A 144,179-nucleotide genomic window follows, 5' to 3' on the forward strand; every position below is an offset into this window, starting at 1 on the left:
GGTATGTCTTAAAATATGAGAAACAGGGTAGGATCTCAACCATCTGTATTTGGAACATCCAGTTTTAAAAAACCCTTAGGCTATCTGCTGCCTGGGTGCTTCAGTACTGTAATTTCTTCCTGTTTCTCTCAGTGAGTTTTATATGCTTGGCAGTGCTGCTGCTGATTGACAACAAATTGATGAGGTCGGAAGTGAGCCATAAGGGAACAAGGTACTCTCCCATGGGCCTACTCATGTTGTGCAATAGTGTCTAGGGAAGTGGACCACTTGAAGGCATTCTTACTATCTGGTGTTGATCCTTTCTACTCATGTGTAGTACTGTATATTCCTGCGTATAAGACTACTTTTTAACGCAGGAAAATCTTCTCAAGTCGGGGGTCATCTTATACGCCGGGTCATATTTCTTATACAGCGAGTATATCCCAAACTCTATATTTTAACTGGAAAGGTTGGGGGTCGTCTTATGCGCCCAGTCGTCTTATACGCCAGAATATACGGTAGTTATATTCTGCTCTAGTATTGTGAGCTGGTGTAGGCTCTCTGCTGTCTACTCTGTATTTGTTGTGTGAAAGTTTTTGCAGCAAGTCAGAGGGACAGGCGTCTCACACTATTAGAATATGAAACTTCCAGTTACCACCATGCCAGTTAATGGCAGCTAGGATACACTCTCTTTGCCCAAAGAGTTTAAAGCAGGCATCGGCAACCTGCGGCCCACAGAGGCCATTTATCCGGCCCACGAGCCGCCCGCTCGGCAAGTCCCCGCGCCCTGCCACGCTAAACCGGTGCAGCACGGTGTGGGGACTCGCCGAATGGTGCCAAAAATGACATCTGTGCATGCGCAGATGCCAGAAACGGTGTCTGGGCATGTCCAGACACCAGAAATTGTTTCTGCGCATGTCAGGGCATGAACAGAAGCAATTTCCAGTGCCGCGCTGCCCATTTTCGGATCGCCGAAAATCGCTTCTGCGCTTGTCAGGGCATGCGTAGAAGCGATTCCCAGTGCTCCGAAAATGGGCAGCGCAGCACCGGAAATTGCTTCTGCGCCTGTCCGGCCCATGGACCAACGTCAGTGGAAAAGATCCGGCCCATGGCCAGAAAACGTTGCTGATGCCTGGTTTAAAGAATACAGTGGTACCTCGAGTTACAAACGCCTCAGGTTACAAACGCTTCAGGTTACAAACTCCGCTAACCTGGAAGAGTTACCTCGAGTTGATCACTTTGCCCCAGGATGAGAACGGAAATCATGTGCTGGTGGCACAGCGGCAGCGAGAGGCCCCATTAGTGAAAGCACGCCTCTAGTTAAGAACAGTTTCAGGTTAAGAACGGACCTCCAGAATGAATTAAATTCGTAACTAGAGGTACCACTGTACATTTACTTAACATTCTCTTGACAGGGATTCAGATGATGGGGGGAAAAGCCCTTCATTGACCAGCCTAAAAGATAAGCATATAATGCTTGTAAGGCTTAATTAAGGTGGGCCCTAGATGTTGTCATTGTTTTATAATGGTTAGCACTGTGCTTTTTCACGAACTTCAGAAATAATAATTATGCTTTATCTATATAGAACTTTAATATGCCAGTGTTGTTTTTATGTTAATTTAGAATTAAATGTTTGCTTCTACTTGGACTGAATCTAGATTTTGATTAGAATCATATAATTGTAGAGTTGGAAGGGACCCTGAGGATGATTTAGTCCTAACCCCCTGCAATGCAGGAATATGCAGCTGTCCCACACAGGGATAGAACCTGCAACCTTGGCATTATCAGCACCATGTTCTAACCATGTGGAACTATTCAGGCTAGAAAAACAATTACATGTCTACCGGTAAATTATGAAATCTCCCTCATCCTTACAATAAACACATAAGGGATATTGTTATTGTCCCCATTTATGTTATGGGCAACTGGGTATGCAAAATATTAAATACCTTCTCCACAATTTCTCCCCACAATAAATTACTAATTTCTAATACGGTACGTACCGTAGTTCACATCTTCTCTCAAGACTGCATCCCTATTGTGGAGCTGTCACATTTTCTCTAACACTCAATTTGCAATACTTCGTATCAGGCAAAATGCAATGCTGTACCCATTGCTCTCATGGTTGCAACATAGGATTCAATTGCATGCCTCTTGGAAATTGTCTGCAGTACAGTAAGCCCACAATTTAAGCACAGTTAGCTTGTGTGCATTCAACTTTACGTGCTTGCCAAATATTTTTTTTATAAAGTAAAATAAATAAAAAGGGGGCAACATCCAAATAAAACCCTGGCAATTCACCTCACCACCTTTGCACCTAATGTGTTTGGACTACACACAATTTTGGCTTTATGTGCAATCCCTGGAACGTAATCCCCCACCCATTAAATTGTGGTTTTACTGTATTAGTGACTAGTATACATTTCACCATCTGAAGCTTTGTGATTTAAAAAATGTCAACAGGGATTGGGTGTTGGTATGCAAAGGTAGAGTGCGCTCATAAGCTTTCCAGATCACGCTCAGATTTGCTGTTTTTCTCAGTTGTGGCTTCTTCCTGTTCTGTCCTCAATTCCTTTGTCTGCCCCATTCTTCTCCCTGCTATGCACCACACCTGGAGTCCTGTTCACTACAGCAGGTGACAGGGGGTAGACAAAGGCACCTAGAAACAAATTGATGGGACTTGTAGCTGCTGCAATTTCTGCTTTAATCACTAGCTTTAAAGGGAGAGAATAAATCTCCAGGATGCCACCTGACAAACCTAACCTCCCTCTTTCATTAACCTTTTATAAAATTAAAAAAAGGCTGAGCAGCAGCATGAAAACCTATCAAGCTACTTCCACATTACAGAATAATATTATACTCTATTGGCATGGAGTTGGGCTGGCTAGAGTATTACTCTTACACACAAAGGATAAAATGCGGCACTCATTGTTTGCTTGTGATAGAAAGGCCGAGTCAAGCACTCTATCCACTAGCCCACAAAGACTGCTTAGCCAGAGCCGCATGTTAATCTGGTTTCCCTTTCTGACTGAACTGGAATTTAGAAGCATACGGTGTAATAGTACAATCTTCACCCTGTGCTAATTGTGAAGCAGTTTGCTGACACACTGTGCTAGTAATGGCTGTGTCCCCTATCTATGCATGCCAAGCTCTAGCAGAAGGAACTATGAAACGTCAGTGTACCTGGAACAGAAAATACAACCTGCCAGGGCAGGCTGAAATATTCGTGCATTATAATTCCTTCCAAAACAATGTTAGCAAGCTCAATTCTTCATCGCCTTTTCCCTGGACTGATGCAGTCCTTCCTATTGCAGCAGAAGCAGCATCACTACAGCACAGTAACCATGGCAAGACTATGTTCAGAGCAAAAACACTACGCTGGATAGGTAGAATTTTCCCTGAGTGGGTGTTTCATTCAGAGAGAGAGAGAGAGAGATTGGGTGACCTCAGCTGCTGTGAGTCATCCTGCAGAGATGAGAGGGAAAAGCAGTGAAGAAAAACAAAACAAAATCCAGACCAATCCCTGTATGGTTAATATAGGAACAGGCTGTGTCTGGAATAGAAACCAGGCGAGGGAAGGACAGAGAGGCATGGGGTGGGAGAACAGAGGATGTGGGGTGGGGTTCTGCTGTCTTTTTGGGAAGCCTAATTCGGATAAGGAGAGGGAAGCAGCCGGCCAGGCGAAAAAAAGAAACAAAACACATCGTTGGGAGTTGCAGATTCACAGCATGCTGGCTGCCATCTCCCCTGCTCTGCTCGCTCTCCCGCCCGCTCCTGAAAACCCCCAAGTCGCCCTGTTCGCTTTTGGTCTCCCCCCCCCCGCCCTCCCCCTCTCCATTGCGTGGAATTCCAGCTGCTCGCTTCCAGTGGCGCCAGAGGGGCTCAAGGCGCGCGGGGGTGGGTTGGAGGGGGGCGCGAGCGAAAACAGGAGCGCCTCCTCGCTCGTATTGTCAGAAACGTCGGGTACGGGAGGGGCTTCGTGGTCTGTGTGCGCCCCCACCCACCCGCGCCAGCAAGCTGCCCCGCTTTGCTCTCCGAGGCGATTTAGATCCCCTCGCTGTTCTCCCTCTGGCGCGGCCCGAGTCCTTTGGCCGCCGTTGTTGCTGAGGCGTTGGGAGGCGAAGTTTTCCAGCCACGGAACACCAGACAGTTGCCCGCTCTGTTCCTGGCTGGCTGCCTCCCTGCCGTGCCTCCTCCTCCTTCTCTTTCCCCACCCCCCCGGGCACGGACGTCGCGCGCGACCGCGGGCGGACTCTTTCCCTTGCCGCGGTGTCTCCCCCGCGCCCTTCCCGCTCCTCCCTCTCCCGCCCGAGCCAACGCGTTTGTGTCTGGCGGAGGGAGACGGCGCGTTGTGCCGGTCTCCATGGCAGTGGGCTCGTGTGGGCGGAGTGGTCGGGGCCGCAGCGCGGCTCTGAGCGAACGGCTCCCCCGCCCCCTCCGCTCTGCCCTCCCTTCCGTGTGTTTGTGTCAGGCTGGTCGCGGCGGCGGCTGAGCGGCTGCCCGGGGCGCCCGGCTCGGAGCGGCGGGCGAGAGGAGGCAGAGACACCCCCCCCGTCTCTCTCACACACGAAGTCCCGACGCGCGGACGCCCTCCCCCCGCCTCGGCTCCTCTAGGCATGGGCGACCCTTAGCGAGAGAGAAGGGGGGAGACGCGAGCGAGCGAGGCGGCTGGTGCGGTTGGCTGCTCGCTCTGCTCTTCGGCGGCGGCCGCCATGGCGGTGGCGGTGGAGTCGCGGCCGGAGCTGGTGGGGAAGCGGTTCTTGTGCGTCGGAGGAGACGAACCGCCCGAGAACGGGCGTTGGAGAGCCGGCGTCATCCGCACCGTCTCTCACCGGGACTCGCGGAGCCCCGAGTTGTCGGTAAGAGGCTGCCATTCCCGTCTCCCTCCGTCCCTCCCTCAGGGGGGGTCCCGGCCCAGCCCTGCCCCTCCCGCGAAGTGGACCCCCCTCCCGCTGTCGCCGCCCCGTAGCCGAGAATTTGGGGAGCGAAAAGCAGCGAGGAGGACTCCCCTTTCCGAGGAGTGCAGTGGCTTTCTCCCCTATAGAACCCTTTTAAGGGCGAGAGCAGGGAGGGGGGGAAGTGTGGGGCTTCTCTTTTCTTCAACACACACACACCGCATATATGGGGTGTATTTGTTGGGGCGAGTGAGAGGAGTGGAGGTAGTAACAGGACACTCCCCCCTCCCTGCTCGTGAAAGGGGGGAGGCGACGAGGGAGTTTAAACATGACACATCCGCTCTCATTTCCCCTTTTCTAGGCCCCGAACAGAGAAGGGGCTTACAGTGGGTTAGCAGCAGCAGAAAATCTCTTCTCCCCCCCCCCTCTCTCTGCTTCCCACCCAGCCTCATCTTTAAGGAAGGGAAGCGCCAATTGCTCGTCCCTTCTCTGGGGTGGTGTGGGTTTTTTTGCGCCCACTGTATGTGTGCGGGTTTGGGGGGGGGGGTGTCTGGTGTTGAACCAGATTGATTCGGATCATTGAAGGGGGGGGGGAATACCGTGATTACACAGCAGCAGCCGCCAACTGTTGGTGATTTGCAGATGGGAGTTCTTAGGAAAGAAGGGGTTGTCTTTCACACGCACAGACAACACACACACACACACACACACTTCTTCTGCTGCTGCTTCGCTTCGCAATATTAATGTGGAGTTGTGTGTGTGCCCAGCATATGTGATGAGGAAGGCATTGGGTTTTTGTTCACATTCTTGTAAGAATTGTAGCTGTTGGTTTGGCCCGTTCATTCCTTTAAATACCACCCTATAAAACAGGCGCTGGCTGTCCTCTGGCAAATCTGGTGGGTGGGTCTTTGTTTTTTAAATGCCATAGGTTGAGCAGTTGTAGTCAAACAGAAAACCTCATCTTGTGGATTTTTTTAATAAACGTTTTAAGAAGCCATTGGTCTTTCGATCTAGTGTGTCTCCTGCCAGTGTTTTCCTAATGGGTGTAGGAATGTGAATGGAGGGAGGGAGCCAGGATATATTGTGGGGGAAGGGAAGGGAAGGGAAATGCAACCAGGCTTTCCTTGCCCAGTGTAAGAAATACATACTACTCGAATTCCAATTACAGTTTTTCTAAATATTTAACATTTATGTTCAGTGCTCCCTGGAGAATCTAGCTACGTGATATATGTTACTACTACAGTTGTACAAAATGCATTTTTAAAAAATGCTGCAGTGCTTATAAAAACTTGGTTTCTCTGTTTCCCCAGTGGTCTTTAAATTGGCCTCCCAATTACCTCCAATTACTATTAATAACAAAATGTTCAAGGATTTTTCTTTAACAAATTAAATAGGAAAAGAATGATACTTACTTTTAGACAGCAATATTTGCTTCAATGCTGATAGAGTGCTGTTCTTGTTTTGTGGGTCTGTTATTGTGTGACTCTGTTTTACAGAGGGAGGGTGCTTTTTAAATATTGTAATTATCCCTTTTGGTGTTGCTGTAAAATCCTGAACTTATTATTTTATACTTAATTGTAAATGTATGTAATGCATGCTTATAAAGAAGTAGCATATTTACATTGATGTAAAATATTTGGAAAAATGACTATACCCCTTCCTTTTTCTAGTCCACCACTTAGCAGTTAAAGCCTAGGGAGAGACATAGGAAAAATAGAAAGTCTTTGCTCAAAGAGCCGAATATAACTTCCCCCAAAATCCACCCCTTTTTTGGTGTATATGCTTACAAACTTAATTCCTTCATAAATCCTGCAACCTCCTGCCCCCAGCAAATTGATGGGTGGAGCTTAGACTTGCTGCCAGGATATATCTGCTCACAGTTGTTTAAAATAAATAGAGGAGGTGTGTACTGGAAATTGTGAGCACAGCACCTTCAACGAATGAAAGAAAAAATTAAGAAGCAAATGGTTGGTAAAAATCATGCAATACTGCTGTAGAAATGAAAAAGGGTGGCTTTGCTGTTGTTCATCACTTAAGTCTTGTTAAAATAGCTTGAGCATTCCCATGCTTAAGATGTGGTGGGAAGTGCTCATCTTCTAAAGTTATTGGGGGGGACTGTAAGTCATAACAGTGCAGGCATGGTTGGGGAGGCGTTGCCGCAAATACTGTTCACTAGGAGCCTGTGAGTGTCACACAGCTGATATCACATTAGTTAAAACTGCAGTGGATGTACTACTGGACAAAGAATATTATTTTCCTTGCAAAAAATACTGTAGTTTGTGTATAGCAAATACAATATCAGTGTTGTAACAATGTTACCTTGAGGGTAACATCCACGTCCTTTGCAGCAAATTAACATCTACATTACAGTACTTGAAAACTCTTTCACTAAACCTGGAATCCTATGCATGCTTACTGGTGAGTATACACCTGTTGTGCTGCTTGGGATGTATTTTCAAGAGAGCAAGTAGACAACAAGCTGCCCCAATTGTTACTGTTCTCATAGCAGTGCGATAAGGTGCAAAGTAAAGAAAGACCTACAGTCCAAAGTTCTGCATCTTTTTAGAGGAAAGGTTAGATTTTATTGTACTAGGGTTTAGGAGTACAGATTGCAATTGCAAATCTTCTATACAGGGTTAAGTTCTATTCTAATTACTGGAATGTAGAAGGAGTTCCTTGGCCATTGCTGGCTTCTCTAGTATTTGACTGCTGTTGTGGGTGGAGCATCTTTGTTAATCCTTCTAGGCTTCCATTCTTAGGTTGTTTCTATGAATAGTTCTAAAGTCTGTTGGTACTCAGAGTGAAATAGAAATCATTTATGTTTGGGGTAAGGGAGTGGTGGTTTAGTTGGTCTATACAGTATTCAGATAGCAATTTAGAAAACTGCTCAGTGTTGTAAATTTCACTGCACTGGACTTAAGCTACTAGCAAATCAAAAGCATTAAAACCAGACTGTTTTCTAAAACTTTTTGTTGTAGACCGCTATTCTGGTTTGCTTTACAGGCCACAACATTTTTTATGTTACAGTCCTAAGAGGCCACTTGAAATATATTGTGGAGTACATACTATAAATTCAGAGTAAGAGTAACTGTTAGTTCCTCCACCTACTTTTTGAAACTATATATGTACCGGTATATACAGTATTATTATTATTTGTGTGTGTGTGTGTGCGCGCGCGCTTCATTTTCGGGTATTTGTCAGTGGGACATTGAAGTGGTGTAACAAGGAGTATTACCAAACCAGCTGGCAGTGATTATTCTACTGCTGGCATACGCTGTCTGGAAAATGAGCATGTTGTCTTTGCATTGCACACAGCATTCTCTGATCCAGAATTTGAAATCCTTGGTTAGCTCCAGTTGTATTTCTACTTGCATTATAAATGGTTCTGGAAACTTGATACAAGCATAGTATGCATGTATAATACATAGCTACCTAAATGCAGATGTACTCTCTGAATCTCAGGAGGGAATATTAAGCTTGTGCCAGAAATTCAGCTCAGAGAGCTTTTCAGACTAATTTAAGACTCCTCTGTGGTCCTGCCTATCCCTCTTGGAGTCTGGAAAATTGGGACTATGGAAAAAAACCACAAGGATAAACCTTGATGGCCAGATGCAACCTTGAGTTGTCTACCCTGGTGTAAAACATAGCATAACATTTTGTAAAATAAACAAAACAAACCAAGAGTGGTCACCCAACCCAAATTCTGTCACCCAAGCCTTATACTATTCAGGTATTTATTTCTCTTGTATTCAAAGCTAAGGTCCTCTTTGTATCTCTTTCTGCCCCATATCACAAGTAGGCAGGTGACTGCCTTTTAGCAAGCCTAGCCTAAAATGTCGTACATTGGGCATAGGTAATGAAATGGTTATAGAATTAGGACTGAGGACAGTGTGAAGACCCTATGGGGTTATCTGCTATAATTACTTCTGTGTTCAACATCTGTAATTAAGAAAGCTTTTTTCAAATAAAAGGTCATTTGTTAATGTTAGGCAGATGTTTGGTATTCCATTAGTAATATTAACCCAATAAATCACATTTTTCTGCAGTCGAAAAGTGTTGCATAATATGCTGAACTAACAAGTCTACAGTTGAAACTCAAATCTCAGAAGTGTCAACAAATGAGATATTTCTGTTTATCTTCTCTGTTACTTATAAACAGACGTTTGAGCCAGTCTCCAGATAACATGCTTTAGGGGAAGAGCATTTTGCTTAAAACATACTCTAGAACTACCATTCATTTCAAATAAAAACATAATGCTTTTATTGATGAAATGTATAGTTTGGGTTAGAAAAAAAATCAGTTCTTTATAAACACTCACAAATAGTTTGTGAAGGATTGGATATTAAGACATTTCAAGTTTGAGGAACCACTTAATATACAGTAAATAAATGTGTATAACATCCTTGTAAATTGGCTCCCTAAAGTTACTAGCCTACAAAAAAAACCATCTGCCTTTTACTCATAAGAGGGGTTTGTGGAGGATGGATTGAGCACTCTGTCCCTCCTTTGCCAGTCTCTTAAGAGTGAAAAGCAGGCAAGTAAAATAATTTGCAGACTAGAAACCAGTTCCACTTGCCAGATATGCCAGCTGCCTGTACTCTGTCACATCCCTGGCAGCCTGCTCGCTTGCCTCAGTGAAATTTTGTGACCAAATTTTTATAGTGACCAAATGAGTGGTTTAAAACAAGGGTCCTATGTGAAGATCGTGCCTATTTTACTATGTAGAAAGGTAAAATGGTAAATGACTCCTGGATGGTTAAGTCTAGTCAAAGGTGACTATGGGATTACGGCACTCATCTCGCTTTCAGGTCGAGGGAGCCAGCGTTTGTCCACAGAGAGCTTTCCGGGTCATGTGGCCAGCATGACTAAACCGCTTCTGGTGCAACGGAACACCTTGACAGAAACCAGAGCGCACAGAAAAGGCATTTAGCTTCCCCCCACAGTGGTACCTATTTATCTACTTGCACTGGCATGCTTTCAAACTGCTAGGTAAGCAGGAGCTGGGACAGAGCAACAGGAGCTCAGCCCATTGTGCGGATTCGAATCGTCAACCTTCTGATCGGCAAGCCCAAGAGACTCAAATTAGCCGCTTTGAGACTCCTTCAGGTAGTGATAAAGCGGGATATCAAATCCAAACCACTCCTCCTCCTCCTCCTCCTCCTCCTCCTCCTCCTCCTTCTTCTTCTTCAACAATGGTTTAGACCACACCACCACTATGTATATTCATTTTGGGAGCCATCTTCCAGTTTCTTTTGAAAATGTTTATACTCAATAAAAGAGACAAATGTGCAGTTGTCTCACATGATCTTTATCCAGATATTTTCCCAGTTTGAGTCTTCCTGTGCTCATGCTTACACAGTCAAATTCACACCACCAGTGCACCAACAGATATATGTGGGGTAACCTCAAGGTACAGGTACAGGTCTGGAGGAAAAAACTTGAGATGGGAACCCACAAAACAGCCCAATAATAACTCAGTGGCACAGAATGTTTAAAGACCGTCAAAGACGGGGAATCCCAGAACTGTCTGAGAACAGAAATCGAATGGAGTGTCCAGAGCAGGATAACAGAGAAACATAGATATAGGATAGAAATATAGTCATCTAATTGGATAGGTCACTTTCTGATCCATGCTGAGAAGCTAAATGTCCCTGGAGAACTGCTAATTACAAATTTAAAAATGGGCTCACACATGTGGTGTGTATCTGCTTGTGTGGGGGGGGGGATCATGAAGTGAATTGGAGTGATTCAGGGCAGTGTTAGAAACACAGGTATATAAGCTGTTTGCCAAATGGCACCTTAAACCAAGGTCATGTTTGCCACATTGTAATGTCTAGTCACTTTTTTAAAAAAACAGACATAGTATTCGAATGAATCAGGAAACTGTTCTTTCACCAGGGAGAAGAAAGCCAATAAATTGGCATTTTTTACAAGGCATTTCAAAGGATAGCAATTTTACTTTGAATTCAACCAAGGAAGGATTATCTGTGGTAGGCAAAATCACAATATTTAATTATGTTAAGACAAGTGTGCTAAATATGTAACAACTGGTTAAAAAAGGAATGTGGTCTTTTAAACTTGGTGCCACAGTGAACTTAATAAATGGGGAGAGTCTCCTTCACCTTCAGACGTCTGCTATTTCTATACAGGTAATTATAAACACATCATATATGCAAAGGCTAGGCAGATCTGTAGGGGGATGAGGCCTGTAAATCTGCCTTCAGTTCTCTGTAGTTTCCAAATATGCTCCTAGTTGCTACAGACCGCATCAGGATATTACTGCATTATTATTATTATTATTATTATTATATATTTATTTAGCAGGTGGTGCTGTGGGTTAAACCACTGAGCCTCTTGGGCTTGCCGATCAGAAGGTCGGCGGTTCTAATCCCCTCGATGGGGTGAGCTCCCGTTGCTCAGTCCCAGCTCCTGCCAACCTAGAAGTTCAAAGTATGAAGTGCAAGTAGATAAATAGGTACCACTCTGGCGGGAAGGTAAACGGCGTTTCTGTGTGCTGCTCTGGTTCGCCAGAAGCGACTTAGTCATGCTGGCCACATGACCCGGAAGCTGTATGCCGGCTCCCTCGGCCAATAAAGCGAGATGAGTGCCGCAACCCCAGAGTCGTCCGCAACTGGATCTCTAACAGTCAGGGGTCCCTTTACCTTTTTACTCCTTGCACTCTGGCACCCCCAGGGGCAATCTTATTTTCACACTGCAGAACAAGCCAGCTGACTTGCACTTCAGCAGATGGTGGAGGTGTCAGTTGCTGAGCCTGGCAACAGGACATCTCAACTTGGTCAGAAGTAGACTACCCCAAGTCGCAAAACGTGCCTGATGCCCTGGTGATTTTGAACACTGATTCAAGGGTACCCCCCCCCATTCATGTTGAAATGTGATGTCAGTACTCCCCATGTTAGATCAGGGACCCTGCCAAGCCATTTGTCTTTTACATTGTTGGGCTGAGGACTACAAATATATCAAGAAGGATATAAAAATAGTAGTGCATTTTTAAAGAAAGCAGGTGGTGGTTGGGTTGGCTGGCCTTCATCTAACAGATTCTAACTGCTTGAAAACCAGCCAGTTTGCTACTACCCTCCTTGACAGCTGAATGGATAATTCCAGCTTCTACAGTACTATGAGCAAGTAGTAATGAACAATGTAACAGTGTTGTCTACAAAAAGTGGTCAATTTTTTATTTAACTTATAGTAATCTTAACAAAATATTAAGTTTTAGTTTGCTACCACTGTATTGGTGTTAGCTAAGTTATTTACAAGATGCTCTCATAGTGTGTCACAGTCACACCCTAAATATGTGGAGCCTGTTCTTACATTTAGACTCCAGTTCAGAGCAGACATGGTGGGTGGATAAAATTGGTCCACCCAAACTGCAGGTAAACTTCCTTGTGAATACTTGTTTAAAGATAAGGGCATCTTCCATCCGTTTATCATACTTCATTGGCAGAGATAGCGAACATTCCAACTTCCATCAGCCTCAGTGAGCCTGGCCAGTTGTGAAGGACGAGGGGAGTTGTAGTCAAGCCAGATCTGGGGGAACCACATTTTCTACCCTGCTTTATGAACAATAGCATTCTAGAAGGCAAACGGTTGTGATACTCTAGAACTGATGTGTTTTGCTATGGCGTTTCTGAAGCAAAATACTTGTACATTTGTGTATAACAGGGATTGAGATGGTGGTGGGTATACATAATATGTTCTGATATTTTGATTCCATAAGTCTCCTTGACAACTTTGTTAACAAGCAGAATATAAGTCATTAAAATAATTTTAAAACTACACTGAAGGTTAAAGTATACTGGTGGAGAAGGGTAAAATAAGTTGAGGAAACAAATGCCTGCTATTCGTGTAATAATGCAAAGCAGTCACAATAAACAAAGGCCTGTTGCAAGCAGATTCCTGTGGGAAGGAGGAATAGGATAATCCATATACTTAAGAGTAAGGAGGACTAGGGAGAAAACTTCACAAAGGCCCTTAAAATGCATTGAAAAATGTTGAATAAACGAATGATTAGTGGGAAGACCTGGATACACTGCACAAACAAATCAGAATGAATGGTCATTGTCATATCATCACACTGTAAACAGATCAGAATGAATGCTTAAGAATGGGCACATTGCGTAAGTAAGCTTTGTACAAGCAAACCAGGATGAATGCAGAATAAACAAGTCATTTGTAGGAGCCCACAAACCACTTCAGACCAAAAGGACTATGGACTAGTGCCATGAGCATATTTACTTCTCAACAAAGAAAGCATGATGGTACAAATATTTTTAATCACATTGACCTTCGCAGGTCAATGCAAACACTGCCTCCTTAACACTTCTGTGCTTTGCTGGCTTCCAAAGTTTTCTAAACTCTCAATATACTTCCTACCAGTAAGTAGCACAGCCTTACCATTCTTCCCATCACTTTCCAACCTCCAAAAAAAATCATTATTAGAAAAATATTGATTAGTTGTGACAGGGTACTATAATCCACTTTAAATGCGCAAAGCTAAAGTGCCAGTACATGCTTGAATCCCTCTCATAAAATACTGACAGTCTGGAGGCACCCTGTATAGGATTGCTTTGCAGGGATGGGTAAGAATTGCATTTTTGCATGTTCTACAAGATAGAAACATTGCCATATTGTCTTGACAGCTGTTGACCAGATACCAGTCCAGTGTTTCTTTAAGACAAAAGATTTATGAGAGAAATACTTAATAGTAGTAGATGAAGAATGCATTCTATAGAACAATGCTCCCAGCTGCCTGTGGGCAGAATTCCTTGCTTGCAGGAGGTTGAACTAGATGGCTCTTAGTGTTACTTCCAACTCTATGATTCAAATACTTCTCACAGCTGCAGTTCATCAATTTCTGGAGAGTCATAAGTTAGCCACCCCTCATGTATGTTATGTGTGAACACTGGCACTATGTGGTAAGAGCAGGAAACCTTAATTCAAGTGGATACTGGTACAGTATCAGTGTTAGAAACTCAGATATATAACCTAATTGCCAAATGGCACCTTAAACCTAGGTTACGGTCATCACAACTGACTCTCTAGGCATCGTATTTTATACAGTAAAATAATATAACAACAACAACAGTTTCATTTCTATACCATTTTATACTTTAAAGAAAAAAATTGAAAGCAGTTTACAGCACATTAAAACCTCATTCTAGAATAAAACAAATTCAAGCTTCAAGAAAAATATTTTAGTTCCTTCTCTAAGTGACATTTTGCTTTCCCCATATTTATTTACCTACTTAATTTATATACCTTCTGCATAGCAGAAGTACTCTAGGAAGTCGGTGTGGTGTAGTGGTTAGAGTGTTGGACTAGGACTTGGGATATCAGGGTTCAAATCCCCTCTCAGTCATGAAGCTCACTGGGCAACCTTGGGCTAGACGCAGCTGCAGAACCTACCTCACAGGTCATTGTAGGGATTAACTGAGCAGCGGGGTGAATCATGTACTCATTGGAGAAAAAGTTGGGCTATAAATGCAATACGTAAGTTCTTGTGCTGACCTGCTTAAGACAGCTGGAGGGGCCAGTAGGATGGAGATGTCAGTTGCCAACCTGGCATCCAGAGATCCCCAAATGGTCACAAGTGGACCAATGCCAATCACAAAACACACCTGGGGCTCAGAGAATTTGACAAATATACCCTGTGACACACACTTTTTAATTTAAGTGGGACTTCTGTGCAAACAGTACTTGATGGTTTGTGCCCTTCATCTGCTGCAGTTATTAATCACTACCCTGGGATATTGCTCCCCCAATTCCTCCCCCTTTCAATTATCCTAATCAAATGAGTGGTGATGCCAGGAGTGGTGGTGTCAATGATATATTAATATCACCCTGGAGAATTACACAAAGCAAATCCCTTGCCTGGAATTGCACAAGGGCAATGGTAGTGGAATAGATAGATAGGGGTGTGTCCGTGTGTGTAATATCTCACTACCATGGAGTGTATGCCCTGCAGTGGATTCTAGCCTGTACTTTCCAAGTCTTTCTCCACTTGTATTCCAGCTGTTATCTCTGCTGCTTCATTGATCCATCTTCTTGGTGTACTACACTTGGTGTAGTCTGTGAGAGATCTGCCCAGGAATGATATCTGAACCATTCATATTCTAAAAATGCTCAACAGCCAGGTTTAGTCTCTGGTTTCAATCAATGTAATTGACTCCTTCCCTCTATTTTTTTTATTTGGGTAATTTGGTTTTTAAACTTATTGCAGGCTACAGATATGTTGATGTGATAAGAAACGAATGCTTGCTGGTAGGTTAAATATGTGTCAGAGATTGACATTGCAGCAAACGAAAACCTTCCAGAGTATATGGTATATACTGCCTTGTAAAGTTTACCGTAGTTTTTCAGACATCCATTTTAAACTTTTGTGCAGTTCAAAATTATTAATTTTAAAATTATAGTAAAATAGAAAGTTGTTTTATTGTTTTGTTCCTGTTTATGGACCAAACATAGTTTTTTAAATAGAACTTTAGGTTTATTCAGATTATCAGGTAGATGAGCTAACCACCAAAGTGATTTTTTTGCAGTGCAAGTGGCTTCGTTTTGTTTCATTTCTTGTTTTAAAAGGTCTTTTCTGTGTGCATACACTTGTATTAAATGAAGGACAAGGACACTTGAGAATGGAATTTTAAGTGTTGAGTGGTTTATGTGGTATCCCATTTCAGAATGAGATACATCATGCTAAAAATCACACCTAGCATCCAGTGTGTCTAAATTTTCTAACATTATAAGGGAAATAAATGGCCACATTTAAGGTTTAGAGTAAATGCATGATGGAGGTTATTTGAATATGTATTATTGAAATGGTAGCTATTGTAAGTAATAAATAATTGAATCAAAAACAAGAGGAAAATCTAAATTAAATTGTTATTATTATTTTTTGAAGTATTAAAAATGAATTGCTTCAGTGAGGTGTTAGGGCTTCCATGGATAACTCTCAGCTTGATCTGATGCCAACTCATTCCATGCAATTTTTGAGCAGGGGAAGAAATTAGCATATAAAGAAAGGTCATGTTTTGAAACAACCCTCCTTCTGCATCCTTTCTGCATAATCTTTTTTTAAAGTACCTCATATTGACAGGCTATTAACTTAGTAAAAATATGTCTCTTGTGTGTGCCGTCTATATTTTTAGAAAAGCTAGCATTCAGGAATAAAAACTGCCTTGGGGTACTTAGTTGTACAGTATATGCCTTGAGGAATTCAGTTTTGCATAGTGTTTTAGATTATCCTGAAAGATAGGAGGTAACTGCCTGATTCAGTCAGGTTAAATTTCTGCAAGGTATTGTGCATTACAGTTTATCTTGCAGCATAATATGAGCAGGTGTTATGAGTAGTTGCCTCCCAAGCAGTGATGGTAGGTTAACAAAACTTGTACACTGTGTTGTTTGAAGCACTGTTAAATAAATATGAATACCAGTGAGGCATTGAAACAGATTGTAGAGCAAAACCAAATACTGTCTGATGAGAAATCAAATAGTTTTTCTCCCAGCGCTAAATCACATATCCATAATTTTTTGTCCATTCTTTAAATATCTTTGAGACATTTTGCAAGAAAGACACAATGTTTTTGCAGAGAAGAGGTCAGAGATGTAAGATGGAGATATTCTTTTCCAAATTGTTTTTCATAACTTAATTTTACAGTGCTGGTCCTGAATAGTTCAAGAATTCTTTTAATTATGCTTTAAGAACAATGAAAGAAGCTGTTTCCATGCTTTATGCCAATTTCTGTATTTGTTACAGATCTTACTATGTGTATTTTGTAATGGGAGTTTTGATGATCGCCAGGGTTGATAGATGTTCTAGTCCAAACATCAGTACCGGTAGGTTGGGGAGGGCTGATTTAATGACTCACTGGATCCCTTCAGCTCCGAACTCCTCACAATGCTCAAGCATTACTTTTAAAATGTCTGACATACTAGATCCCCATCTCTATTTCTGCCATGATACATTTCTGTGCCCCAAGTCTTGGCTGTTTAACCACCAGTGCCCATTCCATAACTTTTCCCCTTAGCTTTTGATAAAGAGAAACAAAAGGGGTTCTGTGAAAATTAATGATCATTCCTGGGGATTTTCGTAGGGTTAATTTCTGCAAAGCATTTTGCATTTACAGGGTCTTGTTGCTCTGTTCCATTGTGTTGACTGAGATGGAAAGGTGGTTCCAGCCCCAGCCCCCCTTTTTTTTTGCAGGAGACCCTCTCATTCTCTCCTCTCCCATTGAGCTAGTAGTGGAGAACTCTAGCTCGCAGGCCCAGTTAAGCTCCCTTAGCCTCCTCATTTGTGTTACAAAACCATTTTGGCCCAGACATACTTTGCTGCCCTACAAACTGTGTGGGCAGGTAAACAGAGACTTTGTAGGATTTGCCAGCAAAGCAAAATAATAATATATATATATATTGCCTATAAAACCCTGTGCATACACAGTGCTTTGTAAACCCTGGCTTCAGCTGAGTCTTGCAAAGTGTCATGCAAAAGTAGTTACCAAGAGGGTACCTGATGATAAGGTGATCATCAGTGAGATTGTGCCTTTGGCCAAACATTTTGATTTCAAACCACACATGCAAAAGCAGACCGGCATCCATTAATGTGGTAGTGGATGGTTGACAGTTGGGCAGCCCTGCCACCTTGTCAAACGTGGCACTCAAGGGGTGGGAAGATGATACTCGCTGGTCTGCTGATCAGATTCAGTTCCCCACCTCACACATGAACAGATTATTTTAAAGGAATGGTGATGAACAATTAATTCTAACTATGGGGGAGAGGAGCACCAGGGGAAACCATTTTAAGACCCAGGAAACATGCATGTGATGTGACAGTGCCATTACCTGAATGCTAGCACACTCTCACATAGCCCCTGTAGTTGTGAAGGAGTTTGTTGAATTGATGCCACAGGAGGCATCTCATGGTGTATCTTCCTGCCTCCCTCTCCTTGCTTCCTAGGCCTGTGAATAATTCATTATTTTTGTGTGGAGTGTGGTATAGGTGATTCCAAAGGGGTCCTCAAGCTCTGGCTTAATTAAAAAGGAACCGGAAGTCTGTTCCTCTTATATCTCTCTTCTGTGACATCCTTTCCCATCTTTTTCATTAAGTCAAGGCAATGCAAGCCTGCCTAAAATAGAAGAAAGTACCTCGGGAGCTCTCACAATAAAGTCACGTAACCTTCATGTGTACTCATTTAACATTTTATGGACATATGTTTGTTACATCACTTTGATTTAAGGGGGAATGAATGACTAAAGTTATACCTTGACCTAGAATGTAAAGCCAAATGTTTAGAATAGTGTTTAATGCAGTAATGGAAAGTATTTTGTACAGCAGAACTGCACATGTCTATATATGTATTCTTTCACTAGAATTTATGTTAAATGTTTCTGGTATATAGAGACAGTAACTTTGAGCGGTTGGGTTTTTTAATAATTATAAAACTACTGTGGAAGTACAGGGGACAGCATAATGCCAGTAAGTAATGAAGAAGTAGTACCGGTCTGTAGCATGTCATTTTAAGTAGAAGCTAGAGTAGGCATCCCCAAACTCGGCCCTCCAGCTCTTTTGGGACTACAGCGCCCATCATCCCTAGCTAACAGGACCAGTGGTCAGGGATGATGGGAATTGTAGTCCCAAAACAGCTAGAGGGCTGAGTTTGGAGATGCCTGAGCTAGAGTAATGTTTCAAGTCAGACCATTATTTTGGGGGGAAAGTTTTCATAGCATTTTATTGCATTTTTCATTAAATGTTTACAAAGAGATCTTTCCAAAGGCATCTCTTCACATTGATGATTCCAGCATTAATAAAGGAGGGCATTTTGTTTACACAGTAATCAGAGAGAGGCAGGCCTCTTCTGCTAACTTTTCCACTTCAGGAACGTGTAACCAATTTCTTAATCATTCTGTTATTATTGGCACACGTGCAGATTTCCAGTGTCTGGTTAAAACTATTTTTTGCGGCAACAAGCAAGTATACTGCAAGCCTAGTGGTTTTGAGGCAGAAAGAACTGGATTTATTTTGTTAGTCAGTGATGGGGAGTGTTGGGAAACAAATGAGATATAACCTGAAAAAGGCATATGTGATTGTTTTGTCTCTGGAGTGCTTCTTCATCTTCATCTTCCCTTGGTTATGAAGAATACCTTAGAGGCTAAACTGTGAAACTATTGCAGTGAAATAGGCTACTGTACCTATAACTCCAGATTACGTTGGGGGCTTTTTAAGGAAGGAGTGCAGCATCAAATAAAGAAATTTATTTATTGGGGGGGGGGGAAACACCACTAAGTAATAGGTAAATTATAAATCTTGAGGCATTTAAAACCAATTGCTGGAATCCAGATAACACCCTCAAGAATGCTTAATCTTAACTGATTTCTTTACTTTGTAGAAACTCCTTGCTGCCTTTTTGGTATCAACTTGTGTGAGGTTTTCTGATGGTTTTACAGGTACAGTAACTGCTTTTAGATCACAAGGAAAAGGCAAGTGTGCCTGTAAATTCTGCAAAGCCCATTGAAAAAGTAGTATGCTTGAAATGTAGCTTATCCATAAAGAAAAACTTCTGCTAATATAACATATATCAGCCTAGTTTGCATACTATATTAAAACCGTAGTAAAAGCAAACAATGGCGTAGTTTGAATGAGCAGCATGCACCTGCGTGCTCCTGAAAACATCTTGCTTTGCTCTTTCTGTGGTCCTGCTGTGCTGCCAGAGTAAGGCTTGTGACTTGTTTCTCTCCAAACCATGAGTGGTAAGCCAAGAACAAAATTTGGAGGAAATAAACCATGACTACATGTGTGGATTTCTCAAGAAGCCAGGTTCTAGCTTGTTTCTTGGTGATGTGGCAGGAGTGGGAGAGGAGCAAAGTAAGAACGTTTCCGCAGTGTGCACTAGCACATTGTGTATTAACTGTGTTTTAAACAGTGATGTGTTAATGTGATGTGTCAACCAGGCCAATACTTTACTGTGCTGGTTTTCATTCTTTCTTTTTTTTAATGGAGTTGAGAGGAAGGAACTTAAAACATCTTACTTATGTTTAGAGGTACTCAGAGGTATTAGAACTGTAGCAGTGGAAATAACTCATAACATCCTGAAACAGCAATAGCCAACTAAGAATAGAGGAAAAACTAATGTGGTCCACTGATACATCATGTAGTTCTTTACAATATCCAGAGCTTTTTATTTTTAACGCTTAACACTATTTTTAAAATTCCATAGCTTTGTGGTTCCCAGTCTGTGGGCCACAGACTCCCGTGGAGTGGCAGATTTCTCCCAAACTTCAGATGATGATTGGGAATTTGCTTTCAACTTCATGTGGTGTGAAAGAGCTGCAGACCTTGGGTGCAGGATAAATAAGTAGAAATCTGCTAGGTATCTTTTTAAAAAAATCCTTTTTACCCGTGATAGACATATTTGTTCCTAATTAGTATTTAATGTATTCTTTTCTCCTTATATGTTTAAAGTGACCTCAGTATGCCATACAGAAGCTGCTTTCTGTCTGGATTTAAGCTTGGGGAAGAATTTTTTTTTACAAACTTATTCAAAGGAAAATGTTGATAGTTTTGCAATAACTGAAAATTCTTTTAAATTGCTTTAGGAATAAGCCTGCACATTTTCAAGAAAATTACAGCAAATTAGCATGTGGGGAGTCCACAAAATGTTTTGAGGTTAAAAAGGGATTCTCATACTCATTAAGGTTGGAAGCCACCACCATAGCTTATATAAATTCATGAAAATGAAAGCTGACAATGCTTTACTGCAGATGCCTTGATGTAATTTAGTAGCGGAAGAATAAATAATTTTTAGTGTTTTATAGTCTACTTTATGAATGCTCAAAGCATGCCACATACATTCCCATTAACACTTAAAATAATCATGCAAACCAGGCTTTCAGTTGTATTTGGGGTACCTTCATAATTTCAGCATCTTTGCCCATAACAGAATGATATGCCGAATAGTTTTTGATATTGTAAGGTTTAATCCTTATACAGATTTCATCAGTTTGTTTCTATATGCAAGTTTTCACATGATGTATCCTTGAGGTAATGTTTTCTATAGAAGTATCAGCTGGAATCCTATCATTTGATCGAATGAAAGGCAGATGTCTCAGGAGGTTATCTATAATGTGTGAAGTTGACTGTTTTTGTTGTCTGAGGGTACAACAGCATGCATAAACATTTTTTTGTGATACCTACTTCAACGTTCTGTTTATGTTGTAACTCTTTAATGATACAATATTTCCACATATATTCAAATATGAGAATTTTGGTTTCGATTGCTATTATAGTTGAAATATTTGCCTTCATTAATGATATTGTCGAAACACCAGTTACCGTAGCTCTCTTGCGTGTAGTAAAGCAGATTGAGGTTAAGAGAGTAGTTAGCTTCTTAATGTCATCTGATGATGTTTGATCCAACGCCTTCCTGGTTGACAGCTGATACTTATCTACCTTGCATATTATACAAATGTATTGGTATCATACCAATCTATGGATTCTTCCCCCCCATCTAACATCAGTAAAGAAGTAATTTAGTTTTTAAAGTTTTGTTTGGAAGTACATGAAGCATCCTAACTATCCAACAATGGGGATATCTTCTGTCAGAATGTTTTTCATTTTGCTACTGTAACTGTTTTACAATATATAGCTATGAACAGTGATTGCATAGGAAGTGTTTTAATATGACAATGATTGAGGCCGCCTTCACATACAGTATTGTGTATATTAGCAGGTGCACATTGCATATATTTCTAATGTTTCCATAACATACAGGAGCTTTATATTCTTAACAACATAGAAGTTATGTGCCTATACTATGGGGAGCCACAGTTGGTCTTGGTCCTCCACAATGTAGAAATGGAGTCAAAAAATAATCAGTATGACTCCCATATAATGAAAATCTTTGTGAAGCACATTCAATATGCAGGTAAATACCTAATTTCAATAGCACATTTCATAATCTTGATAGAAGACTTCTGTACAGTATTTTAGATGTGTATGGGGGAAGATGTTACACGAAGGTTGTTGGTTTATGCCTTTGGTTTTGTTACTTCAAATTTGAAATTTCCTCCCACGTTTTGTAGTTTGTTTTAAGAGACTCATAAAAATCTGGTCATTTATCTAATTATGGCAAGTGTTTTTATAGGGCCACAGGGCCAGTTGTTTGTTTTTTATTGGATACCTCAAAGAATTTGTGCTCTTATTAGAACTGGGCTGGGAGATGGTGGCGTTCTAATTAATAAGATGGAGACTTAATTTATTTTTAAGGGTGATTATTTCTCAAAGTGAGGATACAGTGGATTTAGGCTGACTGACAAACATATAAGTGGTTTGGGGGGTGTTGGGCTCCTCAACCTGTTTACAGTAGAGCTTTGTATACAAAGTGGCTTATTAAAGCAGAAATCTGAATGATAAGTCGTCTTCTGTAACCTTTTGTTTTGGAGCCAGCAGTTAGATCGCAGAGCACAATATCGGTTCAAGCTGTGACATACAATCAGGAAAATGAATGAAAGGGAGCTGGAACCACCAGGCTCTGAGATGAAAGACAATGCATAGTCCTATCTTAAGACCTTTAAGATGGGAAAGATTGCCTTTTTAAATTTTCATTCTTATTGCATAAGTTGATTTGGTGTATAAAACACTTCGGAGGACTGGAGGAGAGGAGGACAACTCAGAATCTGATGCTTGCTGAGAAAACAGTCCATAAAATGTAACATAATACAGGTATCTGCAAATATGGTTAGATAAGCAACATATTCTATTTTAATTATTTCATATAAAAACAATTTCAAATCCACTATATAATATTACTGCTAAATTGCTTTGAGATGTTTCTTAGGAAGCAATTCATAAATGAAATAAATATGTTGGTGCAGAGTGAATGAATGACTGTTGCTTTAATGTCAGCATGAGTTCACCCAACTAGTGTATCCCTGACTGTGGTACCTAGTGAGAGACTGGGGAGCATCGATGGGGCATGCAGAATTGAAGAAAAAAAACCATGTCTCTGTGATGCTATCAGAATTTGCTCCATAACTAAGCCTGTGTGTCTGTTCTGATATTGGCTGCCAGATAGTCCTCCCCATGTAACTTACCTCACCAGTCTTCATAATAGAGGGGGCAGTGAGTTCTCTCCCCACCCAACCTACATACTGCTGGTGTTAGAAACAAAGCAGTCGAGTGGGCATATATGGGGCAAGGCAATCCCACAAGTACCGGTAAACTGTCCTAAGTGCTTTATATAACAACAATAACACCTGAACATGTTGGTAACATGTTGGCAACCAGTGCAGATTTCTGAGCAGAGCAACCATGTCATGCTGCAGCATTCTGCACTAATTTTCCCATGATGATTTCTTATATATTGTAAAGTAAGACTTGGTTTTATATAACTGAAAAGATGAGTAATTAGAGATGTGTGCTTATTAAAGAGAGTGTCAGCATTTTAGAATTGAACCAATTTGACAATGATGCAATTTATACAACTGAAGCAGTGTCAGATATGAAGTACAGTACAATAAAAAAGAAGCTGAAATAATTCTAAAATTGCCAAGTATGAATATATCTTATAACAGTGGTGAGAGTTTATGTTAATATTTAATAATGTAGGTTGGTTGTTATATAAAGAAATGGTCTTTCTTTTAGCTGATTATAGTGCTAAGAGTTGTGTAGCTCCATTGATTGGTTCCATGCAGGCGAAACCTGACCTTTAGCAGATGTTTGAAAAATTGCCAGTACTCGGTGTGATCAGTAGGCTAGACATTTTTTCCCCTCTCATGTTGGCAGAAAACCTACATTGTCTTAGTAACACAGCGTTTCTAAGTTTCTAATTCTTGAAAAGAGTTTCCAGACAGGTACTTCTAAAAGTTGAAAGATAGATATAACTGTTGCAATGCCTACAAGTTTGTGTGAACGTATTTTAAGTATTAAGCATCTAAAAACTTTTTCAATTGCTCTGCTAACATCTCTGTCATATGCACCTTCTTAGTGCAAGTTGTGAAATAAATACATTTTGCAGCAACAAAGAAGTGAACTTATGTTGCTTGAATTTGTTATTGCCTTTGACAATTATGTAATTTTGGTGTCTCATACTTTTCTGGGGGCATGTGTGTATGAAATGCTTTTTTTCTTACAAATCAAAACACAGCCCATCTGGAGCTATTGGCTAAGAACTGGATGTTGTATGACTCTCTGTGAAGGCAGCTTTTCTAGCAGTATTTAAGAGGAAGATGCAGCTGCTTAGTTGTAGGAGTTTAGGAAAACAGAGCCTGTATTGTTCATTTTAAACTCTACCAGTTAGGCTTCAGGGAAATGTGAGTTATCTGATGAATACTTTGACAATACAACCAGCTCCAAGGCTGGATCTTTTCCTGCAGGTGCTAATATTCCTAAGAGCTTTAGAGATGCTTTTGAGTGCACAGAATTTGGGATTTTTGAAAAGATGGAATTACAATAATCTTGTTTCAGTCTGAGATGTACAGTGGGTGATATCCATGATTAGTCATCCTCTGACTAGACCCATCAGAACCAATGGACTTAAACAATTTAAATCAGTCTACTTGGAGTATGACTAACATTACAAATGGTCCAATATGTATAAAACCTTATCCTGCTCTTCTCTCTCTCTCTCTCTCTCTCTCTCTCACTATTGGAAACAAAGACCTCTTAAATAAATCAGAATGAGGGGCAGATGGTAGGGAAAGTGTCTTGTAATTGTAGTGCTAATGTGAATTGTGGAGCCTTTTCTTAAACTGACCACAAAGCTAGGATCTGCTCCTCATTACTGTTTCCTGACATTAAACTTCAAAGGAAGATCCATTTGGCCACTCTTCTTCTATCTGCATACTCCTATCTGCATCTTGCTGCAACAAATCTGGCCATGTGTGCCTCAGTGTTCTATATAGGGTTGCTGTGTCACAATTCGTAAGTTACCCTTAAATTTTAAGGTGCTCTAACCATGGTTTTATAAACCTTTCTTTATGTAGGGGTAGCTTATTACTGAAGGAGCACAAAAACTTACTTTGCAAAAAAAAAGATGAGGCAACACAATTCTTCAGAAATGAAAAACTTAATTTGAAACATAGAGGGATTTCATTTTCCAAACATTGCTAAATTTTGTCTATTTTGTTGCCTCCAACTAATGAGGTGTTGTAGATTAGAGCTAGAAAACAAATAAAGCATAATTCTGAATTGTTCCCAAACTTGGTTATTACATAAATACTCACACACAGGTACAAATTAGAAGGAATTATGAATTTGGAGGAAGAAGTAATCAAATGAATGTTGTTGTTCGGGACTTATCATTCTGATGGTTTTGCTTAGGAGCAGTCTAAAATCAAAGAAATAAAATATTCTGGTCTTTCTGTTAAAGTATGTGTATTGTTGCAATAATGTTTCTCCAACTACTTTATTTCCCCAGGTATATGTGGAATTTGATGACCTTGAATGGGAAAAACGAGAATGGGTTAAAGTTTATGAAGATTTTGCAGCCTTCTTGGTGGAGTACCAGCTGGTCTGGGCAAAGAGAAAGGATCCTAGCCAGACTCAGGGATCAAAGACCAAGTATATTCAGTGGCCTGCACTGGTAAGATATTTAAATTCTTTTTAACAGTGGTGCAAAGGATACAAACTGCTCTTTGACCCACTTCTCTGCCTCCCTCAACCTGTTGGTTCATATTGCCTTTACCAGCATGGTTAGGGAAATGACATTAGCGTGCATATACAGTATTGCTCAGTTATTCCATTGGGGCCGATGGCTACTGTAATGGTGCTGTTGCGGCTACACTTGAGTAAAGACACCCAAGTCTGCTCTGTCATTAAGAGTTTTATTGTGCATGGTATTTACAGTGCAGGGATAGCAGAAAACATGACCTCTCAGTCACTTGCAGAATCCGGCAGTGGACGTTTCCTATTAAGTGCCCAGCATAAGAGTTTGGGCAGCCGAAACACCTCCTCCCGACCTTATGTTTCGTGGCATGCCTTATTTCGGGCACCGGAAGGGGCTGCCTGTTCCCCTCCACCTGTTGGTCAGGGCGTTGCAGTGGCTCTCTAGCATAGCTGAGCCCTGACTCCTCCAGCCCACTAACTTCCTCATTCCCCTCACCTGACCTGCTGCTGCTGCTCTCACTGGGCAAAGTGCTGGTCAACAGGAGAGGCGGAGGCTCCCTGTACGGAGGTCCCCTGACAGCTACCTTGTTATCATCTTGGAGTCTCAATGTTTAGCCCTTGTGTTTGTTTAACAGAAAGCATTAGAAACATTTCAGAATATTAAATTTAAGGGTAAAAAAATAATCAAAATATACACCAACCAAGTTTTAGACAACAACATCCAGGCCTAGAAGTTCTTTGGCCGTGGCAAGTTCTGCTTTCGACTCCTTGCTGGCTGGCCTAGCCAGAGGGAGGAGACCACTAGGGAGCAGACCATACTCAGTACACAGAGGCCTGACTCTCTGGACAAAGTCTGTTCTCTTCCCTGTTTTCTCTTTCCTGAAGGGAACACTTTTTAAATCCATAGTTTCTCTGTTAGAGGGTGAGTAGATACTTAGAGGGTAAGGTGGAGGAATATATATGTTTTAGTCTTTTAAAATTAAAACAGCTGTTTCTAGATATTGGAAGAGAGGTATACTAAAACAATGAGCCAATTACTGTCAGCCCCTTTTGGGGGCCTACTTTCTAGGCTATTCTTCCTTAGGAGCTGGAAGGTTGGTTGAGGTTGGAAGGTTGGTTGGAGAGTGAACAAAAATAAGATTGAAGGCCCTGTATGGGAAAAAGCTTTGACTTTGCTTCCTTTGTTTGTGTGGATCTTCCTCATTAATTCCATAATCACTTGTTTCCATTTGAAATCTCATGGCTGTGTTATTGTTACAGGAATATTGCAGTGTAGTTCTAGTGTTTCAGAAAGAAGGGTGGTTAAAATTAGTAGGTGATGCCTCAGTTATAATTTTGAGGCAATGAAATGAAAAGCATTTGTGTATTCAGTAAGCTGTAACCACCCCACCTCCAGAAGAAAGATCACTTGTTACCTGTTTTACACACTGAAGTGGAATGGCAACTGAATTGTGCATTTGGAATCTCTAGTAAAGCTTGTATAAAAGTCTTAAAGCTCTTAAAAGATCATTTCTGAGACTATAAGATCTTTATGGCTAGTACAACAAGCTTAACGAATGCATCTGGGATGATTGGCCAAGCTGCAGCCCTTTCAGGTGCTTTGGTTGAGTTAATGTACCGTAGTCCCTCCTGACCTGAATTTCTGTGCACTTTGTTCGGTACTGCTTAGGACCTCCAGTTTGAGTTTTCTTGGGTATCATTGAACAGTTTAGGTAAGAAAGATAAGCAATATATCTGGGAATAGAATTAAGGTGTATATTAAGGGACAAGGAGTAGGAATTGCTGCTGTGAAGAGGCTTGCTTGCGGGGATGGGGGTCAGTGAGGAAGTGGACGAATGGTAGCCATGGTGAGGACAAGGGGACTGCGTCTTTCACATATTGAGTTTTTTATTTGTAGTTTAGAAACTGTGTACTCCTAATACAGAATGTTAATTCCATCTTGCAATATTAAAATATTGTCTTCATAGCTGTAGATTGGAAACATTCATATTCAGAATCAGAAAGGCAACAGGTGCCTGCAAGTTTGTGTTCTTAGTTTATTGCAGAAAATGTACTACCTGTTGGCAAGGCTAGCAGTTTGTCAGGCACGTGTGATTTCTATAGCAAATGAAAAGACTGATTTTCATTTGAAGCGTGTAAGCTTCTGTACTGTTCTTGTGAAGAACTTTTAGTTGGTTGAATGACATGTTCAGGACACTGGTTTACATAGCTGCCAAGTTTTCCCTTTTCTCGCGAGGAAGCCTATTCAGCATAATGGAAAATCCCTTAAAAAAAGGGATAACTTGGCAGCTATGCTGGTTTAATTTATATTGTGCTGCTAGCTGACATATGCTTACAGAAGGTTTGAGTATATTGAAAACAATACAGTTGCATTTAAACATCTTGCGATTGGGCTATGTTTTCTCTGCTGCATCATTATGTTTAATAGAATGTGTGTGTGCATGCACTGTTCTGCATTGTCTCCTCAAGTTTATTAACAAGGCAAATACTGTGTTCCCATTTTGCTGTCAGAGGAAGTATAAAATATTCCTATGACATTGTCAGAAGTGATGCAGTTGACCTATTTCCCCATTGTAAAGACAGGACAGATTTCACAAACTAAAGTTTTTCTGTGAAATTCATTGCTACAAAGAAGTCTAAATGTTCACTGCCACATTAAAGAGTATTTATTGCAATATCTGAAAGTTGCCTTGAAGCACATTGTCAAAAATATTCTTGTGTTATATTGAACGCACAGAATTTCCCAAACTGCGTGAAACACTGAAAATATTTTCACTTCTGTTGAACATAGTTACTGTATACAGAATGATTTGACCTTGGCATTCAAGGCATAAGGCATGGGATCCCTTCTGGGTTTGTCTTCCATTTAGATTTTGACAGCTTATTGCAGTTGGCCTAGAATGTAATGGTACAGAAGAAATGCTGTTTGTTTGAAATGGAAATGAGACTCGGCATGTGCTTGACTGAGCAGCCTGCATGTTCTGTGGCATCTCTGTAGTGCCAGCAAAGACTAAAGGTCATATGAGGGTGCTGGGATGACTCACTGGCTTAATTTCCTCATCACATCTTAGTATATAAGATGGGGTATATAAATTGCCTTAGGGAAAATATAGTGAAAAGAAAAGAAAATGTTACTGATTTTTAGTTGATTAGTGCAGTTGTGTTCATCCCTTTCAGACCCATGCTTAGCCTCAGTCTACAACATGAGACCCACTTTTATTTTTTCACTACACAGGTTCATCTTTCACCTTGATTTTTAAGTGCTAGAATGACCATGTATGAATCAGGTACAAGACTCTGTTATCATTAGAAGAAAAGTGGGAATTTGGGTCAGTGCAACTTATAGAGGAGTGAGAAGTAGCAGCTGCTGAATTTTCCTTCTCACTTCACAATTATTTAAACAGTAAATAAGCTCTGTCTTCTTTCGTTTTCTTTTCGCATTTAGAAGCTGTTTTTCTTTTTTGCTCTCATTACAAAAACCATTCTAAAATTATTTTGTAAATTACTACAAAAATAATTAGGGGTGCCACTGCTGTGAACCCACCTTAGATTGGGGTGCAGTTTACTAATTGAAGACCAGTGGACTAGTAGAAGCTAAAAGTTAAACATTTGCAATTAATTTAGTGATGACACCCAACTCTTTCTCTTTTCCATTAAATCCCAGTGAGGCTGCAAATGTATTGAACCAGTGTTTGGGCTCAGCAGTGTGCTGAAAGTGAGTAAACAGAAACATCATCCAGACAAGAAGGACTTGCTAGTTGGAGGTTCAGCTGATGTAGAACTTTTGCACTGATAGGGTTGACAAGATTTATTAATGCACAAGGATTCTAAATAAGATCATTTACTTGCAGCTAAGGACTCAATCCCATGCACACTTACTTAGAAATAAGCCTTACTGAACAAATTAGAAGTTACTTTTGAGTAGACATGTATAATATTGGGCTGTAGCATGCATTCAAAACTTTGCAGAAGGAAGGCGTGGCATTTACTGGGCAAATTAAAATAACTCCTAGGAATGGAGCATGAATATTTATGCCAGGACTTGTCAGTGCAATACCTATGGATGTACATCTAATCACAAAGGCCTGCCTGGGTACTCTTGAACAAATCAGATCTGGAACAAATTTTGAGGGTTCTGTTCCTGCTGTGTAGAGGTGAGGAAGATAAAGTTCTGTTGCATGAGCAAAACTCCTTTCCAAGTTTGTGTGCTCTTTTTTTGTTCTTGGCAATGTGGAGTTGTCATAGGGGAGTCTTGAGAGCAAATTTGAAAATGTTGCTCCTGTTGTAGGAAAGTAAGATGCTCTGCCCTCAAAGTTAGCATATCTGTAATTAGCACAATGTGAATTGTGATCTCGTGAATATCATAGTGCTATTGAATAGTACCTACAATATTAGTACGTCCAGTATTGGCCTCCACAGTCACCTATGGACACACTGTTAAGACCTTATTCAAGGAAGACAATCTTACTCTGTTACGAGTGATCGCCAAAGAAGAAGACAATATCAGTAATGAAAAGCAACATGATTTCCTTTACTTTTTAAAAATTCCATATAGTTAATTCAGTGCTCTCTCTGGCAGGGAAAACATACTTTGCTAAATAACAGATTGAATGGGCACTCTGCAGCTGCTACGGAGAGCAAACTGTAGAACAACCTCCTCAGAATGGGGGTTTTCTCCTCTCCCTTGCTTTTATGCTAAGCAGTAGCAATAACAGCAGTGTACCCAGCAGCTAGAATTACAGCCAACCCATGAGAGTAAAAGAATGGGTGAACTGTTACCTCTGGCTAGTGGTGCTGTGAGATCCCTCACCATAAATATGTCCAAAGCAGGAAGCCAGCTGGGTGTCCGAAATCTCTAGGGCCTAAGGGGATGAGAGGTAGGAATAGCAGCACAGTCACTCCCAGCTGGATGCCATCTGTTCTAGCCTTGCATCCAAAGTACTGTGTGTCTACTCCTGCTTTCACTCTCCATACTACATTCTCACACTGCTACCTTAAGCAGAAAGACCCATCTCTCCCCTGCCTTCCTTTGGAGGGCTGGTGTTTTCTTGCTAAATTAAATGTTTGGGGTGATCAAGCAGTTCCTAAATAAAAGAGGTGCATATTTTGAGCAAAATGGATCTATAGTTAAGAAGTCAAGTTGCAATCATTTCCAGAAAGCAGAGTATGTGGGAAGGAGTGGGTGGCAGAACTGGTGAGACTGAGGTTAAAGAAAGGGATTAGCAAGGCTAAAGAGCAGGGCCAGACCAAGGCATAAAGTATAGAATCTGTGAGCTTAGCACATGGTAGTGGGGAACAGGGGGGGAAAAATCTACAAAAGAAAATAAAGAACCAGAAAAATTTCAACCCACATTTCGACAGAACAGCAACTTCTTCCTCAAAGACTGTGATCTTTCTGGGCTTCAGAAGGCTCCATGCTTTGGTTCCATGCCCTATCTTGTTCCTACAAAATTTTGCTTTCTATGATTTTGTTTTGTTTACTAAATGCAGGTCAAATATATGAAATTAGATCTCTCTCTTTGGCATCAGAAAATTTTCCAAAGCAAACTGAAAATTTTCTGGTGAAAATAACCCTATTTTGCATAGGAATCTCCCCCTCCCCCCCCCCCGCAAAGCCCAAATGTCTATTTAGTAGAAACCAGCTCAGAAGCTTTCTAGTCTGCTGCAGTCAGCAGCCACGTGCCAGTAAACATTGCAGCAGGGTTTTTCTCCCTGTTAAAAGGGTTTGCCAGTGCATATCAATTGTTCAAGGATTATTGTGCTCCTATTACTGAATTAAGATTAGTGGTAGTATAGCATTTCCTTCACCACCACCACAACCTTGCTTTTTTCTCATATGGAAAGGCCTTTAATTTTATCAGTCTAGCCTGATAAGCTTTCTTAATCAAATCTTGTAAACAAAGTGACTGCTTTCACTTTGTAATCTCTTCACTGATATATTGCTAATTGTCTTAAACTAAACTAGACCATATTTTTCTTTGCCTTATATAAAACAGAAGATATATCCTAGTATAAATGTTATAGACAGCACCAGTATATGGTTTTGAATCTGTATTATGCAAGCATCATAAAAAATAATAGAATGTTTATTGTCCTCCCTTTTTAAAGTGTAGCAATTTACCTGAAGAAAATTACTCTTAATTATAATTGCTTTTTTAATGATGATGATGATGCAGGAACATTTTCTAGCATGGTACAAGCTTCAATCAGTAAATGCATCTCTTTTGAGTACGGTAGCTCAGAGGACCTTGCACTAGAGCTGCTCATTTAAATATACGCCTCTCTATTCCTGACTGGAAGTTCCAGGGCATAAATGGAAGGGGCCACTAGCTGTTGATCAAATCACTTTATTCTCAGTATTATAGGACACAGACCAATTAATACACACAAAACTCTTATTAACTCAATTTCTTTGTCACCTAATACAAAATGTCTCTAGGTGATTTACTTACTTTTCATTGCTAAACTTCATGCTTGTTTAACTGTGTAACGACAGCAGCACCTCCAATACAAATAAGAAAGAGCAATAAACACGATAATCATATTCCCTCGAATTCCTGAGATTATTTTGTGCCCTCCAATTTCTCTTCTCTGGATCTTAACCCTGCTGCAAAAGCCAATAGTACAAATATTCCCTTTTACACAAGATTTGCCTGGTCCACACAACACACTTAGCCAAATGTCAGGTTAGTATGAATATGCAGGCTCCCTGAAAAGACCTCATAGCTGCTTTGTTCCTCCTAATCCCCCCCCCATCCCCCAGCTGCTGCACCACCAAGCTAAACCAAGGTTTGGTTTAGCATGCCATCCCAACATGGACAATCACAATAATAAAGTGGGTCCATATAGTCTCTCTTTCTCCCACCCCCACCCCCGCGCGCTTATAAGGTACTGTAGGCCCAGGGTTCAGCAGACAACAAAAATTGTTTAATGAAGGTGCTACACATACTTCTGTAGGGAGGGCACTGCCACAGATAATGCCCTTCCCCCCAGCTTTTGCTTGGTGGGTGGTGCCAAAGCCTCTCCTACTGATCTTTACTCCCAAGAAGGTCTCTAGGGCAGGCTTTCATATATTTGGGGTCTGTTTCAACAGCAGCATAATGATAAAAATGATAATATAAGATTTCAACAACAGTTTGATGTTTATAGCGCTCTCTCTCTCCCTCTCCCTCTCCCTCTCCCTCCCTCCCTCCCTCTGAACTTTTAAACAAGTAAAAGTAATGTTGAACTAGAATATGTCTTGGAAGGAAGCGTGCATTTTCAATTTTCCCTTTCTTCTGCTGTTCTCTGGGTCTGTTATGCTCTCAGCCTTCCAGAAGTGACTCACATTTTCAGTGCTGGCTGTCATCCAAGTTGCAGATAAAAGCCCTCCAGCTGGCTATCCATCTTGTACTACACTTCAGCAAAGGAGTTGCAGTGAAGCGTTGCTGTTGGCAGTACAGAGCAGCTCCTCTAGCAGAGTTATATATAAATATTTTTCACAATTTCTGTAGAGGTTAATGAACAAACGCTAGCACATGCAAGTAGCATTTTTTGATAAAAGTTCATAAGAGTTCTTTGAGACAGAAACAAATCTATCTTAGTCTTTCTTCAACCTCAGGAGCTATCAATGCTTATCAAACAAAATAAAATTATTTATTTTTTTGCCGTATAGTTTAAACTCTCAAGAGAACTTTGACCACCATTCTGCATACTCAGATGCTGTATGTACATGTTTAGATCCTCACAACTACTAACATTTCTATGCTGAAGTCACAAATCATTAGGATCAGTTTTTCTTTCATAAAGGAAAACTGAGCTTGTGTTTGAGCCACATTGAATAACTTTTCTGTAAAGTAGGGCACACTGTTAGCAGAAATACACTAGTACCGTGGCTGTAAGCCAAGACAGTAATTGAAGGTCATGGATTGTTTGCTAAGTGCAGTTCTGTGTGCTGTTTTGGTCCATAGGGGGACTGGCAATGCCAAGAAACAAAGAGAGCTCTGTTTGTTTGTTTTTTTAAGGTTATGGTATGGATTGCTTGACAGTTAATGCCTGACTGTGAGATGAAGCAAATGGTGGCTTAATGAAATATTATAAATTCTGTAGCTTTAAATGAAGTTTGTCAAGTGTGAAAGATTGTATACCTCAATACTTTGTAATGCTGGTTTCAGAAATAAATTGTGGTGTACATTATGCAGTCACTCTCAGTCTACATTTACATAGTTGCTCAGTTTTGCGTGCATTTTCTTTCTTCAATCAATTTTTTTTTACTGCAAAACAGTTGCTGGTGAGGTATTAGAATGCAACAGTAACAATTAAACTTGGTTCAAGTAACACACATTTACGGGTTTGAACTTGTCTTGCATTTATATTCATGCAGATACAGTACAGTATTTTCTTAGGTCTGGTTTACATAAGCATAGAATGAGATGACGAAAGCCTGTTGTGGTAGAATACTCTGTATTAAGGAGGCTGAAGGTAGGGGGCACCATGCTTTCCAGGTTTTCTTTATTTAATCTTGGTTAAATGAAAATTAGCACACCCCTTTTTTCAAGAACCCCCTTTAGCAGCTGTTTGCAGCATTTTAACCACTGTTAGGGCAGCAAGGAAATTTTGCACATTAGAATGTTGAAAATCCTGTGAATACTCAGAGGGCTCTTCACTTTCTTTCCCACTTTGGGTATGCAGACTGTGATACGAATAGTCAATGGCATTTAAGGTTAATAGCAGCAAACTGCTGAAATGGTTTTGATGTTGTAGGAAAGGGAGTAAGATCTCCAAGAATTCCCTGCTGTGTAAAATTTAGATGGTTGATTCAGAGGAAAAAAATGACACTCTAGCTTTGATCATGAAAACAAGTCCCTTGAGCTTTAAACAAGACCTATATTTTTAGTACTACTAGTTATGCAACATACTAATGTATTGCTTGTTGAATGCTATTAATACATGGATATACAAACTTTGTCCGTTTTGATTGCATTTTAATACATGTTTGTCTTGTCATTATAGAGAAATGAAACATTTTGCACAGGTATTTTGTGCACCAGTGAATGGAAGTGTTAACATCAAGTTGTTGTTGCTTATTTATGGTTGTTTAAAATAACTACATTAGCATCCCAGTTTAGAAGTGGAAGAAAAGAAATTAATAAAAACAATTTCTTGTGATAGTAATTTGTTTTAAACAGTTTTCAAGTTGTATTTTAAATTGTGGCTCACCTTTGGTCCTTATGGTGAAATAATGTAAGTTAATTTGGGCATTTGTTCCATTATTGCTAGAGAAAGTATCAATAGAACAAGTGGTTGGAATGTTTTGCATTTGCCCCAGCATTGTAAGGTAGCCAAATGTGAGCTTAGGACTTAGGCTTTTTAACCACTGCGTCACATCAGCACATGTTTTATGTGTTTTAAAGGCACATGAAATAATGTTTCTACCAAAATAAAGTTAATGGAACCTCAAAACAAAGGATGAATGGAATAAGAATGATAAGTGACTGTGATGTGAGCAAGTTCAGCAGTGTTCACACTCTAAACATACTCCTTGTCTCTAAGCAGGTTTTATTTGGCTTATATTGCCTTTCAGTTTACCGTAACAAAATTCAGTCTTCCCACCTCTGAAGTGTGTGGATGAATTGTGTGTAACAATTCCTTGTGTATGGTGCAGACAGGTGTATACTTGTGAATATGTATATTTCGTAACATTGGGAGTAGCCTGCTGACGTCCTTGCACATTCAATAGAAAGATATATTTCAAAGCTGATCCATGCATCTACTTACTGATGTTATCAGAATGGGGGGGGGGACACCAGCTCTGTCATTCCCTTGATTACAAAATTCACACATTATTATAATTTAGTACAGAACGATGGGTGCAAAAATGCAATAAGGACATCTGAAATGTCATCACTTCTTACAGGCTAAGACTGTTGAAAGTGTATTTTAAGCAAGAATCCTAGATACTGTTTTCAGCCCATGACTGCCGTAAAGGTAAAAGGACCCCTGACCATTAGGTCCAGTCGTGACCGACTCTGGGGTTGCGGCTCTCATCTCGCATTATTGGCCGAGGGAGCCAGTGTACAGCTTCCGGGTCATGTGGTCAGCATGACTAAACTGCTTCTGGCGAACCAGAGCAGCGCACGGAGACGTCGTTTACCTTCCCACTGGAGTGGTACCTATTTATCTACCGATACTTGCACTTTGATGTGCTTTCGAACTGCTAGGTTGGCAGGAGCAGGGACGGAGCAACGGGAGCTCACCCCGTCACAGGGATTCGAACCGCCGACCTTCTGATGAGCAAACCCTAGGCTCTATTTTCTATTGCTATACATCTTCCTTTTTTCTATTGGTTTTGAGCAAGAAATAATGTTGCAGTACAGATTTTGCTAGCTCCTTTATTCTGAGATGAACATTCAGCCCCAGAAGGTTCTTGGAGGGATTAGTTTTGTACAGGTTCCATGTAGGGATTGCTAATATGACTTCATTTAACATAGCTATACTTCAATGCAGCAATTCATCTCTGAGGTTGAGGAAAGGGCAGTACAGTCATACCTCATGTTACGTCTGCTTTTGGATGCGTCTTTTCGGGATACGGATGCGCCGAACCCGGAAGTCCTGGAACGGGTTACTTCCGGGTTCGGCATGCACAGAAACACTAAATCGTGCTTTGCGCAGGAGCACCGAATTACATCACGTGCCTGCGCAGAGGCGGTGCTTCAGGATGCGGCCTTTTCAGGTTGTGAACGGGCCTCCAGAACGGATTCCCGTTTGCAACCAGAGGGTACCACTGTAGCTCAGTAGGAGAGCATCTACATTGTGTGCAGAAGAGTGCAGGTTCAAACTCCAGCATCTCCAGGTAGGGCTGAGAGAGATCCTTTCCTGAAATCCTGGAGCGTTTATGCCAGTCACTGCAGACTGAGCTGGATGAACCATTAGTCTGACTCCATATAGGGCAACTTCCTATATTCCTGTTCCTTACTGTGTTCCACTGCAGCTGGGGTGGGGAACCTTTTTGGCCAGGGAGGCCAGATCCTTACCTGCTCCCACCCACATAGACCAACTTTGATAGGTGGGCAGGACCACCCATCTGTCAATAATCTGACATTATGATGTCAGATGCTTGATGGGTAGGTTGTCCCACCCACCTGTTGAAGTCCTTTGCCCAGTGCTCTGAAGGGCTCAACAACCAACTGATTTTCAGGCACTTGAGAACTACAGCACAAGGGGCTTTTACCAGCCCTATGCTTGCCAATTGGGAAGCAAAGAACATAGGGCTGGAAAGCTGCTTCCTGTTCCGATCAGCTACATGAGTGAGTTTGCCACAGGGAAGTCAATAATGCAGCTAATCCAGCTGAATCTCTCTACCTGCCCTGCACCCGATATCACATATATCATCTGGTAGGGAGTAAGTTTGTGTGCTTTGGGGGGAGATGGCCTTGTGGGTCAAATTCAGCCCATGAGCTAGAGATTTCCCATTCTGAACTACAGAGTAAAATAGTCTCATTTTACCACAGGATTGTCTGGGGTGTGGTGCATCACTCCCTAGCTACATATTGTATGTGCTAGGTTTGAACATTTTTGCTTGATGTGAACTATTTTGGTTTCTTTTTTAAGCTTATTGATTTTCATATTACTAATACCCCATTGTGCCAAGTAATCTCCTTAGAAAAAGGCAATTCTCCCTGGACTCTTTGTTCGAGGTTCTCTTTGGACTTTGCTTACTAGTTTCTGTGGCTTAAAAACATTTATTCCATTGTTCTTCATTCTAGGCTATCTTGACTTTAACATGATATGACTGCTTTCACCTTGGTGACATGCCATTTTTGCACCATCAATTTTTCATTATATCTTTGAGAAACAAGTCTAAAATAACTTCCTTTTCTTTCCAGATAGTTACTACCTCTTAATTCGACAAATTGACCTCCAAAACGTTATGTGAGCGTGACTGCTAACTTTTCTTTAGCCTTATGGTTTCCTGGACAGATAACAGAAAAATCATCAGATATTTTTCTTTGCATGCTTCCCTGGGTTGATAAATAAAGCAGCCTTCCCTAACCACTGGTGCTTTTCATATATTTTTGACTACATCTCCCATCTATCCAGCATGGCCAGTGATCAGAGATGGTGAAAGTTGGAACCCAACAACATCTGAAGGGCATTAGGTTGAGAAAGGCTAAAATAATGCGTTGTTGGTATTTTTTCTGCTCCCATTGTGAAGGCTAATAATGGGAGACATATACCATTATATCTACTTGTATTTAGTTTGATAGGCTCAACAGAAGCATCCCACTAATATCTTCTGACTTGGAATTATTTGCAGATACATTTGCTATGTACAGAGCAATGCTTCTTCCAGTTCTTTCTTTCTTTCTTTCTTTCTTTCTTTCTTTCTTTCTTTCTTTCTTTCTTTCTTTCTTTCTTGTAGCCTGTATTTTCCCAGATGTGTTCTGTGTCTTACCATGTCTTAGTCCGGTGATGGTGAACCTATGACACACGTGTCAGACGTGACATGCAGAGCCCTCACTGCTGGCACACGCCCCATCGGCCCATTCACGCTGTTGTTGTTTTCCCCCCATTTGTTCTCCTGCTCCTCCTACAGCTTGCCTCCGCTAGAGCTTGTCTCTGCTAGAGCTTGCCTCCACTGCTAAAACCCGGATCCTTTTTGTCGTTGTTGTTGCTGCTGGTAGCCAGAGATTGGTTTTTTAAACCCTTTCTGTGCTGGTTTTTTCTCCTGGCGCTTTGGCAGACTATGATTGGGTGTAGCAGCGTTCTTTTTTTAACCCGTTCTCTGCTGGGGTTTTTGTCGCTTTGGCAAACTATGTCGGTGCTGCGTGTTAGTTCCAGCGAAGGTATTATTCGTCATTTATTTCTGTTCTCCCCCCCAAAAAAAGAACAGCAGCTTTGGGGCATTCCCCCAAAAAAGCAAAGCAACTTTTGCACCCCCCAAAAAACCTCCAAAACTTTGGTCATTAGCTCCCCCAAAAAAGCTCAACAACTCTGGGCACTTTGTGATAAATAAGGGTTTTTTGATTTGGTTTGGTTAAATAATTAGTTTTTGGTTTATTAAATACAGTTATATATTACAATTATACATTTTTGTTATTTAAACTATAAATATTGCGAAATTATGGTGTTTTTTCTTGAAGTGACACACCACCTGAGTTATGCTCGGTTTTTTGGCAAATTTTGACACACTAAGCTCAAAAGGTTGCCCTTCACTGTCTTAGACCATAATTCCATGTGCCAGGATAGCCAATGAACCCTGTTTATTTCATATGGTATTTTAAATGTGTGTATACCAATAGAAGTGTAATGTACTGTGGTCTAATAATAGCCATGTGCAGCTGCATACTGCTCAAAATGTGTGTCTACACCCATAGTTATAAAAGGGAGACTTTAAATATTCCAATATCCGTAAACGGATTTTTTGAAGGTTTGGTAGATAAAATGCTCACCAACACATGAGTCCCAAAATTTAGCAACATCCGTATGCCCCTTAGATCACATGTATTTTGGAGCCATGAGGCATCACAGCATATTACTTGCCTTGACAATCAGTATGGCCAGCTACAGGGCTTACACTCTACCTTTTCATTTAAAAAACTTGGAGCATTGTACTTTTATTTAAGAATTCAGTTTTTTTATTAAAAAAAAATCCCTCCCCCAGTGCAGCAATATTTTCCCTTTGTTTTAATGTATTTCAGAATATGTTGAATTTAAAATTGGTTTTATAATTTAAGACATGGCCCCAACACCCATACATACAGTGGAATAATTGACTTTGTCATCCTTGGCTCCCTGGTATCTGCTAGTTACTCCAAAGCTACATTAATATAAACAAACTAATGCCAAGTTATAGGTAGAACAGCTGCATAGGACCTCCAGTCCCATTGTTTGTCAAAATTGCATCCTGCTTTTCCTCCAAAGAGCTCAAAGCACCAGTTGGCTGTTGTTGGCATCCGTCTGTCTGGCGAGACAATGGTGTGCACCTCTGGGAGTGAAGTCAAACTGCTGCTGTAATGCAGCTTAAAATGGAGTTCGGTTGTCCCCAAATTACACTACTCTTTATAATGAGGCATGAAGAGTTGAGCAGATAACAACACAATTTAGAGACTTGCACTCTAGTAAAAGTTCAAAACTATGTTGATAGATTATTTGGGCTACTGTATAGAACTTCCCCTGTGCGGGGAGGAATCCCTATATATGCACCATTTCTTGCTGGGCCTGCAATCCTACATGAATTTACCTCTGAACAAGTTTTGCTAAAATCTGAGTAAGCATACGTTGAATAGTCTGTAAGTAATTCAGGAAAGTGGAAACCCAATACCTGCATTTTCTGTACAAGGGTATTAAACTTGAGCTGCCAGTCTCTCCTTTAGTCTGGCTTTGTCTGTAGTTAAAATTATGACCCATGCTCCCTGGCCAGCCCAGCCAAATGAGTAATCAGTAATGTGACTCGTGCTGGAAGTGACTCCATCACCACCTGTGACGGGGGATTAGTTACAGTTCACAGAGCACCGCCTCTTCCCTTCTTTCAACATGTCGTAAGCAGAGGGATAGCTTCTCGTTTCGGTGTCTGCTCGGCTGTAAGGCAGTGTATGTGCAGGCGGAAAAGTATTGTTCCAGACATTTTCTCTCCTATGGACTGCTAGCTGACGATTCCTTTGTATCTTTGAAGACTGCTTTGTTATGTAAGCGACCTTGGCAGAAATTATCATGACCCAGATCTGGGAACGCAGTAAGTGCTTCAGTTGCAGGATTTCTTAGTCGTTAACACACACATTGCTGATGACAAAGAGAGCTGTAATCAGCTCAGACAAGCCTGGGTTCTTGGGGTGGGGGAGGCGGGGAGAGACTCTAATTTGTGTAATTGTAAGGTTAGATTTTGTTCCCTGCACATACATTTGTGTTGAATTCTATATTGCGATGAGCACTAGAAATCGCTTACTTACTGGCTGGCATGTCTTGTGGAAATTTTAAATATTAATGAAAGGTGCTTTGAAGCAAAATAAGGTTAGTGTTGTAGCTCTCCATATATTATGAATGATTTCTAAATCTTGCCTTATATTAATAAAAGCTACTTAAAAGTTCTGTCAACAGTGTATGCCTTTGGATATTTAAAGAAGAATATAGCAAAAATGTGTCAAACATCATTCCCTGTTTCCTCATCTTTTAAAAACTTGTAATTACTTTGTTTCCAGTGGTTTCAACATTTGATAGGATACAAATCTACCGTAGGATCTAGAGTTCTAGACCTTTGCTAGCTTTCTCAAGTGCCTAAATTACGTATTCTTAATTTGAATTCTAGCAAGTTTGAATAAGAAACGTATTTTTAAAAATCTGTAGTAAATATCGACTTGACTTACAAAACATACATCACAAAATAATTAATAACAGTTCTAAGATTATTTCTGAAAGGACTGGTAGACAACTCAGAATGATACAATGCCTCCTGCAATTAAGTAAATATATTTCCTGCTGCAGACAGGAAATCAAAATGGTATAGTGTGTGTGTGTCAGGAGTTGGGAGTGGAGAGATTGAGCAGCTGAATTCTGTGTTAGGAACTCTTGCTTTTTTGAAGTCTTTCATAGAAGGATCGTCTGGTCTGTTTTTTCTCATACGAATGGAATTTATTGCTGCATGGAGACCCAAACAAGACTGTTGTTCTGAGTGTTAGTATAAAAAGGAGGCCGTAATAGTAATATAGATATCTTCATCCTACTAGCAGAAATTTCCCTTCTCTCCCTTCCCCTTTATTATTACTTTTGCAAAGATAGTTGGTTCTAAATTGTCCCTTGTTTTTAACATGGCATTTTGCAGTAGAGCTAAAAATAGTCTGTAGCCCAATCTGGTTCACAGTATCTTTGACAACAGCTTCCTAAGGCTATGAAAGTAACTTGTAGAATGATAGATGTGTGTTTTTATTAATATCATTTTATTGATTTAAAGAATCCAGAGACAGAAGAAGCAAAAATATAAATTTATGGTAGACCTGTATAGGCCATTATTTACTTGGGTTCACAGAGGTCTGTTTCTTTTAATGCAGCATGCATCATAGGTGAAAAATGAGCATATGGGGTGCCACTTAAAACATTTAACTTCTAATGTGGCCTATTCCAATCCTGAATTGGAAAAGGAGGTATAGCTACTGCATAAAATCCATGCTAATAGTATGCCATAACCTTTACATATAAAGTGAAACTTGTGTTTTATTTTATTTCTGTTTTATAGTTAAGCCAGTTCATAAACAACCATGGTTTCCCCACATATACACTGAATGTATGAAAATGCACCTTAAAAACTAGGGCAATGAGGAGCAAGTTTGGGCATGATTGTTTTGGTAATTACACCTAAACATCCCATAAATTTAATTTCTATTTTAACCAGCACTACTAGTTGCTTAACATTACTCTCAGAACCCTTTGACCTTTTGGAGGGTGAGGGAGGTCACATCTTCTCAAGAATGTGTTTTTCGCATTAGTAAATGACTTAAATCTCATGGGAAAGGCAAACCACCTGCTTAGCTTGAGTAATATTCTCATATTATTAAAATGAACTGCCTGAGTTTCCTTTCAGTTTTATTCCTTGTACCCCTCCCATTTCTAGCAGATACCTAAAAAATGCTATCTACAGATTTAATGGTTAAATATTATTAGATAGCTGAAATGTTTTAAAAGCTGTAGCAAATAATGAGGCTTTAAACATTTTTAAAACAATGAATTTTCAAACTATTGATGCTTACACATAGATAAATAATAAGCATCCCCTTCCTTAATTGGCTGAGCATTTTGATGTTAAGGAATAACTGACTCTGGAGGAGGTCGGAATAGAATACAGGTAACACACACCTTCCACTTACTTTACTTATACAATCACAGTTTTGCACAGGTGGGAGGGAAAATAAATAAATAAATAAATGGAGAGAGGAGGAAACCCACTCTCCATTTATTTACCCTACCCATGCACAGCTGTGATTGTGGGCCTTCGTGGCTTTGGGTAGGAACCAGGAGGCAGCATGTCAAGAGTCCTCACATTACGTTTCCAAAACCAGGCAAGCAGCCTTGGATCTTTGGGGGGGGGGAGATTCCAGGGGGGGGGTTCCTGAATCTCTGTGTTTTTGGACCCCTGGGACCAAACACTCACTTAAGATGAGAGTTACCTGTATTGAAAAACAGTGCAACTTTGAGGATCATGAAATATAAATTTTTAGTGAGGGATATCTTACACAAGTTCTAGAGACAGGAGTAATTGATGTCGGTGAAAAGGGAATGGAGGAACCTTGGAAGCTGTGAGACAGTAGGACATAGAATCAATAGGAAAGGGAGACCAGAATGGATGAGCAGATGGTACTTTAGGTGGCTTGGATTTTGCCTACTGATTTACTTACTAGCAGGTCTCTAGGTTTTTTTTAATTGGCACATAAAGTTTCCATTAATAAGAAGCTTTAAGAAGATTGCCAAGTTATTCCAGGCAGTAGTATATATATGAATTAAACAACTACACCATATAAGGCAAATACCTTTGAAATGAAGTCAGCCTTGGGAAACAGAGTTTGGTACTTAAGTATGATAAAATAGTAGTGGTGCAGATTTTATCAAGTGTAGCACACTAACCAAAACAGTATTTATTGTTCTGTATGTTGAGATTGTTTCCAGTGACAATTAGCTTTAACTGCCCACAAACCTAAAAGTTGTCAATTTCCACATTTATCCGAGGGAAATTATGAAGTTTTGAAGTGCGTAATTGAAAGGCCTTCAAAACCTTTTTTTTTACACAGCAAATGTGCTAGAATAAAAGAAAACAATGATTAATTTCCTCTTATCTTTTTCGCCTTATGTATCTGGACACCAGCTCAGTTGAGCAATTAAAGAAAAAGTTGGGAGCAAACTGCTATTTAATACTGTTTGGAAGGGGTGTCCTTGTAATAGTGTTGCCTCAAGGACTTGTGGTTGGAAATGTTTGTTATTTCCTGCTTTTTTTAAAAAAAAAAATCAGGCTGGGCCATTCTACCTTTTATAGGGCCATCTACTGAGAACAGAATGCCTTCCCAAGAGCAGTGTAAGGAGTTTATTTGGCCCGCAGCCTGCAGATTTTGTGTCCTTGTGGGGGTTTCCATGGTAACGTTTCAAAATTGTTACTGTTGTTTATCTTTGCATCCATTCTGTGTCTGGAAGCTGGATGTGAATTATTGTGTATGAGGTGGGGAAAACAGCTGAGCACAAGGAAAATCTTTAACTACTAGACTCATTCCTGACTATTAAGTTAGCAAAAAGGAGTTCTGCTCTACCTTCTTAAATTGATTGTGTTTGTTGGTTTGGTTTGGTTGTTTGTTTGTTTAAACAAGTGTTTTAAACTGCTTGTGGAATTCTAAAATAGGTATACCTAGCCAGCTAAAGAATTGATACAAATGCCCATGACCCTCCTTTATTGTCAAAAAAATTATATCTTAGTTGATATCTGCCAGGATAATGCTAACTATATTCATATTAGCAACTATAAAATTACTGTTCTGTGGGAAAACACATTCATATTGATAAAATGTATATGTAGCATGATGGCATGTACATAAAGCCTTCAAACATATGTTACTTGTGCCATCTGTGATGCATGTACACATTTTTATTTATTTTATAAATTTTTATACTGTCCTTCATCTGGATGTCACAGGCAATTCACAGCATCAAAATACAAAATAAAAGCACAAAACACATAATAAAACAAAAGCAAATGCACAAAAGGCTAGGTTAATTGGGGGCTCCTCCTTGCTGCTTGAAAAGTATTTTTCTAACTCCTTGGCCTACAAGAAATACTTGCACTTTTCAAGATATCGATATGTGGAGCCTGGTGTTCTCTTATGCTCATGTTATCTTCTCATCACTCAAACCAATTTGTGCTTGGGGCCATTTGTTGTGATATAGTGATATGAAGCCTAGTTGTGACATAGTATTGTACTCCATGAGTGGTGTATATGGCTAAATGGTGCCAGAGTTCATGGAAAGCTATTGTTCATATACATAGTCAGGGCAAGTGATTCTACATAAGCTTACTCTGGTGGCCCAGTGGTGTGAGGAGAAGCCTAGAAAATAAACTGATGGAACAAAAAGGTTCCCTGAGTCTGTCATAGTTTGTCTCTTAACTAATGACAGCTCTTCCATCTTCTGTTCTTCAAAATCAAGTGCTTTCTTTCTAGAACAGAAATGCTGTTACATTAGCAAAGAAATGATAAATGGTAACTGAAATGGGCAGCATTGAAGGCCGTAGTATAAACCTAATACATGCTAGTTGTATATTATTGCTGACTGTAATAAACATACTGTATTTTTCCATCTATAAGACACCCCCATGTATAAGACATCCCCTATTTGGGGGGACTCCAATTTAAGAAAATGGGGAAAGATCTATCTGTGTATAAGACACCCCCAAATTTTGGACATTTTTTTAGTGGGGGAGGGAACCCTAATCTTATACACGAAAAAATATGGCAATTTGCCTGCCATTATCTTGAACATGATGGGTCTCTGATCCCTGTGTTCTAGTCCTTTTGTAAGTTCTACTTCCTTTGTTGCAACCCTATTGTATAGTTGAACACCACAGCTAAATATTACTGGGTATCTTTTACAGTTTAAACAACAACAACAACAACAACAACAACAACAGTTGGGAGCTGATGGGTTGTTCATGTTCACATCCGAATCTAGCCTGTACTTTTTTTAACCAAGAGAGGAAACCTAGGCAGCAATGGCATTTTTTATTCTCCCCCTCAGGCAGGAAAAACACAACAGAAAACAAGAAAGACCTTCTTTTGTTCCTTCTGTTTGCTTACCATCTTGTATCAGCGTTGCTTGGGGAAATGGTACAGCTTGTAAAACTGAGCTCCAGGGCACCAGTCCAAACCACCAAGCTTTATACAGTGGTACCTCGCAAGATGAAATTAATTCGTTCCGCAAGTCATTTCGTCTTGCGAAAATTTTGTCTTGCGAGGCACGGTTTCCCATAGGAATGCATTGAAATTTAATTAATGCGTTCCTATTCGTCTTGCCTACACACACACACACACAGTACTGTACCCGCTTCACAGGTGATCAGCGGCGGCGGCGCTAAGGGGGCGATCCTGGCCCGGCCCGAGGGTGAGGAGAAAACGCATGGCGGCGGCGCTGAGGGGGCCGATTCCGGGGCGGCAGCGGATCCCTGAGGGCAAGCACGGCACGGCAGCAAGGGCAAGGGACTTTACTGTAATGCATCCCTATTCGTCCTGCGAAGCACAGCCATATAAAACTTCGTTTTGCGAGACGCCTCACGCAACACAAAACGCTGACGTCTTGTAAGTTTTTCGTTGCGTGAGGCGTTAATCTTGTGGGGTACCACTGTATTCCACTCAGCAAAGGTGGCTTTACCTCTATAACCAAACTCTGTTCATCACCATGCTCCTTCCTGGGAAACCCCCTTGAGAGACACTGTTCATGTTTTCTATAGAAACCTGGTGTGCACACAGCTCCCCCCTGCCTGCCAAATCAAAATAAGGATGGAGCCATTGAGATGCTGAGTGAATTGCAGAGGGCTGATGTGGTGCCCATGCTTTACATTTCTCATTATCGTAGCTAAGGAAACTCCTGATATTGGGTTCTTTTATCATTTCACAAACTTTGGTCCAAAAGATTCCACAGTGGTCAGTCTTGTTTCCCGTTTTGTAATTTAAAAGTTGCCACCTTCCTGCTCAGACTGTCCTAAAGTTGTTATTCAGTCTGTCCCATCTGTTGTGGGCAGATGAAGGAATTTTATGGTGGGGTAAGCCTATTCTTGTCACCTCTACAGCCTCTTGTGCAAGTGTTCACTTTTTATAGGTTTCTTTTCGCTGCTTGTATGTGCTGAAAACACAAACTATCAAATCTAGCAATTTGTTGATGCCACAATGCACTGCAGCAGAGTGGGCATTGTGATAGACATGGCAGAAGCACTTATTGGGGAAAGGAAAAGAGATTATATGGTGGAAAATGCACAGATATGGGGAACAGAGGCTTGTCTTAAACAGTTTTCTATTAGCAGTTTCATTCTGTGATGCCAGTCTGCCCTGTTTTTGGAATGAGACTGAAAATCTTCCCCAAAAGGAATGCATTAAGTATATTACTGTTTAAAAGGGGGGCATGTAAATATTGATCTAAATAATTATTCAGATACTATTATATATCCAAGTAGCTGGTAAGTTTATTTTTATAGTTATTGAACAAAATTTTAAAATAGAATGCTTTGATCTTTAGAAAGTATAATGTTTAAATGTTTCTATTTTGTCCACAGACGTTCAAACCGTTGGTTGGGAAAAGTTTGTACAATTCTATCACTGCAGTTGAATTTCTTGTGGACAAACAGCTGGATTTTGTAGCGGAAGATAGTGCCTTTCAGCCCTATCAGGTAAGGAAAACAGTTGTTACTAAAACTAACATATCTGGCTAAATTGAAATGCATATAGTTGTTCTTCTAATTGTGATACTTCTGCTCTCTGAATTGTCTTCTCTTAGGGCCTGGTGGCAAATCTGGGAAATATTTTAATGATATACTGGGGGGGGGGGGAAACAGCAGTTTAGTATTTGGAATAATTCATTATCCTAAAGCTATTCTTTGGTCGCAGTCTTAGCTTTATAACAGGGATGTCCAACAGGTTGATCGCGATCTACTGGTAGATCCCTGGGAGGTTTGGGTAGATCGCAGTTGATGGCTGGGTCCCTTTCCTTAGCATTGGTAAAATAGAATCCAGCCCCGCCCCCTCACCCCACCCTCCATTGTTGCACAATCTGCAGAACGGAAGATAGAGTTTACTCTGTGAGGCTGTTTGTTTCCCCAGTGATCCGTTGGTGAGTGGTTTTTCCCCTTTGTCCCTAGAGCTTAGGCTTGAATTATCAAAAAGCGGGGCTTTCCTCCTCCCTAAAATAAAGCTAAACTTTGACCTGAACCCCCCCCCCCCAGAAGGGGATAGATCACTGCCAGATTTTAATTCTGTGAGTAGATCGCAGTCAGTCTCTTGGGAGTTGGCCATCCCTGCTTTATAAAATACATTTGACATTATTATTAGTCATTTGTTGATAAAAATTAAACTCATTTCTCTGTGTGTTTTGGAATTTGTCCCATTTAAGGACAGCAGGATGGTTGATTTGTGATTCTTTTGCTTCTGTAGTATTAGTGTGTTTTTCACTAATTGGTTGGGATATGTCTATTTTAAGAGGAATTGTGACATGGACCTGCCTCAAGAAAGCCTATTGCTTTAAGAATTCAATATATTTGGCTGTCATAACTAGAAGCCATGTGAAAGTGGCTTTTCAGCTCTTCTTAAATAAGGTTGCACTCTCCCGAAAGAGCAGACAGTTGGAAAATTTTATTGGACTCTGTGCTAACCAAAAGGGAGGCTCACATGATGGCAGTCTCCAGGAGTGTGTTTTACCAGCATCAGCTGGTGTGCCAAGTGTGGCTCTATCTGGTGAGCTTTGTGCTAGCCACAGTAATTCCAGACTTGACTACTGTAATACACTCTTTCTGGGGCTGGCTTTTGATTGCTTTACAGCTAGTTAAAAACGCAGCTACTCAAGTCTTGAAGGGAGCAAGGCAGGCAAATTCCGACTAAGCATCAGGAAGAACTTTCTGACCGTGAGAGCTGTTTGGCAGTGGAATAGAGACTCCCACGAGGGATGGTGGACTCTCATTTCTTGGAAGTTTTTAAGCAGAGTTTGGGTGGCCATCTGCCATTGCCATTGTGGGGGGTGGGACTAGATGACCCCCGGATACTTTCCAACTGCAGTTCTGTGATTCTATGGTTACTAGTATGTTTCTGAGCCTAATTTAAAGTGCTGGTTTTAATTTTTAAAGCCTTGAATAGTTTGTGTCAGGATTATTTGAAGGACCACCTACACCAATATTAACCTGCCTTTATATGAAAATCAGTGTGGGAGGCCCTCCTCATTTGCCCACCACCACTATCAATGAAATTAGTAAATATGAAGGGCAGGAACTTTTCTGTGGCTGGCCCCACTACTCTGAAATTCTTGGCCACAAGATGTCCAGAAAGCTACCACACACTAGTCCTTCAGAATGGCTGTAAATACCTGTTTGTTTCAAGTGATATATGCTTGCACAATTTTTTTATTTGTTATGGTGCTGCTTTTAGCTGATGGCTTTGCTGAAATTGTGTCATATTCTGGACTGCATGTGTTACAGTTTTTAGCATTCCTAGCTCGTTGGTGTGGGTGTTTAGTAGAATATAACTGGTGCTCCTGTTGAATCCTTGGCAGGTTTGTGGAATATGCAAAAAGCCCATACCACTGACATGATCGCCCTCTCCCACTTTATAGTGCCTGTTTGGCTTCTTGGTATACCAAGAGAACTTAAAGACAGTGTGTCCCTGTTAATTCTCCTTGATCTCTCGAGTGGCTTTTACCATCAACCATGGTATCTTTCTGGAATGGCTGTATGAGCTGGGGGGGGATTGGCCCTGTGTTGTGGTGGTTCTGATCCAACTTGGGTGGTCGTTTTCAGAGAATGGCACTTGGGGAGTATTGTATGGAACCTTCAGTGTGGGGTTCTTCAGGGTTCAAGAGGGACAGCCTAAACTCTGCTATCTACACTCTGGTAACCTCTAAGCTAGATTACTGCAACGTATTATAGGCAGGGCTGCCTTTGAAGATGGTTCAGAAACTACAGTTGGTGCAGAATTTGATTGCCAGATTGCTGACCGGTGTGAGACATGTAAAACCAGAACATAGCAATGGACGCTCGGGTTGCAAACGTGATCCATGCGGGAGGCATGTTCGCAACCCGCAGCGTTCGCAACCCACATCTGCACACGTGCAGGTCGGGATTCGGTGCATGCGCAAAGTGCAATTTAGTGATTCTGTGCATGCATGCGTGCTGAAACCCGGAAGTAACCCGTTCTGGTACTTCCAGGTTCGGCGTGGAGCGCAGCCCGAAAAGACGCAACCTGAAGCGGCTGTAACCTGAAGTATGACTGTATAAAAATCTGGCATAACTGTGCTAGCCCCCAATTAGTTTCTTGGCTCGACTGAAAGTGCTAGTTTTGACCTACAAAGCCTTAGCATTTTTGTACTCCTCTACCTCAAGGACCACCTCTCTCCATTTGAACAAATCTGGACCCTGTGTTCATCATTTGGGGTCCTTCTCAGTAGTGACTCCCTGCGTATGCCGTGCGCTCCCCAGGCATTGCCTGTCTCTATCACTAGCTATTTTTAGGTGCCAGGCAAAAACACTTTATTTTCAGCCAGGCTTTTGGCCTTTAATAGAGCATTTAGACATTGTGTGGCCTCTTTTAGTGGGTAAGGTATGTTAGTCTGCTTTTTCATGTTCTTGTTGGCATCAGTTTGTCTTGAGAGACAATGCAGTGCGCCTTCAGGGGTGAAGTCAAACCGCTGCATTAGTAGCACCAAAGTGACCTCTCCGGGGTGCAAGCCTGAGCAGTGTGTATGGAGATTCTGCATTGCCAAGATTTAAAATAAAATAAAAAAACATTCTCAACCTCACCAATGAGCAAATACATCTGGCACCAACCTGGCTGCAGGGGTTGCCAGGAGGTGGTGTACAAGGCACCAACCAACCATCTTAGTGACTCCACTCCAGATTTGTGTAGGGTTTACTGCTTAGCCTTTTCTTTTCCTGAAGATTTTTAAAGCTTTATATTTAATTTAATTTTGCATTATACTGTATGTCACATGGAGATTGTATTCGCTTTTCTAAAAAGCAACTAACAAGTCCAATTAAATAATAAAATATTGTAGTTGTGATTTTATTCTGTTATTGTTGAAGCTGTAATTTAAGTTGTTATTATGTAAGCTGCCATGAGATAATTTTTCTCAGAAAGGGGACCTATATTTTTAAATAAATAAAAATAAATCATGTGAATCATCTCATGACACATATTAAACAATCCTCTTTTAAATCCACGTGATTGTCTCACTGGGAAAGATTAACCATCTCTCTCCTTGTCAGGGTGATTTCTGGCATTAATCAACTTTCTTGGTGTTTACTTGCCTACATACAGTATACACCAAGCCCCAGGCAGCCCTCTGTTCTGCTGGTTTACCTCATCTGTTGTCACTTATCACCCTCCTAAAACATTGATTGTTTCCCCTGCATTCTTTGTTATTCTCCTACTATCCTTAGACTCCATGGGCACAAGCTGTGTGTCCATGGCTTACCACAAAAATGCTTTTGCTATGTTAAATTGTTCAACATAGATTTAGGTAGACCATTAAACTGTTGCATCTTCTTTCACTGGAAACACTCTCTGTTCTTTTCTTCTCTCCCCCCACCCCACCCCTTAGTCTTCTTTAATAAAACTTAAGTAATTTGACACTTGGGTTTGATTGGATTCCTATATCATCCAGGAACTAGAATCTCTCCATACAGCCATGACTGTTTGGTTCATGGTCCAGGTTTTAAGACAATGGGAGACAAGGAGAGGGAAGCAGGTTGATGCTGGCAGCTTGGTTGGCGGTCACTGTATTCCAACTTATTCCAAGTTACATTGTAAGTGATGGCTGTTGTAATGAGACCAAAAACATGCTCCTGGCCATCTGCTCTGCAGGGTCAGTGCCAATCCCTTAATATCACAGGAATCTTAAAGCAAAAACCCCAACTTACGCCGATGTTTATTGGGAACGGTGGAAGTTGCTGCCCTAGGCTCCTTTGGGAAGAGGGGCAGGATGTGAATTGAATTATTGCTGTTGTTGTATAATTTGAATTAATGTCATTATCATTTGGTTTGATATAGCATGGACATAGCCAGGGGTTTGGGTGGGGAGCTGCCCCTCTAAATCAAGTAAATAAATAATAATACCCAACTAACTGTTCAAAAGCATGTCAAAGTGCAAGTAGATAAATACTCCAGCGGGAAGGTAAACGGCGTTTCCGTGCGCTGCTCTGGTTCGCCAGAAACAGCTTAGTCATGCTGGCCACATGACCTGGAAGCTGTCTGCGGACAAATGCCAGCTCCCTCGGCCTATTGAGTGAGATGAGCGCCGCAACTCCAGAGTCATCTGTGACTGGACCTAACGGTCAGGGGTACCTTTACCTTTAACTGACCATTTGCATTGTAGATAACTTGATTCTGCCCTCCCGAACATAAAGCCTGCCCCCCCTCAAAATAAATCATGCCTATGCCCATGGTTTAATAATAATAATAATAATAATAATAATAATAATAATAATAATAATATAAGGGATATAACTTAAATTATTATTAAATTGATAATAAGATGCCCAAAACAGTCCTATAAACCAGGCATCCCCAAACTTCGACCCTCCAGATGTTTTGGCCTACAATTCCCATCATCCCTGACCACTGGTCCTGTTAGCTAGGGATCATGGGAGTTGTAGGCCAAAACATCTGAAGGGCCGCAGTTTGGGCACGCCTGCTATAAACGTTCTTGGAACTGTGAGTTGCAGGTTATTTGAAGATGATACATAGTTTCTGTGAGTGTTGTATCATATCTATCCAAAAATATTTCCTTCAAATTTTGTATTGGACACTTCTTTACTTAAAGAGTAGTTTTTACAAACTTCATATAGTTGACATTTTAATCTAGGTTGTTAATTTTAGAGAACACATTTCTTCAACACCTTAGGACCCATTCATATACAGCTTAATGGAGCATGCGGCTGGGCAGCCAGGTTACAACTTCATATACAATTCTAGATTTTTTTTTCATTATGCTACTTTAAAACCTCATTTTTAAAAAAAAGACTTTGTGGGGAGAAAATGTCTGGAATTGCTTAGGAAACTCCACAAACACTTTGCCACATGCAGGAACCTCCATGTGGCTGTGTTGCATATTTAAATTGGGCTTGAAACTTCGCATGAGGCATGCGAAATCTATCACTACCTGGGTGTTTGTCTTTCCAGAAGAAAATAACTTTCTTACAACTTGAATTGTTGAAAAATGTAAGCAAATGTTTCTGGAAAGTCAGAAGTGGATATATGAGGGAATTTGTTGCATTTTATGCAACAGTACCGGCATGTAAACATTTTGCTTGGCAGTCACTTTAGCTTGTGTTTGGTTATATCTATATTATGGGTAGTTATCAAGGAAGCTCCTTACAAGAAAACCTTTGGAGTTTAGTTTAAGGAAGTAAATCAGCAGTGTGGTGGTGTATGGAGCCATTTCTTGCCATACACGTTGCAGGCTTTGTAGGCAGTGGCTGTGTTTGGATGAGATGGGATAAATGGAGTGTGTGTGTGAAGGTTGCCTTTTTATGCCAGTGAGTGATAGTCATGTGCACATGAGAGTCAGTACGATTGAACTCGAGGACTTTCTTCTGAGTAACAAGAGGAAGGAACGATTGTGGTACGGATGAGAACACAACCTTGAGAGGGAAAGGGAGTAGGAAAGAAGTGACGCAATGGGAACAGAGTAAAGACATTTGATTTTTACTGTCTTTTAACACCTCTGTTTTTCTTTGGTTATTTTGATACGTATGCTGCTTCTATGAACTTGCTGTTTTTAGCTTTCTGTTTTGTATTTTGCCATGTGTTCAATATTTCATTGTAAGCTGCCCCAATAATGTGCTTGATAGGAAGAGTATAAATCACAATAAGGGAGGCAGTCAGGAATTAAAAGAAAACAACTACACACAGAAGCAATAGTGCCGTAGAATGGCTGCTTCCAGATAGCAGCTGAGAGAGAAGAGACAAAGGCCACTAGACTCTCAGCAGAGCTGTTGGCTTGCTTCCAATTTTGTGCTGCAGCCATACTATTGCTTCCATGCATTTTGATATTTACATTGACCTGCCCCAACTGTGAACTTACTAGAGTATTTTTTGTGTGTGTAGTGTATTCCTCAGGAGTCTCTTCCAGCAAGAATATGAGAAAAAGAAAAACTGGGCTTAAATTGGATTTTGTGTGAGGGTTGTTTTTTGGATTCATGTCCCCCCTCCCCTTTCACATCTGCTACAATCTTTGGTGATGTATTCTGTGAAGCTGATCTGCTTTCCTTAACATTTACTGAGGTAATACAGAAAAGAAAGAAAGCCTATTGAAAGCAATTTCTAAAATTCTTCCTTTTGGTTGGAGAGGGGAGTGTTCTGCTGGTGAAACTACTGTTTTAATTAAGTTTGCACTACACAAACTAGAGAAACCTGTGCATGCATGCTGGTAGCAATGTCACCACCCAGATTCATTGCCCCTGTGACCTGCATATATTCTGTTTCTGGAGGTCATGAGGCAAAGAGGACACTCAAATTCCTACATATCATATTCACCTCTTCCCTAGCACGGTCCACTTGTTTTCAGACTGATCTTTGTACTGTCAGGTCTAGAGAAATTTAAAGTTTTGTACAAATATTATATCCTGGGTTTTTGTTTTACATTTGGAGTTTAAGGTAATGTTCATGACAGGATTTTAAAGGGGAAAACCTTAACTCATATTTATTGTATGCTTTTTAATGGAACTATGTTCTTTACCTTTGGGCTAACTAAGAGGAACATAGCATTATGTACAGTCATTGGCATACCTACTGTTTGTTATGCAACATTTGAATGGTTGCAGACACTACAGACTTTGACAGTTAAGGATTTTATTGTTATGGAACCTATCTCTTCTGTTTAAGGGTGCTGCTTTTGCTAGGAATTGTTTTTCTAACTGTATATAAACCATTTTACTTGCTTTTAATTGTATGATAATATCGCTGTAATTCTTCCTGGGATCTTACAGCGAAGAGGCGGCAAGAAATCTTGTGGGTATAAATAAGAAAATAGGTTTGTCGGCCAGAGCTTCCCTACCACTGATATACATGAAAAGAGGGAGGGGAAACTACGCAGACTGAGGAGCAGACGATTAATTTCTTCCCCCACAATAGCCATCACCTAACCATCACCTTCTCTTCTGGAGTTTAGTTTTCTTCCCTTTTCTCTTGTTTCTTCATTTCTTCATACATCGCCAGAACATATATATCACTCTAAATTGCTTAATATGTAACTTTAGAGACACATGATCATAGAATTGTAGAGTTGGAAGGGACCCCCTGAGCATGCGCAGAAGCGATTTCCGGCGCCCTGGAAATGGGCAGCGCAGCACCGGAAATCGCTTCTACGCAAGTCTAGAACGCGTGTCCAGCCCACCGACCAGCGTCAGTGGCGATGATCCGGCCATGGTCAGAAAACGTTGCCGACGCCTGCTGTAATATATTAATGTGTAGGTCTGCCAGTGGTCAGATTAAGTGGGACCTGCTGGTTGATCATCTTTTACTGTTGAGAAATTTCCACTGGCTTTCCATTTCTTTCTGAATGGAATTTAAAGTGCTCATTTGTCCTGTAAAGCCTAAATGACGTGGCACTGAAATATTTGAAGAACTGCCTTCTCTCAAATGAAGATATACTGAGATCCTCAGCTGAGGCCTTACTTTGAGTATTCCCACTTTCAAGGACCTATAGGTAATTATTGAAGGCAGGTTATCTTCTGTTGTTGTTGTTGTTGTTGTTTGTTGTTGTTTAGTCGTTTAGTCATTTAGTCATGTCCGACTTCGTGACCCCATGGACCATAGCACGCCAGGCACTCCTGTCTTCCACTGCCTCCCGCAGTTTGGTCAAACTCATGTTCATAGCTTTGAGAACACTGTCCAACCATCTCGTCCTCTGTCGTCCCCTTCTCCTAGTGCCTTCAATCTTTCCCAACATCAGGGTCTTTTCCAGGGAGTCTTCTCTTCTCATGAGGTGGCCAAAGTATTGGAGCCTCAGCTTCAGGATCTGTCCTTCCAGTGAGCACTCATTCAGGGCTGATTTCCTTAAGAATTGATAGGTTTGATCTTTTTGCAGTCCATGGGACTCTCAAGAGTCTCCTCCAGCACCATAATTCAAAAACATCAATTCTTCGGCGATCAGCCTTTATGGTCCAGCTCTCACTTCCATACATCGCTACTGGGAAAACCATAGCTTTAACTATATGAACCTTTGTCGGCAAGGTGATGTCTCTGTTTTTTACGATGCTGTCTAGGTTTGTCATTGCTTTTCTCCCAAGAAGCAGGCGTCTTTTAGTTTCGTGACTGCTGTCACCATCTGCACTGATCATGGAGCCCAAGAAACTACTCCAATTATGGAGCACCATTCCTAACCATGTTTGCCTTGTGCCACTATCCTTTAGGCACCAGATGAAAACGGTTTTGTCACTTAAATTTTGCTTTGTGCTATGCTTGTAGTGTGATGTCTTTGTGTTTAATCTGACAACGGAGTCCATTAAATAGTGTTGCATTTTTGTATTTATACCGGTAATGTTGTATTTGGAATTCTGGCCTTGATACTATGTCTTTGTTCAGCTTTCCCTAAGTTTGTTATTAATTTGTAAACTAGAGAAGAAAGAGCACAGGCCTATCCAAAGTTGACCACTTCCAAGTTCAATTTATCTCAGTGAGTGAGAATGAAATAATGCTTAACTCCATGTTGACGTGAAATAGGACTTAAAAGTGCTTAACATGGTTCATCCCTGTGAGAGAGAGACACATAGTGTGTGTACATATAGTCAGTAGCTAAATCTTAGTAATGAAAGTTCAAGATGTGAAAGTTGCAGATTAACTAGAAAGGTCAAAGTAGAATTGAATTTATTTTATTCTAATGTGTGGAAATCTGGTATACAATAATTTTCAGGTAACTAATACTTCTGATGACAGCCAGGAAGGGATTTAAAAATGAACAAACAATAAACATCAGGATGCAAATTCAGATCATTTAAATTATTGGTGACTCTACTAGCCAACAATATAGTCTACTAGCCAACAATATAGTATTTGTTTTGATGATTACAAGCTACTGTTGTGTAGAAGTTTGCCCCTTGATATATAAACACTTATAAATCAAGGGGCAAACTTCTGTAGCTTGTAAACATCAAAACAGTAGCTTGTACATCACCATGTACAAGGTGGCAAGAGGTGGTATATAAATAACCACCTATTACAAAGTTATGTACAAGAAAAATACAACTGTTAATTAATTATGAAAGGTGATAGTTCCTTTGACCAGTAAATACTCACAATCATATATTTCCTAATTAGGATTCTTTCAAATTGTAATAAAATTGTTGAGATTCTCCCCAACCCCAGGTCATAGCTGCCAAGTTATCCCTTTTTTAAAGGGATTTTCCCTTATGCTGAATAGGCTTCCTCGCGAGAAAAGGGAAAACTTGGCAGCTATGCCCCAGGTGTGCAGCTGCTAGTACCACTGAGAATGGATTTGCTATATAGCAGCAGCACATAATCTGTTTTATCTAGGTCAGGGAGAATATTAACATTTTGTTTCTATGAAATCACAAAAATAGACTGCAAAAATGTTTGGAGATGAAAATAGTAATCAGCAAAGCTGAGATCTGACTTGTGCCTTCTGTCCCCCTCGCCCCCAAGGTACAGAGTAGTCTCTTTTCCAGTAAGTCCCTGGCTATGTAACAGAATGGCAGACTATGTGATTGATGCAAGATGTGTGTGTTTAAACAAGGGGGGGAAATCAAGTATGTTTGAAGCCCAGACCTCAATTATGTTTCTACATTGCCTGTTAAATCAGTTAGTCATGCTTACCAGCATTATGCAGGACGTGTCATAGTTGATTCTGGAGTTGCTAAAGTGGCTGAATATTTGACTCCTAACAGCTTTGAATGTTTTCAGATATACTTTGATCAAAATAATGAAAAGTGTTAAAGTAGAATTTGGATGTCAAAATTGAAACTTAAAATATTGAAGTTAATGCATCTTAAGGTAATGATGTCTATGTGGGGAGAGAGAAGTGCTTGGAGGAAGTGGAGTGAGCCTATGCAAACATTTTGGCCAAACGTCTGTGGCAAGGCATCACTAGTATCTCAAGATGCATCCATGCCTTCTGTTGAGATTTATAAACATTGTGTGTTTTATGTGGCAAATAAGTTTGACTCCAGAATACGTACAGAATTGAATTATACACTTTCTCATACTCAAAGAGCTGGTGATAGTTGGGGACCTCATTTAGCCGTTCAAGTACTAGAAAGTGAAAGGTAATTGACAGTGTGGAAAGAGGAGGAAGTGTGTCTTAATGGTCAGTGCAAGTATACTGGAATGAAAATGTCTGGAAGCAAGACTTCTTTGAAGAGGATTGGTTTAGGCAGGGGTTGGGAACCTCAGGTCCAGAGGTCAAATGCAGCACTCCAGGTCACACTTGGGACATTTCCTACTCTACATCCCTTTCCCTAGACCACACCCCTCACTGGTGCTGTTCCATGATCTCCTGAAGTGCATTTGTCCGACTGGAATGTGTCCTTAAACTGTGATGATTTGACTTTTTTGTTTGGATGGGAGATGTGTTTATTTGTATATACCTCTGGTTTTTGCAAATATAGCCTTCTGCACAAAGGTAAGAGTTGCATCCATTACACTGCCCATTTTTGCATTTGGCCCTGGCCACTACTGTCTGGCTGAAAAAACATTCCCTTCTCCTTTGGGTTTATGCAAAACAGTGGAGATTGCTTGGTAATAGGGACTGAGTAGAGTAGTCTGTAGTCTCTTGTCTTTCTACAGAATGTCTCGGGGTTTGTTTGCAGCCATAGGCACATTTCTCCCAGAACAGTTTACATATCAAGTTGCACATATTCTTAAGTCACCTTAAAAACTTAAAACACCACAGTAGGCTCAGTATATTTCTCAGTGTGGAACTACTGTATATGATGATTCAGCAGTCCTGGGCAAAAGGTGGTTGTGTAATTTGTGGCTAGCTTGCAACCTTTGTTCTATGGAAGCTTCCCCCTGATAGCAGCAACCTTTAGTAAGTTTGAAGGTCTTTGCCTTCATCCCACACATGCAGAAGTGCTCTGCATGCTGGCTTCTCTGGAACTAATAAAAGAAAAAGAAAAAAGGGTTCCCAAAATTATCAGAATAACAGAAGAGGTCACAGGAACTCTAACAAACAATGAAATTGGAAGGGACCCAGGAACGTAATAAAAGACATCACTGAAAGGGTGGAACAGGGTGTTTCAAGTCCACACAATTTTATGTAAGTCTGCAGTGACCCGGAACACAACCCCTGTGCAAATTGGGGGTTGCACGTGAGCGAGCAAGCAAGCAAGCGCACATACACACACAAGTTATAGCCACTGCTGTGTGACAATCATAACAATTTCCCAAAACACCTCAGCTTGTTAGACATGATTTCATGGTCTGCATTCCCATGTCTTACTTTGCCAGAACAGAAATGGAGAAATTATGTGAGAATTGTCTGTTCACAAATCAGTTTTATACCAATTTCATTCTTTGTTTAGGGTTCCTGTGACCTTGTCTGTTCTCTGGAAACAAGCCACTAAGTCTATAGTATGAGACATCCATATGCCTAGCTTAGCAGTTTGCATTTGTGAATATCCTGGATGGAGATATTAGTAAAAAAAAAATTAATGCGTTTGTTTGCATGGCTAGAATGTAGCCTATTGCTCAAGAGTCACCTCCATTACTGCACCCACTTTTGTCTCTGATCCCCACTCATTGATGCCATTTTACTCCTGAAGGTTTCACTGAAAGTTTCACATTAGGCAGTGGTGTCCAAGCTTTTTTCAAAGAGGGCCAGATTTGATGAAGTGAAGGGTTGTGAGGGCCAACCAAAGGATTGAAGTTGTTGAGCTTTTTTATGATTTTACCCCAAAGTTGTTGAGCTTTTTTTAGGATTTTAACCCAGGAAATAGACTGCCACAGGGCCGGATTAAACCGCATTAGGTCCCCAAAACGGACTTTGGACATGCCTGGCATAAGGGAATATGGCCATTGACCTGAAAAAAGATTCCCCACTCCTGGTTTAAGTTGTGTATATTTGTGTGACATTATTGATCCAAATTCCTCTGGAATTGCTTCTTTGACTTGCTCCTCATGTGCATGGCTTACCTTCCAATAGGCTGTAAATCAGGAACTGATCTATTAATTCTAATCTTTTGTTTGCGGAGTAGGGTTGCTTTCCATCCTTTCTTTCTCCCAAGAAAAGGACTGGGGCAGAGCTATTTATTAACCTCATTGTTGCTTGAAAGGGACTAAGTGAACAAAAAGAAAAATATCAACACTTCCTTTTCTAAACAATTTTCATTTCAGTAGATTTAAAGCAAGTGTTGAGGATTGCAGCAGATTATTTGGGCCCAATGTAAGATGATGATGAGGTATCCTTTAAGTTTTTTTTTAGAATGTCATGTAGAAAATAGTGCTTCTTTGTAATCATTGTCATCTTTGTCATCATTGACTAAAATATCAAATGTCTCAAATAGTGCCACAAACTGTATTTGATTTAAAATATATTGCAATTAAAATTATATCTTACTTAGTGAATTTAGGTTGTTGAAAACAATTTTTTATATTTTTCTTTGCTGCTGCTGTATATTGTCTTGAAAGCGATGGTACATTTTAAGGAATCTGTCATCTGTAGTAGTCTTGATTCCATTTCTTGTTTTAAATTGTGCATCTCTAAGTATCTAGTGGGAGCTGTAGTTAATTAGACCACAGATGGCAAGGACATGTGCTGCTGACCTCCATGAGAACTGCAAAATCTTCTTATCTTTATTTTTGAAAGAGAATGCAGCTAAAATTAATGCTTAAAATGCATACCCTGTATGCATTGAAACCAATAGTATGGCTACATCTAAGCAGGTACAGAGAAGATAGCAGTTTATGAAGTGTATAAAGAATTATATTGATAGCCTGTATCTCTCTCTCTCTCTCTCTCTCTCTCTCTCTCTCTCTCTCTCTCTCTCTCTCTCTCTCTCGTTTGGATCCCAAATCCTGATTCTGTTTTATGTTAGTGAGTTTGCTAACATTTTGTCTGTATACACAGTGCACAAAATTAACAATTCAAAATTCTGTTCTAGAATAAATTCTGTCAATTGGTCTTTTATTTGTTTGTTGTATGTATATAAGTACCTCTCGGATTGAGATTATCAATGAACCTGGAATGTACAGGGGAATAGGATAGAAACAAGAGGCTCTGTGAAGGTAAAAGGAAATGCTTTGAGAGTATGGGGTTTTATGGCCATTGACCAACATACAGTGGTACCTCTACTTACGTATTTAATGCATTCCGAATGCACATTTGTAAGTTGAAAAAAATTGTAAGTCGAATCCCATAGGAATGCATTGGGAGAAAAAATTCGTAAGTCGAAGCAACCCTATCTAAACCGCATCCAAGATGGCGGACGGAGCGCCGTTTGTAAGTAGAAACATTCGTAAGTACTGTAGAGTTATTCGTAAGTAGAGGTACCACTGTATTTGAAAGAGGGCTATTTAGTTTTGAAAGCTAATGAAGCGTTATTTAGCTCCAAACTTCTATTGCAGCCTGCACCGGCTGTTCAACTGCACTCGTGAACAAGAGATTCTCAGGATATTTGCTTACTGTAGAACTAACTGACAAGCAATTTGTTTTGCATTCTCAAATTTGTGGTGCTCAGGAAACATATTGCTCTCATCTTTAATACTTGCCTTTTAGTAGGGTTCAGGTTTTAATTTGCCATCAAAGAAGATGTCATGTGCCCATAGTGATCACCAATAATTTTGCATCTTCATAATGAGTCTCACAGTCCTGGACAATATCTTTATGTTCCAAACTCTCATGTTCTGTACTGGCATAGCAACTTCTCAGAGAGTAAAGACATTATACTCAAACATTTTTTACAGTAATTGCAATAGTTGTAGTTTACAACTTGTGTTAAATTCATTACATGTGCCAATGGAATGTTGGCTGACATCCTAACCTAAACCCTTTTGTGCTGGAGGAATTTATGACTACTTTATAAACAAAAGACACCCACCCCCCAAAATGCCATAGCACAAGTGGCTTTTGACATTCTCCTTGGTTTCAAAAGCCATTTTTTGTGTAACCCGTGGAGCTTCTGTTTAGGAAACACAACTCCCAAAAAGACCCATTGGACTCATAGAAACCAATTCACAGTTCTTTGGATTATGGTTGATGTAATTGGTAACCTATAGTTATAAACATAGCCTGGGACCCTCATTGTAGGACTATCTTTCCTACATGGATTCATTTACAAACTGAGGTCTAATTACAATAAGCAGTAGATAAGATTGAAATGCTGTTCTAAAGGGATCAGTTGATCCAATGATAGGTGTACAGCTTGTACCATGTGGGGTTGTAGTCTACCTAAAGATGCAGGTTCATCAGTTTGGGGTGCTCCTTGATGCCATTTATGGTGATTTACAAATTCATTTTACTAGTTTTGGCTGGTGTACAAGTCATGCTCTTTGCTGGAAGATAAGGACCTGCCTGTAGCCATTTATGCTTATTAACTTCCAGACTGGATCACTGTAATATATCCTACTTGGAGCTCATTGAAAAGCAGTTGGAAACTTTAGTTGTTGTTGTTTTTTTTGGGGGGGGGGGGGTAGTGACATAGAATATTATTTCACCAAAGCCAAAGGCCTGGTTAAAGAGAACCATTTTTGCCTGGCGCCTAAATATATGTAATGAAGGCACCAGGTGAGAGTGTTACACGTGACCCCAATCTCTGATCAGTGTAACCTTCCAGGGGTTCCTGGTGTCCAGGGTCTGTGTTTCCTTTTGGACAATGAGCCACAGCGGAGACTGTAGTGTCTTTGTAATATGTGGTTTATTTACACATATATACAACCTGAGTCTAGATGGAGAGAGTTCAGCGCAATCACATTTCTAGAGGATCTCTTCTCTCATAGGCGCAGCATCATTTGGGTCCCAAACACATAAATCAGCCATTTTCTCTTTTACAGTCTGTCACAGTCAACCCACATGGTGTTCTCTGTTCCCCTTCTTGCTATTTGCTGCTAACAAACTCCAAGGAATTTTCCTCCCACCCATAACCGGTAAACTGAAATCCTAACCTAAAGCCTTTTGTGTCTGCACACTAACTTACAGCTGGAGGAAGGGCTCCACCCCTTATCATCTGGAAGAGAGCAACTATTTTGTTAATAACCCATTACAGTCGTACCTCGGGTTATGACCACCTCGGTTTGCGAACAGTTCGGGTTACGAACTGCGCAAACCCGGAAGTGTTTTCGGCGCGCGCGCATAAGTCGCGCGCGCGCAATCGCGCGCTTTGCGCATGCGCAAAATGGCGGCGCCCATCGCGTTCGGTTTGCGAACTATTCGGGTTACGAACTGCGATCCGGAACGGATCGCGTTCGTAACCCGAGGTATTACTGTATCTTTCTCTTGTTCTACATGAGGGCTCTTCTGCCAGGTGATTTCCTGATCAGAAAAAACTAGTTAAGCCTGCTAAATCCAACATCTGACACCTTGGTTAAATTCAAACATTTACTAAATCTAGGAATTATGAGGAGAATCTGGCACCCAGGAGTTTAGGGGATCCTTGCCCCCCAACTTAAAACACTACCCCTCTAAGAAAAGCACACATCTGATCCCGGATGTACAATAACAGAAAGAAGGGGGGACAATTCCCCCCCCCAAAATGTTGAGAAATGTATAGTTCTATCAATGTGATCATCAGTCTGCCCATTTCTGTGCTTAGGGACTAGAGGAATTCTTATTGAATCATGTATTTAAGTGCTCACTTTGTCACTTGCCGCTTCTTTCCACTTCCCTCATTTAAATGTCACCTTCAACAGTCAGACTTTAAAAGCCTTAAAAAACCCATTTGGTGAAATTAATAGTGCAGGTTTAAGCTTAAATTGTGTATGCATCACAGCTATCGCTTCAGTTTGTTGGCCACTTTCTTCTCTGTTTGATCCTTGACGTCACACAGCAATTTTGCTTTCTCGCTGCAAAGAGATTCGGCATGTTTCTTTCCATAGGAAAGCCATGGATATTTTGACTAGCCTTAACTAAGTAACTTGTCTGTTTTTGTGCATGTGTTAAAACATTTTTACAAATGGAATATTGTTTTCTAATGTATGGTGAGCATATTTTCAAGTCTTGCATCCAGGTGGCACACAGAATCTTAGAGCACCCAAATCTAATTGTCAGCTTAGTGCAGTAGGCTGTTTGCCTCTTCTAATCCTCAGTGAAGGCAGATGAGATATTATGGATCATCTGGATAAAAGCATTACAAAGCCCATAAATCCCTGGCACTACCTCCTTCCATAAGTTTTGTTGATGTCTGCCAGGAGGGTGAGCTTTCCACATTTTCAAAGCAGATAGACCCATAAGGAGAGGCTTATTAATTAATTAATTAATTAATTAATTAATTATTGTTTTATTCTCTCAGTATATATAATTTTTAAACCCTTTTTTGCATGCTCATTAGATATTACTCCTTGATGTAGAAAATACTTCAGAAGCTTGTCACCAAAAGGCATGAGATAATATCCTACTTGCTTTTTTGTGATTGGCTCAAACAGACATACCACCCAAAGCAGTTTTGAGCTCCAGAGCTGAATAAAGAGCAGTGGGGAACAGTACAGTGGTGCCTCGCTAGACGAATTTAATTCGTTCCACGGGTCTATTCTTATAACGAAAAATTTGTCTAGCGAATCCCATAGGAATTCATTGAATTTTTTTGAATTTTTTTTTGCCCATAGGAATGCATTAATTGAATTTCAATGCATTCCTATGGGAAACCGTGATTCGCTAGACGAATTTTTCGTAAAACGAATTCGTCTAGCGAGGCAACCTCCGCTGGAAAAATCCTTCCTTTAAGCGAAAATTTTGTCTTACGGGGCGTTTGTTAAGCGAGGCACCACTGTAGTAGGTAGCCAGCAGACACATTGTTGTTTGAAGCTGAATAACTTCAATCAAGTAAGCAGACTTGCTTTCCATCTGAGGGCCAAACAAGATGTGATGGGGCAACTGTCTTCATAGCTTCCCCACTCATATAAAACAAGAGGCAGGTCCCTAATCTTTACATGAAAAGCTCCCTGCCTTATTTTGTTGCACTCAGTTGCTTTAGGCTATTTTTCTCCCAGGCTGGCTTATTTCCATTATTGAAGTAGAGCACAGAAAGGTAATGTGTTCTTCCCTCCCCTGCATGCCTTTGTTCCTTCAAATAATACACACATACCACTTTATGAGCAGCCAGCGCAGCCAGGTTGTGTTAATGTATCTATAGTGGCTGCTATGTTTAGTTTGGGCCTTATTTCACTAACTTGAAAATTAGTAAGTATTGTAGGATTGGATTTCTTTTTCTCTGATGTTTAAAAATGCCTTTAAAAGATGATACGTGTCTTCAAGAAAAACAGGACTGAGTTAACAGACCTGACCTGACAAGTATTTGACCACACAGGCAGTGATCATTTTAGGTGTGTCTGATATGTGTGCAACCACACACTTGTGCATTGCACCAAACCTGGAAGTGACACAAACACGTCACAAAAGGGGTTGGGGCAGGATGTTTGCAGGCTTTTTCACTGTATGATTTCACAGAAGCATATAATGACCTAGGATGCAACCCCTTGTCAACTGGGCATTGCCTGTACAGTGCTTGAATTTTGAGAAAGTACTGTGGGCACCAGTCAGAAAATGGCTGCCATGGGGGAGCATGAATTGTATGCAACAAGATTGTCCTGTGTGTCTTCCACTGAAAAATGCCAGTGACAAGAGAAACTAGCAACCACTCCTTAGATCCCCAGTTCGTGGGATCCAGAATTCTATTGCCTCTGGGACAGGACAGACAACGACTCCTTCTTTGAGTAACCCGAACCCCATTGGCCCCAGTTCCATGCAGTGAGCCTACTTGGCCTGCCCTATGGCATCCAATCCCAGCAGGCGCCACTGCAGCCCCAAGTGCAAGGTCAGCCAGCCACCCAGTCTTAGGCTCATCTGCAAATGAGAACCATGAACGCACTGGGAACCAATCAAATGAATCTGACTCCTGGAGGAATAAGAGACCAGCAAGCTAGCATGGTCCTAGAAACTGCTCTTCCGACTCACGTGGGACAGAAAACTCCTTAATGAATGATGGCACAAATTCAATGCCCACAGCTTTACCACCTTCAAGTACCAGGGTGAGGAAAGCCTGGCACGAACATGTCATTCAGGATCTGCACAATCACTTAGTGCACAAACTCATGCAAGCCATCTTCTCAACTCCTGACCCAGTGGCACCGTAAGATCTCCAGATGGAGAATCTGGTGGTTTACGCTAGGAAAGTTAGGGGGGGGGAGGTGGCTAACACAAAATTAAAGAGAGTGCTGTCATTGCTTCTTCCCTCCTACTCCTGCCATAGACAACCTTAGGCTTATTGAGAAGAGCTACCGGTATGTCCTGCTGCTCCTGACTGTAGAGATCACACAGGATATATATGTATATATATCACATATGCACACACTATTGAGCATTCCAGCAGTACTATGAAGAATATACAAGGTGGCCACACCACACTCACACTCTTGCATACATACACACAGTCACTGCTCACAGACCACAGACATACATGCACCTTTCTAACATTCATACATACACTTCACCTGTCCATCTCTCCCCCTGCCACTCAAACCGCACATAACATGCAGACTAGATAGTTTATACCCCCCTCTCTCACACACACATGTGCATCTATCCCTCTCTTGCCTAGGTGCACCATCTCTCTATATCATGTACTTGGGAGTCCACAGGATTATTTTCTGGTGGGGTGGGAGTTTTTTCCATGTGGTGGGCAGCAAAGTAAAACACTGAAAGGGTGGAGCAGTCTAATTTATCACAGAAAATTGAGAAGAACTGTTTTTGTATGTTTTGCCTCATATCTCGTGCTCAATAAATGCTAGAAACTTCTTTTTAAATTAAAACTGGAGATCTGGGAATTACAGTTCATTCCGGGGCACCCAAGAAGGCCTTCAGAGGCAACCGCTAAGAAATGCAGTAATAGGTCCACCATTGTATTTCATGCAATTGAAGTACAATAGTTGAAAAAAAATATTCCTTCAGTAGAGAGTACTCTTATATGTAAATAAGCAGCCGTCTTTTATATTCTTTTCTTGCATTTTGTGAATATAATTCAGCCTTTGTCTAATCATAGTCATTGACCACTCAGTATAGATTTTTACTTATCTTTGAAATTCACAGATAAGAAAAGTATTATTTAACAGTTTTTAAAATAATTAATCTTACTGTGATAATTCTTCAGAATCCACCACACCATATAAATTGTACAACAAAAGAAGAGTATACAAATGCACTTGTTCAGATTCAGCAATGTCACCTCTTTGTTTCATTTTGTTGTATTAATGGTGGAGTGGTTGAATTTTGGGTTTTAGAGCATCCAAATGCCAGTTGGTGTGTAAATCAAAATGTATTTAAAGTTCAATATGCTAGTTTATAAGGCAGCATTAGTTTTATTAGTCACACAGAAGATGAAGGTAGCTATGTTGACCCATACAATTTTCATTATCCATATTAGTACAATGCCTTTTATTAAGCTAACCAAAATATAGCAAAAGGGTGTGGAAGCTTTTGCACTCTCCTAAAATTCTTGACCAGGCAGAAAGTTAACAGATCACTTGGTGGAAGTGAGATGACAACAATTACGGTATGACATTGAAGCCATGGAATCTTCATCTGATCAGTCTTGAAGTGGAATGGGAACTGGGTAGCCCATGTGCAAATGAAGCTCTTTATGGAGCTTTTCCTGCTGGGAATAAGAGGCATAGCAATGGTTGATTCCCAATTTCTGAAAAACTTTCCATCCTTAGGTATGGAAGCCTGTGTGTTTCATGTAAGGTTGGAGAGAGTTTCAGAGATGGCAAATCAGCCATTGTTCTGCTTCTTGTTCCCAGCAGACCTTGGTGTACCTCGGTTTAAGTACACAATTGGTTCCGGAAGTTTGTATTTAACCTGAAGCGTACTTAACCTGAAGCAAACTTTCCCATTGAAAGTAATGGAAAGTGGATTAATCCGTTCCAGACGGTCCGCAGAGTACTCAACCTTAAGCGTACTTAACCCGAAGTATGAGTGTAATTGGTTCTGGAAGTCCGTACTTAACCTGAAGCGAACTTAACCTGAAGTGAACTAGATTAATCCGTTCCAGACAGGTTTGCGGAGTACTTAAACCAGGCATCCCCAAACTTTGGCCCTCTAGATGTTTTGGACTACAATTCCCATCTTCCCCAGCCACTGGTCCTGTTAGCTAGGGATCATGTGAGTTGTAGGCCAAAACATCTGGAGGGCCGCAGTTTGGGGATGCCTGACTTAAACTGAAAGTAGTACAGGTACATAAACTGAGGTATGGCTGTAGCTGTATAGCAGGCACGTCCAACAGGTAGATAGAAAAAAGGGGGGTAGATCCATAGCTGCCAAGTTATCCCTTTTTTTAAGGGATTTTCCCTAATGCTGAATAGGCTTCCTCGCGAGAAAAGGGAAAACTTGGCAGCTATGGGTAGATCACTGCCAGTTTTTAACTCTTTGAGAGTAGATCGCAGTCTCTTGGGAGTTGGCCACCCCTGCTGTATAGCACTTGAGAGAGATTCATTTGTATTTTTTCTGTCTTCTCCGTTATTATGTTTCAAGACCGCCACCAGATGCAGACCCCATAGCTTCAACACCAAACACAAGCTGCCCCCTCTCTCCCCCCTCTCAATATTTCCCTGTTCACCATGTAGCTTGATGAAGTGTTTTGGAAAACTTAAAAGCTTGCATACCGTGTTTCTCATATTATAAGACATGTCTTATATTTATTTTTTCTCAAAAATACACACTATGGCTTATTTTCAAGGGATGTCTTATTTTTTTCCTCCTCTTCCTGCCGCGGCCGGCATTGCTGCTGCGCCTATCACTATGTCTTATTTTCGGGGTATGGCTTATATTCCTTGAATGCTTAAAAATCCTGCTATGGCTTATTTTATGGGTATGTCTTAAAATATGAGAAACAGGGTATTATTTTGTTACATTTTGGTTGGCCTAATAAAGAGATTGTCAGAGTACAGAATTTGACAGTAGTTTTTATTGAGGTATTGCAGTCTTAACTTGCAGATTTTTTTTGATCCAAGAATTAAAGTGGACTGATTTGGTGGTGTTGAAAACATGCATGGTATAGAGAAGTATTTTAAGCCATTTATTTATTTTGCAACATATTGGGTCTGGGTCCTTCATGGAGGGGGGAATCAAGCATTTGGGACAACCTCTGCCACTGGTCTGCAGTTGTGTTCTTCAGAATACATAGTTTTCAACAAATTGTTGGATTGAAGGAAATAAACTTCATAAAATACTAAATGTGTATAACATAGGGTTCTTCTTAATTTCTGCTTTAGGACGACGTAGACAGTTTAAACCCAGTTCTCAGGGACAACCCACAGCTTCAGGAGGAAGTAAAAATCTGGGTAAAGGAACAAAAGGTGCAAGAGATTTTTATGCAAGGTAATTTTGAGAAATATTTTTTTCTTCTAATTAGGTCCCATGAAAATTAATACTGAAACATGATTGGAGGAAAAATTATACTGTAAGTAGAAATGTGGATTTGTTTTCAAAATTTATTAAATGGAAGTATGTTTATATTTCAGAAACTGTAGTTTAGTATATGGTGAATAGCTCAGTAGGTCAGTAATGCCATTAGCCATGATTTATTTAGTTTTTTTTATGTTGAGGAGGGATGCTTTTAAAAATTAGGTGTAATCACATGTATTATGAATTATTTCTTGTCACTTGAACCACTTGTGAGTAGTGAATTTAAAAAACAGTTTGTGGTTGTCCTTGGAGCTCACATGATGAAAAAGGGACATGACTGACATCTTCTGAGTCTGTGACTCAAGTTGATGTATTAAATGTAAATACATGTAATACTATGCTACATTAATCATGCATTTTCCAGGCAAACAAAGGGTGTCAGCAAGTAATATTCTGCAGGGACTGGAAATGCTTTTTCGGTGGATGTGATTCCCACAGTAAGAGTATGAGGAGTCCTGCTGGATCTGATCCAATGTCTGTCTAGCCCATCTTGTTTCTCATAATTCCAGATGCTTCTCGGAAGCCCACCAGCAAGATACGAAGGCAGTATGGTTTTAGCTGAAATTCACAGTGCATCCATACTTCTACTGGATCTGTACTAATATTTTTTCATGCATATATAAGAACATTCATAGGGCTAAACTTAGTATGATGTCAGTATGATGTTCTTTTTCACAGAACTTCTTCCACACTACAGCTCAGTGCTAAAGCAACAAATGGGAGGAGCATAGGAACAAAACTTTAATGCAGAAATGTCTAAAATCTTAAAATCCAGCAGACCAAAGATTGCCTTCTTAGACTATTTATGCATTATGACTTGTGGGTAATAGCCATGGTTTTTCCCAATCAGTTTTCAGTATAACCAATATCCAATTTTAGGATATTTTGTTCACAAACACCCCCCCTTTTTAATTTCTAGTATTTTAAAATAGGAAGTTGTTTGTTGGTTAAATGCATGTTTCATCTGCTGGTTTTATAAATTAATGCTTATTATTGCACAGTAGCCTTGGGAAAGAGAAAAGACTGCTGAATGATTTTGATTTTTTTGAACTACTGCAGAGTTCTGTGGTCACTTTTGGGAAGCTATTGGCAGCTGTGAAACTCAAAACTTCAAGAACTACATTGTTTCTACTCCAGAAGCATCTGGGCATGCAAACAGCTGCTGTGTAGGTTCTGATCAAGAAGTTAGGCTTGCTTGATCATAAAAATGCCTCTGTATCCAAAGCGAAGTATGCAGTAGACTTAAAGGCATAATGGAAGGTGGGTGGCTGGGCGGTTACAATGTAAGATAACATCTGTGCTGCATGCGCTTTTAAAACCAAGCCATGGATTGGAAAATTATTGCAATAATCCTCAAAAGCTATTTTTATTTTTATTTTCGAAGGACCCTATTCCTTAAACGGCTATAGAGTGAGAGTATACAGACAGGACTCTGCCACCCAGTGGTTCACTGGTATAATAACTCATCATGATCTATTCACTCGCACTATGATTGTTATGAATGATCAGGTAACTATTTCTTCTGTGTTTGTCTTAAACATAAATAGGTTTGTCATGGCTTTGGAACTGTTGGTCTAAAATTGAGTTGCATATATACATTGTTTTAAAATATTACTTAACCCATCTGAGTTCACACAATCATTTCTAGTTTTAAAAACTTAAATCTGCTTATTTGGTTATTACCTGACCAGTAAAAAAAAATAAAAATGTGGATGAAGGGAATCATGTCTGTAAGGATTCATTGTTGTTGTTTTTAAAAAGTGCTGTCAGGTGATTAAGTGGCTATAAATGCCTACATGGAACAAAGGATACCAGAATGCATATTGCAGTGGTCTTTAATATTTTCAGGGCATAAATGCAGAAATAAAATGGAGCTGGGGGCGGGGTTGAGATCTTTGCTCAATATTCAGAAGATCTATTTTCCTTAATTGAGCTCCCCAAGATAATGGAATGGTGGGGTAGAAGTAAAGGCCAATATAACCTTTAGTCCTTTTTTCAGTTAGCATTGGTTTATAGTTATCATTAATCACATACTCCTTTCCCTCCGAAGCTTTTTTTTTAAAAAAAATCTTCACATCCTGTATGCTTTATTCTTGTTTGACCAGTTAAAGAAATTTAAATGATTTTCAGTTTGGGACCAAAGTTGGAACATTGGCAATGTTCTTATAAAACATGTTAACATGTATTTTTTTCCCTTTAATATGAAAGGATGCTACTTCTGCATTCCTTTTGAAGTTTTGTGCCAAAAAAGTTGTTTCAAGTTAGGACATAAATTTTGTATTTGTAACTGGCATTCATATGGAATATATAAATAAGAATTGATTCCTTTTTTTGTTTTTCAAAATTAACCAGGTTTTAGAACCACAAAATGTGGATCCCTCTATGGTTCAGATGACCTTTCTAGATGATGTTGTTCACTCTTTGTTGAAAGGTGAAAATATTGGCATTACATCACGACGCAGGTCTCGTTCCAACCAGAACAGCAACACAGCCCACGTAGATATATTTTGATTTTAAATTACATTGCCATTTACTTTGTTAACTATCTTGTATTAATGAATTATAAATGTATTACTCTTTTTATTTAGGGCCACTATACCCGGGCACAAGCAAATAGTCCCAGGCCAGCAATGAATTCCCAGAGTGCAGCACCTAAGCAAAATTCACATCACCAGCAGCGGAATGCTCGTCCACATAAAAGGAAAGGATCTGATAGCAGTGTGCCTGATGAAGAAAAGATGAAAGAGGAAAAATACGACTATATCAGTCAAGGAGGTATAAACATTTTTCAAAGGGTTGGAACAATTCTTCTTCAACACGGTACTAAATAAAGGATTATTTATTTATTTATTTATTTATTTATTTTTACAGAAAATTCCAAAAATAAAAGCAAACACTTTATTTCCAAAAGAAGAAAACCGGAAGATGATGAAAAGAAACTCAGTATGAAGAGGCAGCGGATAGACAACACTTCAGACTATTCTGAGAGCAGTGACTCAGAAAATTCAAACAAAAGACTGACAGATTCTTCGTCGGAGCAGAATTCAGAGAATGAATTGAAAAGCAAGAACACTTCAAAGATAAATGGGAAAGAAGGAAAATCCCAGAGCAGTGATGGTATAGAGGAACAAACACTAATAGACAGCCAGTCACCCTGGCACGAGATACAGGAAGATAAAAAACATCAAGAAACAGATAGGCCAGAGTCAGCTGACTTGGAGCTGCAAGAAATTTCACTCCATCAAGCCAAGCAGCCAACAGTTTATGATCGGAATGCGAATGATGTATGCATTCAAGAGTGCAGTATAGAAAAGCAACAACCCAGGGAGCTCTTACCGAATGAGCAGTTTGTGCCCAGTTGCCCTACACCAAAAGGTTGTATTGATATAAATATTGAACACAGTTCAACTATTGAGGCCCAGGAAAACATATCAAATACTTTTGGTTTGCAAACTCGTCAGAAAATGGAGCCTCCAGGTAGTGATGCAAAACATCTGTTTACAAATTCAAGCTTTCTGGAAGTGAGAAAGCTGGAAACTGATGAAAACTGGATTAATAATGCCAGCAAAATGGATTTGATACAACCAAAAGTTGTGAAAACTACATCAGCGAATGAACATCTTAATTCTGAAAAAGTTCCGTATGGCTCTGTTTCATCTGTCATTTCCATAGCAGAAGAGGGCAGAGTACGTAAACAAAGTCCAGTCTCTGATGTAGTGAAGTCAAAAGCTGGCCCACTGATTGAAACCCCTAAAATAAAGTCAAATTCTTCACCTGAAGTTAAATATAAACACGCCCAATCTCCTGACACTGTGAAGTCTAAGGTTAATTACCAGAACAGCCATGTTACTGGAGTAACAAGGTCAGCAATTAAAACTGAACATGATTTGCCTAGGTCTAGCTTTCATCCAGTTCCAGCTAGAGTTAGTTCATTAGAAGCTACTAAAAGTCCTCTTATCATTGACAAGAATGAACATTTCACAGTTTACAGAGATCCCGCTCTTATTGGACAAGAAACGGGAACTAACCATATATCACCCTATTTACATCAACATAACTATCCTCCTCATTCCACTTCCCATAGAACATGTTTAAATCCAAACACTCATCACCCCGCATTAACTGGTGCATCCCATTTGTTAGCTGGATCCTCAAACCAAACTCCCTTGTCTGCTATTAATACACATCCTCTTAGTAGTACATCTCACCATTCTGTTCATCACCCACATCTACTTCCCGCAGTGTTACCTGGAGTGCCTACAGCCTCTCTGTTGGGAGGCCATCCACGACTAGAGACTGCTCATGCTAGCAGCTTAAGCCATTTGGCATTAGCACACCAGCAACAGCAACAGATGCTACAGCACCAGTCACCACATCTTCTTGGGCAAGCTCACCCTTCTGCTACGTATAATCACCTGGGACTTTATCCAATTATTTGGCAGTATCCCAATGGAACACATGCATACTCAGGACTTGGAATACCTTCATCTAAATGGGTCCATTCTGAAGCTTCTGTTAATACTGAGGCTCCTCTGAGAAGGGTAAGTCATGCTGAATCCCCAGTTTATTATACATTGGGATAATATCATATGATAACTTGATGTGGTGTGTAATCTGTTTATAGTGCTTTATAATTGCCTTAACAAATTTAAATAATTGCTGCTTTGTAATCAGGCTTTGATTCAAGAGGGGAGGGGAGATGAAAACATGTTATAGCATTGTACTATTATGTATATTATTAGAGTTGGGTGACTGAGTGCAACACTTACATTTGTGCTTAAATTCTGCTTTTAGGTGAGAGGTTGGGAGGTACTTTAGGGTGGTTGTTTTTTAAAAAAGAGAAATCTGGATTTATAGGGTTTTCCCATTCTTAAAAAAAAAATAGTCATTGTTGTAGAAGCTTACAGAATGTGGGGGTACTTAAAACTGAAATTCAAAGACTCAAATGTCCGTAGCTTTATAAAAGGATTTCTTTCACCGATTACTGTAGTATCTTAGCAGCAGAATGTAATATGCTATAATATGATGGAGGCCCAATACAGATGCAGTAATAGCAGTTTCCTAGCCATGATTAGGAGATTGGAAGCACGCCACAGGCTCATGTATTCTTTCTCCTCCTCCCCCTTTCTGTTGTGAACTAAGGTGCAACATTACATTTGCAGCAGCGGTAACTAATTGCTAGCTTTTAAACCGGGGCCAGATGTTGGTTTTCAAACCCTTCTTAGTACCAGTGCAGACTTAATAGTGCACCATACTAATTCTAACCAGAGAAAGGGGGCTGGGAAAGAATATGGCAAGCTTCCAGGCTCCTAATCATGATATCATTAGCATTGTATCTGCACCAGTCTTTTCTAGCTAGTTAACTAACCCATTATTGAATCTATTGCTATTGAAGATGTTTCATGCTGTATTTTGTAGTAAGTGTGGCATGGAAGATGGTATAGCTTTGGCTATGAATTGTGTTCCAAAAATGGGCCACGGGTGATATTTCAGTTTACTTTTAGAAGATGCTGACCACAGATTTTTCTCCTACTCATTTGGTATGCTTTCTTCTGTTTAGTTAAATTTAACATTTTACCTTGCTTCAGAATAAACTGCATACTTTTACATCTATTTTGAATCCTTATTCAAATAGGATTAAAAAATAGGATAGCCACAATAATTTAATTGTGTCACTTAAACAATGCAAGCACAGAAAAACAGTTTGACACCCTAGTGTTTTGATAAAATGAAGTTATGCTTATGTTTAGGTTCCAGTAGTAACTACTGTATAAAGTCTCATTTTGTTGCTGTTAACAGAATACTCCTAGTCCTTGGTTACACCAACCCACCCCTGTGACCTCAGCTGACGGTCTTGGGTTAATGAGCCACATACCTGTAAGACCATCCAGTGCAGAACCACACCGGCCACTTAAATTGACGACACACTCTAGTCCTCCATTGTCAAAAAGTATAGCGGATCATCATAAAGAGTAAGTTTGCTTTGTTTAAATCTCTAAACACAAGAGGTAAGATAATGCCGATGAAAGAGTGAGGATGGTTTACTTGTTTGCTTTTTGTATTTTGCTTTAAGTCTCTGGAAACTTTGCATCACATATCGCACTCAAAGGATGACCAACAGGAATATGAAAAGTATATTAATGATGAATATATTATTACTATCTCTTTCACATTTGTATGGCATATTTCTTGTTTAGAGTATTAATGCATTGATGTGAAACAGAATTATTTCAGTTCTGCTTTCTGTGTCTTTGTACAGAGAATTGGAAAGGAAAGGAATTTTTGAACCTTTACGTTCAGTTGCAGCTACTCCAGCAAAGCCAGATATAGAGCATAACAGATCACAGACTGCAAAAGAGGGCCATTTGCAAAGACACTTTGTAGACCCACTGCAAAGGTCACTTCAAGAGACAGGCGAGAGGCTAAGCAAGTATAAAGAAGAGCACAGGAGGATACTTCAAGAAAGTATAGAGGTTGCTCCTTTTACTGCTAAAATCAAGGCACTTGAGGGTGAAAGGGAATCGTATTCCAGAATATTGCCATTATCATCTTCTAGCCCCAAAAGCCATGGAGTGAAACACGACAAAGATTCAGAACTCTACAAGATGAAACATTCTGTACCACAGAACTTGCCACAAAGCAACTATTTTACCACTTTGTCTAACAGCGTGGTCAACGAACCACCACGAACATACTCCTCCAAAGAGGTTTCAGGTATGTGTGCTGATAAACAGAGCAGTTGTCCTTCAACAGCTTCTGCTCAGTCACTCACTTCTTTCACTACATCTCTTTCAAAACCACCACCTTTGATTAAACACCCACCAGAGTCTGAAAGCTCAATAGGCAAGATAACAGAGCAGTTTTCACAGCAAGCGACCTCTAATTCAGCAAATTCTTTCAGAAATGACTCCAGAAGTCCTACTCAGTTGTCTGTTTCATCCTCAAGTACACTCCGAACAATGCCCGCTTTGCACAGGGCACCGGTGTTTCACCCTCCAGTCCATCACAGTTTGGAGAGGAAGGAAGGAAGTTACAATAGCCTTTCTCCTCCAACTTTAACTCCAGTGCAGCCAGTTAATGCTGGTAGCAAAATCCACGAATTACAGAAGCCACCAACTTTAGTACCTGAGCCGAAGGAAGCACAAAATGTTTACAAAAGTGCTTTGGAGCAAAAATTTTCAGATATGTGGAAAAATAATATTCCAAATAATGACAAGATGGAATGGCACATGGAGAGGAAATTGCCTTCTGCCACAGCTTCTGTCATTGTACGTCCACCTTCACGTACAAAATGTGATACAGTATCTGTTGTGCAGACAGCTCCGAAAGAGCGAGTTGTTGAAAGATCGTTGATGGGGATAAACCAAACCGATTGCCCGAAACCAGCGGAAACCAGAGAGACAGGAAGAATAGTTCTGCCGACTGTGAACTCAGACACAATTCATGGCCAGTATGAAAAGAACTTGCCAGCTGCCTCCCAGGGCAGTGTTCCCAGTTCTGTCACGTCAACTACGACGACACTATGCAGCACCAAAACAGATGTAACAGCATCTGTGGCTACTACTGGTGTTCCAGTCATGGGCAGTTCAGAAGTGACTTACTGTTTGTCCAATGCAGCTTTAGCTTGCACGTCAGTAGAGACTACTGCCTCCACAGCCATAAACCAGGAAGTGGCACACATACAAGAATGTGGCCTGAGCACCGCAGCTCCAGTTACATTAGCCTGCAGCAAAACGGAAAGTGTTCTTCAGGCCAGCTCTGGATTCTCTGGGCCATCTGATTTTATTCACTTGAAAAAGCACAAGGCAGCATTGGCTGCTGCTCAGTTTAAAAGTAGCAGTGCCAGTGATACAGAGTTGACTGCTGTGAAAAATCCAATATATTCAGCCTCCGTTTCCCTAGACAGTACTGTCATCTCTGGTACAATAAACAAAGCAAATACTGTAGGCAATGGGCAAGTATCCCAGACGAGTCAAGGGAACTACCACACGAAGCTGAAAAAAGCTTGGCTCACAAGACATTCGGAAGAAGATAAAAATACTAATAAAAAAGAGAATGCGGGGAACAGTGTCTCAGAAATCATTAAGCCATGTACTGTTAACTTAATAGCTTCTACGTCAAATGATTTGCAAAATAATATAGATTGTAAAATCCTGGGGGAAAAGCTTGTGAAAGAAGAGAAACAGACAAGGCGAAAAACGAAAAGGACGTATGAATCTGGCTCTGAAAGTGGAGATTCTGATGAAAGTGAGAGCAAATCAGAGCAAAGGACTAAGCGGCAGCCTAAGCCAACTTACAAAAAGAAACAGAATGATTTGCAAAAGAAAAAAGGCGATGCAGAGGAAGAAATAAAACCAAATGGTGTTCTTAGCAGAAGTGCCAAAGAAAAAAGCAAATTGAAGTTACAGAGCAGCAACAGTAATTGTAAGTATATAGTTAACATACAAATTAACCACCCAAGCCTATCAAAATTATGCGTCTGTATAGGTGTATTGTACAGGCCTGCTGTCTGCTATGCTTTCTTCAGATATTCATTCTGAACGTGTGGCGAGGCTGTGGGAATGCTTTAGTGTAGCTCCGTCCCTTCAGTATAACCCCACAACATTCCCAAACCGCCACATGATGGACTGAGTCTGTAGCGGTCACCTTCATTGTGCAGGGAGGTTTCCAGCACAGAGACAGAAACTCTCACCAGTTAGGGATCTTATCCATGTATTCTACATGTGTTAAAAGTTGCCCCTTCAGACTCAGGCCACTGATCAGAACTGACTGATTTTGGTTGAAGCTTATTTTGAAATTCCACAGTCCTGAAATAACATTGTTGTCTGTTTTACTATTTACAATGATACTATTTAAAATTACTATTCACAAGTAGTTTTGGACTGCAACAAAGCAGTGCTGAAATTGTATCAATGCTCTAAAAAGGACACTTCAGTTTACCTTATATTCCTAAGTGTTATGACTTAGAGGTTTATGCAAATTGTTATTGTAAGCAGCTGTATATTATCCCATTCTTTGAATTGTTATTTTAAAATGTTGTTTTTTTACTGATCAGTACTTGCTACACAATTCCAATCCCTGAAGCTACTTTCTGACTCATGCCCATTTACTTCTTCCAAAGCATACATCTCTCTCTCTCTCTCTCTCTCTCTCTGCTTTTCCTTTTCCCCTGTTGCTACCAGCTGCTTCCCCATCTAAAGATTCTTCATCTCCTACATAAAAAACTATTCTTTTTATGTATTTCTTTCCCACTCTGTGCACCTGCACTTCAGTTGAATTGGTAGCTCCATTTTCACACTCGATGATAATTTAGGATTGAGTATGTGATATGGACCACACTGTTTTTGTCTAGATTCTAAGGTTAGTTTTTGCAATGCATAGTTGCTTTAGGAGTTAGTAGATGAACAGATGTGTGTTTCCTCTTTATGTCTGTGGGCTGGTTCAACAAAATAATCCTTAGCCATATATTCTGCATTTTCTTATTTCCCTCACATAATTGTACGGGGAAACTATACTACATGAACCAGTAGAAAACAAGCTCTGTGCGCACTGCAGGAATTTATGATCACAGTAGCTCCATAAAGTACTACCTCAGCAACAGAAATCACTGCAGAACGTAACTAGGTTGCATAGCACTTTCTACTCCCAAAGGCAGGCAACGATGCATCAGACTAAAATAATGTGGGGGGAAATCAGTGGCACAAAGAACCATGTGACCTATATCAATGTTAATGTAGCTGTTTGTGTTAGTGTTAAGGCAGTGTTTGGGAGCGTCTGGCCTGTGGGCCTAATTAGGCCTGGCAGGGGTCCTAAATTGGCTCACAAGGCTGTTTTCCCAAACCACGTCAGCCTGCCCCACACCCAATGTCATATGAGGCAAAAAGTGACAGGCACAAAGAAACCGTTGTGAATCTAAAGTGTGTTCTTCAGTGTTCCTTGGCAAGTGGGACTCCTTGATCAGTGCTGACAGCAAGCCCTTAGAAGTAGTTCGCTTGCCGGTGCAGTTTGAATTCAAACCATGCCTGCAAATGAATATTTTTCCTCTGCAAACTGGCTTTGTAGATAGCTTTGCTATCTGCTAGACTTGGATCAAATGTTCAAGCAAGTCACCCTTTGAATGAACAAACCATGGCTTAGCATTAGTGTAAGTCAGACCTTACACACTTGAAAAATGTAAAGTGTCACAAGAGTCAAGAAAATGTGCTTGCTGCCAGGCTGCAGTTTTTTTAAATTTCCTATCATGATAGTCTTTTGTGGGTAATGTTTTAAAGACTGAAATCATAGCCAGGATATAAGAGACATGAGACCACCACCTTGCTTGAAGCTAAGCTGGTTCTGAGTCTAGTTAGTGCCTCAATAGATGTGTCACCTTGGGTTCTGTGGTAGAAAAAAGAAGGGATATAAGAGTTTGAAAACAAACTAAACAAATGTTTCATTTGTATTGTACATTACTGTCCATATGCAATCCATAGCAAATACTTTTGCACTGAAGCCAATAAATGTATTAAATGTTTGCAATCCCATTTTTCTGAATTTTCGGAAAGGAGATGTATAAAAGATTTTACTTTGTTCTTTCGAAAATACTTTCCTCTTTTTTTACTGCTCGTCTTAACGAGATAGATAAATAAATAAATTCATTGTGTAGGTAATCATATAGTTCACAGAAGCAGAGTCACAGATAAGATGTATTTGAAATTATACTGCCTTAATGGTTGTACTGACAAAATGAATGGGTTATTATCCATTCTCCTGTAAATTATGGGGCAAATTGATAATAAAATTGGTAATTGATAAAAAACAAGAATAGCTTAAATAAAAAAAGTGTGAATTCTCCCGCCGCCCCACCTACATGGATTCATGGATGAATACATGGATTCATCCTTTTTTTTGCAATATAAACACTTTTACTCAATTATTTTTTAATGTACTGTATTTTAAATTTTGTATCATGTATATATTATTTATAATTGTTAGTTGCTTTGAAACATTTTTGTAGTAAGTGATTAATAAAGGAAATAAATAATAATACTAACTCCCACTACAACTTCTGTTAAACTCTAAATATTAAGTCCTGATTACATTGTCTTTCCTTTTACTAAAGAAGTTGTCATTTTTGCAGCTGGCATACCTCGTTCAGTATTAAAAGACTGGCGTAAAGTAAAGAAGTTGAAACAGACGGGAGAATCCTTTTTGCAGGATGACTCTTGTTATGAAATCGGGCCCAATTTGCAAAAATGCAGAGAATGTAGACTTGTAAGAAGCAAGAAAGGAGAAGAATCAGCTCACTCACCAGTATTTTGTAGATTCTACTACTTTCGTCGGTAAGTGAAAAACTATTTTTCTTTTTGAGGAACCAAGTTTTATTTCTACACTTCTATTGTAGCACTGCCGTTATGCTTTGAAGAGGTGCAGTTTGAAACACGCTGGTGCAGTGATGCATACAAGCTAGAAATGCTTTTGAAATTGTGGATAGTCACTTTTTTACCTCACTCTTCAGTTAAAAAGCTCCCAGAGTGCCTTACGTAGGATCAGTTGCAAACAATGCAATACCTACCAGCAGGTTTGCAACAAGTGATGGGGAGGCAGCAATCTCAGGCACCAGTTCTTAAAGTTTTGATGTTCTTGTCATGGCCTACTTGAGTGGAAGCAGCTCAGGGAGGGGCGAAACAAATGGATCTGATCTGTCAGCCAAGCTGATGAAGTGGCTCCTGCTACCTTTTTCTTACTTTGTAAAGCCTGGTACTTATAGAACTCTTACATTATCAAAACACTGCCTCTGACACTATTGCACATTTCTGGGTCTATATGTTGTTGGACTCCCAGCACCCATCAGCCCTGGCCACCATAATCCATGGTTAGGGCTGATGGGAGCCCACAACATCTGGAATGCACCACTTTCACTACCCCTGGTGTAAATGGACCGAACGGACTCCCTGATGAGGTTGTGGACTTTTCTTTCTTGGAGGTCGGATGGCCATCTGTCATGGATGCTATAGCTGAGATTCCTGCATTGCAGGAAGTTGGACTAGATGACCCATGGAGTCTCTTCCAACTCTGTGATTCTATGAAATACTATTTTTCTTTGTGTAAACTCAATTGGAGCTTCTCTTGCACAAAAGCAGCAGGTTTTGGTGGAGGTAGTTAAAAAAATTGAATCCTTTAGTTTAAATCCAAGGTCTTTGGCTTAACAGGTTTGTGATTTTGAACTATAGGCCACTTCTCAGATCTTTGAGTTTAATAATAATATACATATTATGCAGCATGCTCTGTTCTTGGCGCAGGGTGGCCAAAGGCAAAAATGAGTGGAGCAGCTGAGGTGACTCTACCTTTGTGTAGTAGGCTGCATTCCTGCCACACAAAAGTCATATGTAAGGGACTGGTATGTATAAGGAGAAAGTGAGAGACTATGGAAAACATGCTGCTTTTCAACAGGAGAGAACCTGAAAAGGTACTTTTTACAAGGAGCTGCACAGAGGAAAAAGCAGGGCCTTTGTGACATCAGCAACCATTGAGCCAATCACCAGAACAGATGTACTTGCCTACTAGTAACTGAAGGACAGAGGCAAAGAGATGACTAAGGATTGGAGTAGCGGTTTCTGATGTCATAAAGGCAACACTTTTTTCCTTTTCACAACAACAAGGATGGGAAGAGAAGAAGGAGACAGTAGCCTGAGGTAAGAGTAAATGTAAGATTGTGGCCAGCGACTATGGTCCCAAGTGATGAAGGAAAGAAAAACAAAATGGGGTGTGACCTGCAAATTAATCCCTGCAGTTTTGTGGAATTATTTTTGTTGTTGTTATTATTGTATTTATATTGTTACATTCTATGCCAAACACATACTGTATTCAATTAATAGAAATGTTGAAAAGCTTTCTAGTACTCACATCATGTTGATTTTGAGCAAATTGAGTAGAATGAATAGTGACAAAATACTATTATGTAACAAACTTCTCATGTTAGGGTGCAGATTAATAATGGAATTATTGTTTTATATGTGGCATCAATGTATATAAAGCAGAAACAGGTAATCTATATTTCAACTGTAGATTCCCCAATGATACACTAATACCACCATCTCCCCTCTTAACTTTCCAGCAGTACCTTGTCTGCCTCTGCCAACAAAATGGTTCAGGGAGAGAACCTATATATATATATATATATATATATATATATATATATATATATATATATATATTCTCTCATGCTGCCTTTCAGAAACATTGGACATTAGCTAACCATAACATGTTTGACACACAGTTAACATCGAAATGCAGTTTAAATTGTTCATGATTTTGATACTTATGTAAGTTGTGTATTTTGTTTTGTAGGCTTTCTTTTAGTAAGAATGGAGTGGTTAGGATTGATGGCTTTTCTTCTCCTGATCAGTATGATGATGAAGCAATGAGTTTATGGACACATGATAATTATGATGATGATGAAATTGACCTAGAAACTTGCAAATACATCTTAGACCACATAGGTGACAAATTTTGTCAGTTAGTGACATCTGAGAAAACAGCCATGTCCTGGGTCAAAAAGGACGGTAAATATCCAACTTTTTCTGAATAACTCTGTTCAAAAGTTAGTTGCTGCTTTTTAATGTGGCTCATCCACCGTGTTCTTCCTTGGGAATCTCCCTATTGCATCAAAATGTTATTTTATTGTACTGTTGAAGTGGCACAGGGTTACAAAAATGTATTGGGATAAATGTCCAAGTCACGAACAAGGCGGGCTACCCCAAACTTAGTTGTGAGGAAGAGTGGGATATAAATTTAGTAAATAAAATTAGTGTGGGTTCCATTCCCAATGCAACAGCAGCCTTGCTAGCTTGATTGGTTCCATAACTTTACTTTTCTTTTGTAAAAAAAACACAACAAAACTATTTAATGTGATGTTTTGTAATTATGGGTTGTCTCAACTGCATCTTTATTGGCTCTTTAGAAATGAATGCACTTTTATTAAAAAGTGCAAAACTATACAAAAGAATCAAAGTGTGGGGCAAATGTACTTTGCAAATCAGTCTTCCCTGAGCTAGTATCCTCCACAGGGTTTGTACTATGACTCCCATCAGCCCAAGGAAGCATGGTCAGTGGTCCTGGATGATGAGAGTTGCAGTCTGGAGGGCACCAAGTTGGGGAAGGACACTCTAAATCAAACAGGTTTTAAGCTGAAATTTCATTTATGTGCTATAATTTTGGAGTTGTTTGCCTTTAAATTTCAGTACTTGGTCTTCTGTTTACTCTGTATTCCAGCCAAAATAGCTTGGAAGAGAGCAGTCAGAGGAGTCCGTGAAATGTGTGATGCATGTGAAGCCACTCTGTTTAACATTCACTGGGTCTGCCAAAAATGTGGATTTGTGGTCTGCTTAGATTGCTATAAGGCTAAGGAAAGGAAGAGTTCTAGAGGTCAGTGCACTTTTTGTAAGAACTAATATAATTGTTTAACATTTTAGAACTGCTTGTTTGAAGTTTTAGGTTAGTTTCTATTTAATCACAAAAACTGGATACAAAGTAAAATCACCACATGTGTACAATATTCAGCTTTGCGCTGTTAAGGAAACCACCACACTTATGATTTCCTTTAATATGAAAACAATGTCTGATGTGCATAGCAAAAACTTCAGAAGTGTGACTGTAGGTTGTATGTTTGGAAGACTGATCTAAAATTACTGTGTTTAATTGAAGTTAATAAAAAATTGTGATTGATTCTATGATGTAAACTGTTAATGCCTTCACAGATAAAGAATTGTACGCCTGGATGAAATGTGTGAAAGGGCAGCCTCATGATCATAAACATTTAATGCCAACCCAGATCATTCCTGGAACAGGTAAGATCATAATGAAGGTCAAAGCTTTTGTATCAATGAATGTTGGTACTGCATTTCAGGATTCATAGCTAGCACTGCAAACTCAGAGGTATTGTGTCTCTTTTCCTAAGATGGAAGATATTTCACAGTGTGCTTGAGCCTCAGAAGGAATTGTGCCTTCTGCAGGCTACTGTCAAGCCTTCATCTGAAAAAGCACTCTTTTGTAAACCAGGCCGTAGCTGAGGTCAGAATTTTAAGTATAAAATTATAACTTGTTTTGTTCCTGGTCATAGTTTATAAACTTTTATAGTCGGTGAGAGCTGAGGCCTAATTGGAATGATGGTTACATCAGTGTTCCACATGGCAGAAGTGTAAAGTATGGATTTGTTCAAAAGCTTTTTAAAGGATTTTACTTCATCAGAGTTCATGGTATAGACCAGGAGTGGCCAACCTGGTGCCCTCCAGATGTTGCTGGACTATACATCCCGACAGCCTAAGCTAGCTTGGTCAGTTTTCAGAGATAATGGAAGTTTTAGCCCAACAACATCTACAGGGCACCACATTGGCTAACTTGGTATAGAACGAGCACCTAGGGTACTCCTGGTTTAAATGAGTTTAACTGGAAATGCTTTTTTGTTTCTTTGATTAGCTAGTGATGGTTCTTGGTGCATTTTAAATACATTTTGATTTTACTGTATGTTTAATTGGATTATTTATGTAAACCAACGTACCTGCAGCAAGTGGCCATTGCTGTATAAAATGTGCAGTTGCCCTCTGTCTAGAGTGGGAAAGCAACACAGAAAAAACATGAAGCGGCAGGCCAGCATTGCTTTTAAAGGTTGCAGTGTACAGGAAATGTTGTTTTAATGATGGTCATGCTTTGTGATCTCTGTATATTCCTGTGTCGTGCCCTTCTCTGCCTTTCCCCATTAAGTATCCCTCTTGTTTGAGTCCATCAAATTCTGCAGCTTACCCTATGTAATAAAAATGGTACATAACCATGTTAACAGATTTAAAAAAAACAAACAAACGACATATCTAAAAAAGTCATGTTGAAGATAGCTAGTGTCAGAATTTTGCTGTTTATTTTGGGGGTAAAATTCTGAAATGTGTTGGCAAAGGTGGAACTGGTCTCTATTCTCTTTGGTGTGCAGATGCAGATGAAGTTTGAGGTGGTCAGCTTCAAAACTGTATAATTCATTGTTTTCTTAATATTTTATAGTATTAATGGAACTTCTTGAAGCAATGCATAATCTTAGAGAGAAACATGAGATTAGATCCCATTGCCAGTGTGCCAGCAAACAGAATTTACAACCTGGCAAGTTCCCTTCAATGAACGGTGTATCTCAGGTAAGGCCACAGCTTAGTGATCAAATATAATTTTGTTAATATTTGTTATGACACTTTGAGATGCACAGTTGCATATGCTATTGACTTTCAGTGCTGCTTCACTGTGCATCACTAAAGCATAGTTTACATATGCTGCATTATGCTGCAGGGTCTTAAAGTAATTACTGTTTTATCATATGCAAAGTGCTTAATTGAATTGTTGTGTCCTACAGATTTTGCAGAATGTCCTTAATCACAGTAATAAAATTTCTCTGTGCATACCTGAGTTGCAACAGCAGAAGGCATCTCAGAAATCTGAGACAAATGGTAATACAAGCCCAGGAAGTGACGTGAGCACAGACAGCAAGTTAACTCCTCCTGAATCCCAGTCACCACTGCACTGGTTGGCAGATCTAGCAGAACAAAAGGCCAGGGAAGAAAAGAAAGGTAAATAATGGGATTTGTTGATTAGAAAGCAGATTGCGGGTGAGATCCAATATAACATTAGCACAGGAAGTTTGAGAATCTTAATTCTGTTCAAGCAATAGCACACAAGCTTAACTGTCACCAATAACAACAACAACGGGTTGCGTTAGTTGCACAACAGCTTTGACAACAGCAACAGCAGCAGCCACAACAGCAACAAACTTACTTGTATCCCGCCCATCTGACTGGGTTGCCCCAACCACTGGGTGGCTTCCAACATATAAAATCATAATAAAACATTAAACCTTGAAAAGCTTCCCTATATAGGGCTGCCTTCAGATGTCTTCTAAAAGTTATATAGTTACTAATTTCCTTGACATCTGATGGGAGGGCGTTCCTCAGGGTGGGCACCACTACCGAGAAGGCCCTCTGCCCTCTGACAAGAATAAGACTCCCATTGGATTCAGCTATTGTGCTGCACAAGATTTCTCCTAGTACAAGAGTGGAGAACCAGTCACCCTCCAGATGTTATTGGACTGCCATTTCCGCCAGATGCAGCAAGTGTGGCTAATGATCAGGAACAATGGGAGCAATAGCCCAACAACATCTGGGGGCAACAGGTTCTCGACTTCTATGCTAGTGGGATGGGTGGCTGTTGTGCAAGCAGGCTGCCACAGAATAGACCTCCTTTACATGTTAGATTTCCGTAATGACAGGTGTTTTGCAAGATTACCCGGTTTATCGTTAATCATCATTATGGGGACCTACATTATCATTAAGTTGGTCGTTATGTAAACTTTCCATGTTAAGAAAATGGTATGTGGCATGGGCAGGAATGAAGAGGATAGGAAGGAACAAATGGTCCTTCTGGAATAAAAATAAATCTAATGCAGACTTTCAGTAATCTCATGGAATGAGGTAGTACTAGAGGGCTTTGCTCCAGAGGAGCTGTGCATGAGTCTGCAGCAAAAAGACCAACCAATATGATTCAGCTGCTTGTTCATACATTCATGTTTACAACGTTTATATGGACAGTGTGGTTACAGTATAAATAAAGCAGAAGTAGAATAATGACTGGATATACTGCAAGAAGAGGAACTGGGGAGGGTGAGGCGTGAAGGAGTGAAGCTTTAGTGCAGGGGTGTCAAACTCAAATTCATCGGGGGCCGCATCAGCAGTTTGGTCACCCTCAAAGGGCCGGTTGTATCTGTAGGACTATGTGTCCACTCTTTATTATCATAAATTATTGTCACTGCATTCAATTATTACTGTTTTTTGTAATAATGTAAGTAATAACTAGCTCTGAAAGCAGAAACATAGTCAGAATAATGGCAAGTAGATATTCAAATGTACAATTATTGTACAATTTATTGAAAAATGATTTTTGGTAACTGCACTGGGTGGTGGAGGCTCGCTAGGGTTTCATGCAGGACCTTTGCAGAGCTACTAGTACCTGGAGATGCTGGGGTCCTTCTGCATGCAGAACAGATGTTCTGCCAGTGAGCCACCACCCTTCACCAAAGGGACTGGCTGAGGTTGACTCACTGGAGCTGCTCTCCTGGTTCCAGGGTTTAAGGGCCAGAAGTATAAAGCAGCATCCTATGTTTCTGAGGAGAGGGAGAGGGAGGGAGGAAGGAAGGAAGGAAGGAAGGAAGAAAAGAGGTAGTGGGAGGGAGAGAGGAAGGAAGGAAAGAGGGGAGAGAAAGAAGAGTAGGAAATAAGGAAGGGAATAAAGAAGGAAAGAAAAAGAAAGAGGGAGAGAAGACGGAGAGGGAGAAAGAAGGAAGTAGAGGGAAAGAAAGAATAAGAATGAGGGAGAGGAAGAAAGATAGGAAGGAAGGAAGGAAGGAAGGAGCAGGAGGGAGAGAGAAAGAAGAGTAGGAAAGAAGGAATAAAGAAGGAAAGAAAAAGAAAGAGGGAGAGAAGACAGAGATAAAGAAGGAAGGAAGGAGAGGGAAAGAAAGAATAAGAACGAGAGAGAGGAAGAAAGAAAGGGAAGGGGGGGGGTCGCCGCCTTGATTCAGCGCCAGAAAAGAGCACGAAAGGACCCAGGGGCAAAAAGCATTTCCCGTGCAGCGTGAGGCAGCGGGTGTCCGTTTTAGGAGAAGTGCGTAAAGCCTCAGAGTTGCACGTTCGTGAGGCTGAGCCGCTGCTGAGCTCATGTTCATGAGGCTGAGCCGCGGTAGGAGGAGGAGGAGGTGAGGCAAGAGGAGGCGGAGGCGGCGGCTTGCCAGGTCGGTGCCCAGCAGCGCCGTGCGGAGAGTCCCGAGCCTCTGGGACGCAGCAGTGCTCTGTAGCACTTTGAATCCTCCTCCTCCTCCACGCGGCGCTGCTGGGTGCTTTGTCTGTGCTTCAGTAGCAGCAGCAGCCATTTCCAGGCGCCGAGCCGTGGCAGGAGGAGGAGGATTCAAAGTGCTACAGAGCACTGCTGCGTCCCAGAGGCTCGGGACTCTCCGCACGGCGCTGCCGGGCGCTGACCCGGCAAGCTGCCTCCTCCTTCTCCTGCTGTGGCTCGGGGCGCTCCACGCAGCGCTGCTCCGGCCGCCTTTCTACCCCCCCGGCCCCAGCTGTTTGTTGGCGCTGCGCTTCAGCAGCAAGGTCCCGCTGCTGGGTCCCGCTGGCTGGGGCGCTCGGCGGGCCACATGGTGAGGTCTGGCGGGCCGGATTTGGCCCCCGGGCCTTGTGTTTGACACCCGTGCTTTAGTGTTTCATTAAGATAAAGTATTTGTTTACTATGTAGCTCTGCAAATGCCTGAACAGGCTTTCAACTTAGCCACCTTATTTGGTCCCTCTCTCCTTTTACAGATCGCTTCTTAAAACTGCTCAGAGGTTTTGTTTACTATCAAGCAGTATATACATTTTGTTTAAATATTAGCAGTAGTAATACAATGCTACTTCTAAGGAACAGCAGAGCTAGATGGTGTTTTCTCAGGAATCCTGGGAGAGGGTAGTGAATATCCCCTGTGCAATATTATCACAAGAAAACCTAGAGGATGTGCTGCATCATATGCCTCTTTTCTTCAGCCCTCATTCAATGCCCTCCTTGTTCTGGTCTGTGAGCAAGAAATGCCATCTGTAACCAGAAAATGTTAAATACAGAAGGATGCCTAGGGGCATAGAAGAGGCTGTGGTGAATATGAATTCTTCCAGCATATTTTTTATATATTTGAACCACAATCCAGCACACAGGCACATTTGTGTGCACTGAAGTCAGTGGTTGGAAGAGTGTTGGATTATGGTCATGAGATTCAGTATCATTCAATATAACTATAAATTACTTTATCGCTTTGAGATTGGACGCAACAGCTTGCCAGAAAATAAAAGTAATTTATTTCTCACCAGACTACTATTAGTGTTATTTTTCACACACAAAAATGAGAATGGGGGGCGGGTATATTTCTTACTGGATTCCCAAAACATTAGGATCAGATTCATATGAAAACCTTGTTTCCCCAATATGTGAATGGCCCCCAGACTTGCATACTTCTCTTCCTGCTCTTTCATACCTGTAAGAAGGTGTCTAGAAATCTTTGCTTCCACTTCGGAACTATCTTTGGTTCCTTATGATGTGTGAACTCAAGGAACTACGGTTTGCTAAGCTATGGTTAGTAAGAACAGGCCAGGATCCTATTGTGGTCTCATTCCAGCTTTTTCTCAAATCATAGTTCTTCTGACACCTCCAGGGGACTTTGATCAGTTTTAAACCAAATGTGGGTATATATGGCCATTTTGTTCTGACATGGAAAGGTGAAGGGGAGGAGAAAATTCCTAAGACCAAGGATTGTCACAACTAATTCACATTGCAGAAAACTGTGGGTTCCCATTGTGTCTGAACTGGTCTTGTTACTGATTGATATATGTCATCATTCACAGTTTGCTATTTTTCATAAAATAAAAAGCAATGGAAACTCCATATTTTTCAGTCTTGTGTGTTAGCACCTTCTGGAGGCATCAAACTAAACAATTTATTGTATATGATAGGAAAACCATATGCAGATGGCATGTGTTTCCAGCCTTTTTTTAGTTACCATATTTGTCATTTATGACAGGACACTCAACAGTCACAAATGCCATTTACATAGTTAAATAGGGTCTAATTTGGAAGATTTAATCATCCCCATGTATTCAGGGAAATAATACTATTATTTATTAAATTTGTCTACCACCCTATACCCACAAGCCTCAGGGCAGTTCACAGGATAAAATCACAACATATAAACATGAAATAAACAATCAAAATAAAACCCAATAATCCCCCCCCCAATAAAGCAATAAGCACTACAAGTAGATTGTTGCCATTGTGAATTGCAGGCAGCTAGTATTATTCATGTTGTATCATGGCACAATTATGTAAGATTAATCCTTTTTATTTTAGAAAACAAAGACTGCCCTCTTGGAAAGCATACAAAGGAAGAGCAGGACCAAGACAGTTCAGAATCTCTTAACTACAAGATGCCAACTCCTTTGTCTCAAAATAGCGAGCAGGGCTCAACGTTACGAGACTTGCTCACCACTACTGCTGGAAAACTGCGTCTCGGCTCTACAGATGCTGGCATTGCTTTTGCACCAGTTTATTCTACAGGAACTGCAGTGAGTTTGTTACCAGATGCATTGCGCCAAATGTTCTTGAGTGAGAAGGGCTTAAATATAGCTTAGAGAGCAATGTCTAAATGGAACTGCTTTCACTGTATGATACTTGTCATAGAATGAAATTGTATACCTAAGAGCCTGGGCATGTCCAATGCTATTATTTGGAATTATCTTTAACTGCTCTTGAATTTTTTTTTCACTGCAGAACAAGAGGGCTGTTTTTCATGAGTCCAAAGGTTCCTTGGACATGTGGAGTTAGTTATGCAATTCTCTGGATCTCAGTCTGCCATTGTTCCCCTTAAAAAGTTTAGTTATGAACTAACTTAGTTAAAGTTCAAACTTATTAACAACATTTTAAGGTTCTTGTCTATGCATGTAAATATTACACAAGCAATTCACTAAAGAGTTAAACTCTTATTGTCTTTTATTGTTTGTGTAAAAATCAGAGGCGTTTGTATCCGTTTGTTATCAGAATATCACTTTTTAATGAATGAGAATATAATATATTATTGTAGTTTTCAGTTTGATCGCACTATTGATTATTATTAGCATAGCACCCCTTCTATAGTCTGATAATGAAAGGTTTCCTCCTGACAAGTTCAATATTGCTTAAGTCCTCATTTTATTTTTCCAATAGAGTAGCAAAGGTGGAAGGACGATGCCAAACATTCTTGAGGACATAATTGCTTCAGTTGTAGAAAACAAGATTCCACCAAATAGAACACCAAAGATAAATGTAAAATCTGAAGTGAAGGATGAGCCAAAGGATGAGAGAAAAATTATTACAGATGATTGCAGCACATTGTTCAGTGATGTTCCACATTCATGGCTCTGTGATAAACACATTTTGTGGCTCAGTGATCATAAAAACAGCAACAACTGGAAACTTTTCAAAGATTGTTGGAAGCAAGGAAAGGTATGTTTAAAATGCCCTTCAGCACCTAGAAAGGGGCTTATGAGACAGCATGCTTGCACCTTAATTTTAGATCTGTTGTTGGATTTCATAGATTCATAGAATTATAGAGTTGGAAGGGACCATGTGGATTATCGAGTTTAAATGAAGAGAATCCATTTGTCAGTGGATGCAGTCAAATGTGGCCTGAGGATTACCACTTCCTAACGCTTCAGCCAGAGTCCCTCACTAACTGCCACGTGCCTCATTATATATGGTTGGTAACACAGATGCCTCATTTTGTCTTGAAGACTATTCCAGACTAACTGGGGGAAAGGAAGATAAGGATTATGCAATATCACCAACATGGCACCTCATGTAAATTTTGCAATACTTCCTTGTCACGAAATAGTCTTCAGAACAGTATTTTAGCTGTTAGAAAGAGGAAAGAACTACGGTATAACCCACAACAGTAGCAAGGATGTAATATCAGAGAGTTCTTGGTCACTGCTGACAAAAGTGACCAGCCACATAGCTCTATGTATTATCATTTTAACGCCAGTCTTGAAGTTAAAACATAATGCATTAACAAAATTTTAAGCGTGGGTTAAGGCCAAGAACATATTAAATACTGAGAATTATGGACCAATTAAAGTGTTCCCTATTAATGTTTGTTGTGCAATATTACCTCAGTATATATGTGTAAAGATCAACCTAACAACTCCTTTTGCACTCCCAGTTAGGAAGAAAATTAACTGGGTCCTAGTTTTAGTCTAATGGTGTTGAGGTTGGTCAGTGGGCACAGGGCCGTCTTAAGCATGCCCGGCACCCTGGCGCGCCGGATCCCTCCGGTGGCTCCCCCCCCCCCCGTTTCCCAGCACGGCGGGCTGCCGTGGGCGCAGCTGCACTGTGCCACCCAGCCTGCCGTAGGGCCGGCCCTGGGCCAGGGGGCGCTGTCTGCCCCCTGTTGCGACGCCCCTGCGCATGGCGGAGGCGGCCCAGGCCCGCACGCCTCCGGAGAGCGGCCTGAAGCCGCTGAACAGCGGAGGCGCGCCTGGGGCAGCCTCAGCCGCGCCTCTCAGCGGGCGCAGCGGTGCCCCTGGTGGCCTGGCGCCACCGGGAGCGGGCCTAGAGCCGGCCCTGGGTGGGCAACATCTGGTGATGTTTTTCCACTTGTGCAACAGAAACCCACTTACAAAACAAGGCTTGTGGTTTCTCTTTTCTCTACTACAGCCCCCCCTCAAAAAAACCTGCTCTGGAGCATTCAGTAATTCTCTGGAGAAGATTTAGGGGGGTGCAGTGGGGAGGAGATGAAGAAGCCCCATTGCATGAGCTGATGCACACTCACGCAATGTTGCATCTTACTATATATTTCTATTGCTGGCAAATTAATTGCTTTTAAGTATGAAATCTCATTATGCAGTAAGTAGCAGGTAAATTGTTTTATTGCTATTGTTTTGAGAGTAAATTTGAACTTCTTAATAATTCATAGAGGGTATTACTAATGTTTGGACTAATTTTCAGCACTTTGTGGTACAAACAGCAGTCTTGCAAATCAGCATTTAAGAAAATGAGTTGAGAAATAGTAGAAAGAACTTGAAATGTGAGACAAATGAAAAGAGTAGAAACTCTGAAAACCATGCTTTGTTACAATTCACATGCCTAAATGAAGATGTCCCAGTATTTATTGATGAACAGTTAATATTCTAAACTTCTGTGCAGTGAAGACAATATGTCCTTTCAAGACTGATGGAAATATGCGCAAATCCATTTTTAAAGTGCTCTTGCTCATTTCCTTTCAGGACTGATGGAAATATGCGCAAATCCATTTTTAAAGTGCTCTTGCTTATTTCCACTTTTCTGTTTTCCTTTTCAGCCTGTATTAGTGTCTGGAATGCAGAAGAAACTGAATGCTAGCTTATGGAAGGCAGATATTATTAGTTCAGATTTTGGTGATCTCAAAGCTGATCTCTTGAATTGCAAAGACAGCATTACTTCCAGTGGCAGTGTCAAGGAATTTTGGGATGGCTTTGAAGAAGTTTCAAGTATGTTGTGCTTTGTATAGGACTATAACAGACCCAAATAAAATACCTATCTATAATCTGGGAAAAGAGGATATCAGAGAATTGTGGAGGTCCTTCCTTTTTCATTATTTGCCAGAGAAGATTTAGTTTGGGACAGGATGCTGTTAATTGTCCAAGAGTTGATTGTGTGCTTAATTCTTTCCATTCAGTTCAGTTGAAAAGTATTTAACTTGACAGGACCCTCCCTCTACATAATATACTAATGCAAAATAAGCCTTAGTAATATTTCATAATTATATGTTCTGCTTATTTTGTTTTAAAAAGAAAAACCTCAACGTGAACCTGTAGGCCGCTTCCTTGATTAAAAAAATTCAGATCAGACACCAATTACTTCCAGTGACAGGCATGAGCATGTATTGGAAAATATCTGTATTGCTATATAATAGTGTGCCCAGGTGGCGCTGTGGGTTAAACCACAGAGCCTAGGGCTTGCTGATCAGAAGGTTGGCGGTTTGAATCCCTGCAACAGGGTGAGCTCCCGTTGCTCGGTCCCAGCTCCTGCCCACCTAGCAGTTCGAAAGCACATCAAAGTGCAAGTAGATAAATAGGGACCGCTCCGGCGGGAAGGTAAACGGCGTTTCCGTGCGCTGCTCTGGTTCGCCAGAAGCAGCTTCGTCATGCTGGCCACATGACCCACAAGCTGTCTGCGGACAAACGCTGGCTCCCTCGGCCTATAGAGCGATATGAGCGCTGCAACCCCAGAGTCAGACACGACTGGACCTGATGGTCAGGGGCCCCTTTACCTTTACCTTTTAGTGTGCATTTTGCTCTATCACAAGATACTTTAATGTTGTTTTTGAAAACCCATTTTTCACATTTAACAGTATAGTATATACATTCAAATATCTTCCATTCTGTATTTCAGTCTCTAAAATGCTTAAATGTTTAGTGTGTGTGTGTGTGTGTGTGTGTGTGTGTGTGTGTGTGTGTTTTATACATTCAAAATTGGAGTATACAAAATTTGAGTATACAACCAAACAGAATTGCAATGTAGTATTAACTAGTAGAGCAGTTTTAATATCAGGTGTCAGAGCCAAAAAAACGGTGTTTCAGGATCCCCCCCCCCCGATGTTGGTAAATGCCTTATCAACCCTATTACTCCATGATCAAAAAGATGGGATATCTTCTAAGTTATTATTATAAAAAAATTCCTGTTTTCGCCCATCTGGTAGCACACTCACTGATCTCTTCACTGTTTGCAGAACGGCAAAAAATTAAAAATGGAGAAACAGTTATACTTAAGTTGAAAGACTTTCCTTCAGGAGACGATTTCAAGACCATGATGCCTGCGAGGTATTTAGTATTATTTAGCTCATCAATTGATGGGTTGGGCTTTTTGTTTACTGAAAAATTATTTATGTTGTTAATTTTACTCTTATTTTGTCAGATACGAAGACTTATTAAAATGTTTGCCACTGCCTGAATATTGCAACCCAGAAGGAAAACTGAATTTAGCTTCATACTTGCCAGGTTTTTTTGTGCGCCCAGATCTAGGGCCCAGATTATGCAGTGCATATGGTAAGTAACTTACAATACTGCTTGTGTCAGGTCAGGGGATTATGTCACCTCATTATTAAACACCTTCTCGCGTTTGAGTGGTTGGAAGAGCCAGAGACACAAAAGTGGTGATGAGCATGAAGAAGGGATAAAGAGGTTGGGGGAATCTCAAAGAAGGAGCAACAGGTGGAAAGGTTAAGAAAGGCAAGTTATAGGAAATGGAAGAATCAATAAATTTGAGAGGGTCAAAGCATGTGATAATGTGTTCATGGTAATATAAAGAATGTTTTATAAAAGGGAGTTACAAAGGTCAGTTACCTTGGCCACTTAAACGAATTCCCTGATGAAAAAGGAGGGAGTATACATGTTCATATTCAATGTACATTGAGATGAGAGAAAACACATTAATGCTCCTGATGAAAGTGAAATAATTGGGTGGTATCCAGGTAAGTTTTACTCAGAGTAGGTTCTTTGAAATTAATGGGCCTAACTTAGGCATGTTCATTAATTTCAATGGGTCTCATCTGAGTAAAACTTAGTTGAATAACACTCTCATGGCTATCTGATACAAGTGTGGGCAATTTATATCAGACTGCTAACTCCTAATCTTATACATTATAAAAGCAGTATTTGTTTAAGAAAACAATTTCACAGGAAAACATTTTACAAGTCTATGCTAATTTGTGAAGGCCTTAAAATGCCCTTCAGCATATTCTATATATTCTGTTTGAAAAAGGTGTAGCTGCTGCTAAAGATCATGATATAGGAACTACAAATCTTCATCTTGAGGTATCTGACATGGTGAACATCCTTGTCAGCGTTGGCATAGCAAAAGGGAATGGCGTTCCTTCAAAATCAGGTAAAGTAAAAATATTACAATATTTATTAAACAGAAAAATATGAGTTGACACAACTTGCTTAGCAGCTGTAAATGAATCCTAAATCAATCCCACTTGATGCTTTAACAATCCTTTGGTGCTCATTCGGATTAAAGGACATTTTTCCCCCCCCAAAAAAAGAATTTTTTTTTGCAAAGTATTATTGGATATAAAGAATTAAATTCTAGGAAGTGCTTATGGAGGGGGTTTGGCAAAGAAAAACCTTTCTGCCCGCCACTTCTCACTGCACTTCCCAAGACCTTCGTAAAGTCCCTCCTCAGGATTAGGAAGCCCTCCTGAATAGGTTGAACTGTGGCACTGGGGGAGGGTGAATTGCCCCAAACTGGATTCTGGCATTTTCCATGGAGACACAGAAAGCCTTTACGTAGCAAAGGTGTTTCTAAGCTTTCCCCTGGTACTCTTATTGTTGTAGATTTGTTCCATCATAATTTTTACTTGGTGAATGTGGATTTGCTCCACCCCGCCCCTTTTTGTTATGGAGGGAGAGATTTATGGTAAAGTGTTTAATCTAAAGGAAGAATTTCTCCAGCTCTGGAAAGTAATTGCATTTCTGAATTCCCAGTGGTATTAAAGAAGTTTGAAGAGGAAGATTTGGATGATCTTCTAAGAAAAAGACTGAAAGATTCAAGTGAACTGCCTGGTGCTTTGTGGCACATTTATGCCAGCAAGGATGCTGACAAGATAAGGGAGTTTCTACAGAAGGTTAGATTTACAATGAATGTATATTGGTATTATTGTGTATGAGATTTGTGATGGGCAAGGGCTTGTGTTCTGGGTACCAGCCACTCTGTTCCATCATCCTTCCCCAGGTTTTCCTTCCTTTCCCCTAACAGTCAGCCAAAATTCCTTGCGCACTGAGCATGCTCAGAACTCATTGAGTTGTTGATGGGATCCTTCATTTTTGGGGTGGGGAGTGTTGGATACACTTTTGCTCACTCTCAGGAAGTGACTATCCAGACAATGAGAAGGTTTTCTTCCCTTCAGTTGCATCTGTGTTTCTCTGCCTCCCCCAACCTGGTGCCCACTTGATGTTTTGGACTACAACTCCCAAGCCAGCACCACTAATGTAAGGTATTGTTGGAGTGAGAATCCAAAATATCTGAAGAGCACCACATTGGGAAAGGCTGCCTTAAGATTTTTCTTGGAAGCTTTGTTCTAGTTCCTCTACCAGGTGTAATCTGGTGGACAACTGCTTGAGACAGAGCTTCTTTATCCAAGAAGCAGCAAAGCTATGGAACTTGGTTTGATCAGTTATTTTTCTAGCTCTGTTTTGGAAGTTTTGGGTTTCTACTTTTCATATATATTCATATATATATACATATGTCTTTGAGTAAAGTTATTTTAGATTACGAGCCAGTTGTAGAAGCCTCGACCAAAAGTCAGGATATAAATATTTTAAATAAGATCTCTGAGATAGGGCCCAAGCAGTCTGTACGAGACATGGGGGAGGGAGCAGTTTTCCCCCATTTCCCCCTGAGGGGGGAAACTTTTCAAAGTTTCATAGGAGAGTTCTGAAACTGAAACTGTATTTATGTTAAGAAATAAGATGTTAGAATGAAAGGATTTTGTGAACATAGATATTACTTAAAACCACACAGCATTCACTTTTGCTTATAACATATTACAGATGGCAAAAGAACAAGGTTTAGATGTTTTGCCAGAACATGATCCAATACGTGACCAGAGTTGGTACGTAAACAGAAAACTCCGTCAAAGACTTTTTGAAGAATATGGAGTAAAAACCTGCACTCTAATCCAGTTCCTTGGTGATGCCATTGTTTTACCAGCAGGAGCACTTCACCAGGTAAAAACACCAATTTATTCTTACTAGAGTCACTAGATACCTCAGACAAGCTGTTGTAATATTTGGTGTCCAAGAGTAGAGCAACCCAAGAGGATGTGTGAAGGTGGTAACAGGTGTGTGTGTGTGCGCACACACACACACACACACACACACACACAAATTTCCTATCTAATCAGCTGGAAAATTTGAATGCAACTGTTGGGTTTTTGAATGCATACCAGGGTTTTTCAGTGATTTGGAAAACTGTGATCAATGCACACTGGCTTTTTTAAAAAAAACCAACAACTTTTTCTTGTTTGCCCAAGAACAATTCAGAATGTTGTTTTTTGTTTTTGTTTCTTGCTCAGGTACAGAATTTTCATAGCTGTATTCAAGTAACTGAAGACTTTGTGTCTCCGGAGCACCTTATACAGTCATTTCACTTAACACAAGAATTGAGGCTCTTGAAGGAAGAAATCAATTATGATGATAAGCTGCAGGTAACAAATGAGTGCTTGTCATAACTCCATTTCTGATGAAACATTAGTCCTCTCTCATTTTAACTTTGAATGTGTGCATTGAATATGAGACGGTAGTATCACTTTCATTTGTGATAGTTTCACGTTTGCTTGTCTGAGCATTTCCATGTGTGTTTGTTAGTTAGTTAGCTAGCTAGCCAGCCAGCTAGTTATTAAATTTCTAGATCGCCCTTCATTCAAGGATCACAAGGCAGTTTACAATTGAAAAATACATAAAATGAAAACCAGGGCTAATTCTGCTTATGGCCACTGTAGCAATTAAATAAGCCTTTTTTAATAAGAGGGGGGAAACTATGTATTAGGTTCATAGTAAAATGGACTCTCCACTTCCCCCTTCCCTGTAGAATTAGGACCCAGCTGTGTATGTACTGTATATGTAAAATCCTATACAGTAGATGTATTTTAAAATACAGTTTAAGCTTTTGGAACAGTACTGTATAGGGAATTTTTTAATGTTTGATGTTTTACTGTGTTTAATGTTTTGATTTGTTGGAAGCTGCTCAAAGTGGCTAGGACAACCCAGTCAGATGGACAGCATGTAAATTATTATTATTATTATTATTATTATTATTATTATTATTATTATCATCATCCAGAATAATTCCTATACAGGAACAAGGTTATGGGCTCTGGCAAGGCCATATAATGGTATGACAGGTGCACATCTTGGGCTTGTATATGCTCACTCTACTCCAGGAGTCGGCAACCTAAGACCCATTGGCCACAAGCAGCCCATGGGGGTCGTTTTACTGGCCCATGAGCTGCCCCTGAACTGAGCTGCCCACTCGGTGAGTCCCCACGAGCTGCACTAAACCAGCACAGCATGGGGACTCACTTTCGCAGCGCCGGAAATCGCGTCTACGCAGACGCTGGAAATTGCGGGCACGCCCAGTCACACGTGCCCGCGATCCAGGCCACAGAGGGGGCTCCGCAGCAGTGAACCGGCCCAGGAAAGGTAACCCTTGCGGACCCCTGCTCTACTCCCTCTCCTGTTTTCCCTGGGGAGAAAGTGTCATATAATTGGCCAACCAATTGGGGTATCCTGAACTTGCTCTGTGCCCCCACCCAGTATTGTGTTCTCTCCTTTAAAAGAACAGGCTTAGACCCCATGTGAGCTAAGGGCCTTATACAAGTTATAGAAGTGTTCTTAATCTTTGTACCACTTGATTGTAAACAAAGAACCTCCAAAAATTACGCAGTCTTTTTTCCCTTTCAGTGTTTTCCTCTCTTATGCCTTCCTTTACATTGTCTGGTACTCTGCTAATCACCAATCTCTCCAAATTTTTTTTTGCAGATTAAAAATATTTTGTATCATACAGTTAAGGAAATGGTGAGAGCTTTGAAGATTCATGAACATGAACTAGAAGATATGGAAGAAAATTAAGTGTGCACGCTCTCTGTCCTTTTTGGGTCAGAAGAACGTATTTTATCGTGTGTTTTTTCTTTATGATAAAAGAAATCTACTCACTAATCTAAGCTGCACGAACCATCAGTGCCAAGAAAATATATTTGTTGTATTTTACTTGCTACTGATGCTGCAACAAACTAGCTTCTCATCACAGCTGTTGTGATTTAAATGAGGTTTTTTAAAAAAAAGAAAAAAAAGAAATTGAAAATCCTAAGTAGCACTCTGCTGCTCTGTATTATACTGTAAATGAAATTTTCAAAATGTCAAAGATTTAAGATGTATTTATTTTTTTGGGAAGAAAACACAGAATTCTATGCTCTATTGTTGATCAAATGTAAATGTGATTTGTACAGTTTGGTTAAAATAACTTGGATATTTTTCACTACATTGAGACAGTTACTGTGAGAGTAGGACACAAACACCAGCTATTGCCTGCATTTGGGATATTGCTGAAACCGCACAGCAGTCATGATCTGAAAATTACTGCCAAATAACTGTAAACTTTGTACAATATAAAGTATATAAAATAGATATTACAGACACTTCAGTATTTTATTGAAGCTATTCAGAGTACAATTAAAACATTTTCAAAAAGGTGTAATTTATTTAAAAATTGTCTCATTTTGGTAAAATTTATGTGAACTTTTAAAGCTAAATATTAAACTTAATATGCTATGTAAATATATACATATATACATTCAATGATGTATTTTTTTAAAACATTGGCTTGCTTTAATTTGTTAAAAGTGCGTTAAACATGCTTTGTACATTGAAGGTTGAAAGGGGTTTTACATTTTCCATTAAAAGGACTTTATCAAATGTTGTCTCATTGTGTGTGTTTTTCATGTTTTGTGGCATATTTGTTAAAAATGCACATGTCTGAGTCATTCATTCATTCAACAGTGGTTGCAGATATCTGTAATGTTGACTATTGTAAAAGACAGATTGTTGTGTGTTTAATTAGTGTGGATCTTTCTGCCCTCTCCAGGTTTCATATGAAACTGCTCACATGTGCTAGAGCACAGTTCAACTGGCTGAGCCAAAGAAAGTTTATCTAATGAAGAATAAAAAAATTTAAATCCTTCCTTGTTATGTATTGTCGTTAATTACAGTTCAAATTACCATATTAAAAAACCTGGACTTTTATTATCAGTTGGGAAGATTGCATTTGGCAGACTCATAAAATATGACAAACTCCTTGACAAACGTTTGTGCTAGGAAATGATAGTTATGTAGAAGCTCACATTTACAAATAACCATTTAAGAGTTGAAGTCTTCACACGCTTTCCCCACACTGGTGGTATAGTGCATATTTTACAATATTTTGTGTACTTCTGAAGCACAGTATCCCAATGACTGTATTTAGAGCTTGATGGGTAATAGTCTTATTCTAAGTTACCCACAAAATGGGTACACAACATAATTGAAGTTTCAATCCATGTTAAAATTTGCTATCTAATCACTTGAAAATGTTCTACTTTAAATTCCATCTGTAAATTTGACGTGACATTGTTTAGCCAAAGTTTTGGCAAGGTTTTAGGCTTCTCTGATAAGTGCATCAGTTAGGGGCTAACTACATTATTGTAGTACATACAGCATGTACAAGTGAAACTCAGGAAATTAGGATATCGTCAAAAAGTGCATTTATTTCAGTAATGCAACTTAAAAGGTAAAACCAATATATGAGATAGATGCATGACATGCAAAACAAGATTAAAAGAATTAAAAGAAAAAGAAAAAAATAAAAAGTTGCATTACTGAAATACAGTAAATGCACTTTTCAACGATATTCTAATTTTCCGAGTTTCACCTGTAGTTGTTCCTCTTAGTCAATAGCCAAAGGAATAAGAATCTTTAATCTTACCTTGACATAACAGGCCTTGAAGGAAGAGAAGGTTACCATCGCTAGATGCGTGTGGAAGATTGGGCATACCCTGAATTTTATGTGAGAGATCCTTGATAGTACACATAAGATGTAGTTGTGTCTTGGGGGATTACAGCTCCTCCAAGTGGCTGTGGAGGATGTCCCATCCTCCTCTTTAAAGGTAAAGGACCTCTGACAGTTAAGTCCAGTCGAAAACGACTCTTGGGTTGCGGCGTTCATCTCGCTTTACTGGCCGAGGGAGCTGACGTTTGTCCGCAGACAGTTTTTCCGGGTCATGTGGCCAGTATGACTAAGCCGCTTCTGGCGAAACCAGAGCAGCACACGGAAACACAATTTATGTTCTTGCCAGAGCAGTACCTATTTATTTACTTGCACTTTGGCGTGCTTTCGAACTGCTAGGTTGGCAGGAGCTGGGACCAAGCAACACGAGCTCACCCCATCACGGGGATTCGAGCCGCCGACCTTCCAATCGACAAGCCCTAGGCTCAGTGTCCCCCAACCTCCTCTTTAGGCACTTCAATTAGAATGTAAAAGAGGTACCAGACAAATACGCTTGAATTTAGTGTGATTTCCTATTGTGTCTAATGAGCAAATACCATCTGCCTTAGAATATTTGCATGTTAATTCTCAATATGTAGGGAGGGAGACCTGGGGGTGGGTATGGATACGGTAATTGTGGTTAATACGTTTAGGTAGACCTACTGTGTTGATTGCAATGTTTCCATAGTAACTAATACATTTTAACTAGGAAAGTGAGACCACAAACAAACAGAATGTGGCAAATATTACATGATAGAACCACATGATCAAAAAATGTCCTGTTTAGTCTGTTGCATATGTGTTTTCAGCTACAACCTAGGCAAGAGCAAAGGTAAAACACACAAATGCATAAACCTGTTGCGGACTTAAAAAATTAGAATTGTAAGGCCCAGTTCAGACATTCATTCATGTGGAAACAATCTTGGTCTGGTGGAGTTGGCAGGTTTACAAGGCAGTCACTTGATATGCTTGATATGTGAAGGCAGCACTGTATAGGGGAGCTTTTTAATGTTTCATGTGGGTGGGGTATTATTATTATTATTATTATTATTATTATTATTATTATTATTATTATTATATTATGGCTTTAAAATAGGTTGCACAAATTGGACCTTCATATTCTAATCCACATGGTGGAATAATGTGTGCTGTTTCCCCACCACCACCATATTTTGACTGTCACCACCCAGTTCTTAAGTTTCTGAACTGGGCCCGATATTGGTGTATGAAACTGCCTTGTGGCTACAAAACCTTAACTATTAACCTAGGTAAATGCTGAATCATTGAAGCAGCAGAGCTAGAGCTAAAAGAAGATGTTGGACTGTTGCCATGTAAAGCAGGGATGGCTGACCTGTGAAGCTCCATTTGATAGACTCCCAGCTCCCAACAGACCCAGCCAGCGAGGCATCAATGGTTAAACTCCTAGGAGTTTAACAACACTCTCTGATCCGTAGTAACTCAGCTGCAGATTTCCACTTCTCAGGTAACTGGTTCAGCTCACATGCCATATTTTATGCCAGGCTCCAGTTGGTGTTCCTTTGTTTCTAGTAGAAAACAAATGTAGATCCAATGACCTGAAGTCAGCCCATGCCTGATATAAAGTATTGGTTAATCTGTGTATCACTCTGCTGTTGATTTAAAAGTGCCCAGGTTCTGCTCATGCCTGAAAGGAAGTCACTTCTTGGCCTGCATCCCACCAAGAAATTTTACATGCATGTGCAATGTTAGCGATACAGTCAAATATTAAACAGGTTTGTATAAGAGTTTAGAATTGACTCCGTTGTAACAGTGAGCTGTGGGTAGCTGGTGCTGAAGAAACAACATTGTCCTTTCCAGTGTACTGAATAAACCGTTTCAAAATCGTCTTTGCTCTTTGTGTTTCTTAGTGCTCTGGGATGCTTCATTAATTTCTCTGCTAGAGCTAAGTTAGTGGCTGTTTCCCAATATTGTGTTAATAGATTTCTAGCTGAAGACATGAGAAAGATTAGTAAGTCCTTAAACTACATGCTGATGGTCATCTATAAATAGGAATTCCATGAATTCTTGGCCCTCACCTGCATTTCATAAATTGTGCTGTGCTCTTCTCCTTTCCTTCAGACCAGATGGTTATTGTATACACCTGAAAAATGCAGCTCATGCTGGAGTGATCAGTAGTGGACTATGACAGTTGCTTCTGGTGACTTTCATGTGTAAGAGGTACAGCCTGTTCAGTGCCGTGCCTTTTCTTTACAGCTGGGATAAGACAGGTGTAGCGGCAAATAGGTGAACTTAGTAAACCTTTTCGCCTTCAGCACTCTTCTCCCACTTTTTTTAAAGCAAAGCTGCTTCTCTCTCAACTGTGTGTCTCCCAATCCTTTTATCTGTTGAAAGTAACATTAAAATTACATGGATTGTTGCAGTTGTTACGATTTAACACCAAATTTCTTCCCAGGACTATGTATTTGTTATTTTGTGATGAAGTACAGGTGCCACCAATTTTGTTTTCTGCTTGCTTGTTTAGCATGACTCATATTTTGGCAAAGTATGTGTCTGCTATACTCATAGACGCCATTTCTGTGGTCTAGGTACAAGAAGTGGTTGCTGTGGTGAGCAAACAGGCTGAGCATAAATGAATGTCTGGTCCCCCCATTTAAATTTGATGGGTGCAGAGATCTTTAAAATCACATACAACTTCCAGGTTCAATCTGTAGTGGGTCCAGCACAGCAGTGTCCTCATTGCCATCAAAAGATTTCCATCTAGATCTGCAACTCAGAAGCAGCAAAATTGCTTAAATAAGATTATTTTCTAAAACCTTGAACCAACTCCCAGCCCTGGTCCCAGAGACCATGCATTTAAATTTTCACCTAGCCAGCTCTCTAATTTTTAGGGAAGTGGTAAAAATAATATTGTTCCTGAGGGTTTTTGCCTTTTTAGAACTTGGCTATAGTATTTTATAGATTAACAGCTGTTGTGACTATTTGTGTCCAGTCTGCCATGGACTGTAACACTGAATACACATTTCATCCCCTTTATTCTTGTGCTTAGCACTTTTTAACTAAAACTGATGTACAATATATTTGAGAAACAACTATGAAATAATGTCTGTAGCCATATCTCACTCCTACTTCCCTTAACGTTCAAATGAAGTTTTGTTTGGTATGTATGTATTTAATTTGTTGAAAGAGCTAGGGCAAATAATGTATTTGATTTATCTTTTGTTTTCTTTCGTTTTAAAAAAGAAACTACAGCACTTTTTAAAATTGTTCCAGGAGTCAGTGTTGGTACCCTTAGGCACTTACCAAAGGTTTGACAGATTAGTGATAGCAGAAAACTTCCATGAAAAAAACTATTATGAAACTTTCAGTCTTCTGTGCATCTGTAGTATTAGAAAGCACTTTCGGTTGATACTGAAAGGCAAGAGGTCTGGCTTTATGAACTGAGCTTGGACCTATTATGAACCCTGAATTTGCAACAGAGAGAATACCCTAGGCCTAGCAGATGTGCAGGGGTTCCCCAAGGTAGAAGGGGGAGGGGAACTCACTGAATTGAGTATTAGTAAAGGTGCAGACTGCCTTTCACCATATGCAATCTTGCACCAAACTAGGTGTTTCCATTAATTCCAAGTTGCTATTGATACGTAGAAGCGAGAGCCACCCATCAGCCCCCCCCCAAAAAAAACCTGGTGTTTGTATAGCTGTAACCAGGTGTGTCCTTCACTGACACACACACACACATCCTTAAGAAAAAAATGTAGCTGCAGTGATGGATGTTCCAGTATTTACCCTTCAACAGGAATATGGAAGTTCTCTCTTGAGATGAGTTACTCTTGCACAGGGAGAGGGACCCTGTGGCTCTCTCCATGTAGTAGGATTCTATCAGTCCTAGCCAAGAAGGCCCAAGACCCAGGGATGATGGGTGTTGTAGTCCAACATCATCTGGAGGGCCACTGAATCCCCATCCCCGCTCATTTTCTTATCTTTATGCTCTCAACATTCTGTCAGTCCTGGTTTTTGTTTTCCGCTTGTTCACAGACTTCTGCAACCACTGGGAAACCTGTCTATAAAAGCCAATACATTATTTTTCATTAGCCCTGTTAAGGTTACAAACTGATAGGCACTCAACTGTCACAGGTTGCTATTATATCATAGAGTTGGAAGGGACCACGAGAGTCATCTAGTCCAACCCCCTATAATACAGGAATCTTGTGCCCAATATGGGCCTTGAACCCACAACCATGAGATTAAGACTCTCATGCTCTACTGACTGAGCTATTCATTATCCATAGGGCAGTGATGGAATTATGATTGTAGCATCATGGATTGGGTTTCCATATTGCACATACTACACTGCACACTGGGGATTTAATGCCCATAGAATACTAATATTCCTACAAAATAATAGCAAACCATTTTTTATGTGAAATTACATAACATTTTGATGTATAGCCAAAGGATGTAATGTTATGGGCCTGTGGTATGTTGAACTTTGTGATTTTAAGTTCAGAACCGCTGGAGTACTGTGTAAAGAAAACAGCATTGTCCAGGAGATGGCACTCTTTGTATAAAATTTCTAAATACAGTACTTATTCCTAGCTACTAGGAAGTAACATAGTTTTGCAGGACCAGAATTTTTGTGCAGCTTCCTCTCATTTTTGAATAAACAGCTATTCCACAAGAGCTAAAAGATAGGTTTTTTAAAATGACACAGGAAAGAGGCAAGATTCATCTTGAACTGTGACCCAAAGGAAAGTGTTTAGATTCAGCTGTAAGTAGTAACCAAAGGAAGCAGTATCAATAAAAAATGCTCAAGTGTGGCGAGAAAGCCTGTCATAATCCCCTTTCTTGGAGACAGCCAGTAAAATTGACTATTGCACATCAGCAGCATAGCTAACAGGAGGCATTTGTTACTACTAGTTTAAATGACTGCATTAGAACAGTAATGTAAGATTTAACAACTATTAGCAGAAATTCCTGCCAACCTAGCAGTTCGAAAGCACATCAAAGTGCAATGAGCAAATACATCATCACAGGTTCCATGCCTGGCCTCTCTGATTAAAAGGAATTCAAATCATGGGATTGAGAGATTGCTGTTAAAGGAAGGTCTTGGAATTTTACTGCAAGTCAGAGGTGATTCGGGCAAGATGGACCTGTGATCTGACTCAATATTCATCAGCTTTATGTGTTCCAACAAACAACTAAGATTCAAAACTGACCCAAAACTTTTTATTTTCAGTCAAGTTCTGGCAACTGCCGTTACTTCCATTCATGCATCAATAATTCTTCTTCCTCGTATTTGTTTAAAACGATGCCTACTAGTTTCATATACAGAACACACACATTATTAAGCACCCTGATTATGTAAACAAATCAAAATTTCAATAGAACTAAAATTTGGTTCCAAATTTCAATAGAACTAAAATTTGGTTCCTTAAAATAAAAAAGTAGTAGTAGTAAATTTAGCATCTCTCCTGATTAGCTGATAAAGCATTTTTAAGTCAGGAGTGCAGAGTGTGGCACGTAGATCCATACTGTGGAGGAACAGAAGCAACATCCAATCTATTGACCTGGTTTGCATAATTAAATTAATTGAATGCATGATAGAAACTTTTTTTTCACTGCCAAAATGGTCACACTCTGGCCCACACCACTTAGGTTTTGCATTATTTTATGGCATTAAGGAGACATGTTACATATCGCATACCCAAGACCCCTGCAGGATCAAGTTGCTTGAAAGTCTCCCCTCAGTCATTTGGCTTGAAGGTGGGGAGGAAGAGAGAGCTTAGCTTTTACCAACGATGGTAAATAGTCAGCCCTGTTTAACCGATCCAATAGCATGCATATTTTTCAGTGTGACACTAAGTCACTAAGATATTCTCCCTCAGTAGGGTTGTAGTTGGTGTTTTGTACCTGTGAATCACAACTGTACTGGTGAGTTTCCCCTTTTTGGATTTTGCTGAGCTACAGGTGAACATACATTGTGGTCTCTACTTAGCTGTTCATCAGTCCTTTCAGCATATCCTCCGAGAGCTCCAACAGAGGGAGCTCGGGGGATGGAATGTCCAGAGGCGGAAGGCTGGGTATCGGAATGTCCTTGCCCTTCCCAGCATTCGTTGTAAATTTCTGCCAAGTTGAGGCCGACGCAGCAGCAGTTTCTGAATGCTGCTGCAGACCCCACAGCTCTGACTTCTCTACGAAGTCGGCATCGACATCTAGCTCCTTTTCTAGGGGGGATTTCAGAAGTCTGGCCCTCTCAGCTTGTAGCTGCTTGTTCTCTCGCTTCAATCTCTCGTTTTCAGCTAAGAGAAAGTCCACGTGCCGTTCTAGAACGGCTATTTTGGTGGCCTGCTCCTCAATTTTTGTCTTGTCGTCCTTTGGGGTTTTGCTTCCAACGCACACTTCCAGTGGCTCCTTTCTTTTCTGAAACAGGAACAGTAGTGTGTCGGGGTCCCTATCCAAGACACCGTGGATTGCCTGTGCATCCTTCTCTGGGGAAGGGCTGTACTTCAGGCTAGCGGGAGCTGCCGCATTTTGGTCATCAAATTCCTCAGCTGATGGCTTCGATGAAGCACTATCTTTCTCCACAGCCTGCTGTGTCTTTAGCCTCTCTTCTCTTTTTGCTCTTTTCCATCGCTCTTGGATAAGTAGAATCTGTTTCAGGTGGCTCTCCCTTTGTAATTCCAATGATAACTGGGCCTGTGGAAAAGACAAAAACAAGGGCTTAGTTTCTCACCATTAGAGCCTCCCTTAATTAGCCTTGGATATAACAAGAGAAATAAGGTTGGTCAAATATCATCCAATGGTGGCAAAGTGTTTTTAAAGCATTTACTTCATTAGAGAAACAGTATTAAGCATCATTTACGGCACTACATAGATTCTGGTCCTGGGAGGCAGATGCACAGTGCAATCAACTCCAATGAAGCTATTATAGCTTGATAGCAGTTGCCAACTAATTTTTACAAACATTTCCTAACACTTTAAACAGAATATTAGTAATTCTCACCTGATCCGATTGTGTCAGCTTCATGGCCTCCAAGAGATATGCTGAATAAACCACAAAATGAGAAATGTTTAGGTCACAGAGAAGTCACCATGAGTTTAGATACAATGATGGCTTCACAGACATTATCCAGATATGTACACTGCAATCCCACTAAGTGTGCCTATGACTGTAAATCTACTGCAGTATTGACGAAGACAATATCGACAAACCGCCTCCCCCCCCCACACACACTTTAAAGGGGTTGTGTCAAGGAACAAGTGATTGGAGAAGTTGCAAACAGACCTCTTAAACCTAACACTGAACTGCAGTTTGGCAGCCAATGCCCAGTTTTGGCAGTCACTTAGCCACCATGTAAGAGGCTCCACTGCTCTAACATGGGATATTCAAGAGAGAGAATTGCATTATGTCCTTGACTACTGATTTTCTACAACCACCTTGATCTTTATGTATTTTAGTTTCCCATGCACATGTAGGCAATTAACTTTTCTTCTGTATAAGGCTTACACCAACACCCAAGACAACAAACTTCTGCCCCAGCCAGGACAATCATTCCTGGCTTAACACACATTTGCACTTGCTTTGGCGCTGAATAGATGACTGCTACTCAGGCGTACTTGAAGGACAGTGTTTTCACACAAGCCACACAATGCTCTTTTTGTTAAATATGCACCTGCTGCCTTTTTGTGACAAGAAATCGCTTCTTCGTACTTCCCTGCTGTCAGCAAACGGTCAGCTTTCCTGCTCTGCTGATGAGCCTTCAAAAGAAAAACAAACTTTATAATTATTGGATTTTTTTTACTATTATTTAAGCATCTCTTAATGGACATGCAAAAGGCAGGCAATGCAACAGAAACGTCAGCTGCCTCAGGTTCTGTGTAGGATAGCTTGGCACCTTAGTACAGAGTTATCATAAAGCTGATTGCTTAGGTCAAGTTTGCCTTTGTGATAGCCTTAGGTATTTTCACACCAGAATGCATAACAACAGTGCTCATGTACACACACACTGGATTGCAGTTCATGTATTTTAAAAAATGTTACACAGTGAGCAAATGAAAATGATGAGTCTGGCCTCATTTAGACATAGGGTGTGTGTATTGCATCTGATTGCCACATGCAGTTTGAGCCCTGAAGTGAATTATTAGCTGCAGCTTCCTCTTCCTTCATCTGATTCAGGCATCCCCAAACTTCGGCCCTCCAGATGTTTTGGACTACAATTCCCATCTTCCCCAACCACTGGTCCTGTTAGCTAGGGATCATGGGAGTTGTAGGCCAAAACATCTGGAGCGCCGCAGTTTGGGGATGCCTGATCTGATTCTTCCTCTTTCACATTTCTAAGCTAAGAATTAATAATCGCCTAGAGGGTAATAAAAAGGCACTAAGGTTCAGTGGAAAGGGCTGCATACTGAGCAACTCTGAGGAATGCAGCTCTGACCAATAGCACATCAGCTATTTCTCCAGTAACAATCAAATAGTGCAGTTATAAGGGGAAAATACAGCCAATTTAAACATACATTTCTGCTTGAAAATTACAAAAAAGTGTATATTCAGTCACAGGCATGATTTAATTACAAAACACTTCAGTGTTACTACATCCTGAGCCTTTCTTTTTCTGTGGAAAGAGAAGTGCAAGACAAGTGAATGTATTTGTTGATGAGTGAATGCTAAGACCCTTTGTGAGATGCACATTCTAATGTCATGGTAGCTAGAGGAATCAATTGAGTCTCAAGAAAGACAGGCTGCTATGGAAACAGAAAAAATCAGCATGTTACTTTGTCAGAAGAGAAACAGGAGATATTGAATTGAATTTATTATTTTGGTCACAGACCAGTTCCAGCAACAGGAGATATTATTCTTAGGTGAGTTTTTTGCGGGTGGACTTTTATTTGTTTTTTAGAGGCAGGCCCTGAATCTAGTTTGTGCAGCTGTTCTGTCCCTCTCCTTGCCACATACGGTGTTAGGGAATTTCTGGCAGCAAACACAGGAGTTGATGTTGGCAGATTCCAGCAGCATAAAGTACCTGGCTCTCCTTCACAACCAAGTAGACATCCCAGTCAAAGCACACTGAGACAGCTGCTCTGCAACAGGTATGAGCGGAACTAAAAAAAGAGAGTAGCAAGAAAACTAACTGACACTTTGCAAGAAAAACATTGATGGTGATTTCCTTTGAAATCATGCTGCCAAGGACTGCAAGGTTTGATGATGCGGAGATACAAGCTAGCAGATTTACAACAGGGATAAAATGAATATGAGATAATGGATGCTGTTTAGTAGCAGCATGCTATTGCTGACAAAAATACATAGATCTGGAAGAGATCGTGGATGTCCTTTAGTTAACAGATTGCACCTAGATTGTGAATATACTGAGTATATGTGAGATATGCATTTACTGTTCTTGGCCTATTCTTAAATCATATTTAAGCAGAAGAATTATTTTGGGTGGGATGCAACTAAGTTTTACTCAGAGTGGCCCATTGGCCTTGCTGGCTGGGGCTGATGGGATTTGGGAGCCAAACAACCTCTGTAAGGCCACATGTTCCCCCTGGCTAATCCTTGTTGCCTTGTTCCTAGGCCCACTGTTCCTCCTCAAGAGCATGGTGTTTCCAAAATAATCCAGAACCATCCAGGACAACCCCAAGACTCTCAGTGTTCCAAAGATTGCCTGAAATGTGCTAGACTGTTCGTAGTCTAGCACATCACATGCCAAGACTGCATTCTGCAAAGAAGTAGTGTTACTGAAGTACCTTGTACTCTCATGACTGTCGGAACCATTCACTCATGTAGAAGGATTTCCTATTCAACACTTCTACAAATGGCATCAGAAATAAAGAACGTGAATGGTAATTTTACCACGTCAAAAATATGAGATAGTGCCACATTTGGGCTGCACATATGAGGGTGTACATGCTTGCAAAACCCTATGTCTTGGGATGGTCCAATCTATGCCATGAACCACCCTGAGATCTGTGGATGAAGGGCAGTATACAAATAATAATAATAATAATAATAATACCAACTGAAAGAGGCTGGCTGGCTTAAAACTATGCCCTACCCCATTGGCCCTCTAGCTGCCCAAGCAAACAATAAACTTTGCATTTGCCACTTTAGTCACCTGAGCTTCAGTTGAGCCACATACGCTTTGCTTTTGCCCAACTTGTTTTCTGTTTTGAAGGAACTTTGTTATTGCATGCCTCTTTCCATGAATCATGTGTTGCTACCCTCATTGCGTCATCACATCCTGATTCTGTTTAGATAGCAAACTCTTCATGATTTGGACAATGGGTTGCACTTTAACCTGCCTCTTGACTTTGCCCTTAGATAGATGCCCTCTTTCTGCATGATTCAAAAGTAACTTGTGGTCTTGTAGTTCTTTTGTGACTCTCACCATTCTGATTATTCATACAAATTGTGGCTAAATATTTATGCTTCTTTAATCTCGCAAGCTTTTTAGATATGATGCTAAAGCAAAGGAAAGAATAGAGGGAACTGAATAGAGGGAAGCAATTCTATTGCCCCTCCATGTTATTACTACTTTTCCTTGACAAGCTACCACCTATTTTTGTCCACATCTTCTTAAACCTAAAAAGAGACACTGAACTCTGCAGATTGCATATGGTTTTGCTGGTCTACAGCCAAAGTTGTAGTTGGACTGAAGCCCAAGTATTTTGTGAAGCTTCTGAAGCAAGCATACTTAAATCAGCACTAGATGGCAACTGGCTCCATCTATCACAGCAGGCTCACATATAAAGTAAATGTGTTTTGCATTCCTGGCCATGCTGTCAAATTTGCTGACAGTTTAATAACCCTTCCAAGCCAGCAACATTTTGTTGTAAGCCCAATAAAACTACTCAGTACTAGTGGGCATCCAGATGTAATCTATTACTTCTAAACAGTCGGTTCTATTTATTTCCTCTAGGCACTGATCCTGAGGGCTGCATTACACACAACTTTCATACTAATGTAGGAGAAACTTATATCTATGTACACTGTAATGTGTGAAGTAAAATAAAAAAATTCGTGCATGCACACGAAAGCTCATACCAAAATAAAAACTTAGTTGGTCTTTAAGGTGCTACTGAAGGAATTTTTTATTTTACTTCGACCCAGACCAACACGGCTACCTACCTGTAACCTGTAATGTGTGAAGATTGTACTCATCTATTTAACCACAATACTCACCAGCCTGCTTAAGCCCAGTGAATTGGTTTGTGGATTCTGTAAGATTTGAATGGGGGACTTTCAGCTTATAGCCACTATACTATACCAGTGCAATAAGAATCACTTGGGACGCAGGTGACACTGTGGTTTAAACCACTGTGCCACTTGGACTTGCCAATTGGAAGGTCGGCAGTTCGAGGCCCCGCAACGGGGTGAGCTCCTGTTGGTCAGTCCCAGCCCCTGCCAACCTAGCAGTTCGAAAGCACACCAGTGCAAGTAGATAAATAGGTACCGCTCAGGCGGGAAGGTAAACAGCGTTTCTGTGCGCTACTCTGGTTCACCAGAAGCAGCTTAGTCATGCTGGCCACATGACCCAGAAGCTGTACGCCGGCTCCCTCGGCCTGTAAAGCAAGATGAGCACTGCAACCCCAGAGCCATTCACGACTAGACTTAACTGTCAGGGGTCCCTTTACCTTTAAGAATCATACAAATTCTGAACTGCATGTGGTACAGATTTTCTAAACACAGTACTTTGCCTTTTCAGCAATGCTGATCAATAATAATAATAATAAATAATAATAATAATAATAATAATTTATTTATACCCCGCCCATCTGGCTGGGTTTCCCCAGCCACTCTGGGCGGCTTCCAACAGAAAAATACAATACAATAATCTATTAAACATTAAAAGCCTCCCTAAACCAACCAAATACAAACCATGTAACAAAGGGAGAACCTAATTGTTTTTCATACAGAGATGTAGGAAAGGTATTAGGATACACTTCTGTATAGACAAATGCCACACATTTTGCTGTGTGGTACATGCCAACATGAGTCTGACCAAACTGTGGGAGGCAGTGGAAGACAGGAGTGCCTGGCGTGCTATGGTCCATGGGGTCACGAAGAGTCAGACACGACTAAACGACTAAACAACAACAACATGAAGTAGAGTTCAATTCAATGGATTAAAGCAAACTGTTCCCTCTGGTGTTTTCTATTTCTATTCAGTGTCCAGCACACAAAAAGATGGTTGATAAATAGTGGCAAAGGTGACCATCTCTTCACCTCTATAACGAGCAGATAACAAAACTGATCTCTTTTGACAGGGCTGTTGCAAAGGTAACACAGGTGACTCAGGGGTTACACAGGTTACACTGGGGTTACTTTCTGGAGATGGCGCCTAAAGCAAAATTGTGTATGGAAACACAATGGGTTCAACGGCAGGTAGGAATTCTAAAGTTTTTTCCCCCAGTCCCCTTTCTATTATTTTTATTTGCCAAGCATATAAAGCTGAATGACAACAAGTTAAATTCCCATTAGTTGTGAGTTACCTGTATACGTGGAGCATTTTAAAAGCATCATTTAAGTATTTGTGTACACAGATAATCATCCACAGATGGTGTATAGTAAGATACAGGACCAAACCTGGCCTCTGAAAGCACTGCCTCATCGCAGTTGCCAACCAAAAAGCAACTGTGATGTGGTAGCAGTGGTGTCTATGGCGGCCAAACTCAATGGCAGGGAACTTCAGGAGGTGGAAGGGTTGGAAGTTTAGCCCATTGCAAATCCTTCTTGAAGTAGTCCTCTAGTAAAATCTAGCCCAACTGGATCAGCATTGCAAAGGTGCCTTTAACATAGCAGATGGTTCCCACAAACCCTTGCCCATTATTTGTCCACAGCATCTAGTATTCAGTACTTCTGAACACATCTATTTAACTATGATGTCTAAATTAGCTACTGACTGCAAAAATGTGTGTACATGAAACCTGGATTCCCTACAAATCAACCTGCGGGAACCTGAGGCCCTCCAGATGCTGTGGGACTCCGACTGCATTAACCCCTTACCACTGGACCTGCTGGCTGGGACTGAGAGGAGATACAATCTAACAGCATATGGAGGGCCACAGGTTCCCCACTCCTTGTTTGAAAGAATGTAAGTTTCATACAAACATTGACCTGGGATACCTCAGTCATAGAATCACAAAACTGTAGAGTTGGAAGGGACCCCAAGGGCCATCCAGCCTGACACCCTGCAATGCAAGAATCTCAACCCGTGCCCCCCCCCCTTAGCTTTGCAAATGTGCTAGCAGTTTTACTGCTGCGCCCGTCGGACGGGTAGTATCTTAATCTCAGGGTCGTGGGTTCCAGTCCCAAGTCAGGCGAACGATTCCTGCACTGCGGGGGGGGGGGGCACTGGACAAGATGACCTTCATGGTGCCTTCCAACAATCCAATGAGCCTATGATTACCGGTAGGAAGGCAGAAGTAGGCGAAGACCCTCTTGGGAGTAATTCCCTGCACTCAGCGGCTAATAGACAGAACCACGTAACAGGAAGTCCTCAGCGTCAGTTCTCGCTTGTCCATAAACTCATTAGAGGGCCAGAAATGCGTCTCCTTCGACTCTTTCCACCCCCGTAATGGGGGTGGGGGATGTTGTTGTTATTGTTATTATCATTATTAGGTGTTGGCATTTATTATTATTATTATTATTATTATTATTATTATTATTATTATTATTATTATTACTACTACTACTGTTGTTGTTATTAACGGCCTAACTAACAGGGTAAAAGTGGTTACTTTTACCACACGGTGACATCCATAAAGGGTCGGACACACTGTCTTCTCCCCCGCCCCCCCCCCACGGCCCGGTTATCTATCCTTTGCCCATCCGGCCCGCCAGAAGGAAGCGCGAATCCGGCGGCCACGTCAGCTCGCCAGCGCGCCCACACTCCGCTCGGCGCCACTCACCAGGTTGAGCGGGCCCTCCATCACCTCCATGGGCGGCTGAGGGCACATGGGCGCTGAGGCGGCCTCTTCGCCGCTCCGGCCCGAGCGCCCTTAGCGCGGCCCCGACAGCAACCAGCCCGCTTGTAAACACCGCGACGCCGAGGCGCTTCCGCCCCGCGCGCCCGCAGTGACGTCAGCGCGCACCACGCCAGCAGGCGAGGCGGAGGCGAGGCCCCTTCACGCGCGGCCGCCAGTTCACGTCGCGACGCCCCGCGAGAAGACCGGCCGTCTCCTTGGTAACCGGCGTCCAATGGCAACGATTTTCCCTCACAAAGGCGACTCTCCGGCCTTTAACCGCTGCCGGTCGGCTGCGGTAGCCGCCCGCCAAGGGTTGGGGCTGCTGACTCAGTGCTGTGACCTCCCGCCTCCGCTTTCCCCGCAGCGCCTCAAAACACTCCAGCGGTTTCCACAGGCCGAAGGTTAGGCACGCAGCGAAGTTCGCCCCTTCCAGGCCGCTCGTCCGTTGAGCTCGGTGTCGCCGCTCTGACTGGCAGCCGCTCCCTCGAGCTGCCCGGGGTTGAGCCTGGTCCCTTCCTGTGGCTAATGCAAAACAAAAAACAAAAACCCACAACGCGCTAGAAACTCGAGAGCAGGAGAGAGAGAGAGCGCAGGCTGTACTTCTAAAGCGCCTTCCCCTCCCCAGGAAGCCTGGGAAATGTAGTTTGTTAAAAGGTGCTGGGAACTGTAGCTCAGTGAAGTCAGGTGGAAGCAAAATGGGGCGTGGGGAAAACTGCCTGTGTCAATTATATTACCATAAAGGTATGCAAAAAGGTTTTGGTTTTGCTGCACCAACCTTTCACAGTGACCCTCGGGAAATTGTCATATGTTACACTTCTTTCAATTTTTTAAAAGCATTTTTTGTGGACAAATAAATGCAAATCATTGGTAAATGGTAGGTTATTAATCAACAAAACATTCTTTACTTGGTTAACAGAGTTACTTTTAAAATAAAATAAAAAACACTCTGGAACTGTATTCTGTGCTTGCCACAAAGAGCAGGAAACGTCAGGGGCAGATATAATGTGAATAAACTGCATGTGTGGTTTTCCCCATGGTTTGTTTTGCCTTTTAGTCGAAACCAGCTGGAGGCTGCAGGTTTAAGTAGAGGACAGCAAAAGGAAGGCCTACTTAAATATTCCCACCCACCACCCCAATAAACCACACACATCCTGAGCTGCTTTTCTCCAAATGGGCAGAAAAGGTATGAGCTTTCAGACAGGTTCATCCAATACATAATGGTTATTTGCCCTAACCATTTTGAAACAGTACTCATATCTTTCTGCTATCCTCTACAGAGTACACATGGGAGAGGCAGGAAGAAGATAGTATAAGTGTTTAGGAATTACCAATTAAGCAATACAGTATATAGTACGTACCATACATTATCACTGATATATTTGAACTTGTGTAGTTTGTAATGCTATCCTCTAGGTGTCTTCAGTGACCAGCATTCCTTAAAAGACAAAATGACTGTATGAAATAATGACTACTGTAACTACAAGCTATATTCCAATTGGTATGAAAAAGTTTTATGCTTAAATGTTCTAAAACTGTCCACAATCCTGCCTTAACTACACAAAATGTTATTTGGGTTCCTTGCAATCACCACTCTGCTGTGGTTCCAATGAAAAAAATGACCTTTGGCTTCATATTTTTTTTAGTTGGGGCTGAATAAATTTAGAGTGCATTATTTCCATGTCAGTTACTTATGTGAGTAGACATGCAAAGAATTGCACTGCATGTTTACTTTGTTTATAAAGCAAGTCCCCCTTGAATTCAGCGAGACTTATGCCCAGGTAAATGGGGATTGAAGCCATATTATGTATCCATTATTCCTTACATAATATTAATTAGCTTCTTAATCATATCCTGAATTATTTCCCTGTAGCTTGTCCATGCTCAGCATTTGAATTATAACCTGTCTTGAACTGATTCAACATTTGTGGTGAGCATGTACATTAAGTAAGGAGTTCACTGAAATGATTCCTAGGTGAGTGGAGGGCAAACAGTACCTGGGACAGCACTTCATCTTACTGATTTATTTAAATGTATGTTTATACTGTGATGTACAAAGCATTAAAAACAAGGAATTCAGTAAAACACGGCTCCAAGATCAAAACAAATGATAAAGCCCTAAACGGCCTCGGTCCAGTATACCTGAAGGAGCGTCTCCACCTCCATCGCTCTGCCCGGACACTGAGGTCCAGTGCTGAGGGCCTTCTGGCGGTTCCCTCGCTGCGAGAAGCCAAGTTACAGGGAACCAGGAAGAGGGCCTTCTCGGTAGTGGCACCCGCCCTGTGGAACGCCCTCCCACCAGATGTCAAAAAGAAAAATAACTACCAGACTTTTAGAGGACATCTGAAGGCAGCCCTGTTTAGGGAAGCTTTTAATCTTTAAGAAATTGGTGTATTTTAATATTTCTGTTGGAAGCCGCCCAGAGTGGCTGGGGAAACCCAACCAGATGGGCGGGGTATAAATAAATTATTATTATTATTATTATTATTATTATTGCCTGAAAACTAAAATGATTACCTTCCCTGCCTGGATAAATAAACATATTTTGGGCCTGGCGCATGTTCTCCCTTTTTAAAAGGGAAATTCCCTTATGCTGAATAGGCTTCCTCGCGAGAAAAGGGAAAACTTGACAGCTATGGCCTGGCGGCTAATATTGATGACAGGCAAGCCACCAATAGGACATTCCATAGCTGGACACTACAGTAAAAAGAAAACCCTCAACCATGTTGATGTCCACCTTATCCCAAATGGGAGGTGCACTTGGAGAAGAGCTTTGGTAGATTATTTTAGTCAAGAGCCTAGGTTCAACTTTACGGCATGTTAGCATCCCATGTTAGTAGTTAAAGGTGCATTTCCATCAGCTGTCTTGCATCATTTCTAATCCTGAAGGAGTGGTTCAATTTTCTACTCTCTCTCGTGTACAAAAAGAAAAGAAAAGAGGGAGGTCAGTTAGATGGCAAGATACAAGCATTGGGAACTGTTCACATGCTTGGGTCTCTGGATGTTTGCTTTGAGGTACCAGGCAGTTTAATGTATCCTAGGGATTGTAAAGAGGTACTGCTTCCTTGTTATTAGCTCTTAAAACTTACACCAACAACATTTTGAAACAAACTGATGCTTCATCTTGCAAATACTTCAGTTTCCTCCTTTTTCTCATTCAACATAAAATAGATAATAGTAACACATCATACTCAAGTTTGAGTTTAGCAGAGAGGAAAACAGGCATGAGGGAACTTTGTTATGGCCCCTTGATTATTATTACTTTAGGCAATCAGTAGAGCTCTACTCATGTAAAAACATGTAAAATACACAAACATTTGAGTTCAAATTCACTAGCTTGGAATTTGTGACTTGACAATTTAAGATTATCAGTTAGCATACTTTATTATTTATTTATTGGGTACATGTACTGCCTTTGTGCCAAGGCACCCAAGGTGGTTTGCAATTTTAAATACAAAACAAATATATGAAATAAAATTTATAGTTGACCCTGTGACAGGAGAGGGGAAAGTCCAACTGGGTTAGCCCCTGATGTTGTCTTTGCCTGTCTCCCTTTTGCTCTTCTTTCCGCCAAAATTCAAATTTCATAGTGAACCATGGGTTTGGAGCCTTAGAACCTTATTTTTGCATCTGAAACTTCAGTTTCGTGAAATTTTTGGTTGCTTGCAGATATGTGGGGGAAATGAGTCTTGCAAATCTCCTGGTGAAAGCTTCAACACTTCAAATCATGTATACCGGTATATTGCAGTCCATATAACTTCCCTGCTTGAAGCTGCCCTGCTTTCCTTGACAAGCTTAGAAGTGATAACAATTTTCTCTTTGTCTCTTCAGTATGCAGCTTGAAGCATACATTTGGGCTCTGCACATTAAGTTTTTTTTAACATGCTGGCATGTTTGGTTGCTCGGTTTTTCCTAAGGTGTATTCTTTGAAAAGGGGCTGGTATTTACTTATACCGCTACATATTTTACTGCCTGAGATCTGACCCACTCTACTAATTAAGCAGCATCTTTTGATTACCCATAGCCATGATGCACTTACTAATACTGTACTGATGAATTCTAGTTAAATTCTACGTAGGTTGGGTTGTTAGATACAATGGCAGTCAAATTGCTACTATCAAGCAGCTTACATTTCTCTCAGCTTTATTAGCTCCCTTCTGCTCTTTGCTGACTAAACTGCAGATTTGAGATTGTTCTGGAATAAACAGATGACCTTGTTGCAAATCCAAAAGTATATTGATTCATGGTTTGAAAGTATCTGGGTTTGAAGCAGACAAAACAGTCCATCTGAGAACAAATTACTATATTAATAAGGGTAAATTTATTAGAAACTAGCTGTACCCGGCCACGCGTTGCTGTGGCTCAATCTGTTAAATTGAAAAGAAAGAAAAGAGAAAGTGGAGGTTTCTAATATGTTTAATATCACAATGATTGTGGGTAGACAATATTTTTGTTGTTCCATTGTCTGTGAAGATATAGAGATTTTCTGGTTTGCCAACTCTAGAACACGCAACATATAATTGTCCATGTGAGAAACAATCCGTCTCTAGATCTAAACTGCACAATTTTAAAGATTGGCCCTGAGATTTGTTGATGGTGATTGCAAACGCCAATCAAATTGGGAATTGCAATCTCTTAAATTGAAATGGCATATCCGTTGGAATCATAGGAATGTGAAGAATGAGGACATCTTCACCTTTGAAAGGTGCTTCTATGACGTTGGTCATTAATTTTTTTACGTGTGCCGTTGCAAAGCTTTGGCTGGTTGATATTTCGTAACATAATTGGCACGCCGATTTTCAATTGTAGTAAGTGCGGTGGAAACCCTGGGAGATTGAGTGAATTCAAAAATTCTGTAGGATAATTAACCGCTTCATCTACTTCTACAACAGTGTCAACGGTTGCCATGTTTGTTTGTGACATCACAGATAGTCTTCAGCCAATGGCAGCAGCTGAGGCCTGAGATTATGATGCAGCATCCTCAGCTGTGTTGCTTTGACATCCAGCAGATGTCAGAAAGATTTCAGAAAGAGAAAGCAATCAAAACCCGAAAAAACACGCGTGTTCTGTTAAATCAGCCCACCCCACCCCACCCCGACCCATTCATCCTCCCCAAAGGCACGACCTTCTTCCACTCAGCACCCCCGTTCCTCTTCCCAACCCCGTTCCTCACCCCAGACGTCACGACACCTCTCTCTCTGGTCCCCCTGCTGTGTGATGTCATCTTCCTCCTGTGTGATGGTATCCGTCACCCCAAACCCCCTTTCTCTCCCTTCCCAAGATGCACACCCCATGTGCATCTTGGGAAGGGCCTGGCCTATTCCCCTGGCTGGGCAATGCCATGTTATTGTGATGTCACAGATACTCTGTAGCCAATGGCAGCAGCTGAGGAATCCTCAGCTGTGCTGCTTTGACATCCAGCAGATGTTAATACAACTAACGTTGGAAGAAGGTTTTTCTAAAAAAGAAGGTCACAGGTGAGACATCTATATAATCACTTTTGGAGAGCATAGATTAGTAACAAGGTCATCTTTACATTTTATATATATATATATAGATAACACAGGTGTTCTTTGGGATTTTCTCTTTCCTTGAACTCGTACAAAAAATTGCGGAGATTAAAGAAAATTCCAAACAGGTAGCCGTGAAACGTGAAGTTACAGGGGACCAGGCAAAGGACCTTCTCAGTAGTGGCACCCATCCTGTGGAACGCCCTGCCATCAGATGTCAAGGAGATAAATAACTACAACTTTTAGAAGACATCTGAAGGCAGCCCTGTGTAGAGAAGTTTTTCATTTTTTCATGTTTTATGTTTTATTATGCTTTTACAGTGGTACCTCGGGTTACAGACACTTCAGGTTACAGACGCTTCGGTTTACAGATTCCACTAACCCAGAAATAGTACCTCAGGTTAAGAACTTTGCTTCAGGCTGAGAACCATAGCTGCCAAGTTTTCCCTTTTCTCGCGAGGAAGCCTATTCAGCATAAGGGAAAATCCCTTTAAAAAAGGGATAACTTGGCAGCTATGAACAGAAATTGCACGACGGCGGCAGCAGGCGGCTTCCAACAAATATACAGTGGTACCTCAGGTGAAGAACAGTTTCAGGTTAAGAACGGACCTCCAGAACGAATTAAGTTCTTAACCTGAGCTACCACTGTATATTTGTGGGAAGCCGTCCAGAGTGGCTGGGGCAACCCAGTTAGATGGGCTGGGTATTGATGATGATGATGATGATGATTATGATTAGTCTGGTGTAGCAAGAATATTTTTAAAATGAAGGTTTGCTATGGCATTAATGATTAATGGCACACTTCATCAGATTTGAATTGATTTTGAGAACTTATAGCCTGGTCCATATGTATGTGGAGTTTTTGTAAAAGGCCAACAATTTATACGATCTGAAGAGAAACCAGAGTATGGAGTTTTTGGATAAGTGACACAATACTGGCTGTTTAGCTGAGCATTCATTTCAATTTGTTTCTGGGCAGGTTCAATGGTGCATCGAAGCAAGTGCAATCCCAGTCACTTTCATAATTGCAAAAATCCTTTTGGGGAAATGGGCTAGTTATGCAAGGCATCTCAATCAACAATAATTGCACAGCCTGAATTTGCTGATATGTGACTGAATCCCACCCCCAAATAGCAGCATTCTAGAAGCACCCACAGCATGGATTTTTCCTATGAGATTATTGCAGATGCAGAAGTCACCTCAGAAAGCAGTCCTCTGAATGATGTTTTCATCCAGTTAAATGGTTTTTCTTCTGGTACACAAAAGCTATTTGGGAAATTAAATATAAAACAGATGCCCACATTGCATTTTGGGGTTGGGAAACTTTTTCAATCCAAGGGCTGTGCTTCCTTCTGGGGCCTCCCAGTGGCCACATGCACTAGAGAGCAGGGCCGGAGGCTAAAGTGAGTAGAGCAATGACTAGGAATGTTTACCTTTGTACAGTAGACTACTTTTTAAACATGTGTACTCACACCTCCTGGTAAGCAAGGGTGGTTATCAGAGTTCAGTTGAGCATTCTAGCCAATGAGAAGCAAGGAGGCCAGTAAGGAGAGTCCCAAGGAACAGATTAGGAAGCCTGGATGGCCCCTCACTCCTGCTGCATATCAAAATACAGTTTCTTTCCAACAATAGCTTGCCTTGGGTTGCTAAATTGCCATGCTTGGCTCTGAGTAAAATGAAAACATAGGGACACGGGTGGCACTGTGGTCTAAACCACTGAACATCTTGGGCTTGCCGATTAGAATGTCAGTGGTTCGAATCTCCGCAACAGCAGTTCGAAAGCATGCCAGTGCAAGTAGATAAATAGGCACCGCTGCAGTGGGAAGGTAAACAGTGTTTCCGTGTGTTCTGGTTTCTTTCACAGTGTTCCATTGCGCCAGAAGCGGTTTAGTCATGCTGGCCACATGACCCAGAAAGCTTGTCTGTGGACCAATGCCGGCTCCCTCAGCCTGAAAATATAATGAGCAACGCAACAACATAGTCGCCTCTGACTGGACTTAACCGTCCAGAGGTCCTTTACCTTTACCTTTACTTTTTTTTTAAAAAAAAATGAAAACATTATTTAGTGCTAACCTCAGGGTCCGTTCCAGCTCTACAATTCTATGATTCTATGACTTGTGTGTACTTTCAGGCCCTACCAGCATACTGTAGTTATAAAGATCTGGTTGGCCCAAGAAGTTCCTCTTGTGAGATCAGTTGCAAATTATCGTTTACAGTTGAGTCAAGTAAATGCCTCTTGGAAGTGATTGCCATTTCTGGACCTCTTCTGGTCATAGCTGCCAAGTTCTCCCTTTTTTTAAGGGAAATTCCATTATGCTGAATAGGCTTCCTCGCGAGAAAAGGGAAAACTTGGCAGCTATGCTTCTGGTATTTTGTAGTTGATTTAATACAGTGTGACACGTTCCAAAGGAAAGCAGAAATAGATGTGCATTCCATAGGGCATGAGAATATACCAGTACTATACAGAATTGCAGGAGTTTCCCACTTGATAATTTGCACAAATTCTGAGATTAGAAAATTCTGAGATTATCTTCACTTAACCGAGAGTAAGCTCTATTGAATTCAGTGCAACTTACTTCTTGTAGACACACACAAGACTGCTGTGAAGTTCTTTTTTGTTATGTGGCAAATAATAGAAATAGGGCTGTAATTTAACCAGTATGCTAATTTTAGACTAGATAATTTTTAATTATTAGGGCTGCAAGCAAAAGGCAGGCTTGCTACCCCCTCCCTCTGGCTATTTCCATATTGGTTTCCTTAAAAGAAAATGAAAAATAAAATGCTGAAAATGACCTATCCTAACAATGTATTAAAGCTTTTGTCTATTAAATTGCATGTTAATCTCACACTTTTTTCAATATCTCAAGAAGACACTTATATTAGATTTTGAGAAGATGCACAATTATTTAAATTCAATTGATCCATCATTTCAAAGACAGATTATTAATCAACAAGTTTTTTTTAATTTGTTGATAGCCTATTTTTTTAATTAAGGAAGTATTTGTTTGTTACTCTTCCAAAGAGTTCTATTGAAAGTTTCACAACCGTGTTGGGAGAAAGTGTCAATTTGCCTCAAACTGGACTATTAAAGACCAATCATTGTATTACAGTCCCTGTCATTTAGGAACTTCCTGCATCTTCCAGCGTTGTCAGAGTGGAATTTTAGAGTAGGAGGAAAGTGTTTAGCTGCTCTTTTACCTGTTGAAAGCATCTTTTGACAGACACGATGAGGCAGCTCTATTTGACTGTTGCCTCCTTAAGAATCAGATTCTTCAGCCCACACTTTGCTTGGCGTTGACTACTCCTTTATTGACTCTTTGTGCCTTTGAATTTTGCCTGGACTGTGCATTTTCTGTTAAGCACCAGCTGAAGACAAGCTCCTCAGTTGTGGCATTGTAGAAAAGCCCACATAACCTCCCACACAGTGACTTCCTCAAAGAGAAAAAACGGGGATGCCTTTTTCTTTGAAGAAGCACTTTTCAAACAAAAGGGATTTCCCTATGTGCTGATGGGACTACCCATCTTCTTCTTTTTTTCTTTTTCTTTTTTTGCCACACACGGGCAGCAATCATGCTGCTGTGACCAGCTGAATTTGGAAAGCCTTCAGGGTGAGCAAATTTCAGGACTCTTCTCTATCTAAGCAGCTATATACAGTATTTAAAAGCTTTCTTTAAGGAGGCAAATGCTACAAAGCTAATCTATGAAGCATATATTAATTATGCTCTTTGTTATTATGGAGGAAAGTAAAAAAAATTCTGTAAGGGACCCTCCAGTTCACCTTTTTAGTGAACATTCATCTTGATTTGCTTCCACCAAAATATCCCGAGAGTTGAAAATTATTTGTTAAGGAATTCCCAAGTTCTTACAATTTTCTGAGCAGAAAACAGGCTGTTAAGCCTGTTTATATCTGTGGTATAGAGATGCCCTTATAATTTTTGTTCCATCCCAAGGTGGGTGTGTTTTGTCGCTTACTCACTCTTGGTCAAATTAGATGCAATAGGTCAGCCATATGCCGTCTCGCCTCCCATATTTGACATGGTGTAGGAGGGGGTTCTGTAATTTTTACTCAATGGAGCAAAAATTAAACACTATGCCTCTCCCATCTTCCTTGGTTGGGCCCAGTCCTGCACTACCATCCTTGCACAGTTTACTTCTAGTATCAGGGCCGGATTGGGAGATAATTACTTGAAGCCACAGAGTACAGTGAGGTAAGAGGGTATAGTTTTATTTCTCCCTTACCCATATGTGTAAATACGGTATATGAAAACAACAAAATGGCGGACCAAAATGTGACATTGGTGTGATGGATCCAAACTCACAATTTAGAATATTAATTTTAAAATCTCAATACTTTTTTGTTTCTAAAAATTCCCAGGCAGCACTCCCCACTTGTGCTTAATAAATGATGGTGGTGGTAATTATGCCAAGGGCATAGATTCTAAGATCTAGACAGAATAATCTGAACACTTTGTGCCCACCACAGAAACCCTTGTTTTTGCCCTAACTCCCCACTCCCTTCCTCCAGTTTGGAAACAGGGAATGACATGACTAAAATCCATCATAATTAGCACTGGCACACATAACTGCTGGATCTCCAACTTGGCTTTGGGGTGGGAAGAAAACCAAATGGCTGAAGTTGTGAGAGTCCCTTTCCCTTGGAGTGCTCTTCCTCCATCTGTAACTCTCCCTTGCGAGTTTTCTCCTCAAACCATCAATACAACAGCAGGGCAATATTACCTCATCAGTCATGATTTACTTAATGTTTTCTGAATTTAGTAATTTTTGATTAAAATTTAATGCGAACATATCATATCATATGCCACATATATTATTGCAGCCATTAATCAAGTAACCTTATTAATGAAATGTCGGAAGGCTGGGTGAAAAAGCAGCCGAAAGCTTGATATATGTTTGGCACAGTTCTGTGAGTGATTACTGGGGGCGGGGGGGGGGGTGCATTGAAGCCGATTGTACCAAGCTTCATTAATATACATTTACCATCTTCTGTGTATTGTATCATCAGATATTTTAACCTTAGTTAAGTCTGATCCTTAATTTGCTGAAAGACACTAAATATTAATAATCTTGAAAAATACGAAGTATACGGTTAGCTCACATAATGCCAAAATGATTCATGCCACATCTTAATGCCTCTGTAGCAAAATACGTACCAGGAAGGTTGTCAGAGCTAATGGATCATTTTGTGTGTGTGTGTGTGTGTGTGTGTGTGTGTGTGTGTGTGTGTGTGTGTTTTGTTTTAGGTGGAATAGCAAATGTTTTATGCATGCCTCTCTAAACCTCAAATTAAAACAAATGAACACGCTATTTTTACTTTCTTTAAAAGGGAGCCAACACAGGATGACTGGATTCATCAAAACAAGTACACATTATAAGAAATGCAGAACCGCCATCAACAAAGCAATCTCAGAGCCACCCCTCACCACCCTTTGTATATATGTAGTTTCAGGACAAGGTTCTGTCCTGTTGTCATTGCACTGCACATTTTCCTGTCCGTGGCTTTCCATGGGCTGGCAAGGGTGGGTGGAGAAATGAAACTTACTCAGTGACGTCAGGACATGGGGTAGTTTGTGCTACATGTTATCAAGTTTTGGGGAAGAGGAGAACTCAGCACAGGACTACCATTTGCACTGGTGTTCTTACCATGTGTAGTTGCTGGAATATTACTCAGGGTGGAACACAATATTCAGCTCGATGGACACCCCCCCCCGCGAGCTTCCATTTTGGTGGAAATAGTAGTTTTCCTCCTCAGAGAATAGCAGATTCACAGAGAGGGAGTCACATTAGAACTACAACATGTGGTCTTGATCCTGATTGTTCCACTTCCCCACTCCCCTTTTTATAACTGCTGTTTTAAAATGTAAAAACAATTACATATGTTGATACAGGCTCAGTTGGTTGATATAATCTTGGGTGGTGGTGTAGTGTTCAATTTTATTGCACAAACTTTGTGGCTTACTCTGTCAAAAAGTATCAAGGAACTTTGAATCCTATAGGATTAGTCTTTTCAAGTGTCAGTGCAAAAAACATTAGCAATAATCTTTATTATTATTTTATTAAATTTATTAGTTGCTTGCAAGTCTCTGAATGACTTACATAAATTTAAGAGCATAAAGCACAATATAAAATCAGAAACCAAACCAATACATGCCTATCCAGTCAGGCATAAACTGCACTGCATTCAAAGGTTAGCTCATAATAACTATTACCATTCATAATTACTGTCCTTTTGAAATTACTGTAGCTTTCTTTGACTTTGCAGCAATACTTGGAGCTAACTAATTCCTCAACACAGTTGCTTTTTGTAAATATAGGCGAGTTCATTTTGCCACTTGGTAACTTGAAGGGAATTTAATGAATGTTTTATTTCTTGTTGGCCGACGTGTCAGCTCAGAAGTAAGCTCCGCTGAATTCAACAAGATTTGCTCTCAGGTGGATCTCAGATTGGCAGCTGAAAGTTAATGTGACCCATAAAAGAACAAAATATTTGTGTTGTTTAATTCCCAAGGATTATGTCTTAGGAATCTTTCCTGCTAGACATATCTTTTGCCAGGCTGCTGTTACGAAGGCCTGTGGGAGGTGAGTAAGAACACCAAAGCCTCTTCAATTGTTATCAAATAGCTGTTCATAGAAAGATCTTCCCCGAGTTTGCTGCACACAAAGCACATCCCACACATTATCATTATTCATTATTTTGGCTGAAGAGGCTTGTTTTTCCACAGATGGGCTCTTCCTGTTTGGCATTCGTAACCGTGGACTGCTGTTCGGTTGAAGAAAATACGTCATCCTGTCTATGAACCGAGATTTTCAGCTGATTCATGAACGCCTTTTGTTAAGTGTAGCAAAAAGTGGTGGTGGTGGCGAGGGCAAGGCTGATATAGAAGTTCAGATGTCTTCCCTACCTGTGTCCCATACAGTTCATGCAGGAAAAAACCAAATATGGTTTGATGCCTGCCCATCAGAGACGGTTTCAGGGTAGAGCAACCGGTTCAGCCGCCCTGGGCACTGCCCTTGAGGAGGCACCACAGCAACACTGTAGAACAGAGTGTGAGAGGCGGGGGGATGAATTTTAGTGTCACACAGGGCACTGCTGAAATTTGAGAGCCTGAATTCTGCCACTGCTGCCCATCCTTAAATAAAATTAATAGAACAAGCAGCCAGAAATGTATGTATATGTATGTTTTATCTTGCTTTGTAATAGTTAGCAAAGGTCTGCTGTGCCCAAGAGAACAAAGTTTTGAACTCTGCTAAATTTTCTCGTAGTTAGGCGGGTTCCGGTTTCTGCCGGCAGGAATGGCGGACCTGTTTTCCATCCCTCTGACCTTCGTAAGGAATTTGGCGGTTGCTAGGGGAGTAAATGGCAACCCCCTACCCTCTCCGGGGGTTACGGAGAGGGGCCGCTGGCCCGCGATGCCCCCAGACCCACTCCGACTGTTTATGGAGTGGGGGGAGCTTGGGCTGAAAAGCACTTACGAGGGCCAGGACTCCCGGACGCTAATCTGCATGGCGGGGATTTCCATGGTTAAAGAAGATAATTAGGCTTAAATCTATGGACATACTTCAGAAGGAGGGGAAGAAGCGCTGTTTACTGCTGAGAAATTTATGCTGCTGAGGGAGAGGAGTCAAAGGCTGTATTTCATCTGGAAGAAGGATTGATGGGGACGGAGCGATAAGGGAAGTGAGTTTTATTTTTATTTTTCTTCATATGAGTTACTTCGTACCTTCCCAGACGCGATGTCCTGGCTTGTTTGGAGTGAAAGAGAAGCAAAAGACTGTGTGAGTTGAACTTTATAAACTGTTGTTACTGAGCATATTTTTTAAAGATGTGGAGTTGCCGATGAGAAAAGGCCCCCCCCCTAGTCGGACGGAAGGAGTGCCTGGACGCGTTCGGAGGATTTATGAGCTGTGACGCACTTTGAATTGGAGCAGCGACCTGAAGCTAAGTTCAGCTATAGGGCAAGGAGATCCATTAATTTACCAAGAGTTTATGGTTTGATGTTTGGGTCTTCTGCCTGGAAAAGCTGTAAATTTTATAAAGATCGCTAATCTACATGGCTATGAGAGAAAACGAAAGTGATTTGAGCTTTTTAAGATGGCGCTGCTTCGACGCAACAGGGAGCTCCAGACTAAGAAGATTTATGGGGAGGCTGGACTGATTAACCCACACAGGAGAAAGAACATCTGTGAAACCTTGTTTGATATTTATCTCAGCAGCTGGGAAACAATCGGTTGAAAGTGGAAAACATCTATGTGACTGTAAGGGGAAGATCTGGATTATTATGAACTTGGAGAGACGATTTGAACTTTAGAAAAAAGACGGCAGTGGACGGTTGCGAGGAATCCCCAATTTCTTGAAGCATGGGAACCCCCCCAAAAAAAAAATTCTCTAGATGATTTGGCATAACATTCGGTTTGATTGATATATATATGTGTATAATTTGAAATAATGAATGTGATATAATTGGTTTTAATTGGAAAATTAATAAAAATATATTTTAAAAAAAAAATTTTCTCGTAGTTAGAAGGGGAGCGGAGAAATAGAAAGAAGTGACTCAGGAAAAAAGTCATCAGTAAAACAGCGTTGAGGGATAATTTATTTGTGGCATTGTCCTGAATTTTGAAGAATAGTAGCTAAAGCAGCTTTCATGTAGTCCCATAGGAGCAAATTCCTAGGGGCTGAGGTCCCTTCGGGGGCCCCATAAAATATTTGAGGGGGCTGCCCCCACCAGTTGATAGGCATTGCCATTCAAATGGGGTGCACACACCACATTTTTGTGATCGATTATTCGGGGCACGGTTTATCTGCACCCCCAATATTCAAGTTGGCACTCCTGTGTATTCATAATAATGAGTGAATGTTCTGCATCAGAACACATTTGCCCTCATGTGAAATTCAATAGACACTGTGCATTTCCTGCAGCTCTGTATCATGCTTTTTCTTCAGCCATCAGCTAGTCTGCAATGATATAAGAGCTTCATCATCTGTATGGACAAAGCATTAAGTATGTGCTCTGAATGTTCAATGTGGGGCACAGATGATTGCATTAGTCAGCGTAGCTTTATTTTTAAACTTGCAATTACTACTCCAATTTCACGTCTTTGAGAAGTTCAGAGCTACTTGAACTCAGGGTCGAAAGCACAATGAATTAGTCAATAATTCATTGAGGGCTTTGGCTTTGGGGGGCGGCAGTGGAATTAAAGTTCTGGGAACTTTGGGATTTATTTATTTATTTGCAGGTGCAGGAGTCCCAGTCTGAAATGTGCTCACAGTAGAAGGGCAAAGGGTCCTGCTAGGATCCTGAGTGAAAGTATCCCTGCAGAGGTCCATTACTCATTGCACATGCCGTTTGGCCCTTCATTTCTCTTCTAACGTGGTGTGAAAATATACCTGAAAGCTTTGGTGCGCTGGATGTTGCATTTTTGTAAGATAGAGGTGTTATTTGTTCTGAATTCTCAGGTCCGAGAGGTGAGAAGACGGCCTGTTGTGGACCAGGTTGCTCTCCCTTGCAAGGAGCAGGTCCTTAGCTTGGGGGTAGTCTTGGCTCCAACACTACCTCATGAGGCTCAGGTGGCCTCAGTGGCCAGGAGTGTCAGCTGGTTCTCCCATTTTGGCCCCTTTTGGAAAGAAGTGATGTGGGTGGCCACTGCGCTCCATGTCCAATTTGGATTATTGCACTGCACTGCCTACATGGGACTGCCCTGGAATACTATGTCAACTCCTCAACAGCTGCCTCAAAATTTTGGTCTCCCTTTACATGAAATACAAGGACAATAAATAAATCGTAGCCTCAACATTTGGAGAGTGACAAATTGGCTATCCTTACTGTAATGCAATTGACCATATGCATACGCTTATTGCTGTAGCTTTAGGTCCTTTAAAAGGATAAATGGACAAATAAATTTACCCGTAATTCATGAATTGCTTCCTCTGAAGCACCTGAAAGAGATTTCGCAATACAATAGAAACTTGCTTCGCATACTTTGCCAAACTTTTATTAGGCATTACGAATCTAGACCATCATAAAACATCCATGTATAAAAATTTAAAATATATACAAAAACAGCAATGTAAAATATGTAATACAGTGGTACCTTGGTTCTCAAACTTAATCTGTTCCGGAAGTCTGTTCCAAAACCAAAGCATTCCAAAACCAAGGCACACTTTCCCATAGAAAGTAATGCAAAATGGATTAATCTGTTCCAGACTTTTTAAAAAACAAAACCCTAAAACAGCAATTTAACATGAATTTTACTATTTAATGAGACCATTGATCCATAAAATGAAAGCAATAAACAATGTACTGCAGTCACAATCAGTAACTGAACTGGGTTCCGCACAGTCACCCAAAAAAAAGAGCTGCAAAAACAGAAAATAAATAGCAAAAACAGACAGACCTCAGCGTAACACTCAAAACGGAAGTGTGGCACTCAAATTGGAAGCGTAATACTCAAAACCAGGGGTCCCCAAACTACGGCCCCCGGGCCGGATGCGGCCCAATCGGCCTTCCAATCCGGCCCGCGACGACCCCCGCCGCCCGCTGCTGCCGCCCGCTCTCACGGCGCGCGGCGCAGCGACGATCTAAAAAATCGGCAAAAAAATCGCCGAAAATCCTTTGTGCACATGCGCATGGGCCTCTCCCGACCCGGAAGAGGTCATTTCTGGTGCACTTCCGGGTCGGGGGAGGCCCATACGCATGCGCACAAGCGATTTTCGGCGATTTTTTCCCCGCCCGTGTGCGTGTGCGCATGCGCACGGGCGCGCACTCCCCCGCCCTCCAGCCCGCTGCGCGTGCACTCCCCTGCCCTCCGGCCCGCCGCGCGGTAAGTCTGGGGACCCCTGCTCAAAACGGAGCAGCTTCCGAAAACAGTTTGAAAACTGGAACACTTGCAGTGTTTGGGTTCCAAGTTGTTTGAGTACCAAGGCATTTGAGAACCAAGGTATCACTGTAACAAGGATTTTCTTCTTGCTAAATAGTGCCATTCACCACTCTAAGAGATACTATTGACAAGAACTCAGCCACCCTTGCAGTTACTTCCAAGTCAATGTCAAACAGATAGATTCTGATATTTTCATTGTGCTGTGATGTTAGGCTACCGAAAAAAGGAGATAGCACACGTTTGCGTAGCTGGTTGTACAATGGACAGTAGAAAAGAATATGTTCTACAATAAAAACACACTCGTATTTAATGTCCCCAAACTGCACAACAGGCGGCTGTTTCCCATTGAGAAGTATTGAAGGGAAGGCAGAGAGGCCAGTCGTAGGTGGAGCCAATGGCAGGCAGAGACAACTAATTCTAGTTTTGTCCCCATCCTCTTCCCTGCTGAATTCTACCAGGGCAAAACTAACACTAAGGAAGAGGAGGCTGACAGGCAGTGCCACCCCCAGAAAGGATGCAAGTAAGAAGGCAGGCAGGTGGAAGCAGGCTGAGGGCAGGCTAAGGTTGATGGGGCAGTGACCCATTTCCCATAATGAACCAGCCTCCTTTTGCAGTGATGCCCTGAATATCTTTACTCAAATCAAGTCCCATTCTTCATCTGAAGTTGGAAAGGATAGATCCTAATGCTGTAATTTCTAGCAATGTTAGAACCTCAACATTCCCAGTTGCAAAGCTTTTCCAGGGTAGTGGAGGGCAGCTGTTTGAAGAATAGGGTACCTATAAACACTTTGGATATCACATATTCAAAGTTATATATATCCCTGAAATAGATTGTGGCCAGCTGTAAAGTTTGCAAAAATTTGTGAAATATATTTTAATATCCCTGCATTAGAAAGGAATTATTGCTTTTTAATATTACGGGTAGCCACCTATCCCCTCCTGTATAGATACATTTCTTGGGTGATTTCATTATATGCTTAATAATGCTACCAATAAGCTCAGATTTCCTTTGAATAAAAATGATTGGAAACAATATCTACCCCAAAGCATCTTTAATGTCGTTAGAGAAGGGTAGGAGTAAATTAAGCGGTATTTAGCCACCAAAGTCTTTAATTTCATTGCATCTGAGTGGGAGTGAGACATTATGAGGTCCAATTTAAAAAGTCACTAATGTTTTTACATCTGAGTAGGAGTAAATTAAACAAAATCAGTCCTGAACTGCTAATATCATTTTAATTGAATGTCATTCAGTTTCTAGCTGCTGCTACTTTACAGCGGACGGTGAGATGGCTATGGCACAACTGTTGCCAGCCAAGGTGCCAAGGCTACGAGAAATGAAACTATGGTTATGTGACAGGCAGGACAAGGGCTAGAATTTGGTATTGGTGTAGAAAACCCGGTGTCCCTGCATTGAAGCCTGCATGCAACCATTTAAAATATTGCACAAATAAGATCTAAACTGCCAGGCCTGGTCATTATTACCAATGTACATTTTACAGCAGAAACCATATAGAAGATGTGTTTTTATGGAGCTGAGAAGTCAAATGAATAAATGAAATTAGTGTGGCCATGTATAATTCATGGTTTGTCTCAGTGCTGAGATCTTGATAGCGGAAGGAATTAGAGATTGTGCTGTTGCAAGTGTTCTGCAAGCTCAAGCATTTCTGCTTGCCCAATGGAATGATTGCCCCCACTCTGCATGCCAATTTGGGGGCATCAGAAGGGGAACAAAAGGAGGGAAAGGCCCATTGTGCTAACAGAAGTCCTGGCACAGGCTTCCACTAGTTGAATCCAACCAGCTAGTTGAATCCAACCCTGTAAGGCAAACTATGCACACACACTTTGAATTTATTTATTTTTAATATATATATATATATTTTGCAAAAGTATACCATACGAGCAAGCAAAACTGAATCACAGGCCAGGGGGTGGGATTGGGATTCTACCTTTCGTTTGACAAAGACTCTGAACAAACAGCAGACCCTTACATGCTGAAAGCCAAATTGAGGTATCTCTCCACTGGTGATGAGAGTGCCTGACAGCCTGAAAACGTTGGCGCAACACATAATATGAGTGGTGTTTTATTGTTTATTGTTTATGTTTACTTGTTTAGTACACCGTTTGCTTAATTGTTCCATATAATTTGTTCAAAACCATAGGTTTTTCATGTAAATTATCAACATGTTTTATCTTAAATAAATAAATATTGCAGAAAATAATAGTATGCAACTATTATTGCTCTACATAAAACCTAAAATTTATGCTTATTAGTTGACAATTTAACATACTGAGAATAAATGAGTCAAATTCCTATGTTTTCATCACTCATAGTGAGGCAAAATTTCAATCTGTAGGAGCAGGGTCTAAATATTAACCGATTTGTCCCAAATTTGAAATTTGACTATGTTTATACCAGGCATGTCCAACAGGTAGATCGTGATATACCGGTAGATCACTGGACATCTGTGGTAGATCACTGGTGTAGATCAGTGGCTCCCCCCAAAGAAGCTAAAAAACTTTGGCTGCCCTAAAAAAAGCTCAACATCTTTGTCCTGCATCCCTAAAATGACCTGAACCACAAAAAACAGGGCTTTCCTTCCTAAAAAAAGAGGTCAATGTCGCTTTCTTCCCTAAAGAAGCTCAACAACTTTTACGTGAACCCCCCAAAACAGGGATTTCCTTCTTTAAAAAAAAGCTCAACAACTTTGACCTGAACCCCAAAAAGGAGGGTAGATCACTGCCACTTTTTAACTCTGTGAGTAGATCGCTGTCTCTTGGAAGTTGGCCACCCCTGGTTTATACCATACGCCTGATATAAGATCAAGGGAGGAAACATTTTCCCCAAAAAGTTTTTTAGGACCCATCCTACTCTCCAAGCAGCTGTTGGATCACTTCATAAATGCAAGTAGGTAAATAAAACATAGTAGGGTAAATAAAACAAAGTAGGGACGCAGGTGGCACTGTGGGTTAAACCATGGAGCCTAGGGCTTGCCGATCAGAAGGTCGGCGGTTTGAATCCCCGTGATGGGGTGAGCTCCCGTTGCTTGGTCCCTGCTCCTGCCAACCTAGCAGTTTGAAAGCATGTCAAAGTGCAAGTAGATAAATAGGTACTGCTCCAAGCAGGAAGGTAAACGGTGTTTGTGTGCTGCTCTGGTTCGCCAGAAGCAGCTTTCTCGTGCTGGCCACATGACCTGGATGCGAGATGAGTGCCGCAACCCCAGAGTCGGTCATGACTGGACCTAATGGTCAGGGGTCCCTTTACCTTTAGGGTAAATGCAAGTAGGTAAATAAAACATTTAGGGAAGTGTGAAATCCAGAGAAATAGTGTTTCGTATTAGCCTGGGAGGTGCTACCAGATCTGATTACTTTGCTTCAAAATGTGGAGTGAATGAATTCCTTGAGCATCCCTGCCCATCATATGTGTTTGTGTATGTTTTGAAGTTTTGGCTTCTATTCAGTTCAGTATGGCTTGTGCAGCAAAAGATTGTGGTGCATTATGTCCATGAACAGTAACTTAGTTTGATATAAATTGAATATCCTTCTTCATTCATCTAGGTGAATGACAAGATTCCCTTGGCTAATGACATTTGGATATACATTTATTCAGTTTTGTTGAGTGCTGTGGTTTAATATATATCTATCACATCTAATTCTAGCAGCTCTTCTCTAACATTGCTTTATAATTTTGGAGAGAGTTTTCGGATCTTGAAGTAGGGCAGGCAGCTTTATGAAACACTGAAAGCATATCTACATTCATCTGACCTTCCCTCTGCCCATGGACCCCCGGGAACTGTAGTTTTATGAGGGGAGTTAAGGGTATCTAAAAGAAGAACTCACCATACCTCTTGCCCTTTTGTTATAAATGTAGTATAGCTCCACCATGGATGTCTCCTATGGGCAAGATGAATGTGTTAACCATCAGCTGACATCACACCCTGTGCAGGATGAAACACCGATAATATTTTTTGAGCAAATATTTGTTAATCCCAATGCACTCCCATCCTAAATCGAGGCTCTGGTTTACTTGGCTATTGAGCATTCTGGAGCAAGTTCAGAATCCAGTCCAAGCACATTCGTTCATGCCTCTCTTTCCCTGAGTGCCACAGCTGGCTGCCCATATGCTATCAAGGCAAGTTCAAGGGTGTGAACAACCTGGGTCCAGAACACCTGAAGGGTCGCCCGATTCCTTATACCCCTGCTTGATCAGTGAGCTTTTAAGGGGAACCACTGAGGCTGTACCTTTAAAGCACATTTCTTTGAAGTACACTCAAAGCACATTCCTTCCCTCAAAGAATTCTGGGCACTGTAGTTTTGTTAAGGTTTGCTGGGAATCACAGCTCCATGAAGGATAAACTACAGTGCCCAGAATTCTTTGAGGGAAAGAATGGACTTCTAATGTGTTTTCCTGTTCTAGGTGCTAACCCAGGGGGGGGGGGCTTGTCTGAGTCCTGTGCCCAAGCCGTGAGGGACCCAGGGTTTTGTACACCACTTCAGATGCCACTCTTATTTGAGAAAGAGCAAACAAACTCAAGCACAGACTTAAGCACAGGATACCGTAGTCACTGATTTCAGTGTTTGCAAAAACCGAAAGCACTTTCATTCAACATGCAGAGCTCCTACATCATTTATCCCTTAATACTGTTGGACTACAGCTTTGCACTACTGCATTGCACTACACACTATTTATTTATTTATTTATTTATTTATTTATTTATTTATTTATTTACTTATTTATTTGTATGTAGATTGTGTTTATATGTATGGTTATGTATTTTGTTTTTATGCAAATCGAAACAAGTTTTATTGTACTTTATTGTATTTATTTTGTTTATATATAGATTTTTTTCTTATGTATCTATCTCTTGTAAACTGTGCTGATAGCTTTAAGATAGTTATCCGTTTTTGAATGGAATAATAATAATAATAATAATAATAATAATAATAATAATAATAATATGTTGAGCACCAATAGCTAACACAGTGCCCTCCAGATGTTGCTGTCCATTGACCACAATGGCTGCGGCTGATGGAAGTTGGGAGTCCAACTGCAGCTGGAGGGTACCACATTGGGTACCCCTAGCAATGAGCATAGAAAGCCAGAATTTTCCATAAAAGTGGCAGAGTTGCAGGCTTATGTCAGCAAGACCTAAAAAACCCGCTATTTTCTTTCATATGCTGCAAAAGAGGCAGGAAGACATAGATCTTTTCCAAACGTTTTTCAGAACAGCAGCTAAAATATAAGCTTGGGCATTCTAATATAGAGCAACCTTAGTTGTGCCTTAACATTATCTCGACAGGCAAGATGAACAAAAGCTAAATGGAAGGAAGCTATGATGCATCAACGCTGGTCAATACGACCCATAAGCAACTGCAGTTCCTCATTTCTCCATCTCATTTACTACACAGCTATCTCTCATTGTGTGAGACTGTGTGCCTCTTAAGTCGACTGAGTCCGGAAACAAAATCAATACCGAGGAAATCCTTTTGTCGTTTTTGAAGGCATAACATGTAAAGAAAGCTAAGTCAATATGCCTTTTAATAATGTTTCATGGAAATGCCTAGATTTCCCCTGTTGTGATATAATTAATTGAGCTGCCTGCCACCCACAAGGTATAGCCTTTCCCTTATATAATTCTCCTTTTGCTTAATTGCCGCTCACTTTTCGGTTCTATTTGCCGTGAGCTATTTCTTTCCCTCACTCCGTTTTTTATGGTTCTGGACGTGCTTTGTACTTAGTTTTATCTTTCGGAGCTTTGGCTTCTAAATGTCAGCATAATTTTTCTGCCTTATAATATTGGCGATGTTATAACCATCCATCAGTCCCAAGGAAGAGCAGAAGAGATTAGATACCATTTGTCTGTATTGGTTGCTCATTGTAATGACCTGGTGGACAACATGAACAGATAATCTGTTGCTTTGATGGAAACTAATTAGTCTTAGGACTGACAGCATCGGAATAGCTTTTGTGACATTGTTTTTTAAAATGATGACTACCTCCCCATTACCACTGTTGATCTGCAGTTCAGGCGTGTTCTTCAATGATTTCCCTACACAAGTGGCAAGGAGGGTAGCTCTTCTTTTAGCTGCCAAGATGGAGCCATTGGATCAGAGTCTGGCTCTTTCTTGTCCCCTAGTTCTGGACCTCATCCTTCATCTTCTACCTACAGCTCAATTCTTCTCCCTTGTACCAATTCACTTTCTCTCCAAGTACCCCCCTCTTTGCAACTCGGTAACCATCACTGTTCTCCTCTGTATCTGTGGCCCCGAAACCAGCAAGAAAAGTCACACAAAAAACTCAGGTCCTGGACGCAGAGGCCTGCCTAGGTTTCCTTGTGCAGGGACAGATTTAGAGCTGTGAGAGCAATTCATATGCACTGGGAGATGAGACGAGGGGGTACCTTCTCGAAGCCCAGTAAGCAAGGCACTGGTCTTGGGGAAGGAGGTGTAAGGTGCAGACAGGGCCCTAGAATCCTCCTGCCTCCTTCCCAAAACCTAGTTAGAGCTTTTTTGGTTTGGGGAAGGAGGTGAGAGGGCTCTAGGACTCTGTTAGAGCCTCACACCTCCTTCCTAAAGCCACCTGCCTCCTTACCTAAGGTATGAGGGCTGGTGGGGGTGCCTCATTTTGGCCTTACACAAAGCGCCATAGTACCCAAATCTGCCACTGCTGTACTGTATTGGATTGGTCCTCCCTTGCACCCTTGTCAAGGAGCTGAACCAGCATCTCAGAAGCCAGGAGAGACAATGGACCAGAAGCTCATGTTTGCTTTTCGGTGCCTTTTGCACTCCACCAATTACTTCCTCCATGGTCGTTGAGGTTGGGTCCGCTCTGCCTCCCCTCCCCTCCTCCATCGGTTCGCCTGCCTCCCTGCCTTCTTCCTTGCCCCCGCTCACTACTTTCCCTTCTTCCATCTTCCTCCCTCCCTTCCTTTTTCCTTCTCCCACAACTCTTGCCTGATCTCTCCGTTTTCTGTCTGTTTTTTTAAAATATAATTTTCATTATTACCATTTCCAAAATCACATTTACGTTCAAATATACCTTTCCACTGTTAATATCTTTCTTTATAATAAAACATTCAACAACTTCCCTTCTTCCCCTTACCTGGATCCTTTGATTTTCCCACCATCCCTGCATATTCTTATATATCCATTTAGTTTACTTTCTCCCCTTATTCTTCCTTTTTTATATATTATACTGTTGAATCTACCTTATTCCTGCTAGCGTTTTCACTTGTTTACAGTTATTTCCCAAATACTCCACAAAAAATTCCATTCCTCTTTGTATACTTGATCTTCTTGCTCTCTCACCAGGTGCTTGGAAGCTGTGGCTGGATGGCTACGTGGGAGCCGACTGAAGTTAAATCCTTCGAAGACAGAGGTCCTCTGGCTAGGTCGGGGCGACATGGGGTTGGGGGGCCAACTCCCATCTTTTGCAGGGGCTCAATTGGTACCAGCGCCTTCTGTCAAGAGTTTGGGTGTAACCTTTGACGCCTCCCTTTCCATGGAGGCGCAGGTTGCATCCACAGCAAAGGTGGCATTTTTCCATCTCCGCCGCATCAAGCAGTTGGTCCCTTACCTCTCTCGCCCCGATCTGGCCACAGTGATCCATGCGACGATCACCTCCAGGCTTGACTATTGTAACTCGCTCTACGCAGGGTTGCCCTTAAAGCTGACCCAGAAACTCCAGCGGGTGCAGAATGCCGCGGCGAGGCTCCTTACAGGGTCCCGGCCGCGGGATCACATTCATCCAGTGCTTTACCAGCTGCACTGGCTCCCGGTGGAGTACAGGATCAGGTTTAAGGTGCTGGTTTTGACCTTTAAAGCCCTATGCGACTTGGGACCCTCGTACCTACGGGACCGCCTCTCCTGGTATGCCCCGCGGAGGACCTTAAGGTCCACAAACAATAATATTCTGGAGATCCCGAGTCATAAGATGGCTAGATTGGCCTCTACTAGAGCCAGGGCCTTTTCAGTACTGGCCCCAACCTGGTGGAACGCTCTTTCCCAGGAGACCAGGGCCCTGCGGGATTTGTCATCTTTCCGCAGGGCCTGCAAGACAGAGCTGTTCCGCCTGGCCTTTGGGTTAGACTCAGCCTGACCCCTATGTTTTTCTCCCTCATGGCTTGGATTTATGGCCTACTTGAAATGAGGCTGCACTTTAAATTTTAATACTGTATTTTAATCTGTATTTTAACTAATTGTTTTTATGTTTTATTGTGGTTCTGTTGGTGTCAGCCACTTATGGCCTACTTGAAATGAGGCTGCACTTTAAATTTTAATACTGTATTTTAATCTGTATTTTAATTAATTGTTTTTATGTTTTATTGTGGTTCTGTTGGTGTCAGCCGCCCTGAGCCCGGTTTTTGACTGGGGAGGGCGGGGTATTAATAAAAATTTATTATTATTATTATTATTATTATTATTATTATTATTATTTTACTTGTTAGACGTGCTGGCTCTGCATATTCTATCTTTTTAAATTGCCAATCCTCCTTTTTAATGACCTCACTCACCCGCCATTTTGGGGCCAACAAGATCTGAGCTGCTGTAGTGACATACATAAATACATTTATCTGACTCCTGAGTACTTCCATCTATACCATTCCTAAAAGAATACCTCTGGTTTTGGGGGAAATGTTTTTGGAAACATTTTTTTCCATCTCATTATATATCATTTCCCAAAGCCTTTCTTCCGTCTGAGCCTCACTGGGCACTCCACTCACACTTCTAATAGTGCTGACTGGGGAGGGGGCCCTGCAAGGCGGCTGCAACAGCTCATACCAGCAACTGGATTCCTTCACCGAAGAACGCAGAGAAGTCTGAGCTCCTCACCCAACCGCCCAGAGCAGTGGGAGAGCAGCCTAGGGAGTGAGCAGGCAGGCTACTAGCCACTCTGAGCCAGAGTGGAGAGGCGAATTTTTTGCACACCCCCTGGGCCAGCGCCCTTGGCATGGGCCACCCTAGCAAATCCTTAGGAACATGACTCATTGGATGCCACAAAGGGAGCAGCTATAGCAGGCATCCCCAAACTTCGGCCCTCCAGATGTTTTGGACTACAACTCCCATCTTCCCCAACCACTAGTCCTATTAGCTAGGGATCATGGGAGTTGTAGGCCAAAACATCTGGAGGGCCGCAGTTTGGGGATGCCTGAGCTATAGTGATGGTGTGGAAAATTCAATCTGAAATTGTAGGCAACAGTAAGAGTTGTGTTTAAATCCGATGGCCATATATTTTCTTAGGATTTTTCTGGTGGTGGCATCTAAACCCTTAAAACAAACATAATCCAAGCTATTTCTCACACAACCCAAACTTTTTTTAAAAAATATTATCTATCTATCTATCTATCTATCATCTATCTATCTATCTATCTACCTGCTATTAAGTTTTAAATTTGCTCCAAATCACTACTGCTTTTTATTATTCCGGGGATGTTTACTTATATGCATTGATTTAAATTTCTTCCTTTGCTTATGTTTGTATGCTCTGCCTTGGGATGGCAGTTGAAAGGTGGTGTTAAAAAATGCTGTTTCCCAGCTCCCACAATCCCCCCCCCCCGAATAATTGCTGTTAATAGGACTGGAAAAGTTGATGATTAGTCGAAACTGTCTGGACTTCATCTGCAGGACATCATGTAGCAGCATCAACTGGTGCTTTGTCACAATCTGCAGCAGGGTCCTCATCCACTTTCCCTAATCGCAGCCGAGGCATCCAATGAAGACAGAATGCCTCAGCGGCTAATTAGACATGGCAGCTTACAAGGAGCTTACATGCATAGCTTAAAAGGCCGGAGTGCTGGAAATGTCAAGCCGATCTTTCTCCTTTCCTGAGTGATTTGCAGCCAGCGCTGTACCTGGTTGAACATTAACACCACAGTTTGCTGATTTCCACCAATATCCTGCCACATGCAGGGATTGGGCTAAAAAGGAGCTGTTATTTTTTTTATTTTTTTGCAATGGTGGTTGCTCAGTGCATTATCCTAAAAGGCATCAATCTCCAACCCATAGATTTCTTTAAAAAGAAGAAGTAGAACAAAGCACAAGATGGTCTTCATTATTTGGAGTGGGAAGGCTCTATCCATGCCTTTCCAGGTTGATGCCACTATTCCTTTTCTTTTTGGAATACTGTATTGGTTTTCATTGGGGTCTTGAAAAAAGGATGTAGAGGAAACGAAGGGTCTAATAATATATTGAAAGAACCACTACAGAAAGAAATATATTGAAAGAACCACTACAGCTCTCACCTGCTTTTAAAACGAAATAGCTTATTGGTAAGGCAAAAAACAAACAAAAAAACCTTGCCATCTTAACCATCTATTTAGTAACAAAGGTCCGAATACATAAGTAAGGACAGATTGGTTAGTACTGTACTGTATTTCAGTCATTCAAATGGATGAACTGTGCTCACGTTAGAAGTGGTGTGATTTCCCCACTTCTGTTCCATTTAACACCTTCTGGGTACAGAATTACATGGAAAAACCAATATGAACCAAGTGACATATGTGTAGATAGCCTGCAGCTATTTCCAGTATCATGGAAATACCACATATTTGAGCACAGTCCAGTTCTCTTCCCAGCCCTCACAAACAGCATGTACGGTCCTCTAGGCTTCTAAATTACTCCACAATGCCTTACATGGAACAAAGCTATCCAGAGGCATTGTGGGAGAAAAAACTGTGGCCCTCCACTGGCCAGGGAGGCTGCCATCTTCCTAGTCCTCTCAACAATGAGTCTGAAGCAATGTTACATCATAAAGCAGCAGCATTCCATAATAAGCAAAGCATTGTTTACGTGTGTGTAAGCTTCCCCCTTTAGCTTCGCTTTTGACCTTTAATGTGTATATTTTTACCACCCACCTTATTTGTGTAAGCTGTTTTAAACTTTTTAATATTGTGTTGTAGTGTTGGGTTTTGTTGGAGTGACCTGCCCTGGGACCTTGAGGTGAAGGGTGGAATAAGAATAAAAATAAGAATATCAGTGCTTTTGGGGGGGGGACGCATACCCCTAAACATTTTGTGAATCTACGTTTGGCCTCATTGAGGGGCAGTATTTCAATATGAGTTGGAAAATGAGAGTACCCCTAAAAAATTTTTTAGAAAGAAAGCACTGATGATAATGCATCAATTTTCACCATTTCATTATATTTATTTTGGAATCACCTGGAGGTGCTGCGAAGGAGAAAACAAGTTTCTCCTTTTTCCTTGTCACCAAAAGATGGTGTGAAAGGAAAACTAGAGAGCTCCTTCCGCAAGTCTTTCATTTGATCCCTAATATCAGCCAAAAGAGTGTGTGCAAGCTTATGGTGAAAGGAAATGGATGATGAAGCTGGCCATTCCATTAGGCAGAGTGAGGCATGCTAATAATAATATTAGTATGATTTTTAATACTGCCTATAAATGGAACAGCACATTATGGTACCTTCCTGGGTATGTGCTTGTCATAGATCATGGACCTCCAAAAAGCAATCGCCATGCAGTCTATGGCTGCATTGCCCCAGGCATGCTTACTAGGAAGCAAGTCCCATTAAGAACAGACAAAGACCCCTACTAGATCAAACCAATGTTACTTCCACATTTGCCCTTTTCTCTGTGATTGCTATCCTTTCTTCCCTCTCTTTTTATGGAGAATCCAGGCAACCGTCTGCATATGTTGTGAACCACCCTGTGATCTTTGAATGAAGAGCGGTATACAAATTTGATCAATAAAATCAATAAGTAAACAGGAAGCCTTTAATTGCCATTGGAAAGGACCTTTGCTGAGTGGGGCTTACTTGTAATTAACATTACAGGACCACAGGAAAGGGCACTGCGCTATTCTACAGCACTATATTATGTGGTGTGCAGAACCTCTGTTTTTTTTAATTCTTTAAATTATAGAAAAGCAATTCCTCAGCAAGACTAATGGACTTTTATGTGGAGTAACTCAAGGGTCCATCTGGTACAGCCAGATGGTCATCTTTTGTAATATGGCACCTTGTGCGAGCCCAAAATTTAACATCCCCAAACGGATCTTCTCCATTGTGGATTTCCTCAATTTCATGGATCTTCTCAAAACCACCGTGCAGCCCTAAATCTGGAACTGGTGTAGCATCCTGTGTCCAATCCAATACCTTTGGGAAGTCCTCAAACCATTGAACTTGGTGAGACATGCTTCTGCATAAACTTGGTTAGGACTCCGTTGTAAAGCCAAATCTTTCACACACCCTAAACTGCCAGTAACTTAAGTGATAGTTTGGGAGGTGAACACCCATCCACCCACGAGAAAAGGAAAGAAGAATGCATTGTGGATATGCCCCAATTCCGAGTGCTGGAGAATCATAAGGAAATGTGCTTAGTTGTGTCAGAGTTTCCTTCTTTCTTTTAAAGTGACCAAAAAAATATATACTTGCAGTAACTCGGCAACAAGTAACCATAGAGCGGTTTCCAGCAGGCAGCAGTAAGCTTGTTTTCCTTCAAATGTTTTTCAAGTTAATAAATCCTTGCCAGAAGGGATTCCATGGGGGCAAGAAGATACTGAACATACTGAAAAATTAGCAAAAGCTTCTTCCGTGTTGCTAATGACTTGGTCAATTGAGGATGTGCAATAAAGCTCATTTTGGCTCATTGTTGAACATAACTTGCTTGATTCCTTTGTGTAGAAAATATGAGCTTTTGATATCGCTATTTAGAATAATTGACTCATCTGAGCCCTGTTTGAACCCCATGATTCATCGCTTCTCAAATTAGTAGGGACATAGTTAGGCTAATCTGCGAATATAATCAACAAAGCCTTTGCGGTGCCTTTTGCGATAATGGATTAAGCTGTCATTTACAGTATCTCTTATTTCAGTTATGATCAGGCATAGAAGTCCAATTAAAAA

The 144,179-nt window shown here is 40.8% G+C and overlaps 2 protein-coding genes across 4 annotated transcripts; one reads left to right on the forward strand and one right to left on the reverse strand.

Annotated features, from left to right (window-relative positions):
• The first annotated feature begins 4,575 nt into the window (after window positions 1-4,575).
• JMJD1C (jumonji domain containing 1C) lies at window positions 4,576-100,142 on the forward strand. Of its 3 annotated transcripts, XM_035138460.2 has the most exons (26): window positions 4,576-4,839; window positions 25,300-25,464; window positions 46,756-46,869; window positions 68,612-68,717; window positions 70,189-70,313; window positions 71,157-71,300; window positions 71,393-71,579; window positions 71,676-73,345; window positions 74,604-74,776; window positions 75,064-77,228; window positions 79,924-80,125; window positions 82,134-82,348; window positions 83,058-83,210; window positions 83,543-83,632; window positions 84,834-84,961; window positions 85,174-85,387; window positions 89,742-89,956; window positions 90,594-90,872; window positions 92,725-92,893; window positions 94,135-94,225; window positions 94,320-94,450; window positions 95,166-95,288; window positions 95,891-96,030; window positions 96,956-97,132; window positions 97,480-97,611; window positions 98,945-100,142. In XM_035138460.2, the coding sequence occupies exons 1-26, from the start codon at window positions 4,693-4,695 to the stop codon at window positions 99,032-99,034; spliced, it is 7,545 nt and encodes a 2,514-aa protein (XP_034994351.2). In that variant the 5' UTR covers window positions 4,576-4,692; the 3' UTR covers window positions 99,035-100,142. The 3 variants fall into 3 exon arrangements, with proteins under 3 accessions (XP_034994351.2, XP_034994353.2, XP_034994354.2); XM_035138462.2 differs by lacking the exons at window positions 4,576-4,839; window positions 25,300-25,464 and adding an exon at window positions 38,377-40,200; XM_035138463.2 differs by lacking the exons at window positions 4,576-4,839; window positions 25,300-25,464 and adding an exon at window positions 38,377-40,153.
• A 674-nt stretch (window positions 100,143-100,816) lies between these two features.
• NRBF2 (nuclear receptor binding factor 2) lies at window positions 100,817-115,053 on the reverse strand. Its single transcript, XM_035138233.2, has 4 exons — window positions 114,867-115,053; window positions 108,632-108,716; window positions 107,962-108,002; window positions 100,817-107,654 (listed from the first exon to the last, which is right to left on the reverse strand). Exons 1-4 carry the CDS (start codon window positions 114,912-114,914, stop codon window positions 106,950-106,952), a joined length of 879 nt encoding a protein of 292 aa, XP_034994124.2. The 5' UTR covers window positions 114,915-115,053; the 3' UTR covers window positions 100,817-106,949.
• Between the last annotated feature and the right edge of the window lie 29,126 nt (window positions 115,054-144,179).

The sequence above is a fragment of the Zootoca vivipara genome, chromosome 5 (genome assembly GCF_963506605.1).
Source record: "Zootoca vivipara chromosome 5, rZooViv1.1, whole genome shotgun sequence".
NCBI classification, from domain to species: domain Eukaryota; kingdom Metazoa; phylum Chordata; class Lepidosauria; order Squamata; family Lacertidae; genus Zootoca; species Zootoca vivipara.

Bases quoted from the DNA above. Each gene is read 5' to 3' on its own strand.
- JMJD1C (XM_035138460.2), top strand. From the start codon at position 4,693: ATGGCGGTGGCGGTGGAGTCGCGGCCGGAGCTGGTGGGGAAGCGGTTC. The intron at 70,314-71,156 runs GTAACTATTTCT...AAAATTAACCAG, and splicing joins TGATTGTTATGAATGATCAG to GTTTTAGAACCACAAAATGT. The intron at 82,349-83,057 runs GTAAATATCCAA...TCTGTATTCCAG, and splicing joins GTCCTGGGTCAAAAAGGACG to CCAAAATAGCTTGGAAGAGA.
- NRBF2 (XM_035138233.2), bottom strand. From the start codon at position 114,914: ATGTGCCCTCAGCCGCCCATGGAGGTGATGGAGGGCCCGCTCAACCTG. The intron at 108,717-114,866 runs GTGAGTGGCGCC...TTTCTTTTGAAG, and splicing joins TGGAGGGCCCGCTCAACCTG to GCTCATCAGCAGAGCAGGAA. The intron at 108,003-108,631 runs GTGCATATTTAA...TGGTTTATTCAG, and splicing joins TTGTCACAAAAAGGCAGCAG to CATATCTCTTGGAGGCCATG.